The following is a 138,128-nucleotide window of genomic DNA, read 5'->3' as shown; positions in this document are numbered from 1 at the left end:
CAAAACGGCCAAAAGAGGCAGGCTGATATTTTGAGTCCGATGCAAATGACTTAAAAGTGCCACAAAATGAGCTCGCAACTGAGTCGATTGAGAAGGTCCCGCCCCCGGTCGGTGACGTCACGCCAAGATACTCCCCCACAAACTTTTCGACGTGACTGCCGTTGTGGTTGCGCTCTGCTTCTTTTGCAGTCAGGTCTGGGCCAGGGAAGCCCGTCCTGCTGGGCTGCCGCTCGCCCGAGAAGGAGACCTTCACCTGTCGCTGGGAGCCGGGCCTTGACGGAGGACTGCCCACCGCGCACCGCCTCTACTACCGGACAGAACGGTAGTAGACATTCGCAATTGCCGCCAAATGAGGACAAATGAGGACACGCCAGTCCGTCCGTCCGTATCAATGAGAAAATAGGGTGTTAAAAATGGCCGCCAGGGCGTCAATAGCCTGACAGCCAGTGGCGTACCGGTACCTCTCCTTCTGTGTGTCGGTCTCAGGCGGAGGGGCCCGACGGTACGGTCCGGTCCGGGTGGCCCAGAACACAGCTAAGGACGGAGGATACGTTTGGGGGGCAACCGAAATCTTTGCGCTGGGAAAGCGTGGCGCCCTTTGCAAGTGTCATCTGCGAGTGTCGCTTAGCTAACTAACCCAATAGAAGAGTTTCAGCATCAGACCAACGATGAATTAGTCAAAAGCTTGTTTGGCTTTCTTGTCAATTCTTTCTGCTTGGTTTTCTAACGCTAGCATGCTAACTTATGAAGTTTATTTTTTTTATCATTTTACACGCACAGTTCAGGTTACGATGCCAATATTACCAAAAAACATTGCTACGATAAAATCCACTGCGACTGTTATTGTGGTCTTTGAACTCGCGCAACTGTTAGCCGTTCGTTCATTTGCAAATAAAAATGCTAAGCAGGCGGTTCACTTTTTGAAGATGCCGTCGAAATGAAATGGGACGGGAGGACAAAAAATGAATTTGCCTTGTACAGTTTGAATGTTAACTCCTTTCTAATTCTCTACCTGATAAGTAGCCAGTTAGCCGGCGAGTGAAAATGTGTGCTAACAATAGCAGTTTGTACAATTACTCCCACATATAAATAAATAAATAAAAAAAGGGGGGTACCGCCATCTCAAGACATTTTGGAGCTTGGCGTTAGCTTTAGCTCCTAACTTGCTAAAACACCCATAAATGAAGATTGCAAATGATTTGCCACCAGGTATTCAAAAAAGAAATACATAAACATGTGGCTATCTGTTCGCCAGCTGGCTAGCTATCTATTAGATAGCTATTAGCTAGATGGCAAGCTTTCTGACTATCTGGCTAGCTATCTATTGCTCGCTATTAGCTAGCTAACTAGCTTTCTATCTATATTGAAAAGAAAAAGAGGCTCAATGGAGGGCTGCTGGGAATGGCAACGAAGGACGGAGGTGGCAACTCAGCGGGATTAGCTATCTATCTAGCTACCTAGCTAGCGAGCTATTTGCTATCTATTAGCTATCTAGCTGGCTGGCTATCTGTCAGCTCTCTAGCTCGCGATCCATAAGCTGTCTTTTAGCTATTTGCTAGCTATTTGCTATCTATTACCTACCTAGCTGGCTACCTAGCTAGCTATTTGCTATCTATTAGGGTGGCTATCTATCAGCTATCTAGCTCGCTATCTATTAGCTAGCTGGTTAAATATTTGCTATCTAGCTGGCTACCTAGCTATTTGCTATCTAGCTGGCTGGATATCTATCAGCCATCGAGCTCGCTATCATTTCGCTATCTATTAGCCAGCTGGCTAGCTATTTGCTATCCATTAGCTTTCTAGATGGCTACCAAGCTAGCTATTTGCTATATATTAGCTAACTAGCTGGCTGGCTATCTATCTACTATCTAGCTCGCTATCCATTCGCTGTCTATTAGCTAGCTGGCTAGCTACTTGCTGTCTATTAGCTATCTAGCTGGCTACCTAGCTCGTGAGCTATTTGCTATTTATTAGCTATCTAGCTGGCTGGCTGTCTATCTTTCAGCTATCTAGCTCACTATCCATTAGCTAGCTGGTTAGATATTTGCTATCTAGCTGGATACCTAGCTATTTGCTATCAATTAGATATCTAGCTGCCTGGATATCTATCAGCTATCAAGCTCGCTATCATTTCGCTATCTATTAGCCAGCTGGCTAGCTATTTGCTATCCATTAGCTTTCTAGATGGCTACCAATCTATCTATTTGCTATATATTAGCTAACTAGCTGGCTGGCTATCTATCAACTATCTAGCTTGCTATCCATTCGCTAGCTGGCTAGCTACTTGCTATCTAGCTGGCTACCTAGCTAGCGAGCTATTTGCTATCTATTAGCAATCTAGCTGGCCACCTAGCTAGTGAGCTATTTGCTATTTATTAGCTACCTAGCTGGCTGGCTATTTATCAGGTATCGAGCTTGCTATCCTTTCGCTGTGTATTAGCGAGCTAGCTAGCTAGCTTTCTATCTATTTATTTGAGTTCTTCCGGGTTGAGTGAACGCTGGCGCGTGTGGCTGCCGCTGCTCAGCCAGGGAAAAAAACTTCTCCTGTGACCTTGAGAGTTTTGAAAGGCGCTTAGAAATGAAATGTATGCTTATGATGCTTATGATTATGATTGTGATTGTTCTGATGATGATGATGATGATGTAGACTGGCGGGAAGGCACGAGTGTCCAGACTACCGGTCAGGAGGGAGCAACAGCTGCTTTTTTGACAAGAGACACACGTCCATGTGGGTGGACTACTACTTGACGGTGGTGGCCTCCAACATCCTCGGGAACGCCTCGTCCGACGTTTTCAAGGTGGACGTCATGGACATTGGTGAGCTCTCAACAAATCCAAATGGACACGGTCCACGTAGGGGACATTTTCAATCTGTCAATCAAGCCGCCATCTTTTTTCTTCCATTCAGCCCCCGTTTTGGCTACCCACCCGTTGGCTATCAATTAGCTGGATAGCTGGCTTTCGCTCTAATTAGCTTTCTATGAGCTATATAGCAATATGGGTGGCGAGCTATCTAGGTAGCTATATGTTGACTAGCTTCTCTCCAATTAGCTATATAGCTATCTAGGTGGGTATCTATCTAGCTAGCTATCTGTTGGCTATCTAATAGCTATCTACTACCTGGCTGGCTACCTATCTATTAGCTATATAGCTATCTGGGTGGTGAGCTATCTGTTGGCTATCTACTACCCGGCTGGCTACCTTTCTCTCTACTTACCTTTCTATTAACTACTATATAGCTATCTGGGTGGCAAGCTATCTAGGTGGCTATCAATTAGCTATCTACTAGCTGGCTAGCTAGTTTTCTCTCTAATTAGCTTTCTATTAGCTATATAGATATCGAGGTGGCGAGCTATCTGTTGGCTATCTGCTAGCTGGCTGGCTAGCTTTCTCCCTACTTAGCTTTCCATTAGCTATATAGGTCTCTGGGTGGCGAGCTATCTAGGTAGCTATCCGTTGGCTATCGATTAGCTGGCTAGCTAGCTTTCTATCTATTTGAGTTACTTCCAGGTTGAGTGGACGCTGGCGCGTGTGGCTGCCGCTGCTCACCCGCAGAAAAACTGATCCCGTGACTGTAGAGTGACCTTGAGTTTTGAAAGGCGCTTAGAAATCAAATGTCTCATGATGATGATGACGATGATGATAGATGTCAAAGAGACAATCCGAAGGTTCCTCACTTCTGTCGCACGATTTCAGTGAAGCCCGACGCCCCCCGACACGTCACGCTCACGACAGACGACCGAGACGACAGTCGGAGCCTGCGCGTGAGTTGGGAGCATCCGGCCAACGTGGACGTCAAGTCCGGCTGGGTCACGCCGGAGTATCAGATCCGAGCCAGACGGCCACAACAGGCGGGAGACGCCGCCGACTGGAAGGTGACGGACGCCGTTAAAGCGCAACCAAAAGCCATCGGAAAGCGCAGCGTTTACAAAGCATCGAGCAGATCGTTTGGCTTTGGCAAACCACCAACCAAGTCAAAAGAGGACCAAAAACAAGTTCAAGGTCAAGGTCAGCTCGATGGTCAAATATGCCGCTAATAATATGCTCGTATGCACGCCGGCTCCGTCCGAGAGGACAATCATTTCATCTGTGCTGTATGTCGTGCATATTAGCATCTTTGACCATCAAGCTGACTTTGACTTTGATCGTACGATCCAATTCCTCATCGGGAAGGACATGCACCAACTGAGCAGTTCAGAAGCGCCGTCGGGGCAAAAATCCTTTCGGCAGCCCCAATGCGTTTTGGAGTCAAGGGAGACGGACGGACGGACGGACGGACGGACCCGCAAAACGCGTTGTTTGTTATCAAAGTCTTACTCGGCGCACCGTTTTGTAGGAGTACAAGACCGGCACCCAGAGCCAATTCACGCTCTACGGCGTCCTCCCCGGGGCGCTGTTTGCGGTCCAGGTGCGCTGCCGACTGGACCACGGCTCCTGGAGCTCCTGGAGCCACGCCTCCTACGCCAAGATCCCCGACCGTGCGCAAGTCCGTCTTTCTTTTGACGCCAAACTGGGCTCAAACCTGAACCGCCCGTCCCTGTAGGCACGGGGAAGGACGCAGCCCTTTGGACGTCCCTTTGGCTTGTCTCTGGCTTTTTGTTTCTCGCGGCAGTCTGCGTGGCGCTCGCAAAGAGGAAAAGGTGCGTGCGTCCCTTCTCGAGTATGTCCCGGTCCCGCGACTCAGGTACAGATGCGGCACAGGCCGGTCGAAGGAAAGCTTCTGACACCACATGGAGTTAGAGGTCGTCTGCATTAAGACAGAGGTCGGTGGCCTCTAAAGATGGCCAGCAAAGCTTCTTTATGGTCCAATCAATCGTGCTCGTTGCTTGTGACAAATGGAAAAGGGTTAGTCGACACCCGTGAAGTTCGAGCGACAGCGTCGACTGCTTCCGACACAAGAGGAAGTTCCGGACCCTGGCGACACTCCACCTCAGATAGGATGCTCGGAATAGGGCGAGTGACTTAACCGCCGGCCCATCCCGCATTTGTACCTTTCGCGCAAGACCGCAAATGTAAAACGGGGAATATCTCAAAGCGCCACCGGTGGTTCTGCTTCAGCGTGATGCAGTTTCTGCTCCCGCCCGTTCCGGGTCCGAAGATACGAGGGCTTGACTTGCATCTCCTCAAGGTAGCGTGTCCCAATGGCCGCCCGGGCCCTCCTACCGAGGTGCGAGCCAATGAACTCCGCCGTCTCCTTTCAGGGCGGGCCACCGGAAGACTTTGCCAGCGCGCTGATCATCCGCCGGGACTTTGCTTCTGCGGCGGCGTGGAAGGACCGCGCCGCCGAACACCTCGTCGTGTCGGAAGACGCCGCGGGCGTTCAGGAGAGGAGCTGGCCGATCCGTCAGCCGAAGACCGGCGGAGAGGACGACAACGCGAGGGTCTGGAAAATGCAGGCGGATGTCGGCGGCCGTTTGGCAACCCTCAGCGGCGAAGCGGACTTTGAGCTGCGGTCGGACTACAGCAGAGTCAAAGACGTGACGTCCGACAACTTCTTCCTACTGGACGGCGCGGACCTTCCCGGACCGGAAAGGCTGGCGCAGGAGCGCGGCCGGGTGGCAAACGGCAAAGCGCTTTGGTTTCGGAAGGAGAGCGTTCAGTTGGACCGCCCCGTCAAGGTTCCTCGGGCAGCCGAGGTCATCGAGGGCGGCGGATACGTGGATGCCGTACCGACGCCGCCGCCGTGAAGGCTCAAATCCCGCGGATTCTTATCTGGCCTACCGAGTGTTCTTCATCCAAACGCCATTCCACAGCTGCCATTTGGCTGGGATGCCTGCCCGCCTGCGTCCGTTTGAGGTTTACGCCGGTCCGTGTGAGACTCGGACCAAGTCCCACCCCGGAATTCGCACGAGATGGACACTTGAGTCCTTTTTTCAAGTTTTCCATTTCTTGCCGAGTGCAAAAGCTGCAAATTGAAACATCAAGGCCAGACTGAAGGTTACAGTTCCAACGTGGGTCCTTGAGATTTTTGCCGGAACAGAAGTTGCCACATTTGACACTTTTGCGCCGTTATATGCTGAGTGAACATGCGTGACGAGAATCCACAGTTGAAGCACAGAGAAACCTGGGCTCAATCTGACGCAGCCCGTTAACCTGTCTGTCGTCTTCATCGAGATTCTGGGAGATCTGGATTTAGGACTTGAAACTCCATCATAGGAAGAGCTCATTAGCCGGGTTACAAATGTATTGGTTCGGGGAAAGACAACCAATGAAAATGCCTATAGCTCTATTGTTCATATCGCTGTTGGTGCTTGGGACGTCCAGAGGCGCGCTATTCAAATCCGTTTGACTAATGTATGACTTCAATTTGCATTTACTCTTTCAATAAATAGCTTGGCAGAGGGCTGCAGAACGGGGGCGTCTGTCTTGAATGGCTCCGTCCCCTGCCGGCAGTAAAAGACGAGCTTCCTGTGTTTGAGCCTTTGTCCGCCAGTGTCCGATCGAATCGATCGCTTATTGTGACAGTCCAGCCAAACGTTGTGTACTTCTGTGAGACTGATGTCGAGGGCCGATTGGTTGCCAGGTCCCACGAGGACCTTCTGCTTTTTTTTTTTTTTGGGGGGGGGATCCTAAATGCAGCTCTGTGGTTGTGGACAAGTTGATACATTGATGAAAAAACGAATAAGAATGAAAAGAAGATGGAGGGAAAAAACATCACATTGCAAAATGAATTTATTCTTGGGACTCACAGAAAATGGCTGCTGGATCTTTTCTGGGTTTTGTCCGTCATTACGTACGTCATGCTTTTGTCGCTTTTTCTTCTTTGTTTGATCATCAAGAAAGTTGTCAGATTTTTGGGGTCGTAGGCAAAGCCTTCAAGGTCACGTTGTGCGTTTGGCCAACGCTTTGCTCGGCCAAAAGTCGCCTTAACGCAGCAACGCTCGTCAACGCCAAAGAAATATTCAGACTTTGTGTGTGGAAATGCTCTTTGCCATTCAAATAGGCTTCATCTCTCTCACCGCTTCAACGATTAGCAGATGTGTTAGTGATACCTTGGCTTACCAACTTGATTGGTTCCCAGAAAGTGTGTGTATCCCAAACATCAATTCCCCATTGGAAACCATTCAAATGAGAATAATCCGTTCCCAGGTCTCCACAAAACATCATAATCTATTTTCATTTGCAGCTCTGTGTTTCTGTAACTTCCCTCCCCCCCGCCCGGCCGGCCCCTGTGTTCCTGACCAATCACTTACGGCTTTAACCGAAGACTGGGGGCGGGGAATAGAGGACCAAAAAAAAGTCGGCTGCCATTTCCTTGTTGGGAGAACGGGCTCGTTTGCGAGCGACACGTCACTCATGGTGGCGCTCCGTGTGTATCCCCAAAATAGTTTGTATGCCAAGACTAAATTGTTGTCCTAAGCAAAATGTTTGTGAGCCAAGGTATCGCTGTAATTGCTGAGGGGGGGAAGGGGGGTGTCCCATCCCGACTTTTTGGATTCTGGCATTTGGGGAGGAAATAAATCCCCTTGGAAAAAAAAGCGTTGGTGCCCCGAGGGGGAAACGCCAAAGAATTTTGGCAGATGACACCGACGTAGCACGAAAGGATCCCAGTTCACCGTTGTCTTCCTCTCCCCATCTTGAGCTCAAAATGGCCTCATCAAAAGGTACTTGAGGCGTCTAGTGGAACCCTCTGACCCTCAGCCAAGAACAACGTTGCGCTCGGTCCAAGAAATCCTTTTCTTACGTTGGGGAGAACCTCGGCGAGCGTCAAGTCTGGTCCTCTTCATTGTCCGATGCCTTCGGGAGCAGCTTCCTCCGTAGCTGGCCAAGTACAAGAAATATTGCCGTGATTGACAAGAGCAACTTTTAAAAGAACAACATTGGCCAGACAAACAAAATGGATGATCGCCGTGAACATGAACGTTCCTCATGATTGGTCAGAATCCATCCAAATGATCAGAATAAAAGTCAAGTTGCCGGGTACATACGCAAGGTTACTGCTAGCTAGCTAGCTAGCCAGCGTGCGTGCACACGGCTCATTCGCTTGCACGCTTGCTTTCCGCTGCCGCTCGCACAAGTATATTGACGCTAACGTTAGCATGAGGCTTGTCATCGCGCCACCGTTTCAAAGATGCTATTGTTTACAAATTGCAAATGACCATCGATCACATTAGAAGCTGTTCTGTCCGCAAACTTGGTTGTTTTTACTGATCCGCTTCATGACCCGTTTCGACGTCATCCAATCAAAATGGCGCTTTCCGCCAACACAAGCACAGCAACCAAAAATCCAGACGAGAGTCCAGATTTAGTTGGATGGTCCCAAAAAGTGGGCGGGAAATTCTCATCCATCCCCGTGTTGAGGAAAATGTCAACGTTTGAGCTGTTTTGTCGAGCAAACTGAGAGTGGACGAGGCCACGTACCGCATCCCGGCCGGCCAGAGTCCGGCTCGGCCTGGGCGCTCGCCAGCATCTCGTCGTAGGCCCGCCGGGCCTCCGAAGACAACTGGATCATCCGATGATAGTAATCCTGCGGGCGGGCGGGCGGGGAAGCGGCGGTCCTTCAAGGGGCAAGGCGGCGGACGTCGGCGGCGCGACCCACCTGCGCCCCGTCGTAGTTGAAGATGCCCACCAGGCTGACGGGCACCGTCTTGTTGACGCAGCGCCCCAGCGCCCGGCGCGAGAGGGCGAAGACGAACGGAACCTCCTGCTGGCGGCACGCGCCCATGATTTTGTGCAGCGCCTCGTCCAGACCGCCTGCAAAGGGGGGCGGGCCCGTTGGGGGTCAAAGGGGGGCGGGCCCCTTTGTCCCCGCCCCCCCCGGGTTCAAACCTTCGGACTGGACGCGCTCGCAGTTGGGCGAGATGATGACGCACTTGAGCTTGTGGAGCTTGAGGTGCTTGAAGACCTCCCGCAGGCCCATCACCACTCGGCGCTTGGCGCGGGCCTTGCCGGGGTCCTTCTGGTACAGGCGGTCCTGGAAGCGGACCAGCTCCTTCAGCAGCGAGCCGGCGCATTGGTCCACGTCTTTGCTCAGCATCTGGCTGCAGTACCTGCGCGCCACAAAGGTTACAGAGCAAAGCGGCGGAGGCGGAGGCGGAGCGATGGGATGGGATGGGCCGCCCCTCACTCTCGGAACTTCCTGCTGTGGATTTTGGCTCCGTTCGGGACGGCGACGGCCGACTCCCTGGCGGGGCTTTGCCGCTCGTCGCCATTTTGCTTCGCTTCCTGCTGCTCCTCACTTGCCGAGACAGCCCCCGGCGCCTCCTCCGCCTCCTCCTCTGAAAAGGGACCTTTCACACAAAAACAAAAAGGACATTTGACACTCATTGTTTTCTGGACACCTCACACTGTCCCCCCCCCCCAAGCCAGGTGTTGGGAACCAATGGCTCAAGAGCCACATCTGGCTCAAGAGCCAGATCTGGCTCTTTTGACGATTGCATCCGACTCGCCGAGAAAACGAAATCCATATTCTGGCTTTTTCACTGTTCATTTCCTGTTGCCGCTAAGCGCCATTTTGATTGGATGATACTGGCCGTTCATGTTGAAACAGGTCAACCAACGGCCCTTTAAATAAGCCCCACGAGTTAAAAAAAAAAAAAAAAAAAAAAAAGGCGAGTACACTTCAGCTTGAATGCAGCGGAGGATTCATTTGCCTTTGTGGAGAGAAAAGCTTCTCATTTGATCAATTGTAATTTGCAATCAATCAATACGATCGATGAAACAGTGGAATGTGTCAGTGGCGCCATCCGCGCAATTTGGTGGCTTTTGGCTTCAAAGTGCTTTCAAAATGGCGGCAGCTTATAAGGGCCTGCGATTGGTAGAGAAGGGGGCGGGCCTTTAGTGAGCTGAGATGGGCGGGCGCTGACCTGTCACCTGGTCGCCCTCGTCTTCAGCCGCACGATTGGTCGCCGCGGAATGGCGCTGCGGCGTCGGCGCCTTTTCATCCAGCAAACGTTGCTGCTTGCGCTCCTCCCTTTCTTTGAGGATCACCTGAGGATCACCAAAGGACTGCAAAATCGTACAACACGTGGTCGTCACGGTGCTTTTTCCTTCAAGCATCTACCAGAAAACAAGCGCTAGCTAGCTCGCTAGCTAGCTATCCATAACCTTGGCCCTCACCCCATACCTATCTGACCTTCTTCAAATTTCTATTCCAAAATTTCCTCCCTCCATCTTAATGTGCCCCCCCCCCCCCTGCCCGTCTCAGCACGATGGGGGACAGAGCTTTCAGCTGCTCTGGCCCCAAACTCACTGGGTTCTCTTCCCCTTCAAATCCCCACATTTCAAATGGCATTTTCTGTCGAGCTCGCTCACTCGTTTCCATTTATTATTGTATTTGATTTGGAATAGTATTTTATTGATGATAGTAGTACCTATGCTTGTCATGTATGCATGCGACTGCCAGCGGGCAGTCAGGAGACTAGGCTCCCTCCCTCCCTCCCATGCAGCCCTACCTCCCCCTGCTCCTTCCCACTGCCACACTCACCGGGTGTCCGGGCAGGCAACTTTTTCAGAGTTGTCTGGCCGTGCCGCTGCTGTCCGCTAAGGTTTTCTCCGGAGTTTCGGCCACTGACCTTCTTGAGCGCCGTGGGTTTCTTGGCCTTGGGCACCTCCCTCTGCTTGCCTTTCTTCACCAGCGGGCTGGTGGAATCCAGCGGGTTGTGGGCCATTTTGTCCGCCTGCCGCGGCGTCCTCTTCTGCACCCGCGACGCTTCCTTGTGGACGACGGCAAGTCCTCCGCCCACTAGGGGGCGATAGCAGAAGTCACTGCCGACGCACGCTAGCAAGCGAGCGAGGGAGGGCATTTTCACCTGCGAGGATGTTGTGCTTGACGTTGGGAGACTTGCGTTTGTCTTCCAAGGCGGACACCATGTTGCCGATGTCCAGCTGCAAGGGAGCTTTGCTCTTCTTCCCGGAGCTCTTCTGGGACTCATCACAAATCAATCACCAACAAAAAGACGCAAAAAATGGACACATATCCTTTCAACAACAAAATCCTTTTCTACGGTACTATCTAAACAACATTTTCTCCATTGAAATACAGCAATACCTCGGCTTACGAACTTAATTGGTTCCCAGTAAGGTGAAACGTGTGCATCCCAAACATTAATTTTCCATAGGAAACCATTAAAATGAGAATAATCCGTTCCCAGGTGCCCATAAAGCATCATTTCCTACTAAATAAGCCTCAAAACGACACAAAATCGACCGTATTTTAGTATAATAAATGTCATATGGTATTGTAATGAAAGAAATAAACTGCACTGTATAATAAAGTTGTTCTATTGACCTTTGTGATGGTCGTTGCTGGCTTGGTGGAGGAACGTAGCCTTCTTCTTTCACCATCTTGAGGAATGATCCCTCCTTGTAGGTGCTTTCTCGGCGATACTTTTACCTAGTTCCTCATCAATTGTGTTCTGTTTAGCTGGGTTGATAGCTTTTTGCATCAAGTGTACGGGTGGCTCGTGCGGGTTATTTGTGGAGCCTGATTGATGGGACATTTTAACCTTGCAGTCAACACTCTCTGCCTTTGAAATATCCAAGTTGAAACCAGTCCAAATTTCACTGTTTTCTATCCATTTCCTCACTCTCTCTGTCGTCTGCCTGTCTCTTTAATGTTTAACCCTCCCTCGCCCCCACTGCTGCGTTCCTGACCAATCACGTGGCTTTAACGATGACTGGGGGCGGGGAATAGAGGACCAAAGCAAGCCAGCTGCCATTTTCTTTTAGGAAAACGGGCTCGTTCACGAATGACAAATCACTCATTGCGGCGCTGCGAGTGTATCACGAAAAATAGTTTGTATGCCAAGGTTAAATTTTGATAGATTTAACGTTCGTAAGCCAAGCGGTTCGTAAACTGAGGTATCACTGTATGTCTTGGATGGAATGGATGGACGAACAGATGGACGGACGAATGGATAATAACAATAATACGTTTGATTTCTAAGCGCCTTTCAAAACTCTCAAGGTCACTTTACGGTCACAGGATCAGTTTTTCTTTGGGTGAGAGTTTTGAAAGGCACTTGTAAATGAAATGGATTATTATTCTAATTGACACATGGTGTTCCTTGCATGTTTTCCATATTTTTTTTCCACACTAACTCATTCGCTGCCATTCACAAATGTATTTGGGAATTGAAGGTAGGACGTGGAGCGCCATTGCCGAATTTGTTTGGGTTTTGTTTTTCATGCGTGGGTGCCAATAAAGCGCTGGTCAGAGCTCTGGCAATGTTTTTTTCCCCTTCCGTGAGCGGGCAGTATTTCCTTTCTGTCCATGTTAGCGCTTTGTTGCAGCTTCAGCTATTGTTAACGCGCTATATCAACCAATATGGATGTCGAGCATTGGATTTGGTACAGCCGCCCTCATTTCAAGCTCATATAACTCCAGACCAATATCATTTAGGAATAAACTCTTTTGTTTTGATGAAAGAAGAGAATGTAATGTTTCTAAGGCTGTTTGTGGAGTCCTTTTGCACATGGTCTGGCAGTGAATGAGTTCATGACTTTGAATGGATCAATCAATGTGTTTTGTTTGGATTTGCAAAAGGGAAAGTGTCACCTGCGCTCTCTTTGCTGCGCCATCTTGTTGTCTTTCCTTTGTCAAAAAAAAATGAGAGAAATGCCGACGGGTTAGTGAAAGAAAGGCCACGGAAGTGCATCTGCGTCAGCTTCCCACCGCTTGGCCTGCTCCGCTCTTTCCAACAGAGCGAGTCGGAGTCGGAGTCAGCCCGGGAAACTCCTCTTCATCCTGGACATTTGGCCAATCATCCATGAAAAAGAAGATTAAAAAAAAAAAGACTTGGAATAGCATCATCACTAGTGATGGGAATTGCGGCTCTTTTCCGAGAGCCGCTTCTTTTGGCTCGGCTCGCTAAAAAGATCGGACTCTTTTGGCTCCTCAGTTTGTTTGTTGCTAAAATTAATTAACTACCAAAAATCATGTAAAAATGATGTGAAAAACGAATTACTCGTGTAAAAAATACACTATATCAAATATTTTTATTGATTTGCGCGCAGTTAGGAAGCGGCTCTCTTGGTTGACTTGAGAGATCCGGCTCGTTGGCCAACGACACGTCACTAATCAACACGTGCCTGACGTGCGCTTTGGACGAATACGATACTTTCCTCTCTTCACTTCTTTTTATTTATTTAGCTAACCAGATATCTATCTTGCTACCTACCTAACTAGCTAGCTAGCTACCTAATTAGCTATTTGCTATCTATTAACTGGCTAGCTAGCTTACTAGCTGTTAGGTATCTATTGGCTAGCTAGCTAGCTTTCTATCTATTTGAGTTCCTTCCGGGTTGAGTGAACGCTGGCGTGTGTGGCTGCCGCTGCTCACCCACAGAAAAACTTGGACGGGACAGTATCATTATTATATTTAGTTTTTTTTACTTTTGTTGATGTAGACATTAGTAAGAAATATTGTGCTAAGTTAATTAACTCTTTGTCTTTTCTGTCACACTGTACAATAGCTATCTGGCTGGCTAGCTATCTAGCTTTCTATTTATTTTGCTATCTATTAGCTAACTGTCCGGCTAGCTAGATATCTGGCTGGCTATCAGTTATATAGCTCGTTGTCTAGCTTGCTATATATTAGCTAGCTGGCTTTCTATCTATTTACTTGAACGCTGGCGCGTGTGGCTGCCGCTGCTCACGCACAGAAAAACCCATCCTGTGACTGTAAAGTGACCTTGAGAAGTTTGAAAGGTGCTTCGAAATGAAATGTATTATTATTACTCGTACTATTATATTACATGATGACTGTTAATACTGTTGCTACTGTTATTGTCATTCGTCTTCTTCTTCTTCTTCTTCTTCTTCTAAGTTGCTGACCTCAAACTTTGGCGGCTCCCGTTGGAGCGAGTAGTGCTGCTCTTGGGCGCCATCGCTGGCCTCTTTTGCCACCTTTTTATTCTTGCGCTTTTTCCTGCCCGCCGCCGCCGCCGTTGTCGCCGTCGTCTCTTGCGACCGCCGCGCCGCCGTTTCCTTGGGCTGCAATTGAGCGGCGTTAACAGGCGGCCATCGTCCACTCGACAAATCACTCAATCAAGACGGAAGACTTCCGAGGTGAGTGAACGCTGGCGCAAATGGCTGCCGCTGCTCACCCGCACAAAAAAATACTGTGACTGTCAAGTGTCCTTGAGAGTTTAGAAAGGCGCTTAGAAATTAAATTTATTACTATTGGATTGGATTTGCCTTTATTAGTCTCACAGTGGAGAAATTTACATTTCACAGCAGCAAATTACTATTATTACTATTACTCCTATTACTATTACAATTACTATTACTACTATTACTACTATTGTATTACTACTATTACTTCAATTACTACTATTTCTACTACCAGTAGTACTATTACGACTATTACCACTACTATTAACATGATGATGATGATTATGTAAATGCGCTCAGTAGAAGTCATTTGAAGTGACTTGACAAATGTCGGTGGTCCTTTAAGTTTGGCAGTCATGATGTTAGCGCTTTGCTGCTAAGCGCTAAGGCGGGCGTCGCCATCCTTTTGTGCGACAAAGTGTGGAAAAACAACAAGTGGGTGCGGCGCGTCCACTGACCATCTGCGGTGTTTTTTTCGGCAGCTGAGAGGCGACGTTGGCCCACAAAGTAGCCGCCGGGGGCTGCTTTGCCACGCTGGCGCCGTTGTCACTTTGGCGGGAGTCGGGCAGAGTCCGCAATCCTCCCGTGGCCTTCTGGGTCGTCGTCGTCGTCGTCAAAAAAAAAAAAAAAAAAAAAAACAGATCAAGAGCCCATGGTGGTGGCGATTAAGTACACTGACACCTTGGCTTACCAACTTAATTGGTTCCCAGAAAGGGTGCGTAAGGCGAAACGTGTGCATCCCAAACATTCATTTCCCATAGGAAACCATTCAAATGAGAATAATCCGTGCCCACGTCCCCATAAAACATCATTCTCAACTAAATAAGCTTTAAAACGACACAAAATAGACCTTATTTTTTGTATAATAAATGTGCTATGGTATTATAATGGAAGAAATAAACCGTACTGTGTAAGAAAGTGGTTTTATTGACCTTTGTGATGGTCGTTGATGGCTTGATCAAGTGTACAAGTTGTGATATTGCAACAGCAACAGATGCAGGGAGACACACTAGAACCTTCATGAATAGCTGCTTCCCTTGCTTGGCTTGTGCGGGTTATTTGTGGAGCCTGATTGATGATTCACTGATATTTGAACCTTGCAGTCGACACGCTGCCTTTGAACTATCAATAAAGTTGAAACCAGTCCAAAAGTCACTGAGCTTTCTATCCATTTTCTCACTCTCTCTCATTCGGTGTTGTCTGCCTATCTATTGCCTATCATGTGCAGCTTACGGACAAATAGTGCATGCGCGAATGTGAATTTAACGTCGGTACGGCGAAAAGTTGGTTAGCCAAAGCGTTTGTAAGCCGAGCTATCGTTGTCTGTCGCCGTTTGTCGACTGTACCTGCTTGTGCGCGTCCGGCCATGAAGAGCTCGACTTGGAGGCAGGCGGGCGCCTCTCGCCCGTCGCCACGTCGGGCGCCCCGATGGCTTTGTCGGCGTGCGAGGGGCTGACGTCCAGCTGCGGAAAGTCCGACATTTTCACCGTGAACTCGGCCCGAGGCGGCGTCGGCGCCGATCCGGAGTCCTTCCAACCTGTGGGTGGAGCCAAACCGTAACATCCGTCCATAACATTCAATGGCTCAACAAATTACAAACCCCCATTGGTGATTTCTCTCTTCGGGCACAAAACGGTGGGGGGAAAATAATAATAATAACAATTCTACATTTCATTTCTAAGCGCCTTTCAAAACTCTCAAGGTCTCTTTATAGTCAGAGGATACATTTTTTTGTGGGTGAGCAGTGGCAGCCCCACACGCCGGCTTTCACTCAACTCGGAAGTAACTCAAATACCGTAGATAGCTAGCTAATAGATGGCAAGCCAGCCAGCTAGACCACTACTAGCTAGCTAGTCAGCCAACTAGACCACTAATAGCTAGCTAATAGATAACTAACAGATAGCTAATAGGAAGCTAATAGATAGCTAGCTAGCCCGCTAGACTGCTAATAGCTAGCTAGAGAGATAGTCGCCCAACTATATCGCTAATAGCTAGCTCATAGCTACTAACATATAGCAAATAGATAGCTATGTAGGTAGCTTGATAGCTAGCTCGACTGTAAATATGCATGATGCAAACAGTTGAATAAGTGAGGAAATAAGTACGTAAATAAATAAATCAGAGTCATTATTCTTGACTTGCGATTTGAAAACTAGTTCTAGATTCTATCTATTTGAGTTACTTCTGGGTTGAGTAAACGCTGGTGCGTGTGGCTGCCGCTGCTCACCCACAGAAAGGCGGATCCAGTTGCTGTAAAGTGACCTTGAGAGTTTTGAAAGGCGCTTACAAATGAAATGGCTTATGATGATGATGATGATGATGAAGGACTGGGTTACCTGGTGTGTGTCTGGTGTGCGCCGAGTCGTTAGCCGCCGCCGCTACGCTGCTTTGCGCACGGGGCTCGCTGCTCTTTGTTGTCGCGGTGGGACGAGGGCATGGCTTGGGGAGGGGGGGGGGGCAACATTCAATTGAATGCAAGGCAAATAGCATTAGCATTAGCTTCCATTTGACGACAGTCCCAGATGTCCTCCAAAACAGCCGCCCGCGTCAACAATTCAAGCGCAAACTCCCCACGTCAGAGTCCAGCAAAGATGGCGGCGCGGCGTGATGTCATTCAACCAAAAATGTGACGGCGCAACATTTCTAGCGGTCGCTGGAGATCGACATTCGGCTTCATAGGACGCCGTCATTGTACAGGGTCGGGTGGGGTTTTTTTCAACACTAGTAGTAGGGAGGCGACTGACCTTTGCCCTCCAGGACAAGTCCATGGCAAGAACGTCTGGGGGCGGGCTCCGGCGGCGCGGGCCTGCATCCAAATGCCTGCTTCAATCCAAAATGGAGACAGGGAAAACAGGAAGTCAGGACACCAAATGGACACCTCGAGCAACGCAAACACGCACAGGCCTCCTCAATTCTCGACCGTATCAAAAGTCGATACGATACGGTCGCTTTGGGTTGGGCGGATGAAAAGCCGCCAGTTCCTGCCGGCGCTATGCGCAAGACCACCACATGCAAAGAAAAACGCCTGCAGGTTTTTCAATTGTTTGGAGGAAATCCAGGCCTGAATGCCACCGACTTGATTCAAGTTCAGATTGGGAGAAGATGCTTCCTTGTGACTCATCCACTGATGAATAGGATTCAAATAGTTCAGAAGAGGAATGCATACATGTTTGACATCGATTTAAGGAGTCCTCCCGTATCAATTGGAGCCCTCAGTGACAGCACGTAGCGCCCAGAAAATGCACAAGATGGCGCCCAAGCTCAATTGGAAATGGGCGGATTTGTCTGCAGGGAATTTGTGTCAACTAGTATCAAATAGTAGTCTTGGTGCAACACACAACCATTCACCATCGCGTTATTTATGTGTTTTCCTTTGAATTTCTCCATCAAGACGGTGTCGTAGAGCTAGCTAATAATCACTCAGCCCGGTAGTAACTCAAATAGATAGTAAGCTAGCTGGCTAAGAGCTAGCTAATAATGACTGAACCCGGAAGTAAGTCAAGTAGCGAGAAAGCTAGGTGGCTAGCTAAGAGTTAGTCAATAATCCTATGAGTCGAAGTGGCGTTGGTGCACTGACCCCTTTGGCCTGTGCCGGGACAAGTCGTGGAGGTCCGCTCGGATCACGTGACGGTTCGAGCTTCCGTGTTGTGGCTCGGCCGAAGCGGCCGAAGCTTCGGTTCTCCTCCCGGAGGGACGAGTCGCTTGGGCAGGTGCGACCGCGCCTCCCTGCAAAAGTGGGAAAGAAACACGGCTCGTTTCAAAAACAAAAAGGCTTCCTTCAAAGCAACGGAGTCGACATGTTGTTGTTTTTCCCTCAACTCGAGTCAAGTGACACTTGACTCGTCAATAATTCCCACTCGATTGTCGACCATTTTCATTTTGATTGGGGATCAAATTCAACCGACCGACTGACGTTAGAATTGAACACAAGATTGGAGATTTCGTTCGTCTTTCTTTTTCCCCGGCGCAAAGTTAGCGACGCCACGGTAGCATTTAGCATTGAGGCAGCTGGCTGACGAGGCGCTTTTATTTGCTTTCGTTGAAATACCTTCTCCATCTTGGAGTTGTCTCCCTTCGACGCCGTCACGTTTGTGTGTCGCTGGAAGGAGTCCGCCGTGGCCTTGTCATTGTTTTTGTCATTTAAACGAAAAGGTCGGCGAAGTCGCGAACGTGCGGGCGGATGGGCGGGCTAGCATCCGCACGCTAGGCTGCTAAAGCGCGTCGGAGCCGCTTGGGCGCCACGCGCAGGCGGCGACGAGTACCGCAACGACCTGGACCGCAAACGCCCAGTTCAATACGTTGGAAAAGAACATCGCTTCGAGTTCTCCTCGCTCACATCGAAGTAGTATCGTCGTTTTGTAACACCGTGTGACAAAATACTTTGATTTCACGAGTAAAGCGTCGGTGGAAGCTCTCAGTCGTACAGGAGTGGCCCATCCATCGATGAGAAGGTTTCTTCAGTCGTCATCTGGACTTCTTTCAAGACGGTGGCGGACGTTTCCCTTCTCATCCAAGAGGCTTCGTCAGACAACGAAAATTTGTGAGCGCATCCGCTTTATCATAATAAGAAGAATACATTCAATTTACAAGCGCCTTTGTGAACACCCAAGGACACTTTACAATACAACAATAAAAGCATGAATAAAATGACAAATAATCAAATCCAATAATCTTGTTTTTGAACATATTTCATTTGATTTATTGACCATAAAATAGAGGTCTTTTTAAGGCACCTGAACATTGAATGCTTGTTCTTGATACTAATAAAAAGGGAAGCACAGTATAAAATACTGACACACACACACACACACACATTCCTGGTTCAATGGTTTTGTGAGTTCTGGCTAAGGAGTGAGGACCACCCTTGCTGATAAGTTGAGAGCTAGAAGAACTAGTGTTCCATTTTCCCACTCCAACTTCTTTCAAAACAAAACAATAAAAAGTGGACTTGAAACTAAAATCACAGCAGGAGTGAGGTTTCTGAACGGCTACATTCAAAGTCCTCGCCCCTGTAGTGAATTTGGTTTGACCTTTTGTGGTAGTAACGTTTTCCTCTCGTTAACCACACTCTCACACACACATAAAAACACACAACGAGTAAAAAGTGTGTGTATCCAAGTGAAGTGAAAATACACAGCCAAAAAATCATTTTGGGGGAATTTGTGAGGACCTCTCTGACAGATTACCGGATGCATCTAGAGAGCCTCGAAAAGCCTTTAGAATGAAAAACTGTCGAGGAGCGGCCAAAAGGTCCTCACTTGTCCATAATGTCCTCACGACGTATGGCATGAAATGCGTGTGGTCCTCACAAGACTAACCATACAAAGACACACACACACACACACACACTCGTTGTTGTTTCCATGGCAAAGGAAGGAGCGTGCAAGCACGAAAAGGTCCGGAGTGTGAAGCGTGGTCAGACGCCGCTCAGCAGAACCAGCGGGACGACAAAGGAGGCCGACGTGACGAGGAAGCAGATGTGAGCCCCGGCCAGCCAGTAAACTCCAAACAGAAGAAGAAGAAGACAAGGCGGCCGGCTCTAAAAGACGTTCGTGGACACGTACGCGGGGGTTGAAGGTACCTGAGGAGGACACGACCGGGCCCAGAGCTCTTGCTAGCGCGCCCAGACTGCGCAGGATGCCCATCACGGTACCTTTCTGACTGGCCGAGCCTGCAGGACAGGAAGGAAGGATTCAAACCCGCGGCAAAATGTGTCTCTGTCTACCCCCACCCACATAAACAAAAAAGAGAGGACTGACCGTGTTCAGAGACAAGCGTGGATAGGCACGGAACCACCACCGCTGCCGCTAAAAACAACAAAAACAAAACAGGGCTTGTATTCGTCTTCGGCCGTCCTCTGGACTTCTTTCAAGGTGTTGCAAGTTTTGCTTCTCATCCGAAAAGCTTCGTCAGCTAACTAAAACTTTGCTGGTGGCTACGGCGTCGTGAGAAGTGAGGAGGTAGAGGGCTTCTCACCAAAGGAGTAAAGCGCCAAGCCGGCGTAAAGCATGCCGACGTTCCACGAGAAGCCAATCAGAAGGAAGGCCGGGATCAGGGTGGCCATGGCCTGAAAAGCAGACACGCCGACACTGGATGAAACTCGGGACCAAAAGGTTAGCCGACACCAGGGCAGACAACTGTGAAAAGTTGCCTGCCCGGCCAGAAAGTTGCCTGCCACATTTTTCACAACTTGAAACACAATAAGACGACTCATTGCAAAAAAAGACATTGTTGCAAAGTATTAAGGATTGTTTTGAATGAAGGATGTACCTACCACAAATGCTCCCTTGCTTAATTGATGGCTATCTAGCTAACTAGCTATTAGCTAGCTAGCTGGTTATCTATTTAACTCACTAGCTATCTATTGGCTGTCCGTCTAACTATCTAGCTATATATCTGGTTAGCTATCTGGCTAGCTATCTATTAGCTGGCTATCTAGCTAGCTATCTATTAGCCCTGGCAACCCCCCAAAGAAGGGGCAGGAAGCCAGAAACAAGTCCCTCGGGGAGCCCCCAATAGCCAAGCAAAGGCATGTTTATAATCATAATAATAATTATAATGATACATTTCATTTATAAGCGCCTTTCAAAACTCTCAAGGTCACTTTACAGTCACAGGATAAGTTGTCTGTGGGTGAGCAGCGGCAGCCACCTGCGCCAGCATTCACTCAACCCGGAATAACTCAAATCGATAGATAGAAATCTACCTAATAAACAGTGAATGGATAGCGAGCTAGATAGCTGATAGATAGCCAGCCAGCTAGATAAATAATAGATAGCAAATAGCTAGCGAGCTAGGTAGCCAGCTAGATAGCTAATAGACAGCAAATAGCTAGCCAGCTAGCTAATAGATAGCGAGCTAGATAGCCAGCTAGATAGCTAATAGACAGCAAATAGCTAGCCAGCTAGCTAGTTAATAGCGAGCTAGATAGCTGATAGATAGCCAGCCAGCTAGATAGCTAATACATAGCAAATAGCGAGCTAGCTAGGTAGCCAGCTAGCTAGCTAATAGACAGCTAATGGATAGTGAGCTAGATAGCTGATAGATAGCCAGCCAGCTAGATAGCTAATAGATAGCAAAAAGCTAGCTAGGTAGCCAGCTAGATAGCTAGCTAGCCAGTTAGCTAATACACTGAGTAGCTAGCTAGCTAATAAATAGCCAGCTAGCTAGCTAGCTCCTCCTCGTCCTCCTACCGTGCGGACGGCTTTGACGTGTTGTCCGGGTTGGATGGTGCGCGCGTAGCCGCCTTGGACGCAGGCCATGGCCACGCCCACAAAGAAGAACATCTTGCCTTGCTGCATGCTAGCGAGCCAAGTAGACAAGTACGAAAGTGTGCTTCAAGGAATCCAATCTGGCCAGCAACGAAGGAGCGCTACTTCCTACCTGCTAAAGCGGAAGCGCTGGTGCGTGAGGAAACTCAGCGTGAACTCCAGGCCGGAGAAGAGGAAGAGGTAGCAGAAATAAACCCGGCCAGACGCCTTCAGCTTCTCCATTCCTGCGGGCCGACCGCGCTTGAATCAACGAGCCGTTGCCATGAGCAACAAGACGGACACGCGAGCTAGCGCCTAGCTTACTTTGCGGCGAGGGCGGATCTTTGCCTCGGCTCACGGCCGAGAAGCTGAACAAGGCCGACGGGCTGAGCAGGTCTCCCAGGTCCCCAAAAGCGGACTGGGAGCCCTGAAATGGAAGACGTCTGTCTGCGGAAGCTCTCAGTCCGACACCTCTGGTCCATCCATCCATCCATCCATCGGTGAAAAGGTTTCTTCCTTCAGCCATCATCTGGACTTCTTTCAAGGTGTTGGCTTCTCATTCAAGAGGCTTTGTCAGCTAACTCAAATTTTGCTGGTAGCTCTGGCTATATATATATATATATATATATATATATATACAGTAAAGTCTGGTTATATCGATATGGGATATATCGATAGTCCCGGTTATATCGATATTTTTCGGACTCCCTTGAATATCGATATAACGAGACTTTACTGTATATATCCTTCGTGCGATGACGTAGCGATGCCAGACTCTGCTGTGATAGGTCCCTGCTCTCAGGTTGGGGGGAGCAGAGCACTACTCCCTGAGGCTACACTGATTACTACTGTTGTCCTGCCTGATTATGGGGTCTACGACTGGTATCACCTCATCAGCATAACGAAGCCTGTGTTGCCTCAGAAGTCCGTTGTAGAAACGATCCAAATTAAACCTCACATCGCCATGGCGATTTAGCAAAGGGGTTTGCTGCTTCTTTGACTCCCCTTTTCAAAGAATCTCTTTTCTTTGGCTAAGATTTTTACGTCATTGTCGTCAAATGAGTGGTTGCTAGCTTTTAGCTGCAGATGTAGCGCAGATTGAGGCCCACTCGTATGAACCCTAACCTCGCTGACGAAGCGTCTTGGATGACAAGCGAAACAAGAAGTCCAGAAAGACGGCTGAAGAAAGCTTCTCGTCGATGGATGGATGGTGAAGAAAAAAGCGCTCCCAAAGAGAGGAAGGGAGCGGTCGGACGGCGACCGACCTTGGCGGAGGGCGGGAGCGTTTCGGGCAGCGCGAGCCAAATGAAAAGGAGGTCGGCGGCGCTGAAGGCCAACGCCAGCAAGGCCGGCGTCCGGAAGAAGGCGTGGCCGGCGCCCTCGCGGCTGACGGCCAGGTACGCCCCCATCAGGGGTCCCGCCGTGAAGCCCACCGAGAAGGCCACGCCAATCATGGCCTGCAGAGTCAAAAGGAAGGAAGGAAGGAAGGCGCCGGCCGGAGACTCACTCGGGCTTTGGCCGCTTACCATCCCGCGCTGGCGAGCTTTGGGGTCGGCCACGTCGGCCACCGCCGCGGCGCAGAGGCTGACGTTGCCCTTGCACAAGCCGCCAATCACGCGGAACAAAAGGAAGACGGCGAAGCTGCCCGAAAACGCCCACAGCACGTAGGCCGCCATCATCCCCACCTGAAAACAGCAAACGGCAAACGGGAGGGACGGACGGACGGACGGACGGACGGGAGGGGAGGAAGGGACGGACGGGAGGGAGGGAGGGAGGGGAATTGCAGCTCTTTTCAGAGACATTCTTTTGGATCGGCTCAATAAAAAGATCCGACTCTTTTGGCTCCCTAATGGATCCTCAGTTTTGTTTTAGTTTTAATTAACTACCAAAAATCATGTCAAATGATGTGAAAAATGAATTACTCATGTAAAAAAAAAGAAAATACACGATATCAAATATTAGTTCGTTATAGTGATGGGAATTGCGGCTCTTTTCAGAGAGCCGCTTCTTTTGGCTCGGCTCAATAAAAAGATCCGACTCTTTTGGCTCCCAAATGGATCCTCAGTTTTGTTTTAGTTTTAATTAACTACCAAAAATCATGTCAAATGATGTGAAAAATGAATTACTCATGTAAAAAAAAATAATACACTATATCAAATATTAGTTCGTTATAGTGATGGGAATTGCGGCTCTTTTCAGAGAGCCGCTTCTTTTGGCTCGGCTCACTAAAAAGATCTGACTCTTTTGGCTCCCAAGTGGATCCTGAGTTTTGTTTTGTATTAATTAACTACCAAAAATCACATACAATGATGTGAAAAATGAATTACTCATGTAAAAAAAAATACACGATATCAAATATTAGTTCGTTATAGTGATGGGAATTGCGGCTCTTTTCAGAGAGCCGCTTCTTTTGGCTCGGCTCACTAAAAAGATCTGACTCTTTTGGCTCCCAAGTGGATCCTGAGTTTTGTTTTGTATTAATTAACTACCAAAAATCACATACAATGATGTGAAAAATGAATTACTCATGTAAAAAAAAATACACGATATCAAATATTAGTTCGTTATAGTGATGGGAATTGCGGCTCTTTTCAGAGAGCCGCTTCTTTTGGCTCGGCTCACTAAAAAGATCTGACTCTTTTGGCTCCCAAGTGGATCCTGAGTTTTGTTTTGTATTAATTAACTACCAAAAATTACGTACAATGATGTGAAAAATGAATTACTCATGTAAAAAAATACACTATATCAAATATTTCTATTTATATGGCTTGATTTATATGTGCACACAAGGAGTGATGGGAATTGTGGCTCTTTTCAGAAAGCCGGTTCTTTTGGCTCGGCTCACTAAAAAGATCCGGCTCTATTGGCTCCCGAGTTTGTTTGTGTGTTTGTTTTTGTCGCTTAAATTAATTAACTGCCACAAATCATGTAAATGATGTGGAAAAACGAATTACTCATGTAAAAAATACACCATATCAAATATTTTTATTGATATGGCTTGATTTCTATGCGCACAGTAGTGATGGGAATTCCGACTCATTTCAGGGAGCCGGTTCTTTTGGCCCGCTCACTAAAAAGATCCGACTCTTATGGCTCCCAAATGGCTCCTCAGTTTGTTTGTTGCTTAAATTAATGAACTACCAAAAATCATGTGAAATGGTGTGAAAATTACTCACGTAATTTCATGTATTAATTACTCGTGTAAAATAATACACCATATCAAATATTTTCATTGATATGGGAACTCTGGCTCTTTTCAGAGAGCCACTTATTTTTGCTCTTTTGGCTCCCAAATGGCCCGTCTGGTTTTTTTTGTTGTTGCTTAAATTAATGAACTACCAAAAATCATGTCAAATGATGTGAAAAACGAATGCACTATATCAAATATTTCTATTGATATGGCTGTTTTTGCTAACAACAGCATCATGCGATGCCATTTGTCCACCTGTCTACCTACCTTAACCCCCCTCCCGCCTTCTCCCCACTGCCGCCTGTGTGTCTGTCATTGTCCCCTCCCTCCTCTACCACGAATATCGACCAATCACGTGTGACAAAAGTGGACGAGAGTGCGGCCCTCACGGTGGTGAGGAGGAGCAAAGGTCGCCTGCCGTAGCGATCCGACAGAGCTCCGGTGATGGGCGACGACAAAAACTGCAGCAGGGAAAACAGCGAGCCCATCACACCTGAAAACAACAACCAGCAATTCAACCCATCATCATCATCATCATCATCATCATCCTTTTCATTTGTAAGCGCCTTTCAAAACTCTCAAGGTCACTTTACAGTCACAGGATCAGTTTTTATGAGGGTGAGCAGCGGAAGCCACCTGCGCCAGCGTTCACTAAACCTGGAATAACTCAAATAGATAGTAAGCTAGCTAGCTGACGGATAGCAAATAGATAGCCAACAGCTAGCCAACTAGACAATTTACAGCCAGCCAGCTAGACAGCTAATAGCTAGACAGCTAATAGCTAGCCAGCTAGCTGATGGATAGCTCATAAATAGCGAATAGATAGCCAGATAGCCAACAGCTAGCCAGCTAGACAGCTAATAGCGAGACAGCTAGCTGATTCATAGCTAATAAATAGGTAATAGCTAGATTGCCAACAGCTAGCCTTCTGCCTAGCTATCTGGCTGACTATTAGCGATTTTTTTCCTATCCATTAGCTAGCTAGGTAGCTATTAGCTGTCTATCTGACTGGCTGTATGGCGTCTAGGTGGCTAGCTTGTTGGCTATCTATTAGCTGGCTAGCTGTTGGATATCTATTAGCTATTTATTAGCTATCCATTAGCTGACTGGTTAGCTATTAGTAAGTGACAAGAAAAAAGGGTTTCAAAGATGCATTTGTGAAAACAATTTGCATGAATTGTATTCAACATTTTGAGGTATTCGATGTTGTTTCTTTTCCTTCATGTTTTTCTGACTTCTTCTATTAGTTTTGTGTTTTAGTTAGTTGTATTCCTTTTTTTTCATATGACAAAATGTTCTTTGTGCTAACGTGATGTAGCTGCAACCTGCCAGATTTATCATGATGCGCTATGAAATTGCGCAATCTGAGTCATGGCACATTAAAATGAATATTTAAATATATATTAATATTTCAAACAAATGTCTCGTTTTTTCTGCAACAATGTATTGACATCCTTTAATTTTTCTGGTATATTTGTTGATTTTATCGGATTGAAATTTGGGCTTAATTTTGTCACTTTTGTCAAAATGTTGATCTTTTTTATCTGAAATGTGGAGTTCAGGATGGGGGGGGGGGGATAGTCATTTTTTTATGCAATTATACCTGGGTATTTGTTATTTGTTTTTTGTTTGTGCCATTTGCATATTTTTCCATCTAGTGATTTGTTGTCATGATAAATTGTATTTTATTTATTATAGTATAGTGTAGTATAGTATAGTATAGCTTTGAAAGGTGTTTGAAATAAAAATGTATTATTATTTTTTTTATTATTATTATTATTATTATTATTATTATTATTATTATTATTATTATGAGCTGATTGTCTAGCTAACTACCTAGCTGGTTATCTATTTGCTATCTATTAGCTATCTAGCTGGCTGGCTAGCTATCTGGCTGGCTATCTGTTAGTTATATTGCTAGCTGTCTAAAAGGCTATCTATAGACTATCTATTAGATAGCTAGCTTTCTATCTATTTGAGTTACTTCTGGGTTGAGTGACTGCTGGCGCATGTGGCTGTCGCAGCTCACCCATAGAAAAAGACGTATCCTGTGACTGAAAAGTGACCTTGACAGTTTTGAAAGGCGCTTAGAAATGAAATGGATTATTATTAATTATTATTATTATTATTATTATTATTATTATTATTATTATTATTATCTGGCTGCCTCGCTGTTCGCTATCTGCTATCTGCTTGTTTTGACTTCCGGGTTGAGTGAACGTTGGTGCATGTGGCTGCCGCTGCTCACCCACAGAAATAATATCCTGTGACTGTAAAGTGTCCATGAGAGTTTTGAAAGGTGGTTAGAAATGAAACATATTATTAGTATTAGTATTGCGATTACTATTACTATTAGTCTTAGTATTACTGTTATTATTATTATTATAATTATTATTATTATTATTATCACTATTATTATAATTATTATTATTGTTATTATTATTATTATTATTATTATTATTCCTACTACTATTACTATCTACATGTTCTTGTGGAAGGAGTGGAAAGGTCGCCGCGGTGGGGTTGTGGGTGTGAATACCTCCGACGAGGACGCTGTTGTACTTGTTGTCCATGGGAATCCCCAGCGCCTCTTTCAAGACGTCCACGCTGCTCTGCAGTGACTGGTAGGTGGCATCCTGTCACGCAAAAACATCGTCAGACCGCACGCTAACACGCTAACGCGCTAAACAATGTAGCGCGGCAAGGGTGGGCGGGGCCACAAAGCACATTGCTTTGGATGTTTGTTTGTTTTTTTTCTTCACAATCCTTTCGGGATCATATCTAGTGTCTGAAATAACGTCTGCCCGGAAGCCCGGGGCGTGCAACTTTTACGTCGGGCGTACAACTTACAAAACGAACAAAGATTTGTTCTCAAAAAAAAAAAAAAAAAAAAAATCAGTTGTGAAAAATGGGGCAGGCAACTTTTCAGATTTGTCTGCCCTGGTGTCCGCTAACGTTTTCTCGGGACTTTCAGATACTGTCATCTCATCTCGATGATGACGATGATGCCCACCCGACCGTAAAAGCCACGACAAAGCGCAATCGGACGACGTTTGATTGCGTTTTGGTGTCCCAATGTAGCGGAAAGAGGCTAACGCGGGGCTAGCCTAGCCTAGCCTACCCCGGTGACGGCGTAGTGGTCCAGAATGGACGGCAGCAGAGGGAGGATGAGGGTGAAGGCCAGCAGGTCCAGCAGCAAGAGGACAAAGACCGCAAAGATCACCCGTGACGAGGACGGCGCCGCCGCCGCCGCCGCCGCCTCTTTGGACGCTTTGGTCCCACGTGACATTCTTCACCTTGACTTTCAAAACAAAATGTCTGGAGAACACGGGAGAAAAAAAAGGCCGTGAAAAAAGGACGCGACGCGACGCAACAGGACTTTGCCATTGACAAACGGGAAGACGGCAGAAACGAGCGCTTGACGTGTGCCTTTAAGGGGTGCGGCCTCCCGAGGATCACAAGTTGGCCTGAGGGAAAGGCAATTTGACGGTTCCGTTCAATGGACGACGCTAAAGAAGTTGGTTGGTCAGCCTGCACGTTTTGGCCATTTCAGATGCTCTCAAAGAAAAAAAATGGTGTCACTCGGGAAACAAAAAATGGCGTCGGTAAGAACCAAAAGTTGGACTGCTCACTTTGTGTTTTCACAACACGGACGACGACCTGGTCCAAAACGCCACGCGGTGATGTCATCCTCGTGGAGAAACAATACCGACTTTGCGAGAACAAAAGCGGCCAAGTGTGAAAAGTGGAGCGGCTTTTCCGTCCATATCTTCCCGCCGTCACTCGCCGTCAACTCGCCGAAACGCTAAGTAAGCCAAATACGTACAAGTGGAGAGAGCCTCTTTGCCCTTTTTCGATGACGATAAAGATGATTCGGATTCGGATTTCACACGGTACTTTTTCGTGAATGGAGACGAACGAACGAACGAGAGCCTCTCAGGCCGACGTCATTCGGCATCTTGATGGCGACGGACAGCGACAAACACTTACGAATTCTTGCGGCGAGAAATGACCGGGCGAGTCTTCCGTGACCGGACCGAACCGAACAGAACCGAACCGAAGCAAACTCTTGGCCGTCCCGCGCGCGATCATCCGCCGACTTTTGTGAGAGGAGAGCGAACCAGGAAGCGGAGTCGAAAAGGCTTCCTTTCGAAGCACACCGCGAGAGTGTCGTCAGAGTGACAGCTCCAAGAGGCGGAAATAAGTTGCCATTGCTTCACTTCTCTCCAAAAGAGGCGGCAACAAGTTGCCATTGCTTCACTTCTCTCCAAAAGAGGCGGCAACAAGTTGCCATTGCTTCACTTCTCTCCAAAAGAGGCGGCAACAAGTTGCCATTTGCAGCTTCTGTCCACGCTCGGCGTACAGCAGCGATGTGTCGTTCGCGAAAGAGCCGGTTTTTAAAGACGAATCTCTGACCGAAACGAAGAGAGCCGATTCCTAACAAGGAGCCGGAAATGGGAGCCCACTTTTTTTGTCCTCTATTCCACACCCCTGGTCTTCGGTTAAAGCCGCACGTGATTGGTCGATATCCGTGGAAGAGAAGGGAGGGGAGGATTACAGACCACGCAGCAGTGAGGAGAAGGGGGGAGTGATAGCAAATACATAGCCAGCTAGGTATCTTGCCAGACAGCCAGCCAGGGAGCTATATAAGTTGTTGATAGGCAGCTAGATAGCTAGCTAGCCTGAACACTTTTTTTTAACACGTACAGTAGTCGTCCATTTTGGAGAAAAAAAAGCACGAAAGGACATTGAACAACAGTTTTCCAAAGTTTTATTGAAACGATCCACCAAAACAAAGTGTCTTAAAAAAACTAAACCTTTTGAAAATGACTCAAATGTAGAAAAAGGTAATTTTTTTATTTTTATTTTTTTTCTTCCCCACGGGAGGACGTGAGAAATGTGAAAGGTGTAGTTGTCGATGTTGGCGGGCTACATTCCGTGACGAGACGCGTGACGCTGCATCTCTTCTTTGCTTGGGAGGTTTCGGCCACACAGGCTGCAAGGAAACGTCACGTCCAACGTCACGTCCACACCTGCCGCAACCACAAAAAGAAAGACAAGACAAGACATCCATCAAACATCTGATTGACAAGTTTATCACACGTGCTGTTTAAACATGTTGGAGCACCAAAAAAAAAACAACAACAACAACTGTGGGTGAGCAGCGGCAGCCACACGCGCCAACGTTCACTCAACGCAGAAGTAACTCAAATAGATAGAAAGCTAGCTAGCTAATACATAGCCAATAGATAGCTAATAGATATCTAGACAGACAGATAGCTAGCTAGATAGAGAAATAGCCAGCCATATAGCTAATAATAATAATCTATTTCATTTATAAGCACCTTTCAAAACTCTCATGGTCACTTTACAGTCGCAGGATCAGTTTTTCTGCGGGTGAGCGGCGGCACACCAGAGTTCACTCAACCCAAAAGTAACTCAACTAGATAGAAAGCTAGCTAGATAGCCAACAGATAGCTAATAGATAGCCAGCTAGACAGTTAGCTAACTAGCTAGATCGCCATATAGCTAATAGATAGCCAGCTACATAGCTAGCTAGCAGATAGCTAATAGATAGCAAATAGATAGCCAGCTAGGTAGCGAGCTAGATAGCCAGCGAGTTAGTCAGTGAGATAGATAGCTAGCCAGATAGCAAATAGATAGCCAGCGAGGTAGCTAGCTAGATAGGAATAGGACGCGGATGGATGGATGGACGGAGCGGCTCCTTCTGTCGGTCGGGCTTTCTAAAAGAATCATACCAGAATCTGAAAAGAGCCGCAATTCCCATCACGACAGTGTAGACAGGTACACTGGACACACATTATGCTCTTATTATTATTATTCAATTATTATCAATTTTACTAGTTGGCATGATAGCATTAAGAATATGAAAAGCAAATGAGTGACAGCTGATCATCAGACCAGAGTCACCACAGGGAAAGTCAAAGTTAGCATCCACTAACTCTGTGCACATATAAAGCAAGCCATATAAATACAAATATTTGATATAGTGTATTTTTTTACACGAGTAATTCATTTTTCATATAATTTTACATGATTTTTTAGTAGTTAATTAATTTAAGCAACAACAAAAAAAAACCTGAGGGGCCATTTGAGAGCCAAAAGAGCCGGATCTTTTTTGTGAGCCATCCAAAAGAACTGGCTCTCTGAAAAGAGCCGGAGGCCCATATAAATAAAAATATTTGATGTGGTGTATTTTTTACACGAGTAATTCGTTTTTCACATAATTTTACATCATTTTTTAGTAGTTAATTAATTTAAGCAACAAAAAAAAAACCTGAGGGGCCGTTTGTGAGCCAAAAGAGCCGGATCTTTTGAGTGAGCTCTGAAAGGAGGTGGAGTTCCAATATACAGTGAGACCTCAACTTACGAACTTCATTGGTTCCCAGACAGAGTGTGTAAGGCTAACAGTGTGTATCTCAAAAAAAAAATTCCCATAGGAAACCATTAAAATGGGAATAATCCGTTCCCGGGTTTCCATAAAATATACTTTTCAACTAAATAAGCCTTAAAACTACACACAGCATATCTTATCCTATGTATAATAAATGTGCTATTGTATTGTAATGAAAGAAATACACTGCATGGTATAATAAAGTCACTTTATTTACATTTGCGGTGGTCATTGATGGCTCTTAATTGACACCTGTTGCTTTCTGACTTGTAAGGTCTTACGAAACTGAGGCATCACATGATCATTCATCGTGTTGATGACTCTTATCGCCTTTTCTGGATGGAACTATTCAGTAAAAGCCTGCACATCAACTGTTGAATGGCCTGCTTCTGCTTGTCCTCTTGAAGGCAAATCAAATTCTCTGCGTTGATGACCTCATTATGGTCAGCAACAAGCTCCTCCATGTCATCTGCAGTCACTTGGAGTCCCGTAGGTGACGCCAGAGATTTTATGACAACAAAAGGCGCGAGTCCGATGATTCCACGGACGCGGAATAAAACGCGACAAAAGAAGGCGGGCGGGGCGAATAAAATGGCGCGCTCGCGTCTAACAATCACCTGGTGCAAAGCAAACTTTTGGAGCACAAGACATAGCGATGCACTTTGGTCGTAAACATGTCACTTGTGAGGTGACAGTGACTCGTTGAAATGAAATGAAATTGAAGCGTCGCGAGCGGCAGCCCCGCCCGAGCTGTCAACTCGCACGTGACTATTGACACGCTGTTCCGGTGTGTGTGAAAACACTAGCTCTGATTGGCTTACCGTGACACATGACTCTCCCCTTTAGCCAATCACAATCACTTCTATCGCATCTTGACAGGGGGGTGCGTTCAAGTGTAGCAACGCAAAAACGTCGGCGAGTGTTTGTCACCGCTCATTCACTTAGACAATGCTTTCCAAACAGCCTAGAGTCTTAAGAAGTCGTGCGCTATTCTGGAACCTGAACGCAGCCCAAGTCTTGGATGACAAACAGAGCAGAGCAGAGTAGACGTGTACGGCTGGTAGTTTCTTCAATTTATTCATAGTAACGCACCACATTTGAACTGAGGCTGAACACCAGCCTGTGGTGTTTATTTTCCGGTCCCATAACAGTAAAATTATCTGCAAAAAGCTCCAAGTAGGCGATGGACGTGTGAATTCAGAGAGAGGGGGTGGAACGTAGCGCCGGCTGGAGCGCTGTTCGGTCGTGTGCTTCTGCCAAAGATCACTTTCGACAGATCCGAAGGTCGTGTGCTTGATGGACCGGCCGTGGTGGGTGTGTATTATGAAAATAGTGCTTATTATAAGGCTTAATTTTCATAAATTTGACGTTCGTGTGATGAAAAGTTCATATTATAAGGCGTTCATAAGTTGAGGTCTCACTGTCAATACAAATATTTGATATAGTGTATTTTTTTACATGAGTAATTCGTTTTTCATATAATTTTACATGATTTTTTAGTACTTAATTAATTTAAGCAACAACAAAAAAAAACCTGAGGGGCCATTTGAGAGCCAAAAGAGCCGGATCTTTTGAGTGAGCTCTGAAAGGAGGTGGAGTTCCAATATAAATACAAATATTTGATATAGTGTATTTTTTTACATGAGAAATTCTTCTTTCACATAATTGTACATGGTTTTTGGTAGTTAATTAATTTAAGCAACAAAAACACTGAGGAGCCATTTGGGAGACAAAAAGAGCCGAATCTTTTTAGTGAGCCGAGCCAAAAGAAGCGGCTCTCTGCAAAGAGCCGCAGTTCCCCCCACTAATTGTTTGAGGACGAGCGTGCGATTCAGTGGCGACTCGTTCGATTTGCCGTAAAGGTGAAGAAAGGCCCTTTCGGGCTCCCTTTTTACCTTGCAGCTGAGATCCGTCGTCCATCTTGAGCCGCTTGCGCCCTCGGCGGCCTGCGCCGTCGTCCTCCTCGAGCGCTTGACAGAAGTTCCTTTTGGGCGTCTTGTGGCCCGGAAGCCAGGGCGACATTTCCCTCGGGAGGGTCTTCTCGACCACGTGGGCGGAGCCGGCGTGAGGCTCCTCCCCTTTGGCGGCGCCGCTCTCATTTTGCACTTTTGAGCCTTTTTGGTCGCCTTTCTCGGCTTGCTCGTGGGATGACGCCGCCTCCTCCTCTTTGCTCTCCGCATGGTTCTTGGCAGGAGAACCATCCTTCGCATGGTTTTGACCTTGTCGTTGGAGAGCGTCCGTCTGGCTTGGTTCCGGCGAGGCCTTCTTCCCACCAAGCGGCCTTTCCTTCAAAAAGTCTGTGACCTTGTCAAGGTCGGCCTCGTGTTCCTCCGTTTGCTCCTGCTCCTGTTCCAGTTGCTCCAGGATGACTTGGCCCACCAGTTCGTGGTTCCTCATCACCTGCAGGCGGGAAAAGGCATTGCAACGTCGTGGGCGGGGGCAAACAAAAGGCTTCTTCTGGTTCACCATGACCAGATCACCATGACGATAGAACCCAGAAGAAAACAAGACCGCTTTTGCTCACTTGTCAAAGTCAAGCGGCCGCTCACCTGATGCTTGGCGCACAGGTGCGCCTCCAGGTCGGCTAGCCGGGCGCAGTCAAAGTAGCAGAGGCGGCATCGGTACGGCGCGCGGCGCCGGTGCTTGGCGGCGTGCCAGCGCAGGTTGTCGGCGCTGCCGCTGCTGAAGGTGCACGCGTGGCAGCGGAAAACCAGGCCGCCGAGGTAACGCGACAGCTTGGCCCGACGCACCTCCATGGGGACCACGCGCTCCTCTGGCGAGGTCGCAATCGCGTAGGTGAGCGCCATGGGGGGAGGGGGTCAAAGGTCACGGCAGCGACGGCACACACGTACCGCGATGCAGCACCACGTGGTCGATCATGCGGTTCTTGTCGCTGCTTTGGTAGAGGCAGAAAGGGCAGCGCAGGCCCTCCGGCGGGGGCGCTTCCTGACGCCAGCCCGAATGATCGGCGTCCACGTGCACCCGCAACGCTCTCCTGGGGGGGAGGGGGAGGGGGGGGGGGGGGACGACACGCACGCATCACTACGACGGCAACAAAAAGATGCGGATCGTAGTGATGTGTCATTCGCGAACGAGCCGGATCTCGAAAGTGAACCAAGAGAGACGCTTCCTAGCAAGGAGCCGGAAACGAGGAAGGGGACAACGACACACACACACACACACACACACACACACACACACACACACACACACACACACACACACACACACACAGGCAGCAGTGAGGAGAAGGGGGGGGGGGCTACTTAGGCTAGACAGGTGGACAAACGGCATCACATTATGCTGCTATTATTATTCTATGATGATATTTTTGACTAGTTGGCATGATAGCATTATGAATATGAAAAGCAAATGAGCGACAGCTGATCATCAGACCAGAGTCACCGCAGCGAAAGTCAAAGTTAGCATCCGCTCACTCTGGGCACATAGAAATCAAGCCATATCAATACAAACATTTGATATAGTGCATTCGTTCTTCACATAATTTGACATGATTTTGGGGAGTTAATTAATTTAAGTCACAAAAAACTGAGGAGCCATTTAGGAGCCAATAGAGCCGGATCTTTCTAGAGAGCCGAGCCAAAAGAAGCGGCTCTCTCCAAAGAGCCGGAATTCCCATCACTAATATATATATATATATTAGTATATATATCTGCGATTTCAACAAAATGTCAGAATATATTATTGAAAAAACAACTTTGTGATAATAGCCAGCATGAATATGAATGTTTGTTCCTCATGATTGGTAAAAATCGAGCCAAATGATCGGAATAAAAGTGAATTTGCCGGCTCCATCCGCAAAGTTACTGCTAGCTAGCCTAAACGCTTGCATTCCGCTGCCTCTCACAGAAGTATATTGATGCTAACGTTAGCATAGGGCTTGTGGAACTGTCGCAGCTTGGAATTGAAGCGGATCGACGTGGGACAATCACTTTTGGTCAACGGATGCTTCATGTCTGTCTGCTTTCAACCGTTAGCTTGTAGCAGATGTGTGCAGGTTTTCGCCATGACGTCCCTGATCCACTGGTGAAAAGGACACTTTCATGCGCTTCTCTACCATCTCGAACCGCTTCATGTCACAAAAAGGGTACAGCAAGTGCTGACGAATGTGTTTTTGTGTTGTTCTATCATTTGTCATGTATTTTTGTTGACTTCAAGACGGCGCCGCGAGAGTGGCTGCCTTTACAGCAGCTCCTGTATTTTGCTTTTCTACTTCTTTCTTTCCTTCCTTCCTTCCTTTCATATAAGTTTGCTGCAGCCAAATGTCCATTTCTCCACTGCGAGACCAATAGAGGTACATCCAATCCAATCCAAGGACTTTTTGTTGAATGGCGGCCATGTTGTTTTGGCTCACTGAGCGCTCTGGACCTTTGCGACCCACGCCATTTTTTTTGGGGGCGGTGACGGACGAGCTCGGAGCGGGGTTGTGCGCGACGCCGTTTGCGGGCGGACTGACTTTAAGCCTGTGAAGAAGCGGCAGTCCTTGCACGCCAACAGCTTGCGGCCGTGTCGAGCCAGGTAGTGGCGCCGCATGCCGGGCAGATCCTCGCAAAAGAAGGAGCAGTTCTCGCAGCGTAGCGGGCCGCCGGTCGCCGCTCTGTTCTGCGCCATCAGCGTGAAGTGGCTGAGCTGTCGGCGGACCTCCGGGGGCTCCAGGTACCAGTCTGCGCCAGGTATGACGCAACGCCGTCGTGAGGAGGGCAGTTTGGGGGTCGGGGGTCACGATGCGCTTGCGACGAGGTGACTTGCCTTTGCTGCAGCCGTCATTGCTTTTGGCCAACGTTGCTCCGGAAGGGCAATCGGGAGCATCGCCGTCCACACGCGAGGCGGCGCCGCTCTCCCGTTTGTCGTCGCAAGTGTCAATCACGGTATCTGGACAAACGTGCGCGTGGACGCCACATGCGGCGATACCTTGGCTTACAAACTTCATTGGTTCCCCACAAAGTGTGTATCAGGCCAAAAGTGTGTATTCCAAACATTCATTTCCCATAGGAAACCACTCAACAACTTCACTGGTTCCCAGAAAGTGTGTGTACGGCCAAAAGTGTGCATTCCAAACATTAATTCCCCATAGGAAACCATTAAAATGAGAATAATCGGTTCCCAGGTCCCCATAAAACATCATTTGCGACTAAATAAGCCTTAAAACGACACAAACCAATAATAATAATAATAATACATTTCATTGATAAGTGCCTTCAAAACTCTCTAGGTCACTTTACAGTCACATGATCAGTTTTTCTGTGGGTGAGCAGCGGCAGCCACACGCGCTAGCGTTCACTCAACCCTGAAATAACTCAAATAGATTGAAAGCTAGCTAATAGCTAGCCAGCTAGATAGCAAGCCAGATAGCTAATATATAGCCAGCAAGATAGCAAATAGATAGCTAGCACGGTATCTAGATATTCACTCAAATAGATAGAAAGCTAGCTAATAGATTGGTAATAGAGAGCTAGCCAGCAAGCTAGACCGCTGAGAGATAAGATAGATAGCCAGCCAACTAGACCGCTAATAGCTAGCTAATGGATTGGAGGTCGTGGTCGTAAGTACAGGTGGACGTAAGTCGAGCCGGTCGTAAGTCGGATGTAACCTGTAGTTGAATGGTTCTCATTAGAAAAGTAGAAAGTAGAAAATGATGTTTTATGGGGACCTGGGAACGGCTTATTCTCATTTGAATGGTTTCCTATGGGGAATTAATGTTTGGAATGCACACACACTGGGAACAAGTTCGTAAGCCAAGGTATCACTGTACCGAATGGCAGTGAATGAGTTAATATCGCAAAAATGTCATTCTTTCATTTTCAGGGAAAAAAAAAAAAAAAAAAAGAGTTAATTCCTAAGTGATATGGGTCTGGAGTTATCCGAGTATGAAATGGGGGTGCATGTCCAAAAGTGCAAATGTCCTTGCCAAAAGATGGGCGTCAACCTACCCAGGTGCTTTTTCAGCATGTGGTTGTTCCACAGGACCAAGACGTTGGTGCGATACAAGCAGATGGAGCACTGGTAAGGACGGACGGTTCCGGACTTGTGGAGAAGATACTTGTTCAGGCTGGACAAAGGGACAAAAACAAAGTGGAGCTCATCTCCAAGATGGCCGCCGTGCGCCGCCATGGCCTAGCGGCGGCCATCTTACTTGAGCTGCGCCAGCGAGGCGGGCAGCTTCTTGATGGCGGCGAGCGCCCGGTGGCTGCGCTGGTGCGTGCGCAGCCCGTTGCTGGATTTGAAGGTGCGCTGGCACTGGTCGCACGCGTGCGTGTCGCCGGGCGACTCGGCTTCCGTCGCCTCGTGCCGGGCGGCCTTTTCGGGCCACGCCGCCACGCCCCCGCCTTCTTCTGCCGGCGCCGCGTCGACCCCAAGCTCTTCGGGGTCCTATTTTGGCCAAAACAAACAAACAAACAAACGCTGAGAAGGTTTCTTCAGCCGTCACCTGGACTTCTTCCAAGGCGTCGGACGTTTCCCTTGTCATCCAAGAGGCTTCATCAGCAAACTAAAATTTGCTGGTAGTTTTGGCGCTCCATATATAGATATAGATATATACAGTAAAGTCTGGTTATATCGATATATCGATAGTCCCGGTTATATCGATATTTTTTCGGACTCCCTTGAATATCGATATAACCAGACTTTACTGTATATATTCCTACTGTCTAGACGTGGCGGTTTCAGACTCTGCTATGACCTGCTCTCAGGTTGGGGGGAACACAGGACTATTTCCTACACTGATTACTTCTATTGTCCCGACCGATTACAAGTAACATCCGACGAGACAAGTTACAACCGAGTTCCATTCCGACCAAACCGTCGTAAGTCCAAATCCATTCAATAGAGAGTAGGAGGCTAAATGACCGGCAAACTCCCCCTTCTGGTGCCATCACGCGGTCGATTGCTGTACGCGAGTGCGATGCTGACTGGCTGGCCAAAAATTGTCATACGCGTTACTAGCCTGCTAGCACGTTGCCCTGCTAGGCGTATAAATCACATGTTTAAAATGGAGGTCGTAAGTGCGGGTGGTCGTAAGTCGAGCTGGTCGTTTGTCGGCTGAAGCTGGAAGTCTGCTTTGAAAGGGGAATCATAAAACAGCAAAACCCTTCACTAAAACGCCATGGCGGGGTGAGGTTCAATCATCGTTCCGACAACAGACTTCTTAGGCAACATAGGCTTAGTTATGTTGATGAGGTGATACCAGGGGGTCAATCAAGCCAGTCATACACCTCATAATCTGGCGGGACAATAGTAATCAGTGTAGCCTCAGGGAATAGTCCTCTGCTTCCCCCCAAACTGAGAGCAGGTGTGTCCGGCGCCGCCATGTCTGGACATTAGGGATGTACAAATAGGGCCGATACGACCAGTTCGCTGACAAAGCCTCTTGGATGAGAAGCGAAACATCCGACACCGTCAAATTTGTACAGAAGACGGCTGAAGAAACCTTTTCATCGATGGATGGACCACTACTGTACCACTGAGAACGTGCGGAAAAACTAACAACGTGAACAAAACCATCTCGGATCATTCGGGCGGAGGAAGGCGGCGACTAACCGCCGGCCTGGCCTTCTTCTTCTTTTTGCCCTGGGCGGAGCTCCCCTCCCGGTGCCGATCCAGGTGGAGGCTCAGAATCCTGATCCCGTTCAGCGTCTTGAGGCAGCGAGCGCAGCGGTACACGCCCGTGTTGCGGCCCGCCGGGTGGACCACGGAAAAGTCCGTTCGGCGCTCGGCGCCGTGGGCGTCGCGGTAATGGGCGAGCAAGAGCGCCGGCGAGTCAAAGGTCAGGTCGGGGCAGGTCTTGCATCGGGCGGGCCGGGGCGGCGGCGGCGGGTCACCGGGCTCCGAGTGGGGCGCCGGTCTTTTGCGCTTGTTGTACGCCATCAGCAGCCGGTCTCTGGTCTCCGGCTCCAGTTGGTGGGTCTTGTTGTAGTGGTAGGTCAGGTAGCGGCGCGCCCAGGTGGCGTAGTCGCACAGCCGGCACTCGTACAACGACCGCCCTCCTTCCGGGGGGGCTCGGGGCGGCTCCTCCGGGGCGGGCGCCGGCGCCGGCGCTCTCTTGACGCCGCCCAGGTAGAGCGGCGCAAAGTGCTTACGGAAGGCCTTCTTCCCGTGGCGGCCGGCGTAATGCGCCGCCAGCCGCGTCCTGATCAGCGACGAGTAGGAGCACAGCAGGCACCGGTACAGCGAGCGGCGGGCCTCCTTCCGGGGAGGCGGTTCTCGCTGGAGACGGGTGTCTGGCGGGGCGTCTTCGGGGGCGGCGGCGTGCGTCTTGGAGCAATGGATGGCCAGTTTCTTGAGCGACATGAAGATGGCCGGGCACGAGTGGCACAGGTAGCCTCGCTTGTTGTTGCTGCCCGCTTGGTAGTTGCTACTGATGACCACCTCGCCCCGTTGGAACTGGTCCACCTCCGCCGGGAAGTCCACGTGCATCATCTGGCAGTGCGTGGCCATGCCGTGCGGCCGCGAGTTGACGTAGGGGCAACACGGACACTTGTAGACCAGACGCTTGCTCCTGTTGCGGCCCGGGGGGCTCTCGGGGGTCCTCTCGGGGGGCCTCTCGGGGGGCCTCTCGGACTGGCAGAGAGGGAGAAAGTGTTTGCCGTAGGCCTCCTGGCCGTGCGTATTCTTGTAATGGCTCCCGAGCCGCTTCTTCTTGAAGTAGGAATTGGAGCAGAGGACGCAATGGAAGCGGCTGAGGTGAACGGCGGCGGGTCTGGCGGGGGGTCCGGCGGGCGGTCCGCCGGCCTTGTGCTTCCCGCGCACGTGTCGGTCAAAGGCCGCCTTGTCGCTGCAGCTGTAGGCGCAGCGCTGACACCTGAACACCGTCATTGTGATCTTGCCGGCGGCCTCCCGGGGGGTCTCGGCGTGGTCGCGCTGGTGGTGCCTCTCCAGCTTCTTTTGGCTCTGGTGGGTGAGCGGGCACAGGTGGCACAGGTAGCCTCGAAAGTGCGCCTCGGGGTCTTGCCGGTCGTGCAAGCGCGCCGCCTCCACGTAGCCGGCGTCCGCCCGCGACCGCAGCGTCTCGTGGCGCATTTGGCAGTGGGTGAGGACCCCCTGGTGCTTGGTGTTGACGTAGGTGCAGTAGGGACACTTGAAGACGCGCGCGCCGTCCGACTCTGTGGCGGCGCCGGCGTCCTGGCCAGATTCGGTGCGCTTTGGCGAGCCGTCGGGGGACTCCAGCGGGATCTGGTAGTCCTCGAAGCGGCCCCGGCGAGACTTGTGGCTCCCTTGGCCGTCGCTCGCTTTCCCCCGGCCGTCCTCCTCCAGGCACCAGGGGTGCACGGCCCGGTAATGCTCGCCAATTTCCCCCTCCGAGCCCGCCCGGAAAGAACAGGCTCGGCACGAATGCGCCTGGTCGCCGCTCCCGTCCGCCTCTACCGGGCCGTCGTCTTTGGACGGCGAGCTTGGGCGGCCTTCCCGTAAGCGGGCGCCGAGCAAATCCGGGGCGGGGCGGCTCTCGGGGTGCTCCTGGCGGTAGTGTTTGGACAAGGCGGAGGCTTTCCGGTGGGAGAAACGGCACAGGTGACAGCGGCGGTCCGAGCGGACGTGGTCGCCTTGCGTGAGGTAGACTTTGAAAACGGCCGAAGCGGCGCCGTTTCCCCGCCGGCATTTGGCGGCGTGCAGGCGGAAGAGTTTGGCGCTGTGGCTCTTGTAAGGGCAGCCTTTGCAGCGGAGGTTCTTGACTTTGGGAGGCCCCGCCGGGCGTTCCGCCGTCGCCCGGGGGGCCTCCTGTTTCTGCAGCAGCTCCAGAGTGCGAAAGGTGTACGACTGGATCTGTTTGGGCGTGGCCGCCCAGCCGTGGTGCCTCCGGGCGTAGTGCTGGACCACCTTGGACACGGTGCTCTTGCGGTAGTGGCACAAGTGGCAGAAGAAGGTGTGCTCGTCGCCCCGGTTCAGGATGGGGAGGGGCAGCGAGGGGGCAGAGGACGGCTGCTCCGCCCGGGCCGCCCCGTTCTGCAAACGGGCGTGAATCTCCCGGGTGTAGTCGGCGATGGCTTCGCCGCTGGTCCGAAGCTTGTCGTGCGTTTGGAACTGGTGGACCATCACGCCTTTGATGCTGGGGTTGGCGTAGTTGCATTTGGAGCAGAAGAACAAGTTCTCCGCGCGTTGGTAAACGTTGGAAGCGGCGCACTCCGAGTCCGGCCCTTTGTTCGATTCCGACTGGGCGCGCTGAGCTTTCGTTGGCCCTTTGGACATCTTGCAGACCTTTTGGTCGACGGGCGATTCCGACCGGAATTGGAGGATCTCCGCTGGGTCTTTGGCCTTTGCCTGAACTCGGGAGGCGCCTCCTGCGACGTCTCCGGAGACTTTGGCCGTGGTCCCTTTCCCCTTGGACTTCCCGTGCGCTTCAGAGTCGCGCCCCGACGACTTCAACTTCCCGTCGTCCCCGGTCGCCCTCGGCCGGTCGGCGCACGGGCGTTCCGGCGTCTCGGTGGGCGCCGCGCCGGCCTCTCGTTTGATCTTGTCGATGGTGACGGCCTCGGACGGGTGATTTTTTTGGTAGTGGACTTGCAAGACGATGACCGACCTGTGGCGAAAGGGGCAGCGCTTGCATTGGTACGAGGCGGCGCCGGGCTCGGTGTTCTCCAAAGCGGGCGTCCGGGCGGGGGACGGTTGCTGCGGCGGCGGCGGCGACACGTATTGGAGTAACTTCAAGCCGTTGAGCGCCCTCGCCGGGGGGTGGCGGTCTCGGTAGTGCTCCTTGAGCGCCGCCGAAGACTTGGCGGTGAAGGCGCAGGTGAAACACTTGAACGCCAGCTGGATTTGGTCTCGCCCGAGGGTAAAAATATCGGGCGAGCCCACGTGCCGGTCGCCGTAGTGCTTCCTCAGGTCGCTTTCCTCCGGGAACTCCACGGGACACGCCAGGCAGCGGAAGGTGGCGCTGCGATCGTTGCGGTCCTGGATGTAGTCGGCGTTGCAGCGAACGTACGGGTGGCGCTTGTGGTAGTGGGCCGACATTTGGCCCAGGTTGTCGCCTCGGTGGCCGCAGTGCTTGCAGTCGTAGGTCGCCGGACTGACCCCGGCGTCTTCGTCGTCTTCGCTAACTTCGAAGGAGATCTCCTTCCTGTCCGCCGCTTCTTGGGGGTCTTGGTCCGCCGCATGGGAGGTTCTCCGGTGCCCCTCGCCGGGCGCTTGGACCACGGGCCGCGTCCAATCCACCAGGAGGTGGTCTTCCTGCAGGAAATGGTTGCTGTTGGCGAGGTCGATGGTGGCGGGGCCCGCCTCGTTTGATTGGCAGTCGAACTGGTCTTCCGCCCCCGCGTCTGTCAAAGGCTTGCTGACGCCGGAGGTTTGTCGTGGCTTCTTGTAGGTCTTCAGGTCACGGTGCAAGATAGGAGTCGGCGGCGAGGGGGACACCAAATGCCGCTCCTCGTCATCTTTTTGGTGATGATTGGCTGACACCGGTGCGACTTTGGCTTCGCTTTCTTTGGTTACGTCTTCGGCGTCATTCAAAACCTGGGAGGGGTCGCTTTGAAGACCGCCGGGCGAGCTTTCAGGGGTGCTTTCGGAAGACCCGAGGACGCGGACGAGGTGTTCCGGCGAGGAAGCCTCACACTTGAAGGGCTGGCAAGGTTGTTCCGGTGAGGCGTCTTGGTTGCGCGCGGCGTCGTCATCGGCGTCCTCTTTTAGCTTGCCGTTGGAAGAGAGCATGGCAGCGCCGCAACCTACATGCGCCTACAAAAGCACACAAACAGAATGACGTGTCATCTCACCATCGTCTCTCCGGCTCCATCGTCGCAGTGGATGTTTACCTAGCTATCCAGCTGGCTTCTCGCTAGTTAGCGATTATCTATCTAGCTCCCTGGACGGCTATCTAGCTAGCTACGTATGAGCTATATAGCTATCTAGCTAGCTTTCTATCTATTGGTTCCCAGACAGAGTGTAAGGCGAAAAGTGTGTATCCCAAAAATTAATTTCCCATAGGAAACCATTGAAAAGAGAATAAGCCGTTCCCAGGTCCCCATAAAACATCATTTTCTACTTTCTAATTTTCTAATGAGAACCATTCAACTACAGGTAACATTTGACTTACGACCGACTCGACTTACGCCCACCCGTACTTACGACCACGACCTCCAATCTATTAGCTATCTATGAGCTAGCTATTAGCAGTCTAGTTGGCTGGCTATCTATCTTATCTATCAGCAGTCTAGCTCACTGTTAGCTCTCTATTAGCTAGCCAGCTTTCTATCTGTTTGAGTTACTTCCCGGTTGAGTGACCGCTAGCGCGTGTGGCTGCCACTGCTCACACGCAGAAAAAATATCCTGTGACTATGAAGTGTCCTTGAGAGTTTTATAAGGCGCTTCTAAATGAAATGGATTATTATTATTATTATTATTATTATATTTTACTTTGTACGTTGTTGCTTGTCATTGCCCAATATTAGCTATCTTGCTGGCTATTTGCTAGCTATCGAATAGCTACCTATTGGCTAGCTAATAGCTATCTAGATGGCTACTAGCTATCTCGATAGCTATCTAATAGCTATCGAGCTAGCTATCTATTAGCTAGCGTTGTATCTATTTGAGTTACTCCTGGGTTGAGTGAACGCTGGCGGTTGTGGCTGCCACTGCTCACCCAGAGAAAAAAACTTTTGCTGTGACTGTAAAGTGACCTGGAGAGTTTTGAAAGGCGTTTAGAAGTGAAATGGATTATTATTATCATTGTCCACTCATCCCAAAATCCCCATCCGGGCTTTGGGTAAACTCTGGTCCAAGGAACAACAAATGTGACGTCAAGCGCCATCCTCGTGACGTCAAAACGCTTTGGGCTTTTTACTTTACAATCCTGATGGGAGGGGGGAAAAAAACTAGAAAACAGCAAACTAGAAAACAACACGTTTTGTAGTTTGCCTGCTTGTGCTTTTATTGACTTGACACACATGGAAAACAAATACGTTTTGTAATCCCTTGTCACGACTTGATTACAAGTGATGCGAGAATGAGCACAAGTGGAAGCATCACAACAATGCTGGTGTGAAGAAGCTTCGAAGCTTCAGGACAGCCACGTAGCACACGATCCAATTGCAGACCAAATGCGGGGTTTAAAAGGCGTCCACGTGGATTTAAATGGTCAAATCCGGGCCACAATCGCTCAAGTGAGTCGAAAGTGGACAAGTCCAACTAGTAACCGATGCGTTGTGTGTGTGTGAGAGAGAGAGTCAATGGCAGACAAAGGCCGTGGGCGATTCCCACACATGGCGACTCGCTGGGCTGTAAATAAAAGATGGAGACTCACCTGGAAAGAGAAAAACCAGCCTTGGAGAGTTTAGAGCGCAACACCTCGAAGAGAAGACGCTGCTAACACAGCCCACATTTCCGCCATTTTTCGCGCGAGACAAAACAGACCGGCGTATGTCACGAGTCGACTTCTGGTTTAGGGTCGTGGCTCCTTCGCAGTAAAACAATTGACTCGCGCGCCGCCCGTGTTGCCTTGTCACCCCAAAGTGCCGCCTATCTTTTATACTGAAGGTAACGATACGGAAGTTTACTATCTTCAAATCATTCATTTCGTCACCTTTGCTTTCCGTATTGTCATGTGAAAAGCCGAGTTTTTTATCCTTTACGAAGCGTCTTTGTCGGGAAAAAAAAAATCGATTAAACATGATTATCATCATGTTCAATCAGCTAGTTTATTATTTATCATTTTATTTAGGGTTTTATTGTTTTGTGTATTGATTTTTGATTGTAAAGTGCCCTTTAGTGTTCTAAAAGGAGCTTGAAATTAAATGTATTATTATTATTATTATTATTATTTGTTGTTGTAATTTGTAGTCGTCACCACCAGATGGCAGACACAGTTGAGTTCCGACTGGACCGGATCTTATGCTGCATTCGAGGAAGGATACCAAGTCGGACGTTTCCGTCCTTCGACCAGACATTTACAACGATAACATTCTGCTTTTGAAGATCAACTGGTGAGTATATACAGTGATACCTCGGTTTTCGACCATAATCCGTTTCAGAAACCTGTTTGAAAACTGATTTGTTCAAAAACCGAAACAGCACTTTCCATTAAAATCAATGTAAAAAATCTTAATCCGTTCAAAGTCTAGAAAACAACTTTTTAACCATTTCATCGCATAAACCGGACAAAAAACGTAATAATAGAGCAGGTCATGTGTAAAATTCTATTCAATTTTTTTTTTTTAACATCAACATTAACATCTTCTATCTTTCTGCCACGGGGTGTGTTGTCACCGATCCCAGCTGTCTTTGGGCAAACACACTAACTTTTCAAACCATCCTCTGCTTGCTTTAAAATCAAAGTCAAAGTCAGCTTTATTGTCAAATATGATTCTGATTCTGAAATATGTCAGCATGTTCGCAGAAATGAAACAACAACAACAATATTATTGTGTCGGTCACAATGAGGCAATGAGGAAGACGTGACATCTCAGAAAGTGACGGACGGATAAGGAAGCGGAGGGTAGTCGATCCAGTGATGCATTCAGTTTGGTTGAGAACCAAATTTCGTTGTTGTATACCGGGGCATAAAAAAATATGACAGTTTTGGTTGAAAACCGTATGGGATGAGAACCGAGACGTTCCAAAACCGAGGTTTGACTGTATATACAGTAAAGTCTCGTTATATCGATATCGGATATATCGATAGTCCCGGTTATATCGATGCTATTTCTATGCACGCACGGAGAAAATTACATGCAAACAGGGTCGGATATATCGATAGTCCCGGTTATATCGATATTTTTTCCGACTCCCTTGAATATCGATATAACGAGACTTTACTGTATTTTGTTTTTTAAATGTCGCTGTGCAAATAAGCGAGTAGCTTATTCTGTAGCCACAAAGGCGCATAAGTCTTCTTGTGCCGGCCCCAAGCCCGGATAAATACAGAGGGATGTGAAATGAAAAGCAAATGAGTGACAGCTGATCATCAGACCAGAGTAACCACGGGGAAAGTCAAAGTTAGCATCCACTAACTCTGCACATAGAAATCAAGCCATGTAAAAAAAATATATTTGATATTTTACATGAGTAATTCGTTTTTCACATACAGTAAAGTCTCGTTATATCGATATTCAAGGGAGGCCGAAAAATATCGATATAACCGGGACTATCGATATATCCGACCCTGTTTGCGTGTAATTTTCTCCGTGCGTGCATAGAAATAGTATCGATATAACGAGACTTTACTGTAATTATACATGATTTTTGGCAGTTAATTTAAGCAACAAAAAAACTGAGGAGCTATTTCGGAGCCAAAAGAGCCGGATCTTTTTAGCGAGCCGAGCCAAAAGAACCAGCTCTCTGAAAAGAGCCGGAATTCCCATCACGACAACACACGTACACGCTTGAAATGTGAGCTTGTTTTTGTTCCACCTTGAAAGTCCATTCCAAAAGGAAGGTACCAAATAACACAGTCATCACTGGTAATCCTTTCCTGATCAATGTTACAAAGAAGCCGAAGCGTTAATTCGTTTTAAATCGGCCATTGCGATTATTTCATGAGCAATTTGGACGTGTACTCACGTTTTCCGACTATATGACGAAATCACTGTTTTTGTCCCCACCTTTTAGGGACCGACCACCTCGAAAAGGAACCTACCACATAAAGGACGTTTTTGACCATGAGCGCGAAATAGTCTCTCGGTACTTGTACTAAGTTTTAATTCTTCAATATTTTATTGCTATATATTCATTTATTTTAAATTTTAGACTGCATTTTGACCCGTTTCCAATTTTGAACACCGTCGTTCGGCATTTGTTTCCGTCCGAACAATTTCGACAGGAACACCCAACAAGGAAGCGACCGATGACTTAAACCGTGTCAGGTAATTATCAATGCACGACCCCATTGTTTTCTTTTTACTTTGTGGTTTCCTTCATTTTATTAGTCATCATTGGCTCTCCTTAAATCACTGAGATTATTTCGTTTTAAAATAAGCCTGTACAGCTTCCTCGCTTAAATCGGAACAAAAAACGAACCAGGGGCTAAGCATTATTAGATCACGGCATTTATAAAGTAAAATGATTATTATTATTATTATTACTATTATTGCCCATTTCCCTTTCACAGCTCCTGTGTGGGGTTATTTTTGAGAAACTGGCTTGTTTTGAAAACGTATCGGTGGTGGGGCGGCACTGACACACAGAAAAGAAAAAAATGGGGAAACCAGCCAACAAGATTTTGTAGGGATGTGACAGCATTTTTCAATAATAATTCATCACACACGTTCTAATACCATATTAAAGTTGATTTAAATAGTTTTCAAATGATGTATAGATTATTGTTCTCTGACAAATAATAAGGAAATGATGGTCTTTTAATTTTGGAAATATGAGGGGATTTTTTTGCCTGTAATGACATTGTTAACACAATGAAAATCTGTGACTGAGTTCTTTATTACAGTTTAAACTACCATAACTTTTTTGATTGTTGGCAGATCTTAACGACTAAACTACCGTTGGAAAGCTTTTGAAATTCTAAACAAGAACAGAAAACACCAGAAAAGATTCCAAATATAAATGAGCGATGAAATGCAGGCAGATTTTCGTCAGAAATCCAAAATGGCTCTTACTGAGTACTAGCAAAGAAAATGGCGAGCTCGAGAACTATAGATGCTAATGCTTCCTTTTGCTTGAAACTTGGCAGTTATGGAAAGAAATACATATTCTACTGCTTCTACTTACTCACCTTTATAAACTGTAGTGTGTTTTTTTCCCCCCGTTTCTTGTCATCATATTGGGAAATTTCAAGACCCAGCATGGAGGGAAGCCGCATAGCTTGTAAAATCCCACCAAAAACCATCCCGTACTTCACCAAAATGCAATGATACACGACCGCGAGTACAGAGTGCGCTCGGTTCACCGGACAGAAACAATGGCGGTGGAATATAGGTCACTATAGCGTACCTACTGCATGTGTATTTAATCGTTGCCCAAAATAATCAAAGTAACAAATTAAAATCACATGATTAATACAAGTACTGAAAGGTACGTGATCATCGTGGCCATTCGTTGTGCTTCTTTTTTTTTCTCCCCGCAGAGGATAAAGAGTCTATGCCTGCAAGGATCGTTACCCCCGCTGGTTGCTTCCCTGCCGCCGTTGAAATCTAAATTTCCCTCCATGGCCGCCATGCTCCCAACCAAGCTCACTCGCTGGGGTCCGCCGAGCCTCTTCGGGAGGTTCCGCCGCCGCCCCGCCTGCTGCTTGGGCCTCCGAACGCTCCCGAAAGAGAGAGATCCACGGACCGGAACGTTCGGTCCCGGCCTCCGCGGAAGCCTCTGGCCGTCCGGGCTTCACGGAAGGAGGGGGTTGAAGATGTCCGCCGCGGCGATCGTGAACGCGGCCCCGGGGCCCGTCCGGCCGTATCTTCGTTTAATGAGGCTGGACAAACCCATAGGTGCGTACGTGCGGCAACGCTCGGCGGCGGCGGAACGGCGAGCGTTTGAGCTCTGGTACATCTCATCGTGTCCGCTACGACGGTGTCCAAACGCATTGTTGAACCGGGAATTACAGTCATACCTCGGCTTACCAACGCCTTGGCTAACGAACCTTTCGAACGTTACATTCACGACAATTTAATCTTGCCATACAAACTATTTTTCGGGATGCACACGGAGCGCCGCAATGAGTGATTTGTCGTCTTCTATTCCCTGCCCCCAGTCTTCGGTTGAAGCCGCACGTGATTGGTCAAGAACGCATTAGTGAGGGGGAGGGGTTACAGAAACACAAACAAGAGATAGGCAGACAGACGACAGAGAGAGAGTGAGGTCATGGATAGAAAACAGTGACATTTGGACGCGTTTCAACTTTATTGATAGTTCAAAGGCAAGAGAGTAGACTGCAAGATTAAAGTATCCCATCCATCACGCTCTGTACTGTGAAAGCGGCCACTCCATTCCATCAAGCCATCAACGACCATCACAAGTGTCAATAAAACCACTTTATTGTACAGTACAGTTTATTTCTTTCATTATAATACCATAGTGTATTTATTATCCATCAAATAAGGTCTAGTTTGTGTCGTTTTGAGGCTTATTTAGTCGAAAATGATGTTTCATGGGGATCTGGGAACGGATTATTCTCATTTTAATGGTTTCCTATGGGAAATGAATGTTTGGGATACATGTAATGTTTTCGCCTTACTTGCTTGGAGTTAGTTTTTGTTTGCAAAAGTTGAGCGTGTTTTTGGGCGTCAGGCACGTGGCTGCTGTACCTCCCGTGCAGCTGGAGCATCGCGATGGCCGCCGAGCCGGGTTGCCTTCCCGACGTGGGGATGCTGGCGCTGTTCGGGGCGGGCGCCGTGCTGATGCGCGGCGCCGGCTGCACCATCAATGACATGTGGGACAAAGACTTTGACAAGAAGGTACGGTACATGAGAATCCTCATCGGAATCATCATCCATTTCATTTCTAAGCGCCTTTCAAAACTCTCAAGGTCACTTTACAGTCACAGGATCAGTTTTTCTGTGGCTGAGCAGCGGCGGCCGCATGCGTAAGTAACTCAAATCGATAGAAAGCTAGCTAGCTAATAATAATATTAATAATACATTTCATTTCTAAGCACCTTTCAAAACTCTCAAGGACCCTAATAGATAGCTAGCTATCTAGTTAGACAGCTAACAGATTGCAAATACAGTAAAGTCTCGTTATATCGGATATATCGATAGTCCCGGTTATATCGATATTTTTTCGGACTCCTTTGAATATCGATATAACGAGACTTTACTGTAGATAGCGAGCTAGGTAGCCAGCAAAGGTGACCCGTTTTTTCCCGAGACAACGCGCAAGATGAAGTTAGCTAGCTTGCTAATAGATAGCTAGCTAGCTAGTTAGACAGCTAATAGATAGCTAATAGCTAGGAAGTAACTCAAATAGATAGCTAGCTAGCTAGAGAATCGATAGCTAATCGCTAGCTAGCTATTGAATAGATAGCTAATAGCTAGCGAATAGATAGCTAATCTGTGGCGATTAGATAGCTAATAAGCGATTAGATAGCTAATCGCTAATAATCGCTGGCGAACAGATAGCCATTAGCTAGCGAATAGATCCGATCACGTGCTGGCTTTTGACGCCAGGCGTCACTTTTTTGGACTCTTTTTGGTGCAGGTGAGTCGGACGGCCAGGCGACCCATCGCTTGCGGCGACCTTTCCCGTCTGCAGGCGCTGGTGTTCCTGGGAGGGCAACTGTCGCTCGCTCTCGCCGTCCTCCTCTGTCTCAACTACTACAGGTAGGTCGAGGCCAGACAACAACTTGCCATCCAGCTTCCTACACGCCTCGATCCTTTAGCGCAGGGCGGCGGGAACCTTTTTGTTTCAAGGGAGCCATAAAAGTCAAACATTTACTCATGTTTTTCCGTGACAGCAACACAAACACACACACACACGACCACTTTTCAACAAAATGTCAGAATGTATTATTTTCAAATAACTTTGTGATAGTAGTCAAAGGCAGCTTGAATGTCAAATGTGCTCATATGCTAATATGCATGACATACAGCACAGATGAAATGACACAGCGTGCGAAGCACTTATATCTATTAGCTAGCTAGCTATTTGCTATCTATTAGCTGTCTAGCTGGCTATCTAGCTGGCTAGCTATTTGGCTATTTAACCCGCTGGGTGGATGGATAGCTGGCTATCTATTAGCTATCTATTAGCTAGCTAGCTATTTGCTATCTATTAGCTGTCCAGCTGGATGGCTATGTAGCTGGCTAGATATTTGTCTATTTAGCGTGCTGGCTATCTGTTAGCTAGCTAGCTATTTGCTCTCTATTAGCTGTCTAGCGATTTTGCTATTTAGCTGCATGGCTGGATGGATAGCTGGCAATCTATTAGCTATCTATTCGCTAGCTAGCTACTTGGCCATTTAGCGGCTGGCTGGATGGATAGCTGGCAATCTATTAGCTATCTATATCTATCATATTTGTTTTTTTTTTTTTTTTTTTTCCCAAGATGGCGGCGCGTGAACACGCAGTGGCTCCCCTCTCTCTCCCGGCAAATTGGCGTTTTCATGTTTATTATGTTTGTTCACGTCATTCTATGTGCCTTGCACGCTGGGTCTGACTTTGACTTTGACTATTAGCTGTCTAGCTCGATGGCCATGTAGCAGCTCTTTGGCTATTTTGCGTGCTGACTGGATGGGTAGCTGGCTATCTGTTAGCTAGCTAGCTATTTCCTATCTATTCGCTGTCTAGCTAGCTAGCTATTTGGCTATTTAGCTGGCTGGCTGGATAGGTAGCTAGCTATCTATTAGCTATCTATTAGCGAGCTATCTAGCTTTCCATCTATTTGAGTTACTTGCGGTGGTGCGTGTGGCTGCCGCTGCTCACCCACAGAAAAACAAGTTCTACTTACCCTGTTACTGTAAAGTGACCTTGAGAGTTTTGAAAGGCTCTTAGAAATGAAATGTATGATTATTTTTATGATAATGACCTTGACAGACATAATAAACACGAAAACGCCAATTTGCCGCTGCGGCGTGTTCACGCCCCGCCATATTGGTATAAAAAACAAAAATAACAAATAATATGACAACGCATTCTCCAGCACTTGCTATACCCTCATTGTGACATGAAGCAGTTCTCGACGAACGAGGAGAGGATCAAAGCGTCCTTTTCAGCAGTGAATCAAGGACGTCATGGTGGAATGTGCATGTCTACTACGAGCTAAATGTTGAAAGCAAGCAAGTACTCACCATTAGCATGAATGGTTTTCCGTTCCTCATGATTGGTCAAAATCCATCCAAACGATGGGAATGAAAGTCAATTTGCCGGGTCCATACGCAAAGTCGCTGCTAGCTAGCTAGCTAGCTAGCCTGCGCACTGCTCATGAGCTTGCACGCTTGCTTTCTGCTGTCTCTCGGAGATTGATGATCGATGCTAATGCTAACGTAGCATGGAACTAGTCACAGACACCATTTTGTTTGGGTGACCTTGATTTAGGTGCCGTTGACGTCGAAACTTTTGAAGGAGCGAAAAAGTAAAAAAAATGTTTGTATGGACGGAAGGATTAGCCTTTGTGGAGAGAACTAATTTGATGGATTCTAATTTGCAATCAAACAATACCATCTTTGAAACAGTGAAATGTCAGTGGCACTATGACAAGCCCCGTGCTAACGTTAGCATCAATATACTACTGTGACAGGCAGCAGGAAGCAAGCGTGCAAGCTAAAGAGCCGTGTGCAGGCTAGCCAGCAGTCACCTTGCGTATGTACACGGCAAATGGACTTTTATTCTGATCGTTTGGATTGGATTGTTGCCAATCATGAGGAAGAGGTTTTCTCTTCCTTCATATTAATGGGGAGTATTATCACAAAGTTAGTTTAAATAATACATTCTGACATTTAGTTGAAGTCATATATGTATATACAATTACAATACCATAGCACATTTATTGTGCATAAAACAAGGTCTATTTTGTGTAGTTTTACGGCTTATTTAGTCGAAAATGATGCTTTATGGGGACCTGGGAATGGATTATTCTCATTTGAATGGTTTCCTATGGGAAATTAATGTTTGGGATACACGCTTTTCGCCTTGCACACTCTGTCTGGGAACCAATTAAGTTCGTAAGCCGAGGTATCACTGTATATACAATTACAATACCATAGCACATTTATTATGCATAAAATAAGGTCTATTTTGTGTAGTTTTATGGCTTATTTAGTCGAAAATGATGTTTTACGGGGACCTCGAAACGGATTCTTCTCATTTGAATGGTTTCCTATGGGAAGTGAATGTTTGGGATACACGCTTTTGGCCTTACGCACTCTGTCTGGCGAGCAATCAAGCGGCGCCCGCCGACCTTGAAACTATGCCATAAGATTTGGTGAGATGCGACCCTTGACCGGCGCGGCGCCATCTTTTCAGCATTGCTTTGGGCGCCGCCTCGCTGTCGCTGGTGGTGACGTATCCGCTGATGAAGAGGACGACTCAGTGGCCCCAGCTGGTGCTCGGTGAGTCTCCGTTTGGCGGGCGGACCTCCTCGGGCTCAGCTTTGCCTTCTCGCGGTGTCATTTGCTTGCCGGCGTTGAGGTCTGACCTTCAACTGGGGGGCCCTCCTGGGCTGGGCCGCCGTCCGAGGCGCCTGCGATTGGTCCGTGTGCCTGCCGCTCTACTTCTCCGGAGTCATGTGGACGCTCGTCTACGACACCGTTTATGCGCATCAGGTGAGACGCTGACAAGCCACACACACAAACGCCGCCGAGACATTCGGCTCACCGTTGCTGGCTACCTAGCTCGCTCGCTATTTGACATCTATAAGCTGGCTAACTAGCTAGCTATGAGTTATCTATGAGCTAGCTAGCTAACTTGATCTATTTGAGTTATTCCCGATTGAACGAGGTCACCGTTGCTGGCTACCTAGCTCGCTATCTATTTAACATCTATTAGCTGTCTAACAAGCTCGCTAGATATAAATGAGTTATCTAATAGCTAGCTAGCTAACTTGATCTATTTGTGTTATTCCTGAATGAACGGGGTCACAGTTGCTGGCTACCTAGCTAGCTATCTATTTCCTATCTATTTGCTAACTATTAGCTGTCTAGCTAGCTAACTATCTATTTCATATCTATTAGCTGTCTAACTAGCTAGCTATTAGTTATCTATTAGCTAGCTAGCTAACTTGATCTTGCGCATCGTCTCGGAAAAAAACAGGTCACCGTTGCTGGCTACCTAGCTAGTTGCGATCTATTAGCTGTCTAACTAGCTAGTTAGCTATTTATTAAGTTATGTATTAGCTCACTAGCTAACTTGATCTATTTGAGTTATTCCCGTTTTAACGGGGTCACCATTGCTGGCTACCTAGCTCGCTATCTATTTGCGATCTATTCGCTGTCTAACTAGCTAGCTGGCAAGCTTTCTATCTATTTGAGTTAATTCCAGTTTGAGTGAACGCTGGCGCATGTGGCTGCCGCTGCTCACCCACAGAAAAACTGATCCTGTGACTGTAAAGTGACCTTGAGAGAAAGAAAGCGCATTCTGACGTGTAATGTGACTTTTCAAGGTGTTTGTGTCCATCCACGTAGGACAAGGAAGATGACATCAAAGTGGGCGTCGGCTCCACGGCGCTTCGTTTTGGCGAGCGGACCAAGCCCTGGCTGAGCGCCTTCGGGGCGGCCATGACGGCGGGCCTGGCGGCGGCGGGGCTCCAGGCTGGCCAGAGCGCCCCCTTCTACGCCGCCCTCGCCGCCGTCGCCCTCCACCTCGCGCGACAGGTAAGCCTAAAATGGCGGCCGCTGCCTCCTCGGCTCTCTTGATTCTCTCGGACAGTCAAGCTGCGGTGACTCAAATGAAAAGCTCACGATAAAGGACAAGCCACGCCTCCGGACAAGTTGCGTAGCTAATAGCTATCTATTAGCTATATATTCACCAAAGGTGTAAGTTGACACAAATTCCCAGTGGACAAAGCACCCCATTTCCAACAGGCCAGAGCAGTCGAGCACCAGCGCAGGCGAACGAGGAAGCTAACAGGAGTTAGCGATTTGGCGCTTGGATAGCGGAAGTTTGATGCATGATGCATGCTAACTGAGAGCTCACTTGGTGAAAGAGAGCAATCGCCTTATTAGCGGAGCAAACCCATCGGACGAACATCCACTTTCCACCGTGTCATTTGTGACTCTGGAGCGCTGTCGGAGCTTTCTCTCTCGTCTCAACATCTCTGATGTTCGTGTGCCGTCTTCTACCACGGATTTTAACCAATCACGGGCGGCTTTACGGCTCTTATAAGCGGCTTCATATACTGGACGAAACGCAGTTTGTGCGCCATCTTGTGCATTTTCTGGGCGCTACATCGGAGTCCAGACGGCTCCGATTGATCCGGAAGGACTTCTTTTTCCGATGGCAAACATTGATGCTTTCCTCTTCAGAACGTTTTGAATCCTATTCATAACTGGATGAGTCACAAGAAAGTATCTTCTCCCAATCTGAAGCCATTGTTTTGATTCTGGAGCAAGGCAGTTTGTGAAGGAGTATCCTGGCGTGATGTCACCAACAAGGGGGCGGGACTTCCTCAATCTCGCCATACCGAGTGCATTTTGTATCAGTTTTGGGCCACTTTCTGTCATTTTGATTGGTGTTTGGCATTTGACTCAAAATATCAGCCTGCGTCTTTTGGCTATCAAACGTTTTTCGCATGTCAGTTAGGAAACCAAAAAAAAATGGTGTCGGTTGTCCTTTAAGTGAGCGAGCCAAACAAAATGGCTGCCTTTCAAAGTTGTGGTCGCTTTGTTGCGGCGGCGTTTTGTTTTTCTCCGAGCAAAAAACAACAAGAAGGTGACGTTGTCGGCGTATTTCTTGTGGCTAGATTTCCACTTTGGACGTGGACGACCCGGACGACTGCTGGAAGAAGTTTGTCTCCAACCGGAATCTTGGACTCGTGCTACTTTTGGGAATCGTCGCCGGGAACCTGTGGAATGAAAAAGGACAAAGGAGCAGACTTGATAGCTCATAGATAGCTATCATGATCGCTATCTAGCGAGATGGATCGCTATGTAGGTAATGGATAGCTAGCTGGCTGACTGTCTCGATATCTATCTATTGGCTAGCTAGCTAGCTTTCTATCTATTTGAGTTATTCCGGGTTGAGTGAACGCTGGCGTGTGTGTCTGCCGCCGCTCGCCCACAGAAAAAAATGATCCCGGGTCTGTAAAGTGACCTTTGAAAATTTTGAAAGGCGCTTACAAATGAAATGTATTGTTACAGTAAAGTCTCGTTATATCGATATTCTCGGGAGTCTGAAAAGTATCGATCTAACGGGCCTAGCGATATATCCGATCTTGCGGCATGTAAATTTTCTCCTTGCGTTCATAGAAATAATATCGTAATAAGCAGTACTGTCGATATAACGAGACTTGACTGTATTATTAAATGTTGAGTGGATGAGCGCTCCTTTTTGGAGCCACTCTGACTTGAAGTGGAATCCGCCATCCCAAAAAAAAGTCACCGAGAAGGCTTGAGGTCAAAGCAAAATGGGACCCATATAAATTAAAAAAAAAAAAGATATATTGTACATTCTTTGACATTAGAAATTCGTTTTACGTATAACGTTACATTATTTTTGGTAGTAAAATAATTATCAGCACATACAAACAAAGCTGTATAAATAAAAATATTTTTTTAATGAGTAATTCGTTTTCCACATCAGTTTACAGGATTTTTGGGAGTTAATTAATTTAAGCAACAACAAAAAAATAAACTGAGGAGCCAAAGAAGTCGGATCTTTTTTAGTGACCCGAGCCAAAAGAGCCGCAATTCCTATCACTACTCTGCACATATAAATCAAGCCATGTCAATGAAAATATTTGATATATTGTATTTTTTTTACAGGCGTAATTCGTTTTTCACATCACTTTACATGATTTTCAGTAGGTGATTAATTTAAGCAACAAAAAAATAAATACAATGAGGAGCCAAAAGAGCCGGATCTTTTTCGTGATCCGAGCCAAAAGATCCGGGTCACTGAAAAGAGCCGGATCTTTTTTTAGTGAGCCGAGCCAAAAAAACCGACTCTCTGAAAAGACGACTTGTAAAAAGTTGTTGAACTCGGGCTCGCCGTGACGTCACGCCCCCGTCTGCCCTGCTATTGGCTCGCCGCGGCGCAACCTCGGCCACTTGCGTCTCCTCTCCCGGCACAACCAGCGGCGCCGCCAGCAGCAGGAGCAGAAGCAGAAGCAGAAGCCGAGGCAGCTCTTCCTTGTCGGGCATCGCTTCACCCTCCGCCGGCATTCCTCAACTTGAGTTCCGAAGCCGAAGCCGAAGCCATGCAACGCTGCGCCAAGTCGTGGGCCGTCTTGTCGGCGCGGGCGGCCCACCGGAGCCGGGCGTCCGCCGCCGCCTCAGCCGCCGAGCTCCGGAGCCCCTCGCCGGGGGCGTCCCCGGCGACGCGCGGCCTCCGTAGCTCGGCGCCGGCGTCCTCCCGGCGCATCGAGCGGATCCTGCCCCGCCACGACGACTTCGCCGAGCGCCACATCGGGCCGGGCGAGCGCGAGAAGCGCGAAATGCTGGACGCGCTCGGACTGGAGGTGAGCGAGCGAGCGAGCGAGCCAAACGAACCTCCGCTCCGCCAACCAAACGAACCCCCCCCCCCCCCATTTCAAGTGCGCTTCTTTTGCTTTTTAGTCCATCGAGCAGCTGATCGAGAAGACGGTGCCGTCGTCCATCCGCCTGAGGCGCGGCTTGAAGCTGGACGACCCACTTTGTAAGTTGACATGGCCGTCCGCCGCGTGTTTTCCGCGTTTGGGGCGAAATGACGACCGACGGGGGGGGATGGACGTGTTCGTGGGGTGTGTGTGTGTGTGTGGGGGGGGGGGGGGGGTGATCGCGCAAAGTTTCTCGCTCGGGTCCCAAGTCCAGTTCAATCTGGTTCCATTACATCACAGCCCGGGGAGGGGGCTCGTAAGGAGGTGACATGGGGGGAGGGGGGATGCGAACGCCCCCCCCCCACTCCTCCCAACGCACTGTGATCTTGTCAATTCAAAAAAAAAAATAATAATAGAGAAAGTTGAATGAAAAGAAAATGCAAAAAAAGGGAAAAAATTTAGTACAAAGAAAATTTAAATGCAAAAAAAATGTCATGCTACAAAACTAATAAAAGACATTAAAAAATGATAGAGAGTAATATGAAAAAAAAATGGTACAAAGTATGCTGCTCAGCCACAGAAAAAACTGATCCTGTGACTGTAAAGTGACCTCGAGTGTTTTGAAAGGCGCTTAGAAATCAAATGGATTCTTATTATTATACAAAGAAATTTTAAATGTAAGAAAATGTAAGGTTACAACATTGTAAAAAAAAAAGCACATTTAAGGAAAAAAAAAGAAAATACTCTTCGTTAAATGGAGAAAAAAAGAAAAATGTTGCTACAAAGTATACAAAGAAAATGGACATTTCAAAATAATAATAAAGATAACAAAATTGTTAAGAAGAAAGGACATTTAAAGAAATAAAGACCGAGTTAAATGATAATAAAATGCAAAGAAAAAGATTGGTCCAAAGTATTCAAAGAAAATGTTTTTGTTTGTTGAAAAGCAACCAGAACTGGATTTCAAAGCAGCAAATGGAAAAACGCCTTTGAAAAGATGCTGGAGACCGCGATGAAGATGAGGATGAGGATGAAGATGAAGATGTTGCCGTGCTTTTGTTCGGCTTTTGTCGTTGCGGCGTGTCGTGGAAATCATCCAAACGTATTGCTAAGGGGATCACATTCCTTTTCTTTGCTTTTCCAGGTCTAAAGTGAGAAATAATCACAATACATTTCATTTCAAGCGCCTTTCAAGAACACTTGACACTCACAGACAAGCATAGGGACTAGCATCAATAAATCAAGTGACTCAACCCGGACGTAACTCAAATAGAATAGTAAGACAAATAGATAGAAAGCAAGCCAATAGATAGCTAATAGCTAGTCAGCTTTTGTTCTTTCTTGATTCACGTGATTGGCCTATTTTGGAGTTGCGCAATGGCGCCATTCTAGCTTGATGATTTACCCATAAGATGGCAGCATTTTGTTGTAGTTGTTGTGTGGGCCATAAATAGACACGTGGCAATCATTAACTACAGTTGTCGAGGGCGAGGGGAGGCGGCGTTTGATTGGTCGGGCCCGGTGAGGCTCGCTGCTGGCCCGACTTGTCAACTTCCTATTCAAGCCGCCACCAAATGAGGCCACTTGAAGGCCACTTGAAGGCCTTCCTGCGCCTCCATGACCGTCATGCGCTTGACTTTGGAATCAGCCAATCCTCCATGAAACACCTCCAGCGGCTCCAAAATGCTGCTGCTCGCCTATTGACTGCTACTCGTAAGAGGGACCACATTATCTCGCTAGCTAGCTAATAGCTAGCTCGCTATTTGAGTTATTCCGTGTGGCTGCCGCTGCTCACCCACAGAAAAACTGATGCTGCGACTGTAAAGTGACCTTGAGAGTTTTGAAAGGCGCTTAGAAATGAAATGGATTATTATTATTTGTTCCAGATTCAGCTGCTGTGAAAGCGCTCTATCAATCAATATGGATTGTATTGTATTGTATTGCATGTGGGGCATCGCCCCCGTTGAAGCGGCTGCCTCGATCCGCTTTTTTCTGGATGCTTTCCCCGCTGGCGGTTGGGATGGGGCGCCATTGTCCCATTCCTCGGCGTTGCCTCGGCGACGGAAGGAATCCCGCTTGCTTTGCCCGCTAACTGTCATGGGGGAGGGGTCAGAGGGGGCGGGACCGCATCTTGTCCTCCTCGGCCAACTTTCTATGGCCTCCGCTTTTTAATCCTGTTTGTTGCGCCGCTAGGCGGAATGTTTTGGCGACGCGTGACGGCCACGCGGAGCGCCTGAAACTCGTGAGTTCATCTCAGGTCGCCGTGTCAGACCAGGCTAGTCGCTAGCGGCCCCACGCGACACCCTCCAACCAAGCGCCCCCTTTGGTTTTGCTCCAGAAGCACTCTTGCGGCAGTCTAAAGTAGCATCCTAGCATCTTGGCGATCCAACGGGCTCTTTGACATTCCACTCCATCAAAAACGGTGCTGATGAAAAGGCGCTACCGCTCAGCACAGTCTCCTCCTTGATGAATGATGTAGCCAAAAATGCTAAAAACAATCGGTCTCCATTTTACACCACGCAACAACAACTCAAAGTGACAAAAGAAAACACAAAACAAGCAAAAAAACAAGTAAGGCTCGTGAGCGCACTTAGCTAGCTTTTTCTATTAGCTGGCCAGCCAACTGGAGTGTACAGCTAGCTGGCTAGCTATCTAGTAGCTATTTAGCTAGCTTTCTATCTATTTGAGTTACTTTTGGGTGGAGTTTTTCCAAGACGACGCGCAAGATCAAGTGAGCTCGCTAGCTAATAGATAGCTAGCTCGCTAGCTAGCCACGTGAACGCGTCTTTCCACCATGCTTTTAATGTATGTTTACATTTTGTAGCGTCATCAATTTTGTTAGCTTCTTCCGAATCTTTCTTCTGGAGCTATGACCCTGGGGAAAGTCCGGAAGCGCCAAGTTATTCGATACAGGCTTCCGATTGGCCGCTGAGGATGCAAATTGCCAAACGAACCGGCCATCCGGGCGGAGACGTTTTGAAGGTTGTTCGCCCGACGTAAAAGTTGCACGCCCCGGGCGTCCGGGCAGGCGTTGTTTCAGACACTGCTGAAAGGGTTTCCAAAACTTTTTCACCAAAAGTTGAGCAAAAAGAAGGCGGTTTTCCTCATTGCGAGCGCTCTTGCTAGAAACGTCCCTCAACTGATTGCAGGCGAGAACGAAGTGTTGGAGTCGCTGCACAAGATCGCGTCCGGAAACAAGGTTTGGCGTTCCTACATCGGCATGGGCTACTACAACTGCTCCGTGCCGCCACCCATCCAGCGGAACCTCCTGGAGAACGCCGGCTGGTGAGCGGCGCCGAGCCACCGCCGGGTTTTGCCCTCGTGGGAACGGGACGGTCCACATCCCCGAGGGTTCCAACCGCCCCCTCTGGCCCCTCGGTATTTGCCCGCCTCAGGGTGACTCAGTACACGCCCTACCAGCCCGAGGTGTCCCAAGGTCGCCTGGAATCTCTGCTCAACTACCAGACCATGATCTGCGACATCACCGGGCTGGCCATGGCCAACGCCTCGCTGCTGGACGAGGGCACAGCCGCCGCCGAGGCCATGCAGCTCTGCCACAGGTGTGAAGATACGGAAGGGAGGCAAGGCCAGTCGCCCCAACTGTCCCACCTTTGCTTGCCTTCTCGTCCCAGACACAACAAACGAAGAATCTTCTACGTCGACCCTCGCTGTCACCCCCAGACCATCGCGGTGGTCCAGACCAGAGCCAAGTAGGGTCGCGCTCAAAGTCCCGCCTAGCGCCCCGAGACGTGCTGTCCAACGTGGGCGCCCCGCCCGTTTGACTTGGACGTTGCAGCTACATTGGCGTCAAGACGGCGCTGAAGCTGCCTCACGAGATGGACTTTAGCGGGAAGGACGTCAGCGGGGTTCTGTTCCAGTACCCGGACACCGACGGGAGGGTGGAGGACTTTACGGACGTCGTGGACCGGGCGCACAAGGGAGGGGTAAGACCGCTCCGATGAGGCGTCGGGCGGGCTCGCGGCTCCTCGAGAGGTCCCGGTGTGAAACGACGGCATGTTCGCGTGCCGCCGCTTCGGCCGCCTTCCCGACGTCGGGATCTCTGAGATCCGCAGTCGCGCGCCGTCTCGTCGCTGCTGTTTGGTAGCTTGTCTGGCTCATGACTGATTTTTGGTGGTCTGACCAAACTCTGGTTTGCGGTTGTAGGCCTTGGCCTGCTGCGCGACGGACCTGCTGGCGCTGTGCATGCTGCGCCCCCCCGGCGAGTTTGGCGTGGACATTGCCTTGGGAAGCTCCCAGAGGTTCGGGGTCCCTCTGTGCTACGGGGGTCCTCACGCCGCCTTCTTCTCCGTCAAGGAGAACCTGGTCCGGATGATGCCCGGCAGGATGGTCGGCGTCACCAGGTGGGACACAAAGACGACGGGTAGATCCATCCCCCAAACGTCCCCCGAACCTCTCGCGAGTAGCGTACCCTTTGTCGATTTTTTTTTTTTAGGGATGCGGCGGGCAAGGAGGTGTTTCGGCTGGCGCTGCAGACCAGGGAGCAGCACATCCGACGGGACAAGGCCACCAGCAACATCTGCACGGCTCAGGTAGGACCTCGGAGCGCCGACGCCTGACCCGCCGTCTCCAACGGACTCGTCTCTTCACCGCCAGGCTCTGCTGGCCAACATGGCGGCCATGTTTGCGCTCTACCACGGCCCGCAAGGACTCCGGCACATTGCCGAGAGGACGCACAACGCCGCGCTGATCCTGGCCGAGGGTAAAAGGTCTTTGCGCCGCCGCGAGCGCGGCGGGATGACTTGTAAGTGGCGGTGGTTTCGCCGCAGGTCTGAAAAGAGCCGGACACCGGCTGCACGGCGAGATCTTCTTCGACACGCTGAAGATCAGCTGCGGCGTGGCGGCCAGGGACATCCTGGAGAGGGCCGCGCACAGGAACATGAACCTCAGGGTCTACGCCGACGGAGCGGTGAGGACCTTTCCGCCGTTTTCTTCCTTTTGTCTCGGGAAAGGTCTCGCTATTGGTCCTCCAAAGTGACTCGACGGACAGGCGTCGGGATCCTCGGGTCTCCCCCTCGGATGAGGGAGTCCTCCTCAGATGCCCCCGCCCCAAACCAAGTCATCTCGGCTATCGCCATCACGCATCCATTTTTCCTGCTTGTTGTCGTCGCAGCTGGGCGTGTCGCTGGACGAGACGGTGACCGAAAGGGACCTGGACGACTTGCTGTGGGTCTTTGGCTGCGAATCCTCGGCCGTACGTTGCCGCCATTTTGTGCCGGCGCCCTCTTGCGCGTTTGCGCTCATTCATTTTCCCGCCATAGGAGCTGATTGCCGAAAAGATGGGCGAGCGGATGAAGGGCATCATGGGAAGTCCTTTCAAGAGGACCAGCAAGTACCTGACGCACCAGGTCTTCAACAGGTGGAGAGTCGACCGTCACGCCAACCAGGGTTCCGTGCGGTCTATAAAGTACAGCGATACCTCTGCTTACGAACGCCTTGGCGAACAAACTTCGGATTATGAACGTTACATTCGCGAGAATTTAATCTTGGCATAGGAACTATTTTTCGGGATGGACATGGAGCGCCACAATGAGTGATGTGGCGTTCGCGAACGAGCCCGTTCTGACAAAAAATGGATACAGAACACAGTGAAATTTCAACTTTATTGATAGTTCAAAGGCAGAGTGTAGATTGCAAGGTTAAAATATCCCATCGATCAAGCTCCACAAATAAGCCATCTGTACACTTGATGCAAAAAGCCATGAAGCTATTGATGAGGAACTAGGTAAAATTATCGCAGAGAAAGCATGGCAACTTCACTCGGATATCGTCAAGAGGCAACCTGGAAGTTCGTCATCCATTGATGATTTCAAGGCGAGCCACGAACTTGAAGCGTCGTACAGGGATTCATAGTGTCATTGGTCAAGGTGAGGCAGCCAGTTGTGATGATCAAGCTGCCAAAGCTTACAAGGAATCATTCTTCAAGATGGTGGAAGAAGAAGGCTACGTTCCTCATCAAGTGTTTCATGATGATGAAAGCGGCCACTCCATTCCATCAAGCCATCAACGACCATCACAAAGGTCAATGAAATGACTTTATTACACTGGAATGTTTATTTATTTCATGACAATACCATAGCACATTTATTAAACATAAAATAAGGTCTATTTTGTGTAGTTTTAAGGCTTATTTAGTTGAGAATGATGTTTGATGGGGACCTGGGAACAGATTATTCTCATTTGAATGGTTTCCGATGGGAAATTAATGTTTGGAATACACACTTTTCGCCTTACACACTCTGTCTGGGAACCAATTACGTTGTTAAGCCAAGGTATCACTGTATTGTTGTTCCTGGCCGCTAAGGAGAACCTTTCCTCTTGCCTTTGACGAACTTGTAGTAGCTCGGGTAGGTTGTTGTGGAAGAAAGCGTCCTCTTCCACGCCAGCCGGCGGCCGATTGGACGCCGTTTCCTGATCCCGTCTGGGCTAACGGTCTGGCTTTGGCTCCCCCTCAGTTACCACTCGGAGACCAACATTGTGCGCTACATGAAGCGCCTGGAGAACAAAGACATCTCGCTGGTGCACAGCATGATCCCACTGGTGAGAAATCGCCGGCGGGGTCGTTTTCACAAAGAAATAACCAGAGCGATGATAAGGGCAACAAATATGGCCGCCGTTTAGGGTTCTTGCACCATGAAGCTGAACAGCTCCTCGGAGCTGACGGTGAGCGTCTTTTTGGCCCCGCCCGCCCGCTTCGTATTTTGTCGTCCGCTCTTGAAACGGGCTCCTTGTTTGCGGCAGCCCATCACCTGGAGGGAGTTTGCCAACCTTCACCCGTTTGTGCCGCTGGAGCAGGCCGAGGGCTACCAGAAGCTCTTCGGGCAGCTGGAGAAGGACCTTTGTGAGGTGACGGGCTACGACAAGATCTCCTTCCAGCCCAACAGGTGAGCACCGGGCGCTAAGCGTTAGCCCGTTTGCGCTAATTGAGAGCCAGCGCGTGACGGCCGCTTGTGGCTTTTTGTCTTTTAGCGGCGCTCAGGGCGAATATGCCGGACTGGCGGCCATCAAGGCCTACCTCAACTCAAAGGGGGAGAGCTCCAGAAGCGTAAGTGAGCAATGGGTGTCGCTAGCCATGCTAGCAATATCTATCTATCTATTTGCTGTCTATTAGCTATTTAAGCTATTTTAGTTAGCTATTTAACTAATTAGCTGGCTAGCTATCTTGCTATCTATTAGCTAGCTATCTATATGCTGTCTATTAGCTATTTAACAAACTAGCTAGCGATCTAGCTAGCTTGCTAGCTATTTGCTGTCTATTAGCTATTTAACTAACTAGCTGGCTATCTATCTAGCTATCTGTTAGCTATCTATTAGCTAGCTAGCTATCTATTTGCTGTCTATTAGCTATTTAACTAACTAGCTGGCTGTCTAGCTAGATATCTGTTAGCTATCTATCTAGCTATCTATTAGCTATCTATATATTTGCTTTCTATTAGCTATGTAACTAACTAGCTGGCTATCTAACTAGCTATCTATCTAGCTACCTGTCTAGCAAGCTATCTATTAACTAGCTAGCTTTCTATCTATTTGAGTTATTCCGGGTTGAGTGAACTCTGGCGCGTGTGGCTGCCGCTGCTCAGCCACAGAAAAACTGATCCCGTGACTGTAAAGTGACTTTGAGGGTTTTGAAAGGCGCTTAGAAAGCAATGTATGATGATGATGATGATGATGATGAAAGGGCTTTTCGGGAAAGCCGTTAGCCGCCGGCCGGCAAATGCCGGCGGCGTTCTCCTCACGGCTGTGAGCTTCTGCAGGCGCCTTTCCCGAGCCGCTTCAACTTTATCCTGGTGTGTTGCGACTCGTGTTTATTTTGTTTGTTTATTTTATTGTTTGTTTATTATTTTATTTATTGGTATTTCTTTGTATTTTTACAATTTTTGTATTGTTTATTTTTTGTTTGTTTATTATTTAATTATTATTTCTTATTTTATTATGTATTATTTTATGTTTGTTGATTTTATTGTTTATTTATTATTTTATTTATTTGTATTTTTTGTATTTTTTACATTCTTCTGCATTTTTTATGTTTGTTTGTTTGTTATTTTTTGTATTTATACATTTGTTGTATTGTTATTATTTTTGTTTGTTTATTATTTTATTTATTTGTATTTTTACTTTTATTGTAGTGTTGTTGTTTATTTTATTTAATATTATTTATTATTTATTTTATTGTTTGTTAATTATTGTATTTTTTGTATTTATACATTTCTTGTATTGTTGTTATTTTTGTTTTGTTTATTATTTTATGTTTGTTTATTATTTGATGTATTTGTATTTTTTTGTATTTTTCCATTTTTTTGTATTGTTTATTTTTTTGTTTATTTATTTTATATGTTTATTTTTTTGTTTGTCTATTATTTTATGTATTATTTATTTTATTTATTATTTATTTTATGTTTGGTTATTTTATTGTTTGTTTATTATTTTATGTTATTTATATGTATTTTTACATTTTTCGTATTGTTTATTTTTGTTTGTTTATAATTTTATTTATTTGTATTTTGTTTTTTTTTCTTCATTTTTTTTGTATTGTTTATTTTTTGTTTATTATTTTTTTTGTATGTTTCTTTATTTTATTGTTTGTTTATTATTTGATTTATTTGTATTTTTTTGTCTTCTGTATACTTACATTTCGGCACGCGCAACGTGCTCCTGCGAGTCACCGCGACATCAGCCTTCTGCTGATTGGTCATCGCTTTGCAGATAAGAGACGATTGGTCATCACATTGCAGATAAGACGTCCCCTGAGATTAGGAACAGCTGACTGGTGGTCTTGGCGCAGTCAAAGTCCAAATGGACAAGATTCCATATTTGGAAGATTATATTTTGGAGAGATTATGCGTGCACGTGTTTCTGTGGGAAAGGGGGCGTGTTGTTATTTGCAGATGTTGCCCAAGCCGGAGGGAGGTCCAAGTGACCCGGCTGGATTGCGCAATGTCACAAGTGTCGCCCTAATAAGGCAGCGGATCGATTAGTGAGCGCTTCAACGTTCGGGTCACCCAAAAAAGACAGCAAATAAATCGAAATGCACTCAGTGTTGCAGATTGACAGAAGAAAAATAACCATTGATAATAATAATAATAATAATACATTTGATTTCTAAGCGCCAGTCAGCTCGATAGCTAATAGATAGCTTCTAGCTAGCCATCTAGATAAGAATAATAATAATAATAATCCATTTCATTTGTTAGCGCCTTTCAAAACTCTCAAGGTCACTTTTAAAGTCACAGGATAAAGTTTTTCTGTGGGTGAGCAGCGGCAGCCACATGCGGCAGTGTTCACTCAACCACAAGGTAAGTCAAATAGATAGGAAGCTAGCTAGCGAGCTAATTTGTTCCCAATTTCTCCTGAAGATTGTGGCCACTTCTGCTAAAGTCAAGGCTGGCAATTGATTTTGTTGCTTTTTGACACCAAACGATTGAAACAATTGCCAGTGTCTGAAATAACGTCTGCCCGGACGCCCGTGGCGGGCAACTTTTACGTCAGGCGTACGACTTTCAAAGCGTCTCCGCCTGGGTTGCCGACAATTATTTTTCAAGAAAAATGGGGCAGGCAACTTTATGGCCGGGGAGACAACTCTGAAAAGTTGCCTGCCCTGGTGTCCGCTAACTTTTTCCTCATGAGTTTCAGACACTGACACGAGCTTAAAAAAAACAACGTCCTCCCCCCCCAAGCTAGCTATCTAGCTGGCTGGCTATCTGGCTAGCTGTCTATTAGCTGGCTAGCTGGTTTCTCAGGTGTTTCAGACGCTGCAATTGTACACGAGTCCAAACACGAGAATGGACAAAGTCTCCGGATTGGGCTGTGGTCGGCCATTTTTGTCTCAAGCGTCTGTTTTTTGGCGACGTTGCCTCCCGAATTCAGACGCCGTGACGGCGGCTTTGTGTTTGTCTTGTTGGGCGCAGGTGTGCTTGATTCCCAAGTCGGCGCACGGCACCAATCCGGCCAGCGCTCAGATGGCCGGCATGAAGGTGCAGGTGGTGGAGGTGGACAAAGACGGAAACATCGACCTGGCCCACCTCAAGGCCCTGGTAAGCCCCCCCCCCCCCAGAGGAACCACAGGGAAAGTCAAAGTTAGCATACGCTAACTCTGTGCACATATAAAACAAGCCATATTAAAATAATAATAATATGAATAATTTGTTTTCCACAGAATTATATGTGATTTTTTTTTGGAATTCATTAATTTAAGCAACAAACAAAGTGAAGGGAGCCAACGTGAGCCGAGTCAAAAGATCCGGCTCCCTGAAAAGAGCCGGAATTCCCATCACTACTCTGTGCACATATAAATTATAATATTTGATATAGTGTATTTTTACATGGGTAATTTGTTTTTCACATAATTTTACATGATTTTTGGATTTAAGCAACAAAAAAACTGAGAAGCCATTTGGGAGCCAAAAGAGCCGGATCTTTTTAGTGAGCCGAGCTATGAAAAGCGGCTCTCCGAAAAGAGGTGGAATTCCCATCACTCCTCTGTTCAGCTATAAATCAAGCCATATAAATAAACAATATTGGATATGGTGTATTTTTCTACATGAATAATTCATTTTTTATGATTTTTGGTAGTTTTTAATTTAAGCAACGAACAAACTGAAGAGCCATTTGGGAGCCAAAAGTGAGCCGAGCCAAAAGATCCGGCTCCCTGAAAAGATTCCCATTACTACTCTGTGCACATATAAATTATAATATTTGATATAGTGTATTTTTTACACGAGTAATTCGTTTTTCACACCATTTGACATGATTTTTGGTAGTTAATTAATTTAAGCACCAAACAAACTGAGGAGCCATTGGGGAGCCACAAGAGCCGGCTCTTTTGAGCGAGCCGAGCCAAAAGAATCGGCTCAGCGAAAAGAGCCGCAATTGCCGCGCTTGCAAAACCCGTTTTTGTTTTCTTCAAACGATGACGGTCATGACGGTGGATTTCCATCGTCAAGTCGGAGCCAATATTTGCCGCGGCTTTCTCCCGGAAAGCAAAGCCCTGAAGGCACGCCTGAACTCTCGCCGCAGGTGGACAAGCACAAAGCCAACTTGGCGGCCATGATGATCACGTACCCGTCCACCTTCGGCGTGTTTGAGGAGCAAATCCAGGACGTGTGTCAGCTGATCCACGGCGCCGGCGGCCAGGTGTACCTGGACGGCGCCAACATGAACGCGCAGGTACGGCGCCGGGTCGCGACCCCCGCTTCCGTTCAAGCGGTGCAAATGGCGTGTGGCAGGTGGGCCTCTGCCGACCCGGAGATTACGGCTCGGACGTGTCGCACCTCAACCTGCACAAAACCTTCTGCATCCCGCACGGCGGCGGAGGACCCGGCATGGGGCCCATCGGGGTGTACGTAGCCGCCGGTCGTAGGCCCGATGCATTAGCATTAGCGTTAGCATTAGCGGGCTACGCTTTGTCTTGGAGCAGGAAGGCCCACCTGGCCCCTTTCCTGCCCGGCCACCCGGTGGTCTCCATGCGCTCGGTCGACAGCGGCAGCTCCCTGGGCACCATCAGCGCCGCGCCGTGGGGCTCCAGCGCCATCTTGCCCATCAGCTGGGCCTACATCAAGGTGGGTGGCCGCCGCCGCCCACCCCAAAGTTCAAAGGCGCGGCCAACTCGCCTGCTCCCTCTGCAGATGATGGGGGCCGAGGGTCTGCTCCACGCCACGGAAATGGCCATCCTCAATGCCAACTACATGGCCAAAAGGCTGGAGGGCCACTACAAGATCCTCTACAGAGGCGCCAAAGGTAGCATCGCCCGCCCGACCGCCCGCTCGCCCGCTTTGCGTTTGCCGTCACGTTTGGGTGACGACGCGCCTCCGCCCTTGTCTACGTGTGCAGGCTTTGTGGCCCACGAGTTCATCGTGGACGTCAGGCCCTTCAAGAAATCGGCCAACGTGGAGGCCGTGGACGTGGCCAAGCGCCTCCAGGATTACGGTCAGTTACAAGATAGCTAGCTAGATAGCTAGCTAGATAAATAGCCAACAGATAGCTAATAGATAGCTAGCTAATAGATACAGTTAGAATAATCAGACATTTCATGTCTAAGCACATTTCAAAACTCTCAAGGTCACTTTACAGTCACTGGATCAGTTTTTCTGTGGGTGAGCAGCGGCAGTCACACGCCCCAGTGTTCACTCAACCCGGAATAACTCAAATAAATAAAAAGCTGGCTCGATAGCTAACAGCCAACTAGATAGCTAGCTAATAAATAGCTAGCTTGCTGTTTAATAGCTAATAGCTAGCTAGCTAGATAGCCAACAGATAGGTAATAAATAGCTAGCTAATAGTAATCTAATAGCCAGCTAGCTAATACATATCTAATAGATAGCTAGATAGCTAGCCAACAGATAGCTAATAGATAGCCGGCTAGCTAGATAATAGATATCTAATAGATGGCTAGCTAGATAGCCAACAGATAGCTAATAGATAGCCAGTTAGCTAGCTAGATTTCCAACAGATAGCTAATATCTTAGCTAATAGATAGCCAGCTAGCTAGCCAACAGATACCTAATAGATAGCTAGGTAGCTAGCTAGCCAGCATATAGCTAATAGATAGCCAGCTAACTAGCTAGCTAATAGATGGCTAGCTAGATAGCTAATAGATAGCCAGTTAGCTAGATAGCTAGATTGCCAACAGATAGCTAATAGATAGCCGGCTAGCTAGCTAGATAATAGATATCTAATAGATGGCTAGCTAGATAGCCAACAGATAGCTAATAGGTAGCCAGTTAGCTAGTTAGCTAGCCAACAGATAGCTAATAGCTAGCCAAATAGCTATTGAAAAGCCGTGGTCACGAGGCGTTTGTTTGATTGTGTAACGTTTATTTTTTTCCCCCTGCTCCGGTTTGTTTTGTAGGCTTTCACGCGCCCACCATGTCGTGGCCCGTGGCCGGCACGCTCATGATCGAGCCCACCGAGTCGGAGGACAAAGCGGAAATGGACCGCTTCTGCGACGCGCTGCTGGGCATCCGCCAGGAGATCGCCGACATCGAGGAGGGCAGGATGGACCCCCGCCTCAACCCGCTCAAGGTGGCCCCGCCGATGCCGCCGATGCCGCCGTCGCACGTTGTTGACCAATCAAACGACTTTTTGTTTTGCGTGTCAGATGGCGCCGCACTCGCTCGCTTGCGTCCTGTCGTCGTCTTGGGACAGGCCTTACTCCAGAGAGTTTGCCGCCTTCCCTCTGGTAAGATGTCACATCACATCACATTTAGTTTATTTTATTTTATTTTATTTTATTTTATTTTATTTATTTTGGGGAGGGGGAGGGGCGGGGCTTCACATTTCCAGCTTTTCACATCCAAAAGAAAATGGCTGCACCTTTAACGCCTTTTGTCAATCCACTCCACCCTCTTTATCATCAGAATAATAACAATACGTTTCCTTTCTAAGCGCCTTTCAAAATTCTCAAGGTCACTTTACAGTCACAGGATCAGTTTTTTTCTGTGGGTGAGCAGTGGCAGCCACACGCGCCAGCGTTCACTCAACCCGGAATAACTCAAACAAATAGAAAGCTAGATAGATAGCTATGCTATCTCTTTGCTATTTAGCTCCCTGGCTGGCTGTCCAGCTAGCTAGTTATTAGCTATATAACGCAAGTGAAAACTTCGGAAGGAAAATCAACAGTTTTCCATTGCTGGTTAACTAAATGAGTTTCTTTAGCTGGGTTAACAGAAGTACAGTGATACCTTGGCTCACGAACTTAATTGGATCCCAGAGAGGGTGTGTAAGGCGAAACGTGTGTATCCCAAACATTAATTCCCCATAGAAAACCATTATAATGAGAATAATCCGTTCCCAGGTCCCCAGAAAACATCATTTTCTACTAAATAAGCCGTAAAACTGTACTGTATAATAAAGTGGTTTTATTGACCATTGTGATGGTCGTTGATGGCTTGATGGAATGGAGTGGCCGCTTTCATCATCATGAAACATGAGGAAGGTAGCCTTCTTCTTCCACCATCTTGAGGAATGATTTCTTGTAAGCTTTGGCAGCTTGATCGTCACAACTGGCTGCCTCACCATGACCAAAGAAAGACACTATGAATCCCTGTACGACGCTAAAAGTTCGCGGCTAGCCTTGAAATCATCAATGGATGACAAACTTCCAGGTTCCCTCTTGACGCTATCCGAGTAAAGTAGCTGTGCTTTAATTGGACCTAGTTCCTCATCAAGTGTGTTCTGTTTAGCTGGCTTGATGGCTTTCCAGATGAAAACAGAGGTACTTTCAAGGAATAAGACAAAGCAAAAAGATGTGGCTGTGTGATTGACTTGACTCTTGAGTCTCCGCTTTGCTGCAGATTTCCTCCAAAGTGATTTTCCACCTTTCTTTTTTTCTTTCTTTTCTTATTTTTGTCCCCGTCCGTCCGTCCATCCGTCCGTCCGTCCGCAGCCTTTCATCCGTCCCGAGACCAAGTTCTGGCCCAGCATCTCGCGGATCGACGACATCTACGGCGACCAGCACCTGGTGTGCACCTGCCCCCCCATGGAGGTCTACGAGTCGCCCTACGAGGAGAAGCGGGCCTCCTCCTAGGACCGGACTTCCCTTCCGAGCTCAGTCCCCCGATCCGCACCCGCGCACCCTGCTGTGCGGGGATTGCCATTCGTCTTTGTCCATCGATTGACTGGGACGCGGGGCAACTCGGTGGGACTTTCCCGCCCACCCCCAAAAATGAAAAATCAGAATGACTGCGCCCAAAACAGCATTTTCCAATGTTTCTCAAAGACGAGAAAGCAAATTCCTCGTGCCTCGATTGTTGCTGCCTGACACCCCCGCACGTCCCCGCCTTTTTTGGGGGAGGGGGGTCGAAGGTCATTTGTCTCTGTCACCTTCTTATTGTATTTTAACATCTCAATGTTGATTTAAAAATGCCGTTTTCTTTTGCCGTTGTCTGTCGTGAACTTTTTGAGACGGAAATCGCACCATCGTCGCACTGCCTTCATTCTGCTCTGCGCGAGTCGACTGTCGAGCTTTCTCTCGCCTCAATGTCGGCGGAGGCAGCCGTTCTCAGTCCACCTCGCCGAGTTTCAACCAGCAACCATTTGGCAACAATCTCCAAAAGAGCCAAATCGGTTCCGAATCCGACTTTTTCACCAAGCATCCGGGCCTCTGGACGTCGGCGTCAACGCGGCGTGATCTTGGGACACAGCAGAAGTAGTCATCAGACGGAAGTAATATTTGTGTGCAATTCATACTGTTTAGTTGTTATCTAATTTAATATTGTATCTAATTTTCTTGCAGGCAGTGGCTTTTTGAGGTGTTCAATTATAGTTTCGGCGTATACTTCCGCCTTCATTCGGAAGTAATATTTCCTGATCATCGCCCTTCACAATAAAATAAAGTCGTTTGTTAACAAGGCGAGTGTAGCACGCATAATACGCAACACGATGGATTATTTGTCGTTCATAATTTGACTGGGATGTCACTAAAAGTATAATAGCCAGGTAGACGAGTTAGAACTTTTGGTTTTTCGGGTTGGGTAATTGGATTGATTTTATTGTATTGGAGTCCGGAAGTGAATCTCGAAAGGACCGCAGCAACGTTTCCTGCGCCGTCCTTGACGTACAAGGACTCCACGTTCATCTCGTTTAGCCTTTGAATTCGTTGTCCTGCCTTTTAGAGAACAGATTCCGTCTCATCCCAAGGCTCGACTTGGGTTCATATTCAGCGCGTACCGAGGCGAGGCGAGCATGAGCGCTCGCGGCAGGTCGGCGCTGACGTTGCTTCGAGGCTGCGCGGCGGCGCTGAGCCCGCAGCCCCCGAGCGTCCGCGCGACCCTTTGGACGGCGGCTTCTCTTCGGCGTTTGCGGGGCGTCGCCGTCCGGACGACCCCCCTGCGTCTCCTGTGCGACAAGGTCAGCGGGGTCGAGGGGACCGCCTTTTCGAAGGGGGGCTGGCTCGCGGTCGACCTGTCGAGTCCCAACTCGTTTGACGAACGAAAGAGGACGAGGACGCTCGCTCGCTCGCTTCTTTCATGAGTTTTTCAACCGGAAACAATTTGTCTTTTCGTCATCCGAAGAAGAGCAAGCGAGGATTTCCGACTTTTTCGGGTCCAAAATGACCGCAGCAAACTAAATCTGGACTTTATTCTAGCGTTTTCGCTGACGACGGAAAGCGCCATTTTGATTGGATGATCTCGATTTAGGTGCCGTCGACGTCGAAACAGGTCAACGCCCCCTTTTCAAGAAGCGGATCGGTAAAAACAACCAAGTTGATTGGCCTTCGTGGACAAAACAACTTCTAATTTGCAATCTTTGAAACAGTCGGATGTCAGTGGAATGCACGATGACAAGCCCCATGCTAACGTTAGCATCAATATAAATAAAATGTATTATTATTATTATTATTATTAGCATCAATATACGTGCAAGCTAATGAGCCGTGTGCAGGCTAGCTAGCTAGCGGTCACTTTGCGTACGGACCCGGAAAGGCATTTCCAAGGCTTGTCTTCATGTTCATTGGTTGTCTTTCCCTGAACCGATAGATATGTCACCTGGCTCATGAGCTCTTCCTGCGAAGGGCTTTCAAGTCGTCTTAAATTGTGTCCAAGGCCAGATGTCCCAGATGACAGTTTCACTTGCTATGTCTGTTGACCTCAGATTGACCCCGGGTTTCTCTGCGCTTCAATTGTGTGTTGGAGTCACACGTGTCTACTAGCACGAAACCTAATATTGTGTGTAATGTCTATCTCCCTGCTGGTGGAGGCGCCACGCGAGGACGAATACCCCCCCCTTCCAGCCTACCGGTCGGAGACGGCGACGGGCAAGCGAAAGAAGAAGGAGGTGTACCTGGTGCAAGTGGTGGGCCTCCCGTGGTCCTGCACCGCCACGGACCTCCTGCACTTCTTCTCAGGTCAGGGCGAAGCCAAGCGGAAGGCCGAAGGTCGCCGAGCCAGCCCGTTGAAGCCGTCTTTGTTTGCCGGCGACGTACGCAGACTGTCGCATCCGCGAAGGCCCGGCGGGCGTGCACCTGACGGCCGACCGCCAAGGGAGGCCTTCCGGACGCGCCTTTGTGGAGATGGAGCACGAGGACGATGTGAGCAGAGCGCTGGAGAAGCACCGGCAGTACCTGGGCCCTCGCTACGTGGAAGGTGCTACCTGCCCTTTGTTTACTTCCTCCGAGGCTACAGCTAACGCGACTAGAACGACGGCTAACGTGTCCTACCGCTGACCGCTTGTGCTTTGATGAATACGACTATCGTCACTGCTACTACGACTGCTAGCACAAATAGTAAATACTCAATGTTCTGGCTAGCAGGCTAGCTACCTATCTATCTTTTAGCTAACTAGCTGTTTGAGTCAGGAAACATATTTGCTATCTAGCTAGCTTGCTATTGATTAGCGAGATAGCTAGCTTTCTATCTCTTTGAGTTATTCCGGGTTGAGTGAATGCTGGCGCCTTTCAAAACTCTCAAGGTCACTTTACAGTCACAGGATGAGTTTTTTCTGTGGGTGAGCAGTGGCAGCCACGCGCGCCACAACTAGTTACTACTACTATTAGTACTCCTAGAACTACGAACTACTGACCACTTAGCTATATGTAGCTAAAGCAATAACTAACTATCTAGCTAGCTAGCTAGCTATCCGGGTAGACACGTGGATAGCCAAATAATACTAATCCATTTGATTTCTAAGCGCCTTTCAAAACTCTCAAGGTCAGTTGTATTTTTTTTTCTGTGGGTGAGCAGCGGCAGCCACACGCGCCAGCGTTCGCTCGTATCGAATATATATGATTGAAAATAGTTCCCAAAAAATATCCAATTGACCTGAAAAAAAAAATAATACTAATAATGCACAGGTTTTGGGCCCTAATGTGGATTGAAGTGACGAATTGATGAGGAGCATCAATCTCCTTCATGTCGAGCCTCGGAAGTGACTTCTTTCCACGTTTGGATGTGTCGAAGCTGGCCACTAAAAATGGAAGTCCTTCATTGTCTTATTGCGTCAGAAGTGTTTGATCCGAGCTGAATTGTGTGGCGCCGGCTCCTCCTTCTCCCCAGTGTACGAGGTGACAAACGAGGAGGCCGAGGGCCTCCTGAACAAGGCCGCGTCGCCCCCCGCCGACTCCAAGGCCGTGCGCCTGCGAGGCCTCCCCTTCGCCTGCACCCACGACGACATCCGACGCTTCTTTGACGGTACGCCGCCGCCGGCCCCCCTCCTCCCCCGCCCCGTACGATGGCTGAACGGCGCCGCTCGGCAGGCTTGGAGCTGGCGGACGACGGCGTCACCGTGGCGACCAATAGCAGAGGCAGGAGGACGGGGGAGGCCGTGGTGCGCTTTTCCTCGCAGGAAGCGGCCGACGCCGCTCTGCTCAGGGACAGGGAGCTCATCGGGAACAGGTCGGGCGGGATTCACGAGGCGAGGCGAGGCGCCGCGCCCTCGCGCCGGGCCACGCCCAGCCTGATTTTCGCTTCCCTCTCGCCCGTCTAGATACATCGAAGTGTTTCCCGTCAGCGGGGCGGAGCCGCCTTCCAGATGGAGGCGGCCTTCGCCGAGCGCCGACGAAGCCGTCGGGGCAAAGGCAAAGAAAGGCGGCCTTCACAAAGCCGGTGGGTGGGTGGGTGACAAACACGGTCTGAAACGCTGGACAAAAAGTTAGCCCGCCCGCAGACAGACAGACAGACAGACAGACAGACAGACAGACAACTAACTCTCAAGTAGATAGAATTAGATTGCTCATTGGTAGTAAAATGTCGCAATTCGGAGTTAAAAGGAACGCTGGATCGTGTGGCTGCCGCTGCTCACCCGCAGAAAAACATTGTTGTTCTTATCCTGTGACTGTAAAGTGTCCTTGAGAGTTTTGAAAGGCGCTTAGAAATGAAAATTATTATTATTAGTATTAATATTATTATTATTACTATAATTTCTATTAATATTATTATTAATACTTTTATTATTATTATTTTACTTTTATATTATATTATTATTATAGCTAGCTAGCTAGTTAGCTAGTTGTGTTAAATTCTCATTCTGTCTCCTTGTTATCTGTTCCAAATCAGCTAGCTAGCTAGCTAGCTATACAGTATAGCTAATATCAGTGTCTGAAGGTCCTGAGAAAACGTTGGCGTACACCAGGGCAGACAACTCTGAAAAGGAGTCAAAGTGGCTGATGTCATGACAAAAGAAAAAGCAGCGTCTTGTCATTTGAAATGGCGACTTTGGACTTGAAAGGACGCGCCGGACTGTGTTTTAGCCGCCGCCGCCACCGCCGCGTCGGCGCCGCCCAACCGCTCGCACCAAGTCCACCTGAGAGGACTCCCCTTCCACGCGTGCGGCCAGGACGTGGTGAAGGTACGGCGGCGCCGTTTCGGGAAGACGTTGGCGTGGATTGTCTTTGTTTTGCCTTGCAGTTCTTGGCCCCGCTGACGCCGTCCAGGATCCGCCTGGACTTGGGGCCCGACGGCAGGCCCAGCGGCGAGGCCGACGTTTACTTTGCCGCCCACCGCGACGCCGTGGCGGCCATGGCCAAAGACAGAATGTACATCGGTGAGCGACATCGCGTCATCAACTCCAAAACACGACTTCCGGAATATTCCCATTTTGTTGTTTTATTTTGAAGGTGATCGCTACATCGAGCTGTTCCTCAATTCGGAGCCGGACGACCAAAGGTGAGCGAGCGAGCGAGCGAGCGAGCGGGAAGGAGGTCAAGCGGGTAAGCCGCGTCGGCGTCCTTATCTTTGGATATTTCATGCTATGCTAACGTCCACGCTAACGTCTTCTTTTCTTTTCTCATCTTTTGTCTTCAAGTGCGGCATCAAACAATAAAGCATTCTTTTTCGCTTGCTGTCCACACATCCTTGTCTCCAGTTGTTGCAAAGCCAGCGCTTGCTGGTTCCTCATCTCCAAATCATTTTTTTTTTCCAGCCCAAATTTGCAGACGCCCGCTTAAGGAAAAAACAAAAGTGGGAGGCGTGAATGCATCTTTTCAAAAAGAACATTGAACGCTAGCTTAAAAAAACAACAATGGCTTGAAAACAATGTCCTTTTCCCCCCAAGCTAGCTATCTAGCTGCCTAGCTGGCCGTCTATTAGCTATCTGTTAGTTAGCTATCTGACTATTTGTTAGTTAAGCACCTTTCAAGGCTTGTTATTATTAGCTAGCTAGTTAGCTTTCTATCAATTTGAGTTACTTCCTGCTTGAGTGAACACTGGCGCGTGTGGCTGCCACTGCTCACCCACAGAAAAACTGATCCTGTGACTGAAAAGTGACCTTTTGAAAGAGTTTTAAAAGGCGATTAGAAATAAAATGTGATTCTGATAATGACTTTGGTGGATGCGACTTTTGAAGAAAACAAGCAAGACGTAGCAAAGAAATGTCTTTATTTTTCCAATCAACTCTATTGATTCCTGCTTTCTTTCTTTTCACGATGTCCAACGTTCTTTTTTTTTGTGCTTTTGCAAAAGCGAGAAGTCGAACTCTGTCCCGAAAGGACATTTTGCGTCCTTTCAGGACACAAAATGTCCACTTTAGCGCCGTTCCCTCCTCGCCAGTGGTAGCGAGCTCACGTTTTGGTCACTTACGCCGGCGACGTGGAAGCGTACTGCTCAAGTAGGAGCGCGTAACAGGCGGCGCACACCACCTCGGGCAAGATGGACGACGGCAACGGTAGCTGGTTGGCCGCGCAGTCCTCGCAGAAGACGCCGCCGCAGTTCTTGCAGCGTCTCTGAAAACGTACAAAATGGCGGCCGCGGCAAGGAAATCATTGAGCAAGCGTAACTTTCCAGATCAATATTTGGAAATACAGCCAGACCTTGGCTTAAGAACTTAATTGGTTCGCAGAGCAAAAAAAGTGTGTATCCCAAACATTCATTTCCCATAGCAAAACATTAAAATGAGAACAATCCGTTCCCAGGTCCCCATAAAACATCATTTTCTACTAAATAAGCCTCAAAACTACACAAAATGAACCGTATTTTATGTATAATAAATGTGCTATGCTATTGTAATGAAAGAAATAAACTGTACTGTACAATAAAATGGTTTTATTGACCTTTGTGATGGTCTTTGATGGCTTGATGGAATGGAGTGGCCGCTTTCATCAGCATTCAACACTTTTTCTTCCACCATCTTGAGGAATGATTTCTTGTAAGCTTTGGCAGCTTCATCGTCACAACTGGCTGCCTCACCATGACCAATGACACTATGAATCCCTCGTGGCTAGCCTTGAAAACATCAATGGATGACGAACTTCCAGGTTGCCTCTTGACAATATCCGTGTAAAGTTGACGTGCTTTAATTGTACCTAGTTCCTCATCAATTGTGTTCTGTTTAGCTCTGGCTTGATAGCTTTTTGTACAGATGGCTTGTGCGGGTTATTTGTCTTGCCTGATAGATGGGATATTTTAACCTTGCAGTCTACACTATGCCGTTGAACTAGGAATAAAGTTGCAACGTATCACTGTATGTCTTTGGGCAGTCAATCGAGCCACGGCTGGAGTGGACGCCTCCATTTTGACGCACCTTGGTCTTGAGGAGGGACTCTTCCCGTCGGCATCCGCCGCACACGGAAGCCTCGCCAACGTCCGCCGTGGGCGCGTCCTGCAGAACAAACAAACGCACGACATATCATGGCGGAAGCACGAGTGACGTGTCCTTCGCGAACGAGCCGGTTCTTAGAGCCGGCTCTCTGAAGTGACCGATGAGAACACTAACAAGGAGTTGGAAATGGGAGCCGACTTTTTTTCTCCTCTATTCCCCGGTCTTCGGTTAAAGCCGCACGTGATTGGTCGATATTTGTGGTAGAAGAGGGAGGGGAGAATTACAGACACACGCAGCAGTGAGCAAAAGGGGGATTAGGGTAGACAGGTGGACAAATGTCATCACATTATGCTGTTATTATTATTCATGATGATGATATTTTTGACTAGTTGGCATGATAGCATTATTAATATGAAAAGCAAATGAGTGACAGCTGATCATCAGATATAAAGCAAGCCATATAAATACAAATATTTGCTACGGTGCATTTTTTACACGAGTAATTTGTTTTTCACACAAATTTTTGGTCATTAATTTAAGCAACAAAAAAACAAACAAACTAAGGAGCCATTTGGGAGCCAAAAGAGCCAGATCTTTTTAGTGAGCCGAGCCAAAAGAAGCGGCAATTCCCAACACTACACTGCACATATAAATCAAGCCATATGAATACAAAATATTTGATATGCAACAAAAATAAAACAAACAAACAAACTGAGGAGCCATTTGGGAGCCGGATCTTTTTTAGTGAGCCGAGCCAAAAGAAACGGCACTCTGAAAAGAGCCGCAATTGCCATCAGTGATTCCCGCCCGACGCTTCCTTTGCGTCATTGTCGCGACGGAGCATTTCTTTTTTTTTTGGGGGGGGGGGCAAATGAGGGCGCTCGCCGCCGTCGCTTTTTCTCGAGATTTCAATGGCGACGGCAAAATGGAAAGAATTGATATGGGGAGGCGGAGGGGAAAAGCCAAAGCACTGACCTCATCTTCATCATCTTCATCATCTTCATCATCTTCGTCTTCGTCTTCGTCTTGGTCGTCGTCGGATGTGCAGAAGGACCTTAATTAAGGAGACGCAAACGTGTTCCAAAGTGAGACGGTTGCCTTCCAAGGCGCTCGCTCGGACGTGCGGTTGAGGCTACGCACGAGCTGGACTTGAGGCCGCTTTGGTCTCGGGCCGCCGTTTGGAGGTCCTTCCTGGGCGCGGGAGATCCCGAAGGAGGCTCCTTGCTGAGCTCCATCTCCAGGGTGGACCTAACCCGGGGAGGCCACGGCGGACTTCAGGCGCTGGGGGCAACCAGCACCCCTTCTTCTTCTTCTCTCTCTCTCTTACCCGCATGTCCGGAATTGGCGTAGCTCCGCCTCCAGGGCCTCGATCTTGTCGCCAAAGTCGCGCTTGAAGAGGCGGTTGGCCTCCAGCGCCGCCTCCTTCTCGCGCTCGGCCCGCTTGCGTCTGGTTCGGCGATGATGATGATGATGATGATGATGATGATGATGATGATGATGATGGGATGCAAAAGAAACCAACTTTCAAAGAAAAGAAAACAACTGGAGAGAAAAAGGCGCTCAATGGAGGACTTCTGGGAATGACAACCAAGGAGGGAGGGGATTAGCTATCTAGCTGGCTACATAGCTAGCTAGCTATTTGCTATCTACTAGCTATCTAGCTGGCCGGCTGGCTATATATCAGCTATATAGCTCACTATACATTAGCAAGATAGCTATTTATTAGCTATCTAGCTGGTTAACTAGCTAGCTATTTGCTATCTATTAGCTATCCCCACCCCCTCCCCCCTTCAAATTGCTGCTGTGGACTGCAAATGTCCCCGTTGTGGGACGAATAAAGCTTTTCTGATTCTGATCTTGCTGGCTGGCTATCAGCTATCTAGCTCGCTATTAGCAGTCTATTAGCTAGCTGGCTAGCTATTTGCTACCTAGCTAGGGAGCTATTTTCTATGTATAAGCTATATAGCTGGCTACATAGCTAGCTATTTATGATCTATTAGCTATTTAGCTGGCTGCCTGGCTATCTATCAGCTATCTAGCTGGCTAGCTATTTGCGATCTAGCTGGCTACCTAGCTAGCGATGTATTTGCTATCTATTAGCTATCTAGCTGGCTGGCTCTGTATAAGCTATCCATTGGCTGTCTATTAGCTAGCTAGCTGACTTTGTATCTATCTATTTGAGTTCTTCCGGGTTGAGTGAACGCTGGCGCATGTGGCTGCCGCTGCTCACCCATGAAAAGAAGAAAAACTTATTGTGTGACTGTAAAGTGACCTTGAGAGTTTTGAAAGGTGCTTAGAAATGAAATGGATTATTATTGTTATTATATTGATCAGCAAAGAGAGCTATTCCCAAAAGGCTTTGGTGGCATTTCTGGCGAATTCAAACCACAAAAAAGCCTCAAAGAGAACAACAATCATGACATTCAAAAGAAACATTGTGCTTGTATTTCGTTTCAGTCTTCTATAATGATAATAATCATCATCATCATCATCATCATCATCATCATCATCATCATCATCATCATCATCCATTTCATTTCTAAGCACCTTTCAAAACTCTCAAGGTCACTTTACAGTCACAGGATAAGTTTTTTTTTCCGGTGGGTGAGCAGCGGCAGCCATACGCCAGCATTTACTTAACCAGGAAGTAATTCAAATTGATAGAAAGCTAGCTAATATATAGCTAGCCAGCCAACGAGAAAGATATACAGCTAGCTAGCTACATAGATAACTACACAGCTAGCTAGATGGATACATAGCTAACAGATAGCTAGCTAGTTTCGACTTTTTCAGACCAAAATGACCCTTCTCGAGAAAAGAGATGAACGCCATGTGGCTTTTGTTTTTCCTCCTGAAAATGTCTCCTATTTGGTGGCAAAACTAGATGGATGTGATTTGAGGAGGGGCAAGCCGGGTGGCAATTCATGGAGGACGTTCGGGGACTTTTCCAGCCATTTTATTTCTTTCATTAGCCGGACAAACGTCAACATCCGGACAGCTGGAAAAGCCAGAACGGGCGGACGGACGGACGGACGGGACTGTCCTTCAAGCGCCTTCTGACAACAGGAACACACAATGATGATGTCCTTCAAGATGCACTGAGTAGTCCAATTGACTGGAAGGAAGGCAAGAACGAAAGAAGGAAAGAAGGAAAGAAGGAAAGAAGGAAAGGGTGTGGACAATGTGGTGATTTGTCTATTTTGGAGGGGCTACTACTACTACTACTACTACTACTACTACTGCTGCTGCTGCTGCAGGAGCTTCCCCGCAGCCGAGTTGAGGTTGCGGGCCTGCTTCAGCAAATGCTTCTCGCTAAGTCAAGGGACGGTGGGACGATGGGTTGATGGGAGCGGAGGAAAGGGAGGGGACATCACCAAAAGGGAGACAACAGGAGAGAGTTCAGCACACGGCCCCGCGCCGCCAAAGCGCCGCCGAAAATGCGTCTCACCTGCTCTCCAGCTGTTTGAGGGTGGCCGCCATCTGGCCCATTTTGTCCTCCAGGCGGGCCGCGGCGTCGCTCTTCTGCTTGCCGCTGGCGTCGGCGCTCTGAGGAGAGAAGAAGAAAAGCGGTTGGAGCAACAGCGATGGCGAGGCCAAAATGGGCTAGCTAGCACGCCATCCCTTAGCCAGCTAGCTATTTACTAGCGTTTTTTTTTTGTGTGGTATGTATGAATTTGCCAGAAATGCAGACCAAAGCCTTCTGGAAATAGCTCTCTTTCCTGATCAATATTATCATAATAATACATTTCATTTCTAAGCACCTTTCAAAACTCTCAAGGTCACTTTACAGGAGAAGTTTTTCGATGGGTGAGCAGCGGCAGCCACACACGCCAGCGTTCACTCAACATGGAAGAACTCAAATAGAAAGATAGAAAGCTAGCTAGCTAGCTAATAGACAGCTAATGGATCGCAAATAGCTCGCTAGCTAGGTAGCCAGCTAGATAGCTGATAGTTAGCCAGCTAGATAGCTAATAGATAGTAAATAGCTAGCTAGCTAATGGATAGTGCGCTAGATAGCTGAAAGATAGCCAGCCAGCCAGCCAGCTAGATAGCTAATTGATAGCAAATAGCTCACTAGACTAGGTAGCTAATAGATAGCAAATAGGTAAGCAGCTAGCTAATGGATAGCGAGCTAGCTAGCTAATAGATAGCAAATAGCCAATGGCGCACCTGCGACTTGTGGCTGAGCTGCTGGTTGATGAGGCGCATGTCGTCCAGCTGCCGGCGGAGGTCCACCAGCGCGTCCTGCTTGTCGCAAACGTCCTTCTCCAGCATCTTCATGGACAGCTCCATTTCCTGCTTCATGCCGATCTGCACCTCCAGCTCCTTCTCCACGTCCTGCGCCAAACACCAGGTTGAGGTTCAAATCGCAGCCAAAGAAAATAGATGCTTCGAAAGGAAGCTATTTTCATCAAACAGCAAAACCCTTCACTAAATCGCCATGGTGGGGTGTGGTTTCATTTGGATTGTTCTTATAATAATAATAATAATAATAATAATAATAATAATAATAATAACACTACATTTCATTTCTAAGCGCCTTTCAAAACTCTCTCGGTCACATTACAGTCACAGGATCAGTTTTTCCGCGGGTGAGCAGCGGCAGCCACCTGCGCCGGCGTTCACTCAACCCGGAATAACTCAAATAGATGGAAAGCTAGCTAGCGAGCTAATAGATAACTAGCTATTTAGATAGCGAATAGCTAGCAAATAAAGAGCTAGCTAGGTACCCAGCTAGAAAGCTAGCCAGATATCCAGCTAGATAGCTCAAGTGAGAATCAAATGTCTTTCAATGTTTTTTTGGACGGTGTCAACTGAATCAACCCAGAATAACTCCAAAAGATAGATTACAACAGAGCTCTTAGGCAACATGGGCTTAGTTATGCTGATGAGGTGATACCAGAGCAAATGGGGCAATCAGACCAGTCGTAGACTCCATAATCAGGCAGGACAACGGAAGTAATCAGTGTAGTCTCGGGGTATAGTCTCTGGACTGTAGGGATGTACTATATAAATAGGGCTAGTGCGACCAGCAAATTTTAGTTTGCTGACGAAGCCTCTTGGATGAGAAGCGAAACGTCCGACACCTCGAAAGAAGTCCAGATGAAACCTTTTCATCGATGGATGGCCCACTCCTGTACCACTGAGAGCTTCCGCAGACGTACTTGAAAATAAAAATAGCGAACGTGACGTGACGCTCACCAGACGAAGGAGCGTCTCCTCCTTGAGCTGCCGGCGGGTTTCGCCCAGCGCCGGCCCGTCCGACGTGGCCGCCTCGCTTATGGCGGCCTGAAAAACAGAGGAGAGGGGTCAGGGGTCAGGGGTGAGAGGGCGGCGCCCGGGTCCGATGGCGGCCGACCTTCCTGCCGGCCTCCAGCTGGTGGGAGCTCTCTTCTTTGACCCGCTCCGCGTCTTCTTGGAGCGTGATGATCCTGTTGTTGGCCACCGCCAGCTGCAACAAAAACAAAAACAACAACAACATGAAAAATGACACGAGGCTTTGAAGACATTTTCATGTTGGACCTGGAAAGGTTTGCACAATGCACACGGGCAATGGAATTCATCATAATCATAATCATAAAAATGAATAAAACAATAAAATAAAAATAATAATAAATACATAATAGTAATGACAATATTAATAATAATAATATTAATAGTAATAATAATAATAACGATGATAATAATGATTATAATAATGATAATATCAATAATAATAATAATAATAATAATAATAATGATAAAAATAAAAAAGATGATAATGATAATGGTGATGATCATCATAATAATAATAATAATAATAATAATAATAATATAATGACAATGATACTAATAATGTTAATAATAATAATAATACTAAGAAGAAGAAGAATGATGATAATAATAATACTGATAATGATAATAATAATAATAATAATAATAATGATGATGATAATAATGATAATAATGATAATAATAATGGTACTAATAAAGATGATAATAATTATGATAACAAAGATGATGATAATAATGATAACAATGAAAATAATAATAATACATTTAATTTCCAAGCGCCTTTCAGAACACTTCACAATCAAAAAACAATACACAAAACAATAAAACCATAAAGAAAATGATTAATAATAATAATAATAATAATAATAATAATAATGATAATAATAATGGTACTAATAAAGATGATAATAATTATGATAATAAAGATGATGATAATAATGATAATAATGACAATAATAATAATACATTTAATTTCCAAGCGCCTTTCAGAACACTTCACAATCAAAAAACAATACACAAAACAATAAAACCATAAAGAAAATGATTAATAATAATAATAATAATAATATTAATAATAATAATAATAATAACAATAATACATTTGATTTCTAAGCGCCTTTCAAAACTTTCAAGGACACTTTACAGTCACAGATTTATTTTTTTTGGTGTGCGGGTGAGCAGCGGCAGCCATTCGCGCCAGCGTTCAGTCTACCCGGAAGTAACACAGCAGCAAAGTTATGACAGAACAACAGCAATACCTCGGTTTTCGTTCCCTAATCTGTTCCAGAAACCTGTTCGAAAACTGATTTGTTCAAAAACCGAAACATAACTTTTCATTGTAATCAATGTAAAACAAATTAATCTGTTCCAAGTCCAAAAAACAACTTTTTGAACAATAATCCATTTAATTTCTAAGCGCCTTTCAAAACTCTCAGGGACAATTTACAGTCACAGATTTTTTTTTTTTTTGTGTGTGTGCGGGTGAGCAGCGGCAGCCATTCGCGCCCACGTTCACTCTACCCGGAAGTAACACAATATAAAATAGCTGATTGAACTTGACCATGAATGCAATTTTAAACAGATATCTTTTGAAGTGGAATTTGAAAGTAGGAAGTGAGTCAATATTCCGGATGTTAGCTGGAAGTGAATTCCAGAGTTTGGGAGCAGAGCGGCTGAAAGCTCTGCACCCCAACGTAGTGAGACGGGCAGAAGGCACATAGCGGTGAGGTGAGGTGAGGATGAGGATTGATCGCGAAAAACACGACAAAACAAAAAAACGACCTGTTTATTCATGTTGGGAATGCAAAATCAGGCATACTGGGGATAAAGACGTCGCTGATGATTACTGGCGGGGTAATCAATAAGTAAATCAATGAATAAATCAACACGCAATCAAGCAGCATCAGGAGGTTGTTGTCATCGGAGTCACGCAGCAGTTTACAGCCTTAAAGTGTATCTTTTTTTGTGGAGTTTTAACATATCCAGCTAGCTATTTGCTATCTAGCTAGCTAGCTATTAGCTCTATAGCTATCTAGCTGATTTGTAACAGATAACAAGGAGACAGAATGAACTTAACACAACTAGCTACTTCTCTCGCTAGATATTAGCCATCTATTAGCGAGCTAGCTTTCTATCTATTTCAGTTACTTCCGGGTTGAGTGAACGCGCGCGTGGCTGCCACTGCTCACCGACAGAAAAACCTCTCCTGTGACTGTAAAGTGACCTTAAGAGTTTTGAAAAGCGCTTAAAAATGAAATGTATTATTATTATTATTATTATTATTATTATTATTATTATTATTATCTAGAGGGCTAGCTAGAAGCTATCTATTAGCGACCTGGCTGGCTAGCTATCTATTAGCTATCTGGCTGGCTAGCTAGCTAGCTATCTATTATGTATCTATTAGCTATCTGGCTGGCTAGCTAACTGGCTATTGATTATGTATCTATTAGCTAGCTAGCTTTCTATCTATTTGAGTTACTTCTGGGTTGAGTGAGGGCTGGCGTGTGTGGCTGCCGCTGCTCACTTGCAGAAAAAAAAGTGATCCTGTGACTGTAAAGTGACCTTGAGAGTTTTGAAAGGCGCTTAGAAATGAAATGTATTGTTATTATTATTATTATAAGAACAATCCAAATGAAACCACACCCCATCATCATCATAATAATAATCCATTTCATTTCTAAGCGCCTTTCAAAACTCTCAAGGTCACTTTACAGTCACAGGATGAGTTTTTTTTTTGGGGTGAGCAGCGGCAGCCACACGCGCCGGCGTTCACTCAACCCACAAGTAATTTCTGAGATTGCAAAGAGATTGCTGTAATGTAAATGGCGCTTTGACAAGAGCCCGAGTTGGAAGAAGAATGACGGACGGCGCTCTTCTCACCTCTTCCGTCAACTTGCTATTGGACTTCTCCAGCGCGTCCACTTTGGCCTGAAGGTTATTGACTGAAGCGCTGCAAGCGCACACACGCACACGCAGGAAGGAAGGAAGGAAGTCAGGCGTTATGATTATGATTATGATGATGATTATTTGCTGGCTTTATGAAAGGAAAATCAGGCGCTTGCAGGATCAGGACAAACCTCAAATGCCTGTTGAGCTCCTCCACGTAATTCTTCTGATCGAGGATGGCGGTGATCTGGCCGTCGCTGCGGGACACAACAAAACAAACATCAGGGGTCTTTGTTGGAGAAACGTCCCCCCGTCCCCCCCAAGGGGCCTCCTCACCCTTCGGCGCTCTTGCTGCTGTGGCCGCCATCTTTGAGGTACATGGAGAAATCAATGACGCCCACCTGTTGAAAGGAACCACACCATTGCTACCGATTAGTTACCTGGACGGCTAGTCATATAGCTAGCTGGCTATCTATTAGCTAACTCGCTTTCTAGCTTTACTTCCGGCTTGAGTGAACGCTGGCGTGTGCAGACACTGCCGAGAAGCCCCTCCCCACCTGAGAGTCCAGGTCCTCTCCTTTCATGCACAGGTTGGCATCGATGACATTGAGGCCGACGAGCAGTCCGGCGATGACGGCGCCCTCCTCCTCCATCATCAGGGCGTTGGCCTCGTAGAATTCGCTGCGCGCAGAGTCGCAAAGCTTTGGCCACGCGGGCGGGCGTCGGGCGTGCGTCGGGCGGGCGGGCGAAACACCCACCTGAGCAGGTCCTTCCTGTTGATGATGCTTTTCATGTAGTCCGACAACTTCTTCTGCATCAGGGCCAGCCGCAACCAAGCGCGCCCTCGTCCTAACGGCGTCCTGCCGGCGACAAAAGCTCAGCGTCAGCGCCCCATTTTTCCTCGCTTTGAGTTCAAGTTGCGCTTTTCCAGCCGTGTGGGAAAGGCGCGACTTTGACGGCTTTGGACCGACTTGAGGCCGGGCAGGTCTTTGACGCTGGCGGTGATCTCGCCGGCCTCGGGCGTCAGCTTCTCCACCAGCTCCAAGGCCCCCCAGAAGGACTTGTTGTGGCCCAGGAAGGATTTCTTGGCTGCCGAGGGAGACATCCATCCATCCATCCATCCATCAATCAATCCATCAATCAGAACGCCGCCCGCCACGGGCGCTGTCGGCGGTTCAAAGGTTACCTTTCAAGCCGTGCTTGAGGCAGTGCTCCATGACCACGAAAAACTGCTGCAGGGGCGCGTAGTCCGAGTCCAGCGTGCGGCCCAGGTTGAGCGCCGACTCGATCAGGCCCTTGACGCTCAGCTTGGCCATGTTCATCAGGTTGAGACGCTCGATGGCGATGGGGTCCTTGGGCTCTGCCGCGCACAACAAACAACTCAATTCAGCCAAAGTCGCTCAAGGGGGGCCCACGCTGGACATTTTCTACCACAGAAAAGCAACAGACGCAACGACACCTTGGCAATCGTGACATAGCCGGACGGACGTGGACGCCATTTTTTTGGGGGGGACATGCGGAACACGTTTGATAGGCAAAACACGCAGGCGGATATTTTGAGCCAAATCCAAAACACCAAGAAAAATGACGTCAAGCGTCCCAAAACAACTTCAAAATGAGCCAGGAAATGGCCACTTTCAGAAGGCCCCGCCCCCTTGTTGGTGACGTCACGCCAGGACGTCTCGCCTTGCTCCAGAAGCAAAACGATGGCTTCACAGTTTTTGACGATGATTCCAACAGTTTATTAGAGACCAAAATGTTGACACTTCATTTCGAAATCGGATGACTTTTCCTGTCATTTGATATTATCGATCTTTATGACGGTGTGGGCGCACGCGCTTTCTGCTGACCCAAATACGCATGCGAGCTGTCCAAAAATGGCTCTCCCTGCTAACGGAGAAGCCAGAAGAGGTCAAACAGCAAATGAACAGCGAAAAAGCTCGAATCCGGATTGAGTTTGATCTGCAACGAGCATCGCGTCCTGGCCGACGTGACAAAAGAGCGACGTCCACGTGGGTCAAAGCCCCGCCCGCCCATCTTCCTCGGGGGGTCAAAGGCTACCTTCGCGGGCCGGCTCGGGGTCGGGCGTGAGCGAGATGTCGTTGAGCTCGCGCAAGCAAAGCCACTCGCCGTCCACCGACACGCGGAAGTTGCACAAGTAGATGGTCTCGCGGGCGGCCTGCGTGATTTTGTCGCCGGTGGGCGTCGCCGTCTCGCTCTGCGGCGTCAGATCCGACATGATGGCGGCGGCGCTAATGATGACTCGGCAAAAAAGACAAAAAGGCGCCGCTGGTGCGCCCGCTCCCCCAAAAACAAAACAAAAACCGATGTGGTAGCAGGTGTCTGGCAGGTGTCTGTCGCCGCTCGCTCGCTCGCTCGCCGCGGCTGCGACTGATGGAGACACGGCGCTGGCTTCCCTCCCCCGTTCGTTCTTTCTCTTTTTTTTTGTGCAGGCCAGCAAAGAACGAGCAATCAATGAGCCGCCGCCCTCCTTCCTGCCAAGCGCGATCGGGGCTGTGGCGGCGCCGGACGCACACTGGGTGTTGACCAAGATGGCCGACCGCTGTGGCGGAGGAGGGAGGGCCGGGTAGCAGCCGACGCCGACGCGTCACGTGAGCCGATGCCGCAAGAGAAAAGAAAAGAGAGAGAGAGCGGCAGAGAGAAAGGGGGGGAGGAAAGCATCGTGGAGCGGCGCCTCGCCGCGCATTAGCCACAAATGCCAAGAAACAGAGATGACAAGGACAAAAAAGGCTGTATCCATGATATATCATATCTGTGTATACATATACATATATGGATATATAGATAGATATAGAGATTAAGATTTCGAGATATAGAGATATAGAGAGATACAGATATATATATATATACATAGATAGATATTTCGAGATATAGAGATAGAGATAGAGATACAGTAAAGTCTGGTTATATCGCTATCGGATATATCGATAGTCCCGGTTATATCGATACTATTTCTATGCACGCACGGAGAAAATGACATGCAAACAGGGTCGGATATATCGATAGTCCCGGTTATATCGATATTTTTTCGGACTCCCTTGAATATCGATATAACCAGACTTTACTGTATATTGATGCTAACGTTAGCATGTGGCTTGTCATCGTGCATTCCACTGACATTCGACTGTTTCGTCCATGGGATTGCTTCATTGCAAATTACAATCTATCACGTTAGAACAGGGCTCTCAAACTCCGGTCCTCGAAGGCTACAGTCCTACATGTTTTCCATGTCTCCCTGTTGCAACGAAGGCGCCTGAGGCTGTGTTGCAACAGGGAGACCTGGAAAACATGTAGGATTACAGCCCTCGAGGATCGGAGTTTGAGAGCCCTGCTCAGTCACAGGTGAAGTTTTTCTGTGGGTGAGCAGCGGCAGCCGCACGCGCCAGCGTTCACTCAACCCCGAAGTAACTCAAATAGCGAGAAAGCTAGCTAGTTAGCTGATAATAATAATAATAATAATAATAATAATACAAGCACCTTTCTGAACATCCAAGGATAATTTACTATTAAAAGAACAATACACAGAACAATAAAACCACAAATACAATAGCTGCAAGAATCCAAACAAGGGCGTGGAAAATCCGACGGGACCCTGCGCACCCTGCCCATCACCTTTTCCAACGCACCAAATCCAGCAGACATCACTGCGACCAATCAATGCGCACCAAATCCAACCAAATCAAACGATACTAGTGCAGCGTGTTCTACCGGAAACAAATTCCTTGTGTGTTCTACAATAAAGATGATTCTGATCTGATTCTCTTTCTTTCCCTTTGTTTTTGTGGGAGAAAATAATCAATCAAATGGATGTACGTGATCAATAAACAGCTCCCACACCACTCTCAACATCAAGGCTAATTACAGAACAACATCATGTCCGGTGTTTCATGATTCTGGCTAGCTATTAGCTAGCTTTCTATCTATTTGAGTTACTTCCGGGATGAGTGAACACTGGTGCGCATGGATTCCGCTGCTCACCCGCAGACAAATTCATCATGTGACTGTAAAGTGATGGATTATTATTATTATTATATACATAAATAAATAAATAAAATACATGCCGGCTAGCTAGCTTTCTGTCTGGCTATCTATTAGTTATACAGCTAGTTGTGTAGCTGGGTATCTATTAGCTACCTATTTGCTACCTATTAGCTAACTGGTCAGCTAGCTAACTACCTATTAGTTATATAGCTAGCTGTCTATCTGTGGGCTATCTATTAGCTAACTAGTTTTCTATCAATTAGCTAACTGGGCGGCTAGCTAGCTAGCTAGCTATCTATTAGTCATATAGCTAGCTATCTACGGGCTATCTATTAGCTAACTAGATTTCTATCTTTACTTCCGGGTTGAGTGAACGTTGGTGCATGTGGCTGTCACTGCTCACCCTCAGACAAACTCATCATGTGACTGTAAAGTGACCTTGAGTGTTTTGAATGGTGCTTAGAAATGAAATGGATCTAGATAGCTAGCTAGAAGCTATCTATTAGCTATCTGGCTGGCTAGCTAGCTATCAGCTATATGTTAGTTTCTATTAGTTATCTATGAGTGGTTTAGCAGGGTGGCTAGCTCTCTCGCTAGCTATTAGCTATCTACTAGCTAGCGAGCTTTCTATCTATTTGAGTTACTTCCGGGTTGATTGAACGCTGGTGCGTGTAGCTGCCTCTGCTCACCCACAGAAAAACTGATCCTGGGACTGTAAAGTGACCTTGAGAGTTTTGAAAGGCGCTTAGAAATGAAAGGTTATATTGTTATTGTTGTCATTGTTATTATTCTTATTAATGTGATTATTATTGCTGTGGGTGGTGGTTGTCGTTATTATTATTATTATTATGTGATCTAAGCATATAGTAATAGATAAGAGTATGTGCGTTCATGAGGCAAAAGCGTCACCGAGTCACGTGATCAGCACTATCTGTTGACGTTAGCTTAGCTGCGAGACATTTTCCCCATTTTGTTTTCCTTTTTTTAACCCCACACCACCCCCCATCTACCTCCAAAATTGTTGAAATATTACAATAACAATAACCAGAAGAATCAGACGTTAGCTTAGCTTGTTTGGTTAGCTCTCGGCTAGCTAGCGGACGTCTGCCACTGACAGTGTAGTCTCGTGACCGCCATGAAGGTTTTGAACAAGTACAAGTCCAGCAGAGTCCAGTACTCACTTGGACGTCGCTTGGATTCGGCCCTTTCGATGTGGAAGTCATAATTGGGGGATGTGGCGGAGGCGGCGGCCTTGCCGAAGCGCACATTGGCCGAGCTCAAAGCCTCCTTGAAGTAAATCACCGACGTGGGCGACAAGATCTCGTCCGGGCTGGTGTCGCGGTCTCCGTAGCGGCGGCGGTGTCCGTTCTCATCCGGGGAAGCGCGGCTCCCGCGGGCGCTGGGGGAATCCCCGTCCGTCATCCCCGTCGAGGAAGCCGCGCTCTCCGGTCAAAAGTCACTTGGCGTAACGCTTAGCTTGGGTCCCGTCCCGTCCCGTCCCGTCTCACCATGGCCACCGAACGCCGCGCGCATCCACCCCGAGGACGGGACACCAAAGTCGGCCACGGCTCATTCCGAGCGTCGGCCGTCTGGTTGTAATGTGTCGTTCGCGAACGAGCCGGATCTCTCAAGTGAACCAAGAGAGCCGGTTCCTTAGAAAGACCCGGAAACGAGAGCCGGCATTTTTGTCCTCTATTCCCCGCCCCCGATCTTCGGTTAAAGCCGCACGTGATTGGTCGATATCCGTGGTAGAGGAGGGAGGGGAGAATTACAGACCACGCAGCAGTGAGGAGAGGGGGGGAGGGTAGACAGGTGGACAAATGTGATCACGTTATGCTGTTATTATTATTCTATGATGATATTTTTTTACGATGAAAAGCAAATGAGTGACAGCGGATCATCAGACCAGAGTCACCACAGGGAAAGTCAAAGTTAGCATCCGCTAACTCTGTGCACATAGAAATCAAGCCATATAATATGAACAAATATTTCATATAGCGTATTTTTTTACATGAGTAATTCGATTTTCACATCATTTCGCATGATTTTTGGTAGTTAATTAATTTAAGAAACAAAAAATCCGAGGAGCCATTTGGGAGCCAAAATAGCCGGATCTTTTTTTGTGAGCCGAGCCAAAAGAACCGGCTCTCTGAAAGCAGCCGGAATTCCCATCACGACTGTGCACATATAAATCAAGCCATATAAATAAACATATTTGATATAGCGTATTTTTTAAATGAGTAATTCTTTTTTTCACATAATTTTACATGTCTTAGTCTCGGTTGGTAAAAGCTTTTTTGGTAACCGGACGCTAATTTCGCGCGTCGTCACATGACGCCGTTGGTGATTGTCGATTGAGAGGTAAGGTGCCACTCCGACGTCGTATTCCTGAACCGACACGAGGCGATTTCTCGCTGTGCCACCGATGCCGCGCATTTTCAAGTGGAGGAAGTGCCCATTACTCAATAGGCAATCAGGATGCAAGTCGCCTACAAAGTCGAAAGAGTCCAAAATGTCAAAGGCCAAATTGGACGAATAAAAACGTCACTTCCGGGCAATATTGACCAGGATGAAGGTGACGTGTTTTTTTCTCGCCAAATAATCTGAAGAACAATTGGAAATGGCACACGGCGGTGAGCACCCCGCTTCATGGTTCACACGTCCATGGTTCGATTCCACTTTAGGCCTCTTAGAGGCACACGTCGAACATAAAATCTTAGAGAACGCAGAGAACCGAAAACATTTGGTCTCCCAAGTTGAAAACCATTTCATTATTGTTGTCATTGTCTTTAGGGCGGCCTGGGGGGCGACCAATTAATAATGTTCACTTCCGGGTACCTTGGAAGAAAACACGCACTGGTAGGTCGATTGAATGCTCTAAATTCACCATTGGTGAGAGTGAAAGGGCCCCAGGAGCCCCTGAACGTCTCTTGACGGTGATTGAAACTAAAGTGCAAACGAGTCGGCCCTCTGAAGTGAACCAAGAGAGCCGGCTCTTAACAAGGACCCGGAATATAAACAATAATAATTGTTTTGATTCTCGAGCAAGGCGAGACGTCCTAGCGTGACGTCACGAACAAGGGGGCGGGACCTTCTGAAACTTGCCATCTCTTAGGTCAATTTGAAGTTGTTTTGGGACACTTTAACTCATTTTGATTGGTGTTTTGCACTTGACTGAAAATAACAGTCTGCGTGTTTTGCCTATTTTAGATGCTATAAAACGTGTTTCTGATTTCAGTTAGGAAACAAAAAAAGGTGTGGGTTGTCCTTTAACTGTGTACAATGATTGCAAGTGATTTTCAGCCATTATCAATTGTGGATGACAGGAAAGGATCCAGAAAAGATACTCGTGCTCTCAACCCAATGAAATTGCTGGATTGTTTTGACTTCAATGAAAGACACATTTGGGACAACTTAACGGAGCACTGTTTTGAAGCCATTTGAGCAGGTCACTGGAGGTCAGTGTAGACAGGTACACTGGACAAATGTTAGCACATTATGCTCTTATTATTATTCAATTATGATCAATTTTACTAGTTGGTATGATAGCATTATGAATATGAAAAGCAAACGAGTGACAGCTGATCATCAGACCAGAGTCACCACGGGGAAAGTCAAAGTTAGCATCCGCTAACTGTACACATATAAAGCAAGCCCTATCAATAGAAATACAGTATTTGATATAGTATATTTTTTACATGAGTAATTCGTTTTTCATATGATTTTTGGTATTTAATTAATTTAAGTAACAAAAAAAGCAACTGAGGAGCCATTCGGGAGCAGAAAGAGTCGGATCTTTTTAGTGAGCCGAGCCAAAAGAACCAACTCTCTGAAAGGAGCCGGAATTCCCATCACGACTGTGCACATTTAAATCAAGCCATATAAATAAAAAAATATTTGATATAGCGTATTTTTTTACATGAGTCATTGTTTTTTTTTCACATAATTTTACAAGATATTTTGTATTTAAATTTTACATGATTTTTTTTGTATTTAATTCATTTAGGTAACAAAAAAAACAACCGAGGAGCCATTTGGGAGCCAAAAGAGCCGGCTCTTTTTGGTGAGTGAGGGGTCTCCCGCTGCTTTAAAGTGGGCCGAAGCGGCGCCGCTTGGATGCCAAGTGGTGCCCTTCCAGGGAAAAGGCAATGCCCTTTCTCAGAACAATGTTCTCGCTGGCCCAAAGGCGGTCCAAAGCCAGCGCAAATCGTCCCAGCTGCCGTAATGAGACATTCCTGAGCGGAAAGCTCCGCCGAGCCGCCGCCGCCGCCGCGAAGGCCTTGACCCTTCAAGGAGACCCAAGCGGAGCCAGATTGAAGACCTTTGAAAATAAAGCCGGCGCGGCGCTTGATCCCCGAGCGTTATTGTCCGCCCGGTGGCCCGTTTGCCCGTTTGCCCGCCTGGTGTTGCTCTCCCCAAAAGTGGTGCCTCGGCGCGCCATCTGTTTAGCCTTACACACGTCTTTGTGTGATGTGGGATGAGCCCCGCCGGTGCTAATTTGCCATCCCGCTGTTAGAATCAACAATATTATGTGTTGTGAATCACAACATCACGTTGGCACCAGCGGGGAACGCCATTTAGATGAGAGACGCTTTTGTCCCGGTCCTCAACGGAAGGACGATCGCGGCGTTACAAAAAAAAAAAAAAACGGCGACAAAGTGAACCACCCTGGCGCTGTATCGGGCCCCCCGCCGAGGAGCCCCTTCCTCAGCCAGGCTACTTGACGTGTGCCAGGAAGTTGGCGAGGTCCACCGTCGCCCGTCGATGAAGGCTCACTTGGATCTTGAAGGGCTTTCCTGAGATGGAAAACCCGCGGTTGGTCTTCCCGCGGGGCCAAACCACCCAAAAACAATTTGTCCCCGCCGTTAGCCTGGTGGATCCGGCCGGCTTTTGCATCACCGGGACCACCAAAGGGTGCTGACAAGATGACGGTGACGCCATCCGTATGGTTTGACTGCAGCTAAAGGGAAAACGTTTGCTTGGTTGACGCGCCCGAGTCCGAGTCCGAGTCCGAGTCCGAGTCCAAATCCATCCCAGGTTCGGTGCTTCCAGAGCAACCGGAAAGTGAGCGCGTGGCGGCGTGCGCTCCGGCCCGTTTGCCAATCAACTCCAATTTTCATTTTGGCCCATTTGCTCGCATCATTCATCACTTTGAATCATGTCCCGTTTTAGGCCCAGCCAGCTGGGGCCTTTCACAACATCGGGCGCACCGCGTTTGGTGGTGTCTTTTCAGACGGCTTTGTGTCTCTCGCAGGGCACGTGGTGACGATGAAGACCGCGATGGCTGGCTAGCTATCTATTGGCATGCCAGCTAGTTAGCTGGCTATCTATTAGTTATCTAATAGTGATCTATTAGCTGGCTGGCTATCTATTAGCTATCTGCTAGCTAGCTAGTTTTCTATCTATTTGAGTTACTTCCGGGTTGAGTGAGCGCTGGCACATGTGGCTGCCGCTGCTCACCCACAGAAAAACCTATACTGTGACTGTAAAGTGACCTTGAATAGTTTTGAAAGGCGCTTACAAATGAAATGGATTGATATATTGAAGATCACGCTGAAGACCACGATGAAGACCACTATGAAGACCATAATGAAGACCATATTGAAGACCACGATGAAGATGACGATGAAGACCATAATGAAGACCACGTTGAAGACTCCAATGAAGTCAAGGACGGCGCCGCAGCGGCATGTTCCCTCTCCTCTTCCTCGGGAGGCGGGGGAGGAGGGGGAGGCGGAGGGGGAGGAGTGGCCCGGCGGCGCTGGTCCCGAGCTTCGTTTACAAAGCGCACGGCCGCTCCTTCCCCGCAATCACTCGCTCAGCTCACGGCCGCGAAGGAGACGAAGACGGAGAGCCGCCGCACACGCCGCGGGCAAACAGCAACTTCTCGCTGTAAGTCCTTGACACTTTCCAGACCTTCTTCCAACGTCTACCCTACTTGACGTAACAACGCCTTTGAGTTGGTTTTCCTTCCGGTGGTGGCGCCACTCCAAGCGGAGGTCCCCAACCCCCGGCCCGCGGGTCATTTGCGAACGGGCCGCGCAGAAAGAATACAGAATGTACAGCATTTCCCTTTCGTTTATGATCTGAGTCCGAACGGTGTTTTATTTTGAAAAATGCCATGCGTCTTTGTTTCACCCGTTCTTGCGCTGCATCTTATTTTGAAGGCGTGTGAAAGGAGAGAAAGATAAGATATTCTAAGCAGAGTACAATAAAAATGTACGTATCAAGAAAGGCATATCATCCATGGAGGAAAAGGTTTCTTCAGCCATCATCTGTACTTCTCTCAAGGTGTCGCACGTTTCATCGTGTCATTTGTTCTGAAACTGCAAACCCCTTCACTAAATCGCCACGGTGGGCTGAGGTTAATACGCGAATAGAATGTTGAGGATTGGAAAAGACCACAGCCTGGAGAGAATGGCACAGTTTGTAGTAGACGTGCATATTCCACCATGACGTCCCTGATCCACTGCTGAAAAGGACGCTTTGATCCTCTCCTCTTTCATCTAAAACTGCTTCATGTCACAAAGAGGGTACAGAAGGTGCTGAAGAATGAATGACTCTCTGTGACTTGTCATATTATTTGTTCTGTAGTTTTTTTGGTGGTTTTATGTATCGTTGAGTGAACGCTGGCGCGTGTGGCTGCCGCTGCTCACCGAGAGAAAATTTATCCTGTGACTGTAAAACGTCCTTGAGAGTTTTGAAAGGCGCTTATAAATCAAATGGATTGTTGTTATTACATTTAATTTGGATCGTTCTTGCAACAGACTTCATCGACCACACAGGCTTAGATATGCCGATGAGGTGATAGCAGAGCAAATCAGATTCAGAAAACCTTTAATCGTCCCACAATGGGGAAATTTGCAAATGGGGCAATCGGGCCAGTCGTAGATCCCATAATCAGTCAGGACAATAGAAATAATCTGTGTAGCCGCAGGGAGTAGTCCTCTGCTCCCCCCAAACCTGAGAGCAGGGACCTATCATAGCAGAGGTGTGGCATCTGGATTTATATAGCGGGCCAAAGCTAGCAGCAAATTTTAATTAGCTGACGAAACTTTTCGGATGAGGGCCGGAACATCCGACACCTTCAATGAGGTACTCATGACGGCTGAAGAAACCTTTTCATCGATGGATCACTCCTGTACGATTTAGAGTGACACAGACGTATTGTGGTTCCAGATGGCAAAAGTAAATGAACTCTGAAAGTTGTTGTTTTGACAAGGTTTCTCTGTGCTGTGGTGGCGTCGTGCCGCCACTGGAATCTCCTTTTCCTCACCACTTAAAAAAGACATATTTCTTCAATTTAAAAAAGGGCTCATTTCATTTTGGGAACGGCAAAGCAGCAAAATAGGTGGCATCTTGAAGTCAAAAACAAAAGAAATTATGCCATAATAATCGGTCATCGTCGTCGATGTTCAGGAGTCAGAAGGGTCCCCCGTCTACTTTCACTGAAGTTGTGGCGGACATCCGAAAATAGGACATTTTGGATTATGATCATTTAGGATTTTGGCAAGCATGATGGAATTTCACATGTTTGCTTTACTTTGGCGGGCCGAAAAAAAGGATGCGGCGGGCCGCATTTGGCCCGCGGGCCTTGACTTTGACACCGGTGGTCTACAAAATGCAAAAGTGGTCACGCTGCCTCTGTGTGTGTGTGTGTGACTTTAGATTCAAGCGTCACCCGCTCGCCGTTCCGAAATCTGTGAAATCATCGCAGGCCTCGCCACAACATGAGCAAAAAGTAAGTGTAGCCCGCCCGCCCGCCCGGACATTTTCTTTGCTTTCTTTTTGGCGAACAGAAAGTTGAGCAATTCAAGTTGTCGAGTCGGCAGGCTCAATGTTGTCAAAATTCTCATTTGCAATGAAACAAATCGATGTCAGTGGCACTACAACAAGCCCCACGCTAACGTTAGCATCAATCAATTACTTTGGGATTTGATAGATTTTGCATATATTTGATAGATTTTGCATGAAATCTATATATTTATATACATAGATTTTGATATATTTCAAAGATTTTGATGAGATTTGATCATTTGATAGATTGTAATTTGCAATGAAACAATAGCATCCATCCATGAAACAGTAGATGTCAGTGGCACGATGACAAGCCTCATGCTAACGTTAGCATCAATATACTTCTGCGAGAGGCAGCAGAAAGCAAGCGTGCAAGCTCATGAGCAGTGTGCAGGCTAGCTAGCTAGCTAGCTAGCAGTACCCTTGCGTATGTACCCGGCAAGTTGACTTTTATTCTGACATTTTAAATTAGAATTAAAAAAAAAAAGTCTGGCGGTCGTAAGTACAGGTGGTCGTATGTCACACCGGTCGTAACTCGGATTTTACCCGTACAGTGAAACCTCGGTTTACGAAGCCCTTGGCTTACGAACTTTTCGGTTTCCGAACGTTACATTGATGAACATCACCGGGCTGCCACAACGAGGGATGTGTCGTTGGCCAACGAGCCCGTTCTCCTAACAAGAAAATGGCGGCCACTGTTTTTGTCCTCTATTCACCGCCCCCAGTCTTCGGTTAAAGCCACGTGATTGGTCAAGAACGCATAAGTGGGGGTTGGGGTTACAGACAGAGAGAGAGTGAGGCCGTTCTCCAAAAAACAAAATGGCGTCTTCGGTTAAAGCCACGTGATTGGTCAAGAACCCAGCAGCATTTGCCATCCATCAGGCTCCACAAATCGATCAGCCCAGCTAAACACAATTGATGAGGAACTAGGTAAAATGATGGCCGAGAAAGCATCTCCAAGGGATCGTGGAAGAAAAAGGCTACGTTCCTCATCAAGTGTTTCTTGCTGATGAAAGCGGCCACTCCAACCCATCATGTCGTTAAAGACAATCACAAAGGTCAATAAAATGACTTTATTATACAGTACAGTTAATTTCTTTAATCATAATACTACAGCACATTTATTATACATAAAATAAGGTCCATTTTGTGTAGTTTTAAGGCTTGGGAAAGTAGAAAATGATGTTTTATGGGGACATGGGAACGGATTATTCTCATTTTAATGGTTTCCTATGGGAATTTGCTTTTGGGATACACACTTTTCAACTTACACACTCTGACTGGGAATCCGATGAAGTTCGTAAGCCAAGGCCGCGTCACAATCTGCTGGCGCCGGAGCTCCCAAATTGAAGCGCTGCAAGCTAGCATCGAAGCGGCCATCTTTCTGTCTGCCGAACGCTCGCACCGACAAAGCGGGCGGGGCCTGGTTGACGTTTGCCACGCCACGCCACGCCACGCCACGGCACGCGGCCTACTTGACTTTGCCCGTGGCCCTCCAGGCCTGCAAATAATGGCGCGCGGCCTTTTCCGCTCCTTTGTCGCGCGGAGAAATCTGGGAAGACTTGGAATTTCCCCCTGGAATGTGTTGCGCAAGAGTGATTTCCTGCACAGCTGCTTCCAGGCGTCTTTTGCAGCCAATATTTTTGGGCTTTATCATAGAAACCTGCGCTTGTATCATTATTGTGTCTGACCCCCCCGCCCCTCGACCCTTTGACCCCCATGTTGAAATCACGTCAACAAAGAGCTTGCGGACGGAGGACATGCGGAGGGATTGTATGCCAATCATACAAAAGATGACAGGCAAAAGTAAGCAATGGAAAGTGGGGCGTGCGTCCCCCCGGACTTTTTTCTATAACGTTCATACGTCTGTGTAAGCTCCCAGTCGTACAGGAGTGATCCATCGATGAAAAGGTTTCTTCATGCGCCACCGGGACTTCTTTCAAGGTGTCGGACGTTTCGCTTCTCATCCAAGGTTTGAAAGGGGAGTAAAAGAAGCTATTTTTAGAAAACGGCAAAACCCTTCACTAAAACGCCGTGGTGGGGTGAGCTTTCACTTGGATCCTTCTTACAACACAATTCTTCGACCGCATCGGGTTTGTTATGCTGATGAGGTGATACGGGGCAATTAGGCCAGTCGTAGACCCCATAATCAATCAGTACAATAGAGTCCTCCACATTGGCAAGAAATTTTTGCCGCCGTCCAAAGTGGGATGACGGCCATTTTTGTGGCGGAAGCAAAGCAAATGGATTTGGCAAATGCTGTCTGGGAAAGGGGCCGTCGCTTTTTGGGGATCCAAAGAATAGCAGAGACCAACGCGGGCGGGTGATGCGCTCCGGAATCCAACCCCAGCACTTGTGCACTGCGAGGCGGATGTGCCTCCAAAAGAGAAGGTCCGAGAAATAGCAGGCTTTGGCTCGGCTCCATTAGGAGGAAAGGTCCGCCGCCGCCGCCGCCAGGAGACGTCGGTGCTCCTCGCAGAGTTTTGCGTCGCAAAGACGCTCTCTCCAATTGGGCGTCTCCAAGACGACGCTGAGCGCAAGCGGCCCATTCAAAGCCATTGCGCTCGATGGCTAAATGTCCCACTGGTCAAAGCAAGAAGGAGGGACTCGAAGGCCCGACTGGAGCGGGCTGGACTTTGCCGTAGCAGCGCCAGGCCGAGCTCCCAGCCTCCGTTCCTCCGTTCCTCCGTTCTGAGCCCACGGTCCATTTCGCGTCGTTTCCCCTCAGCCCGTTTGGATCATGCGTGGAAAACATTTGCTCCCACCGACTCGCTCCTTTTCTTTTCATTTCGCCATCAATTAACCGTGTGCTGTGTGTGTGTGCGTGTGTGTGTGTGTGTGTGTGTGTGTGTGTGTGTGTGTGTGTGTGTGTGTGTGTGTGTGTGTGTGCGCTCGTTTCGGCTCTTTTGGCTCGGCTCACTAAAAAGATCCGTCTCTTTTGGCTCCGAAATGGCTCCTCACTTTTTTTGTTGCTTAAATTAATTAACTATCAAAAATCGTGTAAAATTATGTGAAAAACGAATTACTCATGTACAAAATACACTATATCAAATATTTTTTTATTTATATGTGCACAGTGGAGTGATGGGAGTTGCGGCTCTTTTAAGCGAGCCGGTTCTTTTGGCTCGGCTCACTAAAAAGATCCGGCTCCTTTGGCTCCCAAATGGCTCCTCAGTTTGTTTTGCTTTTGCTTTAGTTAATTAAATAGAAAAATCCATCCTCAGTTTTGTTTTTTTGTTTTTGTTTTGCTTAAATTAACTACCAAAATCATGTAAAACTATGTAGTCATGTACAAAATACACTATATCCACTATTTTTATTTATATGGCTTGATTTTAACGTGCACAGAGTAGTGATGGGAATTGCAGCTCTTTTCATAGAGCCGGTTCTTTTGGCTCAGCTCACTAAAAAGATCTGGACCTTTTGGCTCCCTTTTCCAGTTCCTTCTCTTCGTTCACTTCAGAGATCGGCTCTTAGAACCGGCTCGTTTGCCAACGACACATCACTAGTGTGTGTGTGTGTGTGTGTGTGTGTGTGTGTGTGTGTGTGTGTGTGTGTGTGTGTGTGTGTGTGTGTGTAGTTGTGTGTGTTACGCCTGGATTGTCGTTGAAGCAAAGCCAGCGTAATCCTATAATGGCGGATGAGTAGACAGACATGTGATGCCCCACTTGTTTTTATTTTGGGTGTGGGTTGTGGCAGACTACGTTTCAACCACACAACTTGACCATTCGTTGCCTTGCCCGATCGCCGGCGTTGTGGATTGAACTTGTTTTGGGGGAGGGGCGGCCCTAAAACCGCATTTGATAGGCGCCTTTAAATGACATGCATCGTTATGAAATGTAACACTAACCCCTTATTGTTATTATATATATATATATATATATATATATATCTATTAGCTATCTATTAGCTGGCTGGCTAGCTATCTATCTAGCTAGCTGTCGTTTGGCTGGCTAGCTATCTAGCTGGCTGGGTAGCTATTTATTAGCGACTGTATCCTGGGACTGTAAAGTGCTTAGAAATGACATGGATTATTATTATTATTACTGTATCTATTAGCTAGCTAGCTAGCTTTTGTCAAGGTTTGCAAGGTGGTGATGGTGGTGGATGCCAAAAAGCAGGCAGCAGGTTGTATTTGACAAATTGTATTCAAATAAAGTCAGCAGGAACAAAATCTAAAACATCAAAGTCATCTGAACAGAAAAGTACAAAGTATCAAAGAAAACCAAGAGTAAAAGTCTGCCAAGGTGAAACAAAGCTGACAGGGTGCAGCAAACACATACAATGCAATGAGCCGACACGGAACGGTCGTGCCGGGAGTCCTTTGAACTGCCACTGATCGGAACGAGCGACACCTGTGCGGCGGCAGGCGCCAGATTGTGACACTTTTCTATCTATTTGAGTTACTTCCCGGCAGAGTGAACGCTGGCGCGTTTGGCTCCCGCTGCTCACCCACAGGAAAACGGATCCTGTGACTTTGAGAGTTTTGAAAGGCGCTTAGAGACGATTATTATGATGATTATTTGATTGGCATTTGGGAACCGACATTCTTTTTTTTCACCGTCCTCCATTTTTCTTCCCCCTTATGATTCCAATGTGTTTCCAAAACTGCTTTGCGATCAAATTTCCACGACGAAGCCTCGTTTGCTATTTTCAAAGCCGCCACCCCCCGCACGCTTCAACGACGCGGCCAGAGCTTTGCTTTGTTTACAGGAAGGCGCGCGCTAACCCAATTAGCCGCGGCTTCCTGTCCTTGCCTTCACCTCCCGGCCAGCAGATTAGCGGCGCGGCGCAGCGCACGGCATCGCGCGTTTTGTACGGCCCTTGTTGAGGTGGCCCGGGCGGCCTCGGCCTCGGCCTCGGCGGCGGCGGCGACCTTGGGCTGGGAGGCTGCCGGGGCGACATGAGCGCCACCAGCAGCACCCGCCTGAGCCCGAGTCCCGCTCCCGACCTGCTGCGGGTGAAGCAGCCCGGGCGCTATGGCTCCACGCTGTCGCCGGACGAGAGGTGTGAGCGCTCTTTCTTCCTCTTTTACTACTACAGGATGGAGGACGAGGCCGTGCTGGACCGCGGGGCCTCCCTGGTCAAGCACCTCTGCGACCAGGAGGAAGTGGAAGGTACGTGGACGCCACCCGCCGCCGCGCTTCTCCACCTATGACCGGGGATGAGCCCACGGATGGGCGGATTGCCCACTTTTTCGACCGCATCAAAGTAAATGCGTCAGTCAGCTTGATTGTGAAAGATGCTAATATCCGTGACGGACAGCACAGTTGAAATCAATGGACGGAGCCAGCGAGCAAGGCACTTTTAACGTGGCTAAAAAAGACACACAATTGACACGTGTGACATGACTGAGTGTAAAGTGAGGTGGTGAAATTCTACACTGGTTATCTCCTTTTCTCCACTTGGATAACGACATTTTGGCTAATGAGTGTTTTGAAATCGTGGGTGAAAAAAAACCCACAGCTGTTTTCTTCTACGTTTAATCGAAAGAGCGCCACTCTGTCCCCTAGTGGACAATCCTTGAATTTCGCGTCATTAAAAATATGAATTCCGTGTGGTTTGTGCTGTGGGCCTGATCGAACCTCCTTGGGGGCCGGTTCCGGCCAGCGGGCCGTATGTTTGACACCCCTGAAATCTGTATTCTGTCTTTTTTCGCTGTTCATTTCCTGTTTGGGCTTGTGTGTTTTGATTGGGTGATCTTGTTGATGTCGAAACACGTCAACGCCCCCTTTTGAAGAAGCGGACAGTCGAATGTCAGTGGCACGATGAGAATCCCCATGCTAACGTTAGCATCAATACACTTCCTTGAGAGGCAGCGGAATGCAAGCGTGCGAGCTAATGAGCCGTGTGCAGGCTAGCTAGCTAGCAGTCACCTTGCGTATGGACTCTGCAAGTTGACTTTTCTTCCAATCGTTTGGATGGATTTTGACCAATCATGAGGGACACAAAAACATTCATAGTCGTGGGGAGTATGATCAATAAGTAGAATACATTCTGACATTTTGTTGAAATCACATGAATATATATATATATATATATATATATACAGGTAACATCCGACTTACAACCGGCCCGACTTACGACCCCCTGTACTTACAAGCACAACCTCCATTAAAAAAAAATCATTCTACGCCTGGCACTGCTACGCGCTAGCAGGCCAGCAACACGTACAGGAATTTTGGCCAGCCAGCATGTCATACACTCGCACAGCAATCGACCGCGTGATGGCGCCAGAGGGAGTTTGCGAGTCATTTAGCATCTAATGAACATTTGGAATGGATTTCGACTTAGCACCATTTTGACTTTGACTTGGGACCGTTTTGTCAAGTCGAGTGTGAAAGGAGCGCGCGCGGCGGTCGCTTGTTTTGTCAGCTGTCACCTCAGCTGGAGCGTCAGGCGGGAATGTCCGCCGTTGAGCGAGCCAAGATGGAAAGCAAAAGGCCGACAGGGACGTGCGGCGTGACCTTTGTGACCTTTGGCAGAGCAGCTTGGGAGGCCCGTTCCCTCTGGGCAAATTTCCACCCCACCGATGCGTGGAATGAAGCTAACCAAGCTAACCTGCGCGGGGCTGCGCTTACTATCCAAACATTTGGAATTTTCTTGACTTTCAAGGTGTCGTTTGGCCATCGCGACCTTTCAGTGACCTTTTAGTGACCTTTCAGTGACCTTTCAGTGACCCGAGAAAGGGAACAAGCATAAAAACATTGATCCAAGCGCGCTAGCGGGAAGGATACGTTGGCTCCGCAGTTAGCATGCACCGCGGCGTTCCCATACGACCCCCCCCGAGCCGGTTGCCGCGGGTGACGGGCGCCGCCGCCGCTCGGATGTCCGGCGAGCATCCAACGAAGCGGCTCGGCGGGGGGCGCTCGGGGTTCTCTCCCAATGAGAGAAAGAAGAGGAAGCGGTGGCGCTAAAGCTTCGAAAAGAAGAAAGAAGCGTTGATGCATATGTGGAACTGTCGCGGCTTGGAATTGAAGTGGATTTACAGTATGCGGGACAGGGGATATGAGACAATCTCTTTTGGTCAATGGATGCTAGCCCCATTGTGGAAGGGAAAACATTGCCAGATGTCTGACCAGCACTTTATCGGCTCCCAAACAAGCCATTTTGTTGGAACCGAAATGTGATGGAATCATATTAAGCCCAACGAGCTGGAACAAAGCGCCAACGTGGACAAAAGACGTGGCTCTTTTGACTTCAAAATGGCGCCGCCAGAGTGGCTGCCTTTACAGCAGCTCCTGTCTTTTGTTTTTTGACTTCTTTCTTTCCTTTCCTCTTCCTTTCATCACTTTGCTTCTGTCTTACTTCCGGGTAGAGTGAACACTGGCGCGAATGGCTACCGCTGCTCACCCGCACAAAAAAGAAAGTTCTTTATCCGTGACTGTAAAGAGACCTTGAGAGTTTTGAAAGGCGCTTAAAAATGAAATGGATTTTAAAAAAAATAACAAACAAAAAAAGCAGCCATGTTGTGAGTGGGCAGGTTGGCATAGACGCGTGCATTCGCCGCCACGGCCACTCGCCATCCGCGACGCGTCAGCACAGTAAATATTATCGGTTGGCACACTGGCATTGGGGTGGCGTGCTTTGGCCACACAGCTATGATCTTTGCGCTTTCATTGGCGTTGAACCAACCAACGCCTGGTTTTCCATCGATGTCGCTAGTTAGCTGGCTAACTAGCGACTGCCGATGGCTCTCTTAAGCTAGCAATCTTCCATCCATTGAATGAATGTACCTGTTCGTGTGCGTAATCAGTGTCTGAAACTCCTGAGAAAAAGTTAGCGGACACCAGGGCAGTCAAAAGTTGAAAAGTGAAAAGTTGCCTGCCCGGGCAGAAAGTTGCCTGCCGCATTTTCCACAACTTGAAACACAATAAGACGACTCATCGCCCCAAAAAATATTTTTGCAAAGTATAAATGATTTTTTTTTTTTGGAAAGATGTACCTAGCACAAATGCTCCCTTGCGTCGTCTGCTACAAGCCACGTGAGCTCCTTTTTTCCACCATGCCACATTTAATAATAATAATAATAATAATAATACATTTCATGTATAAGCGCTTTTCAAAACTCTCAAGGACACTTTACAGTCACGGTGTAGTTTACGTTTACCTTTTGTAGCGTCCTAAATGTTGTTAGCTTCTTTTGAATCTTTCTTCTGGTGCTGAGGTTCTGTGTGTCTACTTTGGAAAATGAGATGCAAATGCACGCCCTTATCGGGAAAATCCGGAAGCAGGAAGCAGGCTTTTGATTGGCTGCCGTGCCGAGTATGCAAATTGCAAACGAACTGAAATTCTGAATTTTCCAAACCGGAACAAAAATTTCGAATACAGTGATACCTTGGCTTACGAACTTAATTGGTTCCCAGACAGAGTGTGTAAAGCAAAAGTGTGTATCCCAAAAATTAATTTCCCATAGGAAAGCATTAACATGAGAATAATCCGTTGCCAGGTTCCCATAAAACATCATTTTCTAAATCGAAATAAATTATTCCGATAATCAAACATTTGCTTTATTGAATCAAGCAAATGTTTGATTTGAGGGAGTTGAAGAAGTTGTCGTGTCGGAGACGTTCTGCAAGTTGTACGCCCGACGTAAAAGTTGCACGCCCCGGGCATCCGGGCAGATGTTATTTCAGACAGTGCCTACTTGCTAATTGTTTGACAATTCTCTTCCTGTTTTCGACTAACGTCTCCTTTCCGTCTCCGCCTTCAGGCCACCACACCGTTTACATCGGCGTGCGGGTACCCAAGAGCTACCGGCGCCGCCGGCGCCACCGGCGGCGCACGCCGGGCCGCAAGGACCGCCAGGAGCGGCCCTCGGAAACCGCCTCCGACAACGAGGCCGGCGAGGAGGCCGGCAAGGGCATCTTCAAGCCCCTCGGTGAGTTCCCGCGTCCAAGCGCGTGGCCCTATCAGGAGCCGACGTAGAGCCGTGTGAGCCCCCCCCCCGTGCGCGCCGTCGTGCACGCGTTGAGGGATTTTCATCAGGACCGAAATCCAATCACAGAAGAGATTACAGGCCGGCGGCCATCTGGTTGCTGACGCTGACTTTGGTGCCTTGATTTGGTTGAGGTTGGCGTCCAGAAAAGCCACTTGCCAAAATAAAACGCAACCTCAATTTGCGTCCAGAAAAGCCAGAAACGTTATCTATTGTTATCTAACGGCTACCTAGCTGGCTAGCTATCTATCTATTGATTATATAGCTATCTAACTAGCTAGCTGTTAGTTTCTATCTATTTGCTATCTATTAGATATCTCGCTGGCTAGCTAGCTAGCTATCTAAATAGCTATCTGTTAATTATATGGCTAACGAACTTTCTATCTATTGAGTTACTTCCAGTTTGAGTTGAACGCAGGCACTTGTGGCTGCCGCTGCTCACCCACTATAAAACGTATCCTGTGATTGTAAATTTTATTATTATGATCATAGCTAGCTAGCTAGAGAGCTAGCTAGTTGTGTTAATTTCATTCTGTCTCCTTGTTATCTGTTACAAATCAACTAGATAGCTATATAGCTAATATCAGTGTCTGAAACTCAGGACCAAAAAGTTAGCGGACACCAGGGCAGATAACTTTGAAAAGTTGCCTGCCCGGCCAGAAAGTTGCCTGCCGCATTTTTCACAACTTGAAGCATGATTAGACGACTCATCGCAAAAAAAAACCATTGTTGCAAAGTATTAATGATTTTTTTCTTGAAAAAGTTGTCGGCCACCCGGGCGGGGACGTTTTGTAAAAGTTGCACGCCTCGGGCATGCGGGCAGACGTTATTTCAGACACTGCGTGCGTAATCTCTGTGTACACAATAAGGCCATTTTCCAATGGAGCGTGCGTGTTCCTCTTTCGAAGAATAAGATGGAGATGATGGCGGCGGTGACGTTGCTTTTTTGTTTTTGCGCCAACAAGACGGGCAAAGATGCGCGTGGAAAGTCGCCGCGTCTTGTTAGCAGTCAACAAACGTCCCGGTCGTACTGGTCGGACTGGTTGTCCGGGTCACCTCCTCTCATTTCGGCCGTCCAGGCGGAGCTAGAAACGATTTGATTGGAGCTTCATCATTTTAAGAATACTTAATAATGCATAGCATTCATAATAGATAGCAAGCTAGATAGCTAGTTAGCAAATAGATATCAAACAGATATGTTGCAAAGTAGCCAGGTAGATAACTAGCTAGATAGCGAGATTAGCTAGCCAATCAATAAGTAAATCGCCAGCTAGAGAGCTAGTCAGCTAGCTAATAGCTAGCAAATAGATAGCCAGCAAGATAGCCTGGAATAACTCAAATATATAGAAACTTAGCTAGGTGGCTAAAGGATAGCTAGTTAGGTAGCCAGCTAGATAGCTAGTTAGCAAATAGATATCAAATAGATATGTTACGAGGTAGATAGCGAGATGAGCTAGCCAATAAATAACTAATAGATAGCCAGCTAGTGAGCTAGCCAGATGGCTAATAGCTAGCAAATAGATAGCCAGCTAGATAGCTTGGAATGACTCACATAGATAGAAAGTTTGCTCGCTGGCTAATGGATAACTCATAGATAGCTAGCTAGATAGCTAATAGATAGTTAACGTATAGATAGCTAGTTAGGTAGCCAGCTAGATAGCTAGTTAGCAAATAGATATCAAATAGATATGTTACAAGGTAGCCAGCTAGATAGCGAGATTAGCGAGTCAATCAATAACTAATAGATAGCCAGCTAGTGAGCTAGCCAGCTAGCTAACTTTTTCTTTTCTTTGTGGCGGGATTTCAAGTCTTTTGTCAGCCACTCTTGTGCCTGCAGGCTCTGCAGGCTCTGCCTGCAGCCAGTCTGTGATTATTTGTTGTCGGGTGACGACGGCGTCCAAAGTTGACGAGATCAAAGCAAAGGTTGCCACGCGTCCTTTCCGTTTGCCATTTGCTGCTCGTCCCAGACAGACAAAGTCTTTTTGTTTTTGCACCCGCAAACAATTTAGTGAGGGCGAAACACCAACACCCAGTGTCAACGCTGACAAGAAATAAAATACATATATATAGAGATATACAGTGATACCTTGGCTTACCAACTTAATAACTTCCCAGAAAGTGTGTGTAAGGCCAAAAGTGTGTATTCCAAACATTAATTTCCCATCGGAAACCATTAAAATGAGAATAATCCATTCCCAGGTCCCCATATAACATCATTTTCTACTACATAAGCCTTAAAACGACACAAAATAGCCCTTATTTTATGTATATTAAGTGTACTATTGGATTGTAATAAAAGAAATAAACTGTGCTGTATAATCAAGTCATTTTGTGATGCTTCGTTGATGTAGTTGCCTCTTAATGATGAAGTTGCCGTGCTTTCTGGGCGATAATACCCTCACTCACACTGTGCCCTGCTAGCTGCTTTTCGTTCATCCAAATCAAGTTTTTCAAACTCTTCTATGGCCTTAGACCGTTGCTTAGACAACACGGAAACACCCTTAGCCACACGTAGCGGCTTAGCGTACTGATACTGGGAGGCTAAGTCACACAAACGCACACCTTGTTGGTGTTTTTTGATGATTTCCTTCTTCTGCTTGACCATTATTGTCCTCTTTGACATAACACTAGCCTGTGGTGAGGTCTTTTTTGCTCCCATAATAGCAAAAGTACTACACTCGATAACAAACCACGTCTGCACTCAAACAAAGGAGGCGTGCAAAACTATTCCGCAAACTGTGTGGTTTGGTTCGTCCGCCGAACCAAACTAGTTTGTATGCCAAGATTATATTCTGGCGAATTTAATGTTCATAAGGCGAAAAGTTCGTTAGCTAAAGCGTTCGTAAGCCCAAGTATCACTGTAGAATGTATATAGAGTGTATACAGTGATACCTCGGTTTACGAACCTCTTGACTTCCAAACGTTTCGGTTTACAAACGTTAAATTGATGAATATTTTACCTTGGCATACAAACTATTTTTCGGGATACACACGGAGCTGCCACAATGAGTGATGTGTCGTTAGCGAACGAGCCCGTTCTCCTAACAAGAACATGGCAGCCGATTTGTTTTTATCCTCTATTCCCCGCCCCCAGTCTTCGGTTAAAGCCACGTGATTGGTCAACAACGCAACAGAGGGTGGTTAAACCTTAAAGAGACAGGCAGACAACAGAGAGTGAGAAAATGGATAGAAAAGGGTGACGTTTGGACTGGTTTCAACTTTGATAGTTCAAAGGCAGAGTGCAGACCGCAAGGTTAAAATTCCCATCAATCAGGCTCCACAAATAACCCGCACGAGCCATCTGTACACTTGATGCAAAAAGCCATCAACCCAGCTAAACAGAACACAATTGATGAGGAACTAGATAAAATGATGGCAGACAAAGCACCTACAAGAGATCATTCCTCGAGATGGTGAAAGGAGGCTGCGGTCCTCATCATCAAGTGTTTAATGCTGATGAGAGCGGCCACTCCATTCCATCAAGCCATCAAAGGCCATCACAAAGGTCAAGAAAAGGACGTTATTTTACAGTACAGTTTATTTCTTTCATTATAATAGCATAGCACATTTATTATACATAAAATAAGGTCTATTTCGTATGGTTTTAAGGCTTAGGAAAGTAGAAAATGATGTTTTATGGGGACCTTGGAACGCATTATTCACATTTGAATGGTTTCCTATGTGAAATACATTTTTGGGATAGACACTTTTCGCCTTACACACTCTTTCTGGCAACCGATTAGGTTCGTAAGCCAAGGTATCACTGTACATCCAAAAGCATTTTCCAGGTTCTTCCAGGAAGAAAAGTGAGCGCACAGTGTGAATTTCCCTCCCTTGGCTTGCCCACCAACGGTCAGCGGCGACCGGGCCTCCCTCGGTGTCGGATGTTCACGTCAAGAGCAAACGGGAGCCGTTGGCACCAGCCACCATTCTCCCTCCCATCTCCTTTCCCATGATGCCTTGCTGCCTCGCCGCCCGGGACAAAGTCCTCTTTGTGTGCGTTGGGTGGCTCCTTTGAAATAGCGTTTGAACCATGGGATTCTCATTTCTATCCCCTCCGCCTCTCGGTCTTCGCGCTCTCACCGCTCTTTGCTTTCACCCCGGCCTGGATCTCACCGCCCTGAAACCCCCCCGGGACCCCCGCGACCCCCCCATGACCGCGCTTAGCACTTAGCAACTGCTGGATTGGGCCGCTAACACTGTGGTGGCTCTTGGCTGGCTCCCTTTCTCATGGAGGCCGAGGACGGCTCTCTGGGAATTTGGAATGAGATGTGAGCCCGTCTCATCAAACATGAGCGGACCAGTGAGACCCCCCACCACCCACTGCCCCGAGGCAGAAGAACTTGCATCTTCCTTTCTGATTCGTTTTTCACATCATTTCACACGATTTATGGGAGTTAATTAAGTTAAGCAACAAAAAATCTGAGGAGCCATTTGGGAGCCAAAAGAGCCGGATCTTTTTAGTGAGCCGAGCCAAAAGAAGCGGCTCTCTGAAAAGAGCCGCTGTTTGTTTTTTTGCTTTAATTAACTCCCAAAAATCATGTAAAATTATGTGAAAAATGAATTATTCATGTAAAAAAATACTATATATATTAGTAATTAGAGTGATGGGAATTGCATCTTTTTTCAGAGAACCGGTGCTTTTGGCTCGGCTCACTAAAAAGCTCTGGCTCTTTTGGCTCACAAATGGCTCCTCAGTTTTTACTCATGTAAAAAATACACAATATCAAATATTTTTTTATTTTGATTTCTATGTGCGCAAAGTTAGCGAATGCTAACTTTGACTTTCCTTGTGGTTACTCTGGTCTGATGATTATCTGTCACTCATTTGCTTTTTATATTCATAATGCTATCATACCAGCTAGTAAAAAATAGAATCATTGAATAGTAATAACAGTATAATGTAACATTTGTCCACCTTAACCCCCCCTCCCTTCTCCTCACTGCTGCGTGTGTCTGTAACTCTCCCCTCCCTCCTCTACCACGGATATTGACCAATCACGTGCGGCTTTAACCTAAGACCGGGGGCGGGGAATAGAGGCCAAAAAAAGTCGGCTCCCATTTCCGGCTATAAGGAGGCGGCTCTCTTGGTTCACTTCAGAGATCCGGCTCGTTTGCGAACGACACATCACTACTTCCCAAAGCGTCATGGATTTTCCGAAAAGCAGGATTTGCATATGGGAGCCCTTTTGCGTTTTCACCTCGTGCCTTTGCTCGCTATTCAAATGAGAGCGAGGAGGGAGGGGCTGGGGCAGGGGGGTGGAGGGAGGAGCCAAAGCCAATGGGCCACTTTCCTAATTGTCACTGAGGGGCTCCCGTGGGCAGCCAATGGCTGAGGGGGTCGGTCGGGTGTTCGACGTCACCCCGACGTCACCCCTGTCCCCCCTCCTACCTGGTTGGCAAAGGCTCCGTTCGGGAGGCTCGCTCACTTTCGGGGTCTCTGGCGAGGGCTCCGCTCGCCACCTGAAGAAGCAAAAGGACACCAGGAGGGGACGCCCCAAAATGTCCCACAATAATAACAACCGGGAAGACGGCGAGGAGCCGCCGCCGGGCTCCGATCCGGAGGCCCCCCGCCGACCTTTGACCCGCAGCATCTTCCCCGTGTGCGCAGTGTCGCCGGCCGCCGAGAGGATCCGCTTCATCCTCGGCGAGGACGACGACGGGCCGCCGCCGCCGCAGCTCTTCACCGAGTTGGACGAGCTGCTGTCGGTGGACGGACAGGAGACGGAGTGGAAGGAGACGGCCAGGTAAGGGGGACGGCGACCCCGGGGGGTCAATGCCCTTCCGAGTTCACGCCACTCGCCTTCAACGTGGACACCGAGTGTGGCCCTCATTCGGATTTGCTTTGATTAGTCGCGCACTGGAGAAATGGACATTTCACAGCAGCAACGTGATGAAAGGAAGAGGAAAGGAAAGAAAGAAGTAGAAAAACAAAATACAGGAGCTGCTGGAAAGGCAGCCACTCTGGCGACGCCATCCTGAAGTCAAAACAACAACAAAAAAACAAAATAATATAACAACACAAAGACACAAAGAGTCATTCATTCTTAAGCACTTGCTGTACCCTCTTTGTGACATGAAGCACAGAGATGACCGAGTAGAGGATCAAAGCGCTTTCGGGAAGGCGGGCATGAGAATTTTGTGCCGACTGGCGGATTTCCCACTTTTTCAGAGCAAAATGGCCACATCACCATGCTAACGTTAGCATCGATATACTACTGTGAAATTTGATATATTTGCTTTCATGCATATATTTTGCATGAAAGCTATATATATATATATATATATATATATATATATATATATATATATATATATATATATATATATATATATATATATATATATATATATATATATATATATATTTTATATATATTTTGCATATATTTTGATTAGATTTGATCATTTGATAGATTGAGTGAAACAGTTGAATGTCAGTGGCACTATGACAAGCGCCATGCTAACGTTAGCATCAATATACTTCTGTTGGAGGCGGCAGAAAGCAAGCTATTGGGCCGTGTGCAGGCTAGCTAGCTAGCACCTTGCGTATGGACCCGGCAAGTTGACTTTTATTCCGATCATTTGGATGGATTTTGACCAATTTGAGTCAGGAAACATTCGCTATCTAGCAGGCTAGCTAGCTACTAGTTGTCCAACTATCTATTAGCTAGCTACCTAGCCTCCTATCTTTTTGAGTTATTCCAGGTTGAGTGACCACTGGCGTGTGTGTACTATTATTATTATTATTATTATTATTGTTATTATTATTATTATTATTATTATTATTATTAGCTATCTATCAGCTAGCTCGTCAGTTTTCTATCTATTTGAGTTACTTGCTGGTTGAGTGAATGCTTTCACATGTGGCTGCCGCTGCTCACCCATAGAGAAACTGATCCTGTGACTGTAAAGTGACCTTGAGAGTTTTGAAAGGCGCTTCGAAATGAAATGGATTATTATTATTATTATTATTATTATTATTATTATTATTATTATTATTATTATTATTATCATGAGGAACAGAAAAGCATTCATATTAATGCTGAGTATGATCCCAAAATGTATTTGAAATAATCATCCGTGTTAACGTAAGCTGAGAAAGAACAATTTTGACACCCCCCACCCACCGCAAAGTGTGAAATTGTTCAACACTCCAGTGAATTGATGAATTTCCCCTTTAATTACGTAAAGGGGGGTGGGGGTGGGGGGTCCCCCTACTCTCAATAGGAGCAACTCAGCAACCAAGTCACATTTTGTTGATTCTTCCTTTCTAGTCCAACACTTTTTTTTTAACAGTCGGAAGTGTCAGTTTGTGCCTTGCATAAAAAGGGCTCGTGGGTCGCAACGCCACCCCACCCCCCCAAAACCCACCCGGCATGGCGGATAAAAGCGGTGTGGACTGTTTGTTGGTAACTGCCTGGCCGGGCTCCACATGCAATTTGTAACGGGGAGCTCATACTAGGCAGCGACTCTGGGCCTGCGGGGCCTGCGGGGCCTGCGGGGCCTGCGGGGCCTGCTCGGTTGCCCCCAGAAGAGAAATGGGGGGCAATAGAGGGGGTACGATCAATCACATGGTGCTCTCACCCCCATTTCTATTAGTTTTCTCTTCGCTAGCTAGCTAACTTGATCTATTGGAGTTATTCCCGATTGAACGCGGTCACCGTTGCTGGCTACCTAGCTAGCTAGCTATTTGCTATCGATTACAGCTAGCTATCTATTACTTATCGCTTAGCTAGCTAGCTAACTTGATCTATTTGATTTATTCCCAATTGAACGGGGTCACTGTTGCTGGCTACCTAGCTAGCTAGCTATTTGCTATTGATTAGCTATCTATTAATTTTCTATTAGCTAGCTGGCTAACTTGATCTATTGGAGTTATTCCCGATTGAACGGGGTCACTGTCGCTGGCTACCTAGCTAGCTAGCTAGCTATTTGCTATTGATTAGCTGTCTTACTAGTTAGCTAGCTCGCTAGGTAGCTTACTTGTCTTGTAATAGTGATCTAATAGTATCTATTACTTATCTGAAATGTGGAATTCTGAAGGTCTTTTTTTGTTCTGGTTTGCAGATGGATCAAGTTTGAGGAAAAGGTGGAGAAAGGCGGCGAGCGCTGGAGCAAACCTCACGTGGCCACCTTGTCCCTGCACAGCCTGTTTGAGTTGCGCTCGTGCATCGAACAAGGCGGCATCTTGCTCGATTTGGAGGCCTCCACTTTGCCTCAGCTGCTCGGTGAGTCCGTCACACTTTCAGAATTGCGGATCTTTTCAGAGAGCCTGCCGGTTCTTTTGACTCGGCTCACTAAAAAAAATTGGCTCCCAAATGGCTCCTGTTTTTTTTTTTTTTTTTCGTTGTTGCTTAAATTAATTAACTACCAAAAATGATGTAAAATTATGTCGAAAACGAATTATTCATGTAAAAACATACACTATATCAAATATTTGTATTTATATGGGAACTCCAGCTCTTTTCAGGGAGCCGGTTCTTTTGGCTCGGTTCACTAAAAAGATCCGGCTCTTTTGTTTCCTAAATGGCTCCTCGTTTTTGTTTTTGTTGTTTTTTTTTTTGCTTAAATTAATTAACTACATAAAAATCATGTAAAATTATGTGAAAAACAAATTACTCTTATAAAAACATACACAATATCAAATATTTTTATTTATATGGGAACTCCAGCTCTTTTCAGAGACCCAGTTCTTTTGGCTCAGCTCACTATAAGATTGGGCTCTTTTGGCTCCTAAATGGCTCCTCTGTTTTTTTTGTTGCTTAAATTAATTAACTACCAAAAATGATGTAAAGTCATGTGAAAAACGAATTACTCATGTAAAAAATACACTATATAAAATATCTTTATTGATATGCGAACTCCGGCTCTTTTCAGAGAGCCGGTTCTTTTGGCTCAGCTTATTAAAAAGATTCGGCCTCTTTTGTCTCCTTCCTAAATGGCTCCTGTTTTTTTTTTTTTGTTTTGTTTGTTTTGCTTGAATTAATTAACTTCCAAAAATCATGTAAAATGATGTAAAAAATGATTTTTTTATTGATATGGCTTGCTTATATGTGCACAGAGTTAGTGGATGCTAACTTTGACTTACCCTGCGGTTACTGTGGTCTGATGATCAGCTGTCACTCGTTTGCTTTTCATATTCATAATGCTCTCATACCAACTTGTAAAAAATATCATCATTGAATAATAATAACAGCATCATGTGATAACATTTATCCACCTGTCTACCCTGCCCCCCCTTCTCCTCACTGCTGCGTGTGTCTGTAATTCTTCCCTCCCACCTCGACCACGGATATCGACCAATCACATGCGGCTTTAACCGGAGACCGAGGGCGGGAATAGAGGGGAAAAAAAATCGGCTCCCATTCCCGGCTCCTTTTTCGGCTCTCTTGGTTCACTTCAGAGATCCGGCTCTAAGAACCGTCTCGTTTGCGAACGACACGTCACTCATGAGAAAGCAGCAAGCAGGTCCTTCCTCGCTTTCAGCCCCTCATTGGCCCCCCCGCAGGGACTCTCGGTTGCGATCTGTCGGCGTTGTGCCTGGAAAAGTGGCGAGCTTGAGGCAACCACACGCCATGGACGCTCCTTTGCTCTGCTCCTCTCGGTCCTGTTTGCGCCAAACGCGGCAAATGGCCGCCAAATCCCCTTTTGGTCGCCGCCAAATGCTTTGCGACGTTCGCCACGCAGAAAAAGTCAGAGATCCCTTTAAACATGGGATCTTTGATTCTTCTCAAAATAGGAACCGCTCCCAAGTTGGGGGAGCAGAGGACTATTCCATGAGGCTACACTGATTACTTCTACCGTCCGCCATTTCTCATGCTCCTCCTTTTTCTAATGTCCTTTCAGAGCTAATCACGGCCGAGCAGGTGGAGAGCGGGCGTCTGAAGGCCGAGCTGAAGGAGAAGGTGACGTCCACGCTGCTGCGCAAGCATCGCCACCAGACCAAAAAGTCCAACCTGCGCTCGCTGGCCGAAATGGGACGCTCTGTCTCCGGCGCAAGTAGGCTCTTTTTACACCCGCGCCACGCCACGCTAGCGCATCACGCTAGCTGCCGCGGCTTCTCTCGTGTCAAAGCCGCTCAGGATTGGCGGCTGCGAGGGTCTCGTCCAGGGACCGCCGCCAGGCTCTTTGCACCTGTCGATGGCTTTTAAAGGACAACCCACCGCATTTTTTTTAGGTTTCCAAACTGACATGCGAAAAACCTTTGGTAGCATCTAAACTAGCCAAAAGACGCAGGCTGAAATTTTGAGTCAAATGCCAAACACCAATCAAAATGACCAAAAGTGGCCCAAAACTGCCATCAAATCTGCTCGAAACTGGAGAGCTTGAGAAAGTCCCGCCCCCAGTTGGTGACATCACGTCAGGAAACTCCTTCACAAACTGCCTTGCTCCAGAATCAAAACAATGGCTTCAGAGAGTTCCGATTGGGAAAAAGCTGCTTTCTTGTTACGACTAGGATTCAAATAGTTCTGAAGAGGAAAGCATAAATGTTTGCCATCAAATAAAGAAGTCCTTCCGTATCAATTCCAGCCGTCTGCACTGCAAATGTAGTCCGGAGGTGTCGGTTGTCCTTTAATGCTTTTGCTAAATGGTGGTCAAGTCGGGTGGGTGGGCGGTGGGCCGCCGCCGCCAACGCCGCCTTGGCCAATCGGAATAAGCCGTGCGGTTGGATGCGTGCGCGCTCGCAAAGTCTTGGGAAAGCTCACGACGAGCCCCCGCCATCATTTTGTGGCGATAATATGGCCTCTGACCTCTGACCTCTAGCCCCATTGCTACTTTCCAAAGACTTGCGCGAAGCGCACGTCCATCCAGTGGGGGAGGGGCGGGGGCAATCTGAATGAACTCCTCAATCTAATTGAATGCATGACAAAGTAATTCCCATAATAAGAAGAATACATTGATTGTTTGTTGATGCTTTTCCAATTCAAACTCGTTCTGAGTTAAGCCCGCCCCCCCGATGTTAACTCATTCACTGCCAGGCTTGCCAAAATGTGTCCACTCCGGTGCCAGGGTTATGTCTTTCAAACTTGACAGCTGCCTTCCCTTTGTATGCTTGCGCAGAAAAGACATTCATTTTGTCTCTTGACCTTTTCTGATGCGTTCTTACCAATGAATGTTTACAGCCTGATGAAGTTTTCAGTGACGGAGGGGATGAACCATAACATAAGCTATCTGGCTATCGAGCTAGCTATCTGGCCGGTTATCTAGCCGGCTACCTAGCTAGCTATCTGGCTGGCCAGCTAGCTATTTGATATATTTTATTTGCTATATATTAGCTATCTCGCTATCCATTTGCTATATATTAGCTATCTAACTAGCTATCTGGCTATCTAGCTGGCTATCTAGCTAGCTGTCTGGCTGGCTATCGAGATAGCTATCTAGCTGGCTACCTATCTGGCTGGCTACCTAGCTAGCTAGCTCTTTGCTACATATTAGCTATCTAACTAGCTATCTAGCTAGCTAGCTATATGGCTGGCTACCTCGCTAGCTAGCTATTTGCTGTATCTTAGCTATCTAACTTGCTATCTAGCTATCTATTTGCTATATATTAGCTCTATAACTAGCTATCTGGCTAAATAGCTGGCTATATGGCTATTTAGCTAGCTGTCTGGCTGGCTATAGAGCTAGCGATCTAGCTGGCTATCTAGATAGCTAGCTATTTGCTATAAATTAGCTATTTAACTAGGTATCAATAATAATAATACATCACTTTCACTTTCATCACTTTGCTGCAGTGAAATATAAATTTCACCACTGCGAGACTAATAAAGGCAAATCCAATCCAATAATAATAATAATAATAATAATAATAATAATAATAATAATAATAATAATAATAATAATAATAATAAAGTCTTGCTGGTAGCTTCAGACTGAGAGTTTACACAGCCGAAATAATACATGTCATTTATAAGTGCCTTTCAAAACTCTCAAGGTCACTTTACTGTTACAGGACAGTTTTTTTTCTGTCGGTGAGCAGCAGCAGCCACACGTGGCAGCATTCACTCAAACCAGAAGTAACGGAAATAGATAACAAGCTAGATAGCTAGCAAATAGATAGCGAATATTAGCTATTAGCTAGTAAATAGATAGCTAATAGCTAGTGAATAGACAAAAGTAAAGTTATCTATTAGCTAGTTAGCTAGCTACTTGCTATATATTAGCTATCTAACTAGCTAGCTAGCAATCAATTATAATACTAATCATAATAATAATACATTTCATTTATAGATGCCTTTCAAAACTCAAGGTTACAGTTACAGGATACATTTTTTTTCTGTGGGTGAGCGGCGGCAGCCACACGCGCTAGCGTTCACTCAAACCGGAAGTAACTCAAATAGATAGCAAGCTAGCTAGCTACCGAATAGATAACAGCTAGCAAATAGATAGCTCATAGCTAGTGAATAGACAAAAGTACAGCTATCTATTAGCTAGCATCTTAGCTATTTGCTGGATATTAGCTATCTAACTAGCTAGCTAGATGTCAATAATAATAATAATCATAATAATAATACATGTCATTTATAAATGCCTTTCAAAACTCTCAAGGTCACTTTACAGTTACAGGATACGTTTTTTTCTAACTAGCTAGCTTTTTTCTAACTAGCTAGCTAGCTAGTGACTAGATAGCTAATAGCTAGCGAATATTAGCTATTATCTAGCGAATAGATAGCTACTAGTTAGCAAATATTAGCTATTAGCTAGCGAATGGATAGCAAATAGCTAGTGAATAGACAAAAGTACAGTTATCTGTCAGACCTCTGGCAAAATACATTGTCAGAGGTCTGACCGGCACTTTATCGGCACCCCCGCAAGAAAAACTAAAACCCGAACAAATTCGGTATAGGCGCTCTGAGTCTTCAATTCCCGAATACATTTGTGAATAATAATAATAATAATAATAATAATAATAATAATAATAATAATAATAATAATAATAATAATAAGAAGAAGAAGAAGAAGAAGAAGAAGAAGAAGAAGAAGAAGAAGAATACATTTCATTTTGCAAGCGCCTTTCAAAACTCTCAAGGTCACTTTCCAGTCACTGGATACGTTTTTCTGTGGGTGAGCAACGGCAGCCACACGCGCCAGCGTTCACTCAACCCGGAAGTAACTCAAATAGATAGCAAGCTAGCTACCTAGCGACTAGATAGCTAATAGCTAGCGAATATTAGCTATTAGCTAGCAAATAGATAGGTACTAGTTAGCCAATATTAGCTATTAGGTAGCGAATAGATAGCTAGTAGCTAGAGAATATTACCTATTAGCTAGCGAATAGATAGCTACTAGTTAGCGAACATTAGCTATTAGGTAGCGAATAGATAGCTAATTGCTAGTGAATAGACAAAAGTACAGTTATCTATTAGCTAGCTAGCTAGCCACTAGATAGCTAGTAGCTAGGGAGTAATAGGTATTAGCTAGCGAATAGATAGCTACTAGTTAGCGAATATTAGGTATTTGGTAGCGAAAAGATAGCTAGTAGCTAGTGAATATTAGCTATTAGCTAGCAAATAGATAGCCACTAGTTAGCGAATATTAGCTATTAGGTAGTGAATAGATAGCTAATAGCTAGTGAATAGACAAAAGTACAGTTATCTATTAGCTATTTGAGTTATTCTGGACTAGCTAGCTTTCTATCCGAGTTACTTCCCACAGAAAAACTGATCCTGTGACTGGAAAGTGACCTTGAGAGTTTTGAAAGGCGCTTAGAAATCAAATGGATCTAGTGGGTGAGCAGCGGCAGCCACACGGGCCAGCGTTCACTCACCCCAGAAGTAAGTCAAATGGATAGAAAGCTAGCTAGCTAATAAATAGCTAATAGATAGACATATAGCCAACAGCCAGCCAGCTATACAGCTAATAGCCAGCTAGCTATAATAGTATATAATTGAGTCTGGTATGCGAAACGAAGGCACGCGTTTCAAGTGGCAGTGAATGAGGGAACGGCGGCTTTGGAAGTTCCAACGTAGCATGTCGTTGACTTGATTAGGCTCATGGACCACTTTTGGCTAGCTGGGCTGACTTTTCACTTTCTGGGTGTGTGGCTTCTCTTTCCCCGATTCCCCTCCCCCTCCGTCATCTCTGTTGTGGACCGGATCGCTAACCTGCTACTAAAACAAACGCGCATACTAAACCAAGGCCGTAGTCCTCTGGAGACCTCCGTGACGTGCCTGTCGAGCGGCATCTCGACGGAGGACTTGCAGAGTCCGAGGAGCGCCAGCATGGATTGGCTCAGTAAGTCACACAACGAGTCGGGTCGCCGGGCGCCAATCGCACCCTTTTGGACACTCAAGCGGACTTGCGCCACCTCCGCCTAGCCTAGCCTCTGAGTAGCCTTTGGCGTAGCTGCCTAACCGTTGGCCGAACACAGTCGTACCTCCGCTTGCAAACACTTTAGCTCGCAAACGTTTCGCCTCGCGAGCATATAGTCTCGGCTGACCAACTAGTTTTTGGCCGATGAACTAAACCACGCGGCGCCACGGTGGCTGGCGGACTAGTTTTCGGCACCCCCTTTCTTTGAGTGCAGACGTGGTTTGTTATCGATTGTAGTCCTTTTGCTATTATGGGACCAAAAAGGACCCCATCACAGGCTCGTGTTCAGCCGAAGAGGACACAAAAGAAGATGGCGGTCGAGCAGAAAAAAAGGAGATCATCGTGTGGGTTAGTGTGACTTAGCGTCCCAGTACCAGTATGCTAAGTCCACCATTGCTACGTGTGGCCAAGGGTGTTTCCGTGGTGTCTAACCAACGGGCTCAGGCATTAGAAGAGGTTGAAACACTTGTGTTGATTTGGATTAATGAAAAGCAGCTAGCAGGGGACCGTGTGAGTGAGGGTATGATCGCCCAGAAAGCACGGCAACTTCACTCGGATATCATCAAGAGGCAACGACATCAACGGCCATCATAAAGGTCAATAAAACGACTTTATTTCTTTCATCACAATACAATAGCACATTTATTATACATAAAATAAGGTCTATTTTGTGTACTTGTAAGGCTTATTTAGTCGAAAATTATGTTTTATAGGGACTGGGAACGGATTGTTCTTATTTTAATGGTTTCTTATGGGAAAGAAATGTTTGAAAGATGAACTTTTCGCCTTACACATTCTGGAAACCAATTAAGTTCGTAAGCTGATGTATCACTGTATTTTGTCTAGTTTAAGGCTTATTTAGTCGAAAATGATGTTGTCTGGGGACCTGGGAATGGATTATTCTCATTTTAATGGTTTCTTATGGGAAATTAATGTTTGGAAGACAAACCTTTCGCCTTACACACACTTTCTGGGAACCAATTAAGTTCGTAAACTGAGGTATCACTGTATTTTTTTCTTCTGGTACGCTTGTGAGTTGACAGCCTTCCTGGGATAGCTAGTTTGCTGCTACGTAAACAGTTAGCCTCCATGTCTAGCGAAGCAAGGGCTCTTTGGAAGATAGTTAGCCCTCAGTTCCTTTCACGTCCTTTCAGGTCCTTTCAGGTCTGTTTCAGGTCTGTTTTAGGTCTGTTTCAGGTCTGTTTCAGGTCAGTTTCAGGTCTGTTTCAGGTCAGTTTCAGGACTGTTTCAGGTCTGTCTCAGATCTGTTTCAGGTCTGTTTTAGGTCTGTTTCAGGTCAGTTTCAGGTCTGTCTCAGGTCTGTTTCATGTCTGTTTCAAGTCTGTCTCAGGTCTGTTTCAGGTCTGTTTCAGGTCCGTTTCAGGTCAGTTTCAGGTCTGTTTCAGGTCTGTTTCAGGTCTCTTTCAGGTATGTTTCAGGTCTGTTTCGGGTCTGTTTCGGGTCTGTTTCAGGTCTGTTTCAGGTCTGTGTCAGGTCTGTTTCAGGTGTATTTCATGACTGTTTCAGGTCTCTTTCAGGTCTGTGTCAGGTCTGTTTCAGGTCATTTCAGGTGGTTTGGCCTTGGCGGAGTTCACACAATTTTTGGCATAGCGAACGTGGTGTCCGATGAGTGTCACTAACGTTGGAATGATTTTTTTCTAATATTTGAGCATGTTTAACATGGAAGTCGCCGACTAGTTAGCTTGCTACAATCAACCTTTGATGCCGCATCTTAGCGTCTTAACACTCAACATAGCTGCGGAAACACGCTGGGTCACACCCACAAAGGCGTCGTTAACCACAATGTTTAGGTGACCTTCTCTTTGGCGAATAGCAAAGTCAATGCTAACCGTTAAATCAAATATTCTCCAGACATCGCTAGGGCACAACACAAGTGTCCTCGTGAGTAGTTGGTCAGGTCTGCGTGACGTCTTGGTGGTGGTTTGCTGGTTCTTCTGTGGTGTTTTTTTGGGAGTGGGAGATAGGTTGTATGATTCAAACCCAGCTCCCTACCCCCCCCCCCCCCAAGCTCCTTGGTGGAAGTTCTGCCAGCTGGACTCCTCATTGTCCAACTGTGTCTTAATCAGATAGTCCCACCACCACCGCCCACCGGAACCTGAACTCCAGCAGCCTCAACGACATCTCGGACAAGCCGGAGAAAGACCAGGTAAGTGACAACGGATGTCCCGTGTGTCCTTTCCCGCGGCTCTGTTCACCCCCACAACATTGCAAACCTCCCTTTTTGAAATTGCTGGCTTGTGCGCATCCGCGACATGAAATATTGACTTTATTGCGCAACGTTTTAACCTACCAATTGGCGCGTTTCACCAACGAAGCCAGCAAGTTACTCAGAGATGATTTAGTCCTAACAAATTGATCTAATACACAATTGTGGGTCTTCGACACAGAAAATATTCGCGTGCCCTCAAATTCGCTGGCGAGACAAAAGCCCAGTTTTAAAATGCATTTTGAAATTAGTCTCAAACAAAGAAATCAACAGTTGATTGGATCCCTCTCCTTCACTGGTCTGTGATATGGTCCTCCGCTTTGTCGGGGTGAAGTGAAGATATCTCCAGTTGCGTCCCCCGTCAAGCAGCATTTCACCTCCTCCATACAGCCTCGCTCATGCTGGACTCTTTCACTTCTCCTGTGTGATGAGAACCACCTGACCCCTTGACCCCAAGCACCTGCACAAACATAACTCCCAACAAACACTCCATTCTGCGCGCTCATCCAGTCATTGAAAACAAATAATAATAATATAATTTTCTGTGGGTGAGCAGCGGCAGCCACACGCGCCGGCGTTCACTCAACCCGGAAGTAACTTGGATAGAAAGTTAGCTAGCTAATAGATCACTAACAGATAGCTAGCTAGACCTTCACTCAACCCGGAAGTGACTAAAATAGATAGAAAGTTAGCTAGATAGCTAATAGATAACTCATAGATAGTTAGCTAGATAGTTGAATAACTCAAATAGGTAGAAAGTTAGCTTGCTAGCTAATAGATAACTAATAGCTAGATAGCCAATAGATAACTCATAGGTAGTTAGCTCGATAGTTGAATAACTCAAATAGGTAGAAAGTTAGCTAGCTAACTAATAGATAGCTGGCTAGATAGCTAGCCAGCCAGATAGCTAATAGATAGTAAATATCTAGCTAGCTAGGTAGCTAGATATTTACAGTCTATTTTATGTAGTTTTATTGAGTAGAAAATGATGTTTTCTGGGGACCTGAGAATGGATTGTTCTCATTTTAATGGTTTCCTATGGGAAATTACTTTTTGGGATACACACTTTTCGCCTTACACACTCTGTCTGGGAACCAATTAAGTTCGTAAAGCAAGGTATCACTGTATTTCCTTCAATTGTGAACACGGAAAGCGTTTGTGGGTTGAAAAGGCAAGTCAAAGTCAGACACGTGCCGACGGACGCTGCCATATCTCCAAAACGCGAGTACAAGTCGTCGTTGTTTGGCCTTGGCGGAGGTTTGGACGGACGGTAGCCTCTGATTAGCCGGATTGCGATAGTCACTCGGGAGGGCGGGCAAACGGCGCTTTTGAAGATAAGTCGGACGTGACAAGGCCGATAACATTGTCTCCGTCCGTCCTAATTGTGTCGGCGTGGCGCAATCAAGCCGCTGGGCGACCTTGAACCCAGCGGCGCTCAACTTTCAATATTAGGAAGTCCATTAGGGCAAATGCTAAACAAATAGGAGCAAGTGAGCCGTTAGGAGCTGGCGGCTCGCCGTTTTCCTTGATGGCTCCTCCCATTTATGGCCAAGACAAATGCCGTTGTTTTCAGATAAGAAGTCCACCACATTCTGACTTTCGATCGCAATAGACAACTCTTGTGACAAAATAACAACATAAACAAATGGGCAATCAGGCCAGTCGTCAGTCAAGACAATAGGAACAATCAGTGTAGCCGCAGGGAGTCGTTCTCTGCTCCCTGCGGCTAAATAACAAATAATATAACACAAACACACAGAGAGTCATTCAATCTTTCAGCCCCTTTGTCGTATGAAGCATTTCTAGAAGAAAGTAATGAGGATCAAAGCATCCTTTTCACCAGTGGATCAGGGACGTCGCGGTGAAAACCTGCACAAGTCCGCTACAAGCTAAATGTTGAAGGCAAACACCAAGCTGTAGCATCCATTGGCGAAAGAGATTGTCTCACATCTCCCGTCCCACGTCAATCCGCTTCAATTCCAAGCCGCGACCCTTCCACATACGCTCCTTTTCTGTCCAACAGCACCGACCTTTTTGAGCTGTGAAAATGTTGCCTACGACCGGCGCAAAAAAAGCACAATGGCTGTCCAGCGATGACAGTCAAATGGAACCGAAATCAAAAACTGTGCTGGCATATTGAAAAGGGGCAATCGCTCAGAACAATCGCCTGCTTGATGAAAAAATGTGCTCCAATTCACGAGCGGTTGCAGCAAAAACAGAAAATGTGAGTGACGAAGGGGATGTTCTGCTTTGTCCGTTAGCTGAGGAACAAGTTCATGAAGAAGTTGCCCCGTGACGCCGAGGCCTCCAACGTGCTGGTGGGCGAGGTGGACTACCTGGACGCCCCCTTGGTGGCCTTTGTGCGCCTGCAGCAGGCCGTCATGCTGGGCGCCCTGACCGAAGTTCCCGTTCCCACCAGGTCCGTCCGACGGGAACTCGCTGACGTGCGTCCGTCGGGCTAATCCAAAATGGCCTTCTGCTCGACGCTTTGCAGATTTCTCTTCATCCTGCTGGGACCCAAAGGGAAAGCCAAGTCCTACCACGAGATCGGACGAGCCATCGCCACGCTGATGTCGGACGAGGTGGGGCAGACGGCCAATGGTCCTTAGCTAATAGATCGCTAACGGATAGCTAGCCAGCCCTTCACCCAACCCAGATGTAACTCGGATAGAAAGCTAGCTAACTAATAGACAGCTAACAGATAGCTAGCCAGGCCTTCACTCAACCCGGAAATAACTCAGGAAGACAGCTAGCTAATGGACAGCTAATAGACAGCTAATTGATAGCTAATAGATAGCTAAGTAACTCGGGTAGAAAGCTTAGATAGCTAATAGATAGCTAACAGATAGCTAGCTAGACCCTCACTCAACCCGGAAGTCACTCAGATAGATAACTAGCTAGGCCTTCACTCAACCCGGAAGTAACTCAGATAGAAAGCTAGCTAGCTAATAAATAGTTTACAGATAGCTAGCTCGGCCTTCACTCAACCCAGAAGTAATTCAGATAGAAAGCTATCTAGCTAATAGGTAGCTAACAGGTAGCTAGCTAAACCTTCACTCAACCCGGAAGTAACTCAGATAGAAAGCTAGCTAATAGATCGTTAACAGATAGCTAACCAGCCCTTCACTCAACCCAGAAGTAACTCAGGTAGAAAGCTAGCTAGCTAATAGACAGCTAAGAGATAGCTAAGTAACTCGGGTAGAAAGCTAGCTAGCTAATAGATAGCTCACCGATAGCTAGCTAGACCTTCACTCAACCCGGAAGTAACTCAGATAGAAAGCTAGCTAGCTTTAGCAGATGAAATGACTGTCCTCTCGGACCCAGCGTGCAAGGCACTTAGAATGTGGCTACAAAAGACAGACAATTGACAGCAGACGATACAGGTAGATTGTCAATGTCAAGTGACGTAGTGACGTTTGTCAAGTGACGTAGTGACGTTTGTCAATTGGCGTAGTTTCGTTTGTAAAATGAGGTAGTGACGTTTGTCAAGTGACGTAGTGTAGTCATGCAAAAACAAAAACGGTTGAGGTGAGCTCGTGCAGTAAAAGGGTAAAAATTCGAGTTCAGGATGATAGTACAGCGTGTAGCGTTTACTCAGTGTTGGTGAGTGTGGCAGTGGAAAGGGGTAGGGGGGGCAGGGCTGGGAGGGATTTGAGTTGAGTGGGGCCGCAGGTGGCACTGCAGGTTTTGCGCTCGTTAGCGTTCCGGCTCGACCTGCCGGACGTTCCAACGACACTCGGAAGGAACGTTGGTCACGTAAGGGTCCCCCCCCCCCCCCCCTCCACCGCAGGTGTTCCACGACATCGCCTACAAGGCCAAAGACCGGCAGGACCTCCTGGCGGGCATCGACGAGTTCTTGGACGAGGTGATCGTGCTGCCCCCCGGCGAGTGGGATCCCGCCATCCGGATCGAGCCGCCCAAAACGCTGCCGTCCTCGGACAAAAGGTCCTCGCCAACGTTTTGCCGCTCGCCGTTCTTCCCCAATGGCCGACGTTGTCGCTTTGGCGTTGAGACCGGCGACCCCTTTTTTGTCCAACCGTGACTCTTGGTGACAGGAAAAACATGTACGCCGGCACCGACTTCCCGATGAACGGCGACGCCCCCCACGACGGCGGCCCCGGGGGAGGCGGGCACGGCGCCGGCGAGGAGCTGCAGAAGACGGGCAGGTGGGACGCATTATCACATTCTGCGGTTATTATTATTCATGATGATGATATTTTTTACTAGTTGTTATGATAGCATTATGAATATGAAAATCAAATGAGTGACAGCTGATTATCAGTCCAGAGTCACCACAGGGAAAGTCAAAGTTAGCATTCGCTAACTTTGTGCACATAGAAATCAAGCCATATCAATACAAATATTTGATGTAGTGTATTTTTTACATGAGTAATTCTTTTTCACATGATTTTTGGTAGTTAATTAATTTAAGAAGCAAAAAAAAGAGCCGAGCCGAGCAAAAGATTGGGCTCTCTGAAAAGAGCCGCAAATCCCATCACTACGATGCACATATACATAAAGCCATATCAATAGAAAATATTTGATATAGTGTATTTTTGTACATGAGTTAATTGTTTTTTTTTTTTTTAACATAATTATACATGATTCTTTTGTAGTTAATGATACAACAAACAAAGCGAGGAGCCATTTGAGAGCCATTTGAGAGCCATTTGAGAGCCGGATGTTTTGAGTGAGCCGGGCCAAACGAATGGGCGATTCCCGTCACTGCTGCTTTCAGGTTTTGCGGCGGCCTGCTTCTGGACATCAAGCGCAAGGTTCCCTTCCTGCTGAGCGACGTGACGGACGCCTTCCACATCCAGGCGCTGTCGGCCATCTTGTTCATCTACCTGGGCACCGTCACCAACGCCATCACCTTCGGCGGCCTGCTGGGCGACGCCACGGAGAACATGCAGGTGAGAAGCGGGAGGCGCCGTCGCCCTTTGACCCACCCCGGATTCCGGAGCGGGGCGGGGCGGCTGTGCCTCGCAGGGCGTCCTGGAGAGCTTCCTGGGCACGGCCATCGCCGGCGGCGTCTTCTGCCTGCTGTCCGGCCAGCCGCTGACCATCCTGAGCAGCACGGGGCCCGTCCTGGTCTTTGAACGCCTCCTCTTCAACTTCAGCAAGTCAGTGTCAATGCCGCTGTCCGAAACTCCTGAGAAAAAGTTAGCGTACACCGGGGCAGGCAACTCTGAAAAGTTGCCTGGCCCAACTTCATGCTTTTAGAACAACACAAAAAAACGTGACTTACTTTGGCAAAAGTTGCACGCCCGCCACGGGCGTCCGGGTAGGCGTTATTTCTCTGGGCGCTGATTGGCTGCGGCGTGTTCAGGGACAACGAATTCAACTACCTGGAGTTCCGCCTGTGGATCGGCTTGTGGTCGGCGTTCATGTGCCTGCTGCTGGTAGCCACGGACGCTAGCTACCTGGTCAAGTACTTCACGCGCTTCACCGAGGAAGGCTTCTCGGCGCTCATCAGCTTCATCTTCATCTACGACGCCTTCAAGAAGATGATCAAGCTGGCCCACCACTACCCCATCAACGCGGACTTCCGGGCGGAGCGGGTCACCGAGTACGACTGCCTGTGCATGGCGCCCGCCGTGCTGGGTGAGCTCAAACACGCCCGCCGTCCCGGGTGGTGGCCTTTTCCACCGCTTTTCTTTGCTCGCCGGCAGAAAACAACTCCCAGTTTGCGGGCGACCCTTTGGAAGGCACGTCCGTCTGGTTCTGGAACAACACGGACCTGGTAGGTCTCGGGTCCGCTCGGGGAACGGGTGGGCGCTAGGAATAGTAAGTGGAATAGTGCCAGTGCTAGTGCTATTGCTAGTACTAGTTCTAGTACTCTTGGATTGGATTAGTCTCGCAGTGGAGAAATTATTATTAGAATTAAATTATTAGAAATATTGCAAGTACTCTAAGTATCGCAAATACCAGTAATGGTGCTAGTAATAATACTAATACTAGTACTATTACTATTAATCTTGCTAGTACTAGTAATAGTAAAATAATTGTAATAATAATAATATTTATAATCATATTAATACTAATAATATTAATAATAATAATAGTATCAGTACTAGTAATGGTAACAGCACTAGCATTAGCGCTTGTACTAGTACTAGCACTAGTACTATTAATAGTGCTAGTAATAGTAATAGTACTATTTCTGGCACTAGTACTATTACTAGTACTAATACTATTGCTAGTACTGGTACTAGTGCGAGTAATAGTACTAGTACTGGCACTATTAGTGACACTAGTTGTATTGCTCGTTCTATTGCTAGTACTGGTACTAGTGCTAGTAATAGTGTTAGTAATAGTAACAATACTAGTACTGGTACTAGTACTATTACTCAAAGTCAGCTTTATTGTCAAATATGCTAATATGCATGACATACAGCACAGATGAAATTAGTAATAGTAACAATAATAATAGTAATAATAAAATTAATAATAATAATAATAATACATTGTATTTGTAAGCACCTTTCAAAACTCTCAAGGTCACTTTTCAGTCAGTGAATAAGTTTTTCTGTGGGTGAGCAGCGGCAATCACACACGCCAGATAGAAGCTAGCTGGCGAAATACAGTGTTACCTAAGCTTACGAACTTAATTGGTGTGTATAAGGTGAAAAGTTTGTCTTCCAAACATTTATTTCCCATGGGAAACCATGAAAATGAGAATAATCCGTTCTCAGGTCCCCCTAAAATATAATTTTCAACAAAATACAGTAAAGTCTGGTTATATCGATATGGGATATATCGATAGTCCCGGTTATATCGATATTTTTTCCGACTCCCTTGAATATCGATATAACCAGACTTTACTGTAAGTCCGAAAACGAGAGAAAATAGACCTTATTTGATGTTTAATGAATAAAGCGTAGTGTCCTAACGCGTGGTCGCCCAGCCGGCCAACGCCAGCTGGTCGTCCCTGAGCCGCAGCGACTGCTCCAAGTACGGCGGCGAGCTGGTGGGCAAGGCGTGCCACTTTGTGCCCGACATCGCCCTGATGTCCGTCATCCTGTTCTTCGGCACCTACGCCTGCTCCATGGCCCTCAAGAAGTTCAAGTTCAGCCCCTTCTTCCCCACCGCCGTGAGTCGGCCGCCGCCGCGCCGCGCCGCCGGACCGCCTCGCCGTCGGGGGTCTTGACCGCCCGCCACCCCGCAGGTCAGGAAACTCATCAGCGACTTTGCCATCATCCTGACCATCCTCATCTTCTGCGGCGTGGACGCGCTGGTCGGCGTGGATACGCCAAAACTGATGGTGCCTACGGAGTTCAAGGTGAGGCGGGACCGCCGTGCCGTCCCACCGCCGCCGCCGTGACGCCAACCGGGGGGGGGGTGGGTTTCTTCCCTCAGCCCACCAGTCCCCTGCGGGGCTGGTTCGTGCCGCCCTTCGGGGGCAACCCCTGGTGGGTGCTGGCGGCCTCGGCGCTGCCCGCCCTGCTGGTCACCATCTTGATCTTCATGGACCAGCAGATCACCGCCGTCATCGTCAACAGGAAGGAGCACAAGCTCAAGGTGCCCCCCGCCCCGCACCGCCGCCGTCCTGCCGTCCTCCCGGGTTCTGGGTCCGACGGTGGGCATCTGTGCGGTCCTCCAGAAAGGGGCCGGCTACCACCTGGACCTGTTCTGGGTGGCCGTGCTGATGGTGGTGTGCTCCTTCATGGGGCTGCCCTGGTACGTGGCGGCCACCGTCATCTCCATCGCGCACATCGACAGCCTGAAGATGGAGACGGAGACCTCGGCGCCCGGAGAGCAGCCCAAGTTCTTGGGCGTCAGGTCAGCTTGCCGGTTCGGGTTCGGGTTTGGGTTCGGGTCCGGATCCGGGTCCACCTGAGCCCTCGACGTGTTTGCAGGGAGCAGAGGGTGACGGGCGTGTGCGTGTTCATCCTGACCGGGCTGTCGGTCTTCATGGCGCCCATCTTGAAGGTGGGTGACGGGCGGTGGCCTTCGCCGGCTCAGCGCTTACCGTCTGTGTTCCCCGGCAGTTCATCCCCATGCCGGTGCTGTACGGCGTCTTCCTGTACATGGGCGTGGCCTCGCTCAACGGCGTCCAGGTGGCCCTTCCTTCGCCGCCCGTCGCCCCCTTTTGGCCCGCCGGGGGGACGGCTCACTCACGCGTCCGCTTTATGCGCGCGCGCAGTTCATGGACCGCCTGAAGCTGCTGCTGATGCCCGCCAAGCACCAGCCCGACCTGGTGTACCTGCGCCACGTGCCGCTCAGGAAGGTGCACCTGTTCACCTTCGTCCAGGCGCTCTGCTTGGCCCTGCTCTGGATCCTCAAGTCCACCGTGGCCGCCATCGTCTTCCCCGTCATGGTGAGGGCTAGCTGTGGGGGGCGCCGTCCGTCACCCGTCCGCCACCCGTCCGTCACCCGTCCGTCACCCGTCCGCCACCCTTCGCCATCGCGCACCGCCCTGTTTGCAGATCCTGGCGCTGGTGGCGGTGCGCAAGGCCATGGACTACATGTTCTCGCAGCACGACCTGAGCTTCCTGGATGACGTCATCCCCGAGAAGGACAAGAAGAAGAAGGAGGACGACAAGAAGAAGAAGAAGAAGCACATCGGCGACGACAGCGACGCCGATGACGTAAGGGCGCTTCGCCCGCGTTTGACCCGATTTGGTTGATTATTAGGATTACTACTTGGCTGGCTATCTAGCTAGCTACCTCGCTGGATAGCTATTTGCTTTCTATTAGCTATATGGCTCGCTCGCTACCTATTTATTCATTATAAGTCTAGCTAGCTAGCTCTCTATCTATTAGCTATCTGGTTGGCTCACTAGTTATCTAGCTGGCTCTCTATTAGTTATACGGCTACCTAGTTAGCTGTCTATCTATTACCTATCGATTGGCTATACATTAGCTATCTGGTTGGCTCGCTAGCTATCTAGCTGGCTATCTATTAGTTATATGGGTACCTAGCTAGCTGTCGATCTATTAGCTATTTATTGACTATCTATTAGCTAGCTTGCTAGCTATCTAGCTGGATATCTATTAGTTATACGGCTACCTAGCTAGCTGTCTATCTATTAGCTATCTATTAGCTATTTATTGGCTATCTGGTTGGCTCGCTAGCTATCTAGCTGGCTATCTATTAGTTTTATGGGTACAAAGCTAGCTGTCTATCTATTAGCTATCTATTGGCAATCTTTTAGCTGGATAGCTTTCTATCTGAGTTACCTCCGGGTTGAGTGGCGCGTGTGGCTGCCGCTGCTCACCCACAGAAAAACTGGCCTTTGGGGGCAACAGAGAAACGAAAAGGCCCCTTACGAGGCGTTTTCTTTGTCTCTCTGCGTGTGCGTTGGTGTTGTCTTTGCGTGTCTCCAACAGTCGGACTTTGCGTACAATGACAACGTGGCCAGCATTAAAATTCCTATGGACATGATGGAGCAGGAACCCTTCTTAGGCACCGAGGCCTCCGACAGTGAGTAGAAGACGCCCGGATCGCCCGGCCGGGTGACGGCGACACCTGCACTTTGGTTGTCTTCCTCCGCTTGCTTTTTGCTCAACTCTTTGTCGGCCGGCCATTTTGGCGACACTAACACACCTTCTTTTGTCGTCTCCTCTTTGGATGTCCTGACTGTTTCTTCTTTGATGGCGCGCACCCTTTCTTTCATCATGTGCGACGTTTGAAAAGGACAACCGACACCACATTTCATAGCGTCTAAAATGGCCAAAAGACGCACGCAGGCTGATATTTTGAGTCAAATGCAAAACACCAATCAAAATGACAAAAAGTGGCCCAAAACTGCCGCTAATGAGCTAAAAACTGGCTAGGTTCAGAAAGCTCCCATCACCTGTCATGATACTTCTTCACAAACTGCCTTGCTCCAGAATCAAAACAATGGCTTCAGAGAGTTCAGATTGGGAAAAAGATGCTTTCTTGTGACTCATCCAGTTACAAATAGGATTCAAATAGTTCTGAAGAGGAAAGCATACATGTTTGACATTGATAAAAGAAGTCCTCCCGTATCAATTCCAGCTGTCTGGACGGCAATGTAGCGCCCAGAAAATGCACAAGATGGCACCCAACCTCCATTGGAAATGGGCGGATTTGTCTGCTTGGAATTTGTGTCAACTAGTATCAAAGAGTAGTCTTGGTGCAACACACAGCGATTCACCATGACGGTTTTTATGTTGTTTTCCTTCTAATTTTTAATTTAGTACCCAAAATGCATTGTGTGTCAGGGGTGTTAGTAGTAGTAGTAGAAGTAGTAGAAGTCGTTTGACAAAGAAATTATGGACGCAACTTGTGTCGGTTGTCCTTTCAAGTTGCATGACTGCCACCATTGCATTTCTGTTGGTTTGGAGTGGGCGTCAGATTTGTATTCATGTATTTTTTCATTGGTCGCGACCTAAATGTGACCTTTTGTCTATCCGTCGGCAGCAGAGAAGTCGGCCGCCTTTCTGGAGCGACACACCTCGTGCTGAGCGGCTTCGCTCCTACCGGGCCAACTGCTCGTCCAGGTGAGAGGCGGCCATCTTGTCGCTAAAGCGCCACCGAATCAGTCGCGAAACCCTCGACGGGTCGATTTGCGCGGCCTTCGCCTTAGCCATGCAATGCTATCGACTTCTTCTATTCTTGCTACGTAAGTCTTATGCGTACATTACAGCGCAGTATTAACAATCATTTGGGCAATTAAATGAAAAAGGTCAATTGATCAAGTTCATTCATCATATTCATTCATTCATGTTCATTTATTATATTCATCGAGGTATGGAAGCGTCTCGGAGAGGTGAGGTGCGCTGTCGGTAATTCAAGGTGGAGGTGGGACTCCACCAGGGGTCAGCTCTGAGCCCCTTCTTGGTTGCTATGGTGACGGACAGGCGGACAGACGATGTTAGACAAGAATGTTTGCAGATGACATTGCGATCTGTAGCGAGAACGGAGAAAATAGAGCTGTGGAGATATGCCCTGGAAAGGACATGAAGGTAGCTGGTGTGAGAGAAGAGGATGCACACAACCGGGATAGATGGAGGACATTGGCGACCCCTGAGGGGAAAAGCCCAAAGGAAAAGAAGAAGAATTGATAAAGTTCATTTACCGATGCAAACTTCAAGTCAAGTCAAGAAACATATTAGCTATCTAGATAGCTATATAGCTAATAGCTAGCTAGTTTTCTAGCTATTAGCTATCTATCTAGCTAGCTAGCTATTTGAGTCAGGAAACATAGTAGCTAAATACCTATTAGCTAGATAACTATATAGCTAGCTAATAGCTATCTAGCTACATAGCTAAATAGCTATCTAGCTAAATAGCTATCTAGCTAGATAGCTATTAGCTAGCAAGATATAGTTATCTATCTATCTAGCTAGCTATTTGAGTCAGGAAACATAGTAGCTATCTAGCTAGCTAAATACCTATTAGCTAGATAACTATATAGCTAGCTAATAGCTATCTAGCTTGATAGCTTTTAGCTATTTAGCTAAATAGCTATCTAGCTAGATAGCTAGCTAAGCAAAAATGGCTATCTAGCTAGATAGCTAAATAGCTATCTAGCTATTAGCTAGCAAGATAGTTATCTATCTATCTAGCTAGCTATTTGAGTCAGGAAACATATTAGCTATCTAGCTAGCTAAATACCTATTAGCTTTCTATCTATTTCAGTAACTTCCGGGTTGAGTGAACGCCGGCTGCCGCGTGGGCCTCGGCAACGGCGTGAAAGCAGCTGCGCTCAGTGGGGTCACGCGCGCTATCAACAAACAAACAGGCCTTTTTCTCCATCTTGGTGTGGAGCCGCCGGCCCCCCCGCCACACTCGCGCCGTTGTTATCCTGACACGCGGCATGATGACCTTTGGCCCGCGGTGAGGTCGCATGGTGACAAACGGCTAAACGAGCAGACGAGATCGTCGGGATGTGACAAAACGTTTCAATCATCACACATTTTCTAATACCATATTAAAGTGCATTGAAATAGCTTTCAAATTAGTAATAATAATAATAATAATAATAATAATAATAATAATAATAATAATAATAATAATACATTTCATTTATAAGCGCCTTTCAAAACTCTCAAGGTCGCTTTACAGGATACGTTTTTCTGATTTTTTTTTCTGTTTGGTGAGCAGCGGCAGCCACACGCGCCAGCGTTCACTCATCCCAGAAGTAACTCAAATAGATAGAAAGCTAGCTAGCTGGCTAGCCAATCAATAGCCAACAGATACCTGGCTAGATAGCCAGCCAGCTAGATAGTGAATAGATAGCCAGCCAGATAGCTACCTGGCTAGCCAGATAGCTAATAGCTAGCAAATAATAATGATAATATAGTGTAGCGTACCTACAAGAAGTCGACTGGACAATGTTTTTAAGTGGACGTCGTCAACAAGGCGCCATTGATCCCGTTCAAATCCCGCGTCCGATTCAAAATGGCACCTGGGGGGTGTTTTTTTCTGCTTGAGCGTCGATGTCATCGATGTGTTTCAGCCCCGAGACGAGTCCCCTGAAGCCGCTGCCTCAGATTCGAATAGACATGGACCCGGACGACGGACCCCCTTTCTACTGGCCCGGCCGAGGATCCGAGACATCTCTGTAGGTCCGCCCAGCCGCCGCGTCCGCTGGGGGTCAGGGGTCAAGGGTCATCCACCCCCGCCACCCAATCACAGCGACGACTTCTCTGCGCATTTCCTTCTTCGCTTGCTTTTCCCATCTTCCCATCGTCCGTCTTTTGATCTTCAAATATGTCGAAATGTTGTACGTTTTTAGAGGCTACCTCTTTTTTTCCGATGCACAAATGTCCATTGATTGTGGGGGGGAATTCTAGAGGCAAAAGGTGTGATGATGTGATTGAATAGTTCTTCATGACCAATTAACAATGAAGCGGACCCCCTTTTTGATTGATTTGTGTTTCCTACTAGATTCCATTGAAAACGTTAATGAAATGTTTTATTGTTATTATTATTAATTTTAGCGCTTGGTTTTGTAATCATTTGTTGTCGCGCGCACGTGAAAAAGTGCTGCGTTGCCTTTCAAGATGGCCGACGAGGTCCATCGTCCAAAGTCAACAACAAAACACAACTGATGTTTTCACCCCAAAAATTGGAACTTTCTCCATTTTTTTTGGTAATTTTTTGGGGGTGTCTTTGAAAACAAGAACATTGTTTTATTTTGAAAAACCGCCCCACCCCGACAGCTGCGAAAACTAATTTGATGAAAAGATGCACAAGTTAGCTAACGTCTGTGTAAGCTCTGAGTCGTACAGGAGTGGTCCATCCATGAAAAGTATTACATTTATTTTTATTTTTATTATTATTATTATTTTTTATTTTATTTTTATTTACTTTTTATTTTTATTATTTTTTTTTTTATTATTTTTATTTTTATTTTGTTATTATTTTATTTTTACTTTCACTTTTACTTTCACTTTTACTTTTATTTTTACTATTATTATTATTATTATTATTATTATTATTATTATTATTATTATTACAAAAGGTTTCTTCAACCGTCATCTTTGAAGGTGTCGAACGTTTTGCTTCTCATCCAAGAGGCTTGGTCAGCGAGCTAAAATTTGCCGGTAGTTTTGGCCCTATATATATCCCTACTGTCCAGACGTGGCGGTGCCAGACTCTGCTATGCCAAGCCTCTTAGATAAGAAGCAAAACGTCCGACGCTTTCAAAGATGACGGCTGAAGAAACCTTTTCATCGACCAGTTAGCTTAGCATGAACTTGGAAACCAAACCCCCACAATAACCTTTGACCCTAACGTCACCCCCAGCCCATCCATTAAAAAGCACCGCCTGCCAAATCCAACAAGGACTTTTGGTGTATCCTGTCATTTAAGCGTCATGAGTGGCGCAGTGACTGATGAAGTAGCATGTTAGCGCGTTAGCCCATCAGTCAAAGTAATAATAATAATAATAATAATAATCATAATAATAATAATAATAATAATAATACATTTCATTTATAAGCGCCTTTTAAAACTCTCAAGGTCACTTTATAATCACAGGATCAGTTTTTTTCTGTGGGTGAGCAGCGGCAGCCACACGCGCCAGCGTTCACCCAACCCGGAGGTAACTCAAATAGAAAGAAAGCGAGCTAGCTAGCCAATAAATTGCTAATAGCTAGCCAGCGAGATAGCGAGCCAGCCAGCTAAATAGCTCTATAACTAATAGCTAGCTATATAGCCGACCAGGGAGCTAGATAGCAAATAGCTAGCTAGCGAGATAGTAACCATGTTTTTTTTTTTTTTTTTTTTTTTTTTACAGTCGGAATAAAAACACTAAGATTAAAT

General features: G+C 47.3%; 9 protein-coding genes across 29 annotated transcripts in view; 5 read left to right on the top strand and 4 right to left on the bottom strand.

Moving 5' to 3' along the window:
- The window catches only part of prlrb (prolactin receptor b), a 7,263-nt gene extending 860 nt beyond the window's left edge, over positions 1-6,403 (top strand). Inside the window, exons 2-8 of the mRNA XM_088995387.1 lie at positions 190-322; positions 2,648-2,817; positions 3,697-3,875; positions 4,337-4,478; positions 4,544-4,640; positions 5,059-5,128; positions 5,202-6,403. Of these exons, the coding sequence (XP_088851513.1) occupies positions 190-322; positions 2,648-2,817; positions 3,697-3,875; positions 4,337-4,478; positions 4,544-4,640; positions 5,059-5,128; positions 5,202-5,687 (1,277 nt within the window). The 3' untranslated portion in view covers positions 5,688-6,403. The remainder of the gene's footprint in view (positions 1-189; positions 323-2,647; positions 2,818-3,696; positions 3,876-4,336; positions 4,479-4,543; positions 4,641-5,058; positions 5,129-5,201) is intronic.
- Positions 6,404-7,229: 826 nt separating this feature from the next.
- On the bottom strand, positions 7,230-18,279 carry secisbp2 (SECIS binding protein 2). Of its 4 annotated transcripts, none has more exons than XM_088995382.1 (17): positions 18,105-18,279; positions 17,634-17,782; positions 16,801-16,879; positions 16,393-16,495; positions 15,403-15,593; positions 14,515-14,646; positions 13,778-13,936; positions 12,617-12,688; positions 12,500-12,535; positions 10,752-10,863; positions 10,515-10,684; positions 9,807-9,948; positions 9,068-9,230; positions 8,770-8,990; positions 8,540-8,694; positions 8,362-8,467; positions 7,230-7,761 (listed from the first exon to the last, which is right to left on the bottom strand). In XM_088995382.1, the coding sequence occupies exons 1-17, from the start codon at positions 18,111-18,113 to the stop codon at positions 7,724-7,726; spliced, it is 2,037 nt and encodes a 678-aa protein (XP_088851508.1). In that variant the 5' UTR covers positions 18,114-18,279; the 3' UTR covers positions 7,230-7,723. The 4 variants fall into 4 exon arrangements, with proteins under 4 accessions (XP_088851508.1, XP_088851506.1, XP_088851509.1 ...); XM_088995380.1 differs by having other exon boundaries at positions 14,515-14,649; positions 18,105-18,278; XM_088995383.1 differs by having other exon boundaries at positions 9,807-9,930; positions 14,515-14,649; positions 18,105-18,278.
- Positions 18,280-18,726: 447 nt separating this feature from the next.
- On the bottom strand, positions 18,727-28,827 carry slc75a1 (solute carrier family 75 member 1). 2 transcript variants are annotated; one of them, XM_088995385.1, is made up of 14 exons: positions 28,487-28,827; positions 27,926-28,208; positions 27,618-27,814; positions 27,036-27,132; positions 24,886-24,989; positions 22,833-22,991; positions 22,572-22,763; positions 21,631-21,733; positions 21,440-21,551; positions 21,250-21,358; positions 20,033-20,123; positions 19,816-19,863; positions 19,638-19,727; positions 18,727-19,558 (listed from the first exon to the last, which is right to left on the bottom strand). In XM_088995385.1, the coding sequence occupies exons 3-14, from the start codon at positions 27,783-27,785 to the stop codon at positions 19,473-19,475; spliced, it is 1,359 nt and encodes a 452-aa protein (XP_088851511.1). In that variant the 5' UTR covers positions 27,786-27,814; positions 27,926-28,208; positions 28,487-28,827; the 3' UTR covers positions 18,727-19,472. The 2 variants fall into 2 exon arrangements, with proteins under 2 accessions (XP_088851511.1, XP_088851510.1); XM_088995384.1 differs by lacking the exon at positions 27,926-28,208 and having other exon boundaries at positions 28,487-28,824.
- A 423-nt stretch (positions 28,828-29,250) lies between these two features.
- LOC148899867 (zinc finger protein 462-like) lies at positions 29,251-44,296 on the bottom strand. The gene is made up of 10 exons (XM_088995377.1): positions 44,155-44,296; positions 38,469-42,590; positions 37,066-37,301; positions 36,863-36,981; positions 35,682-35,804; positions 35,389-35,596; positions 33,764-33,906; positions 33,461-33,684; positions 32,807-33,311; positions 29,251-29,529 (listed from the first exon to the last, which is right to left on the bottom strand). The coding sequence occupies exons 2-10, from the start codon at positions 42,564-42,566 to the stop codon at positions 29,426-29,428; spliced, it is 5,760 nt and encodes a 1,919-aa protein (XP_088851503.1). The 5' UTR covers positions 42,567-42,590; positions 44,155-44,296; the 3' UTR covers positions 29,251-29,425.
- A 1,977-nt stretch (positions 44,297-46,273) lies between these two features.
- Positions 46,274-56,367, top strand: coq2 (coenzyme Q2, polyprenyltransferase). Its single transcript, XM_088995376.1, has 10 exons — positions 46,274-46,309; positions 46,458-46,529; positions 46,669-46,711; positions 47,926-48,283; positions 49,083-49,249; positions 49,992-50,113; positions 52,754-52,839; positions 52,919-53,052; positions 53,911-54,099; positions 55,188-56,367. Exons 4-10 carry the CDS (start codon positions 48,007-48,009, stop codon positions 55,332-55,334), a joined length of 1,122 nt encoding a protein of 373 aa, XP_088851502.1. The 5' UTR covers positions 46,274-46,309; positions 46,458-46,529; positions 46,669-46,711; positions 47,926-48,006; the 3' UTR covers positions 55,335-56,367.
- Positions 56,368-56,528: 161 nt separating this feature from the next.
- Positions 56,529-71,851, top strand: gldc (glycine dehydrogenase (decarboxylating)). The gene is made up of 25 exons (XM_088995361.1): positions 56,529-56,903; positions 57,001-57,079; positions 60,110-60,245; positions 60,356-60,520; positions 60,593-60,670; positions 60,757-60,904; positions 61,125-61,321; positions 61,414-61,510; positions 61,575-61,680; positions 61,748-61,887; positions 62,092-62,172; positions 62,240-62,337; positions 63,434-63,518; positions 63,600-63,641; positions 63,720-63,862; positions 63,948-64,023; positions 66,884-67,009; positions 67,992-68,141; positions 68,201-68,313; positions 68,392-68,533; positions 68,600-68,711; positions 68,805-68,900; positions 69,823-69,995; positions 70,072-70,152; positions 71,359-71,851. The coding sequence occupies exons 1-25, from the start codon at positions 56,643-56,645 to the stop codon at positions 71,497-71,499; spliced, it is 3,066 nt and encodes a 1,021-aa protein (XP_088851487.1). The 5' UTR covers positions 56,529-56,642; the 3' UTR covers positions 71,500-71,851.
- Positions 71,852-72,490: 639 nt separating this feature from the next.
- Positions 72,491-78,511, top strand: grsf1 (G-rich RNA sequence binding factor 1). Of its 8 annotated transcripts, none has more exons than XR_016114827.1 (10): positions 72,491-72,821; positions 73,671-73,818; positions 73,901-74,056; positions 74,966-75,100; positions 75,166-75,304; positions 75,396-75,514; positions 76,137-76,256; positions 76,316-76,451; positions 76,525-76,617; positions 76,713-76,745. XR_016114827.1 is itself a non-coding variant. In XM_088995371.1 (10 exons), the coding sequence occupies exons 1-9, from the start codon at positions 72,657-72,659 to the stop codon at positions 76,575-76,577; spliced, it is 1,149 nt and encodes a 382-aa protein (XP_088851497.1). In that variant the 5' UTR covers positions 72,492-72,656; the 3' UTR covers positions 76,578-76,617; positions 78,382-78,511. The 8 variants fall into 8 exon arrangements, 7 of the variants coding, with proteins under 7 accessions (XP_088851498.1, XP_088851497.1, XP_088851496.1 ...); XM_088995371.1 differs by lacking the exon at positions 76,713-76,745 and adding an exon at positions 78,382-78,511 and having other exon boundaries at positions 72,492-72,821; positions 76,159-76,256; XM_088995370.1 differs by having other exon boundaries at positions 72,492-72,821; positions 76,159-76,256.
- Positions 77,268-92,226, bottom strand: rufy3 (RUN and FYVE domain containing 3). Of its 6 annotated transcripts, none has more exons than XM_088995363.1 (17): positions 91,790-92,226; positions 87,793-87,966; positions 87,578-87,695; positions 87,365-87,466; positions 87,164-87,287; positions 86,943-87,007; positions 86,798-86,863; positions 86,601-86,670; positions 83,803-83,895; positions 83,646-83,732; positions 82,614-82,781; positions 81,892-81,989; positions 79,771-79,985; positions 79,584-79,691; positions 79,430-79,497; positions 78,426-78,505; positions 77,268-77,628 (listed from the first exon to the last, which is right to left on the bottom strand). In XM_088995363.1, exons 1-17 carry the CDS (start codon positions 92,028-92,030, stop codon positions 77,478-77,480), a joined length of 2,028 nt encoding a protein of 675 aa, XP_088851489.1. In that variant the 5' UTR covers positions 92,031-92,226; the 3' UTR covers positions 77,268-77,477. The 6 variants fall into 6 exon arrangements, with proteins under 6 accessions (XP_088851489.1, XP_088851488.1, XP_088851490.1 ...); XM_088995362.1 differs by having other exon boundaries at positions 78,426-78,503; positions 79,419-79,497; positions 91,790-92,225; XM_088995364.1 differs by having other exon boundaries at positions 78,426-78,503; positions 79,419-79,497; positions 79,771-79,890; positions 91,790-92,219.
- A 4,188-nt stretch (positions 92,227-96,414) lies between these two features.
- slc4a4a (solute carrier family 4 member 4a) lies at positions 96,415-137,843 on the top strand. Of its 5 annotated transcripts, none has more exons than XM_088995357.1 (28): positions 96,415-96,500; positions 98,277-98,349; positions 103,449-103,522; positions 107,119-107,286; positions 112,955-113,090; positions 115,414-115,574; positions 117,193-117,345; positions 121,486-121,581; positions 123,747-123,826; positions 126,148-126,305; positions 126,381-126,468; positions 127,677-127,831; positions 127,942-128,052; positions 128,625-128,799; positions 128,876-129,009; positions 129,216-129,490; positions 129,559-129,629; positions 130,794-130,979; positions 131,055-131,168; positions 131,246-131,407; positions 131,490-131,668; positions 131,746-131,818; positions 131,878-131,946; positions 132,033-132,206; positions 132,316-132,477; positions 133,220-133,313; positions 134,280-134,356; positions 136,318-137,843. In XM_088995357.1, the coding sequence occupies exons 2-27, from the start codon at positions 98,339-98,341 to the stop codon at positions 134,318-134,320; spliced, it is 3,300 nt and encodes a 1,099-aa protein (XP_088851483.1). In that variant the 5' UTR covers positions 96,415-96,500; positions 98,277-98,338; the 3' UTR covers positions 134,321-134,356; positions 136,318-137,843. The 5 variants fall into 5 exon arrangements, with proteins under 5 accessions (XP_088851483.1, XP_088851481.1, XP_088851482.1 ...); XM_088995356.1 differs by having other exon boundaries at positions 96,416-96,500; positions 134,277-134,356; XM_088995355.1 differs by lacking the exon at positions 133,220-133,313 and having other exon boundaries at positions 134,277-134,356.
- Positions 137,844-138,128: the final 285 nt, after the last annotated feature.

This window comes from Hippocampus bargibanti, linkage group LG04, assembly GCF_051943395.1.
Source record: "Hippocampus bargibanti isolate YZ-2025 linkage group LG04, ASM5194339v1, whole genome shotgun sequence".
NCBI classification, from domain to species: Eukaryota; Metazoa; Chordata; class Actinopteri; order Syngnathiformes; family Syngnathidae; genus Hippocampus; species Hippocampus bargibanti.
This window is presented reverse-complemented; position numbering and strand designations above follow the sequence as displayed.

Bases quoted from the DNA above. Each gene is read 5' to 3' on its own strand.
- secisbp2 (XM_088995380.1), bottom strand. The intron at 16,496-16,800 runs GTCAGTCGCCTC...CCCCTCCCCAAG, and splicing joins ACTTGTCCTGGAGGGCAAAG to CCATGCCCTCGTCCCACCGC. The intron at 10,685-10,751 runs GTGAAAATGCCC...ATCGCCCCCTAG, and splicing joins CAAGCACAACATCCTCGCAG to TGGGCGGAGGACTTGCCGTC.
- slc75a1 (XM_088995385.1), bottom strand. From the start codon at position 27,785: ATGTCACGTGGGACCAAAGCGTCCAAAGAGGCGGCGGCGGCGGCGGCG. The intron at 19,728-19,815 runs GTCAGTCCTCTC...CCTGTCCTGCAG, and splicing joins CACGCTTGTCTCTGAACACG to GCTCGGCCAGTCAGAAAGGT. The intron at 19,559-19,637 runs GTACCTTCAACC...TTCTGTTTGGAG, and splicing joins CCCGGTCGTGTCCTCCTCAG to TTTACTGGCTGGCCGGGGCT.
- LOC148899867 (XM_088995377.1), bottom strand. From the start codon at position 42,566: ATGCTCTCTTCCAACGGCAAGCTAAAAGAGGACGCCGATGACGACGCC. The intron at 33,907-35,388 runs GTCAGTCCGCCC...CCTCCCCCCCAG, and splicing joins CGCTTCTTCACAGGCTTAAA to GAGAGCGTTGCGGGTGCACG. The intron at 29,530-32,806 runs GTAAAAAGGGAG...TGGTTGCGGCAG, and splicing joins CGACGGATCTCAGCTGCAAG to GTGTGGACGTGACGTTGGAC.
- coq2 (XM_088995376.1), top strand. From the start codon at position 48,007: ATGGCCGCCATGCTCCCAACCAAGCTCACTCGCTGGGGTCCGCCGAGC. The intron at 50,114-52,753 runs GTAGGTCGAGGC...CCATCTTTTCAG, and splicing joins CTCTGTCTCAACTACTACAG to CATTGCTTTGGGCGCCGCCT. The intron at 52,840-52,918 runs GTGAGTCTCCGT...GCCGGCGTTGAG, and splicing joins GTGGCCCCAGCTGGTGCTCG to GTCTGACCTTCAACTGGGGG.
- gldc (XM_088995361.1), top strand. From the start codon at position 56,643: ATGCAACGCTGCGCCAAGTCGTGGGCCGTCTTGTCGGCGCGGGCGGCC. The intron at 68,534-68,599 runs GTGGGTGGCCGC...CTCCCTCTGCAG, and splicing joins TCAGCTGGGCCTACATCAAG to ATGATGGGGGCCGAGGGTCT. The intron at 69,996-70,071 runs GTGGCCCCGCCG...TTTGCGTGTCAG, and splicing joins CCCGCCTCAACCCGCTCAAG to ATGGCGCCGCACTCGCTCGC.
- grsf1 (XM_088995371.1), top strand. From the start codon at position 72,657: ATGAGCGCTCGCGGCAGGTCGGCGCTGACGTTGCTTCGAGGCTGCGCG. The intron at 72,822-73,670 runs GTCAGCGGGGTC...CTGCTGGTGGAG, and splicing joins TGCGTCTCCTGTGCGACAAG to GCGCCACGCGAGGACGAATA. The intron at 76,257-76,315 runs GTACGGCGGCGC...TTTGCCTTGCAG, and splicing joins GCGGCCAGGACGTGGTGAAG to TTCTTGGCCCCGCTGACGCC.
- rufy3 (XM_088995362.1), bottom strand. From the start codon at position 92,030: ATGACGGACGGGGATTCCCCCAGCGCCCGCGGGAGCCGCGCTTCCCCG. The intron at 87,008-87,163 runs GTGGGGAGGGGC...TCCTTTCAACAG, and splicing joins GAGAGGACCTGGACTCTCAG to GTGGGCGTCATTGATTTCTC. The intron at 86,864-86,942 runs GTGAGGAGGCCC...TGTGTCCCGCAG, and splicing joins AGCAGCAAGAGCGCCGAAGG to CGACGGCCAGATCACCGCCA.
- slc4a4a (XM_088995355.1), top strand. The intron at 121,582-123,746 runs GTAAGTCACACA...TGTCTTAATCAG, and splicing joins CGCCAGCATGGATTGGCTCA to ATAGTCCCACCACCACCGCC. The intron at 128,053-128,624 runs GTGGGACGCATT...TGCTGCTTTCAG, and splicing joins GAGCTGCAGAAGACGGGCAG to GTTTTGCGGCGGCCTGCTTC.